General features: G+C 39.9%; 2 protein-coding genes across 3 annotated transcripts; both read right to left on the bottom strand.

The window, feature by feature from the left end:
* Positions 1 to 60,836: 60,836 nt before the first annotated feature.
* Positions 60,837 to 86,739, bottom strand: LOC122725684 (myosin regulatory light chain 12B). Its single transcript, XM_043962902.1, has 4 exons — positions 86,582 to 86,739; positions 77,339 to 77,537; positions 73,366 to 73,527; positions 60,837 to 63,354 (listed from the first exon to the last, which is right to left on the bottom strand). The coding sequence occupies exons 2-4, from the start codon at positions 77,520 to 77,522 to the stop codon at positions 63,182 to 63,184; spliced, it is 519 nt and encodes a 172-aa protein (XP_043818837.1). The 5' UTR covers positions 77,523 to 77,537; positions 86,582 to 86,739; the 3' UTR covers positions 60,837 to 63,181.
* A 9,246-nt stretch (positions 86,740 to 95,985) lies between these two features.
* On the bottom strand, positions 95,986 to 107,722 carry LOC122734336 (myosin regulatory light polypeptide 9). Of its 2 annotated transcripts, none has more exons than XM_043975088.1 (4): positions 107,541 to 107,722; positions 100,206 to 100,404; positions 99,374 to 99,535; positions 95,986 to 98,439 (listed from the first exon to the last, which is right to left on the bottom strand). In XM_043975088.1, exons 2-4 carry the CDS (start codon positions 100,387 to 100,389, stop codon positions 98,267 to 98,269), a joined length of 519 nt encoding a protein of 172 aa, XP_043831023.1. In that variant the 5' UTR covers positions 100,390 to 100,404; positions 107,541 to 107,722; the 3' UTR covers positions 95,986 to 98,266. The 2 variants fall into 2 exon arrangements, with proteins under 2 accessions (XP_043831023.1, XP_043831022.1); XM_043975087.1 differs by lacking the exon at positions 107,541 to 107,722 and adding an exon at positions 102,030 to 102,173.
* Positions 107,723 to 133,821: the final 26,099 nt, after the last annotated feature.

The following is a 133,821-nucleotide window of genomic DNA, read 5'->3' on the forward strand; positions in this document are numbered from 1 at the left end:
GCCCCACTATTCTACAGGTTGTTTCCCAAACTACAATGGGAGGAAAGAGGAGATATTTGGAAATGTGGGCTAAGATTGTTTTTTCTTGCTTTCCTCTTCATATTTTTCTTGAATAAAGGTTTTATTGTTTAGGGAATTGAGAGAAGGAGGGAAAGAAAGGAGACAGAGAGACCGACAGTGAGATTATTAGTAACATTTGAGAGAGCAGTTTCAATAGTAAAGTAGGGTCAGAACTCAGTTTATGCTAAAAATAAAGGGGAGGTAAAGAAGTGTAGGCAGTGCTGATAGGCATATGGCCAGGAAAGGGAGGCACTTTGGAAGATGAGAGTTTAACAAGATCTGTAGTCTCCATAACTGAAGAAGGTGCTGAGGTCAGGAACTCTCAAATTAGGAAATCAGCAGGGCCCTATTCCTTCAGCAAGCTCTTGTGAGGCTAGAGGTCAGCCAGAGTGGTGACAAGGGACGATCACCCCAGTAAGGGGAAGTGGCTAGCCTGGTATTACATCATGAGTCCTGTGACTCAGAACAAGTTTCTCTTCTTTCTAAACCGGAGAATCTAAACTGAGGTAGGGAGCACTTTTCCTTGGCAGAAGGTTTTGGCCTCACCTGTCCAGAAGACAAGCAGGCAGACAAGAGAGCCGCAGCTGGGACCCCTGCTGGGAGGGATACAGAAGGGGCAAAAATAGAGAACGTCTGCTGACCTCCCCTGGGATCAACTTAGAACTGCAAGAGAAGTGGGGATGATAATGAGAATAGCAAATATTTAGATAGAGCTTTAGGGTTTGCTAAGTACCTTACAACTGTTATCTCACTTGATTCTCACAGCAACCCTATGAAGTGGACCCAATTATTGTCACTCCCATTTTACAGATGGGGAAACTGAGGCTAAGTGACTGGCCTAAGATCACATGGCTAGAAAGTGTCCAAACTTTGGTCTTCCTAACTCCCAAGTCCTGCATTCCAACCACTATGCCAAAGCAATGTCCGACGTCACCCATTGAGACCAAGTAGGTTCATATCTCCCCTCAGACATTTACTGGCTGTGAGACTTTAGGCATGTCACTTCTTGTACATGGGCTTCATTGCCCTCCTCTATGAAAATTTAAGGGTTTACCTCTGAGGGCCCTTCCAGCTCTGCATCTATGGATGAATCTAGAAGAGCAGTGTTTGATGTTCCTGTTGGGAGCAGAAGAAAGCCACTTTGGGAAAGTATTGCTCAGTGATGTTTTGTTTTCCTCTTTTTCTTAATCAGACTCTTGTCACATTGTGAACTGGATTCTTGCAAGTAAGAAATCATCCTTAGTATAGTACAGAGATCCCAAACCTTTTTTTTTTTTAAATTATTGTGATACCTCTTGGGAGACTAGCGAAGCCCATTCTTGGAATAATGTTTATAAATGCATAAAATAAAATAATTAGGATTATGAAGGGAAACGATTGCATTGAAATATAGTTACCAAAATATTTTTTAAAGCAAGTTTATGAATCCCAGGTTAAAAACCTGTATAGGTCAGTGGAGAGATGGGATGGCCACTTTTGCCAGGTTTCTTGGGCAAGGGTTCCAAGCCAAGAGAGTTCCAAAATGCCCTACAGTATACCCAGGTAGAGGCAGCTAAATGGCTCACTAGATAGAGTGCTGGGCCTGGAATCAGGAAGATTGGAGTTCAAATCCTGCCTCAGATATTCACTAGCTCTGTGGCCCTGAGCAAGTCACTTAACTTTTTTGCCTTGATCCACTGGAGAAGGAAATGGCAAACTGATCCAGTATTTTTGCCAAGAAAACCCCACAGCCAGTATGATCCACAGTGCCATGAAGAGTTCAATGACTGAATGACTGAACAATAACAACATTTCCAGGGATTCTGTCCTAAGAATATCTGACAAGGGGTTACATACTCAAATAAGCATAATACAAGGTTGGCAGTATATTATAGTATAAAGGGTTAGTAGAATAGACACTCCTACTTCTATTAGCTTAGCTGATCTCTAGATGCCCCCTTTTCTCTAAAGCCTATGATCCCATGAAAAAAGCATTTAGTTTGACTTCCCCAGTTTCACAGATGAGTTCTGAGAACTGGGTTCCAATCCTACCTTTTCTCCTTATTAGCAGCACTGGGTAAATCATGTCACAAGGCTCAAATGAAATTGTCTCCTGTTCATAGATTAAGATCACACTGGATTCCTTGATATTGCAGAGATAACTTCCTTAAATGATCTTCTGTTTATATCAAATGAGGTAGAAAGCAACAAGTGGTGTTGTTCACCCAAGGCATTTGCCCAGATTTGGAGGATGTTCACTGAGTCCCAATGGAAGAGGAATTCCCTGTAGCTGGTTAGTTCCTTCAAATGTCTCTCTTTGTAAATTATATTGAGTTCATGGCCTTAAGCCCCAGAATACTACAGGGCTTCCTCATTGTCAAAAAGGATTAGCCTAACAGTTCATATAGGAAAGATAAAACTGAGAGAGAATTGTCTAAACTGACAATTGTTGGGTGAACAGGCCATTGAGTTAGTCCATGGTATCATAGGCTTTGGATAGATACCACAGATGAACATGGGGCTGGGGCCAGAAGTGGATAGAAGAAAGAAAGTGAGCTGGATTGTGTCTGAGAAATCATACAACATTTACAACTATCCCAAGCACTTCTTTCCCTCTGTGTGTGTGTATGTGTGTCTTTGTCTCTCTTTTTCTTTGTCTCTCTGTCTGCCTTTCACACATGCATGTCATATTTTCAATAACCATCATAATCTCCTAATGATATTACATGGTTTCAAATCATGAGACCGTACAATGTCTGAAGAATCCAAATTCCAGGTGACCCAAAAGGCAATGGAGAGATAAAAACATGATTGGTGGGCAGCTACGTGGCACAGTGGATAAAGCACTGGCCCTGGATTCAAGAGTACTTGAGTTCAGATCCAGCGTCAGACACTTGACACTTACTAGCTGTGTGACCCTGGGCAAGTCACTTAACCCCAATTGCCTTACCAACCCCCCCCCTCCAAAAACCAAAAAACATGGTTGGCATAAGTAAGCTGCTACATATTGCCAATTTGCATCCACGAAAGTGGTGTTTAATTAATTAAAATTTACCAAACATTTAAGTGTCTAGTATGTGCTGTCATGGCTTAGAGATTATAGAGTTGGCAGCAGAGTCAGGAAGACCTGGGTTCAAGGCTGGTTTTATGACTCTGGGCAGGTCTTCCAATTCCTCAGTCCCCCCAGGCAACTAAGATTAGACGTTGCTGACTAGTTGCAAATCTGCATTGATAAAGGGAGTTTCCAAACTAGGAATTTCCTATACTTATGAAATCCTATATCTGGACTGGGGGAAAAAATGTATAAGGTACTTTGCTAGGGGGTACACAAAAAGAGATAATAAAAGAGATGGTTCAGGAAATGTACAATTAGATAAGGAGGCAGGTTGATCATAAAGCAAGAGGGAAGAATAATGGACAGTCTCAGAGCTGCATTAGGACCCACACTGGGCCCCCCCTGTTAAAAGCCCTTGAAGGGAGCTGCCAGTACTTTGGAATGGTACTGTATGGAGGATCTCTGGGAAGAGATGAAAAAGAATCTCCCACAAATCTCTATTCTAATGTGTGGAGACAACCTTGGCTTCTCGAAGAACATGACAAGAGGTAAATAGGAAAGCAGGCTAGATTGTTTTTATACCCTAACCTTCTTCCTAGAGCAAAGTCTCATCTTTTTAATATCAATATTCTTCCAAAGAGTCTGTGTTGCTGTGAATCATGGAATACCACAATGTTTGAGTAATTAAAACTGTGGGTCACCCAAATGGCAATGCAGAGGTGCACGGTGGGCATGCATGAGCCACATTAAGGCATTAGTGCAGAACCATAGAGGCAATATATGATTGGAAAAAAGGTTGACATGTCATCAAGCAAGACCATGGCATAACCATTGAATGGATGCTCCAATTGTGTCCACTTAATGTCAAAAGATCTCAAGGAAGTCCTCCAGAGCATTGAATATATTCCCTATGCAAGATTTATAGGAGGCTGTGCATGAAGATAAAAACAAAACAATCCCTACCCTCAAGGGGTTTACATTCTCTTGGAAAGAAACAACACAAACGTAGTTAAATAATGATAAAATATATACAAAGTAAAATGAAAGTGATTTCTAGGAGTAGGTGAAGGGCCCCCACAACTGGTGGCATCTGGAGAGTTCTTGTGTAGGAAGTAGCATTTGAGCAGTCCTGAAGGATTCCACCAGAAGGAGGGAAGGAGGGAGTGTATTTCAGATATGGGAATCAATGTGTGCAAAGGCCAGAGAGAAGAAATGTCATGTTCTGAAGGGGAATAGCAAGTAAGATAGTTCACCTAGAATGTAGAGAAACAAGCAAGAGTCCTAGAAAGGATTGGACAGGGAGGAAGCAAGATACAGAGAGGCCAATGAGGGGGACTATTGTGGAAGTCTCAGTGAGAGGTAACATGGGTCTAGAACAAGGGCAGTGGCCGGTGTAAGTTGAGAAGAATTGCTAGCATTTACATCGCACTTGAAGGTTTTCAAAACCCTTCACAAATATTTCCTCATTTGATCCTCGAAGCTTCTCTGGGAGGTAGGTGACATTATCATTCCTGTTTTACAGATGGGGAAAATGAGGCAGGTAGAAGTTAAATGACTTGCCCAGGGTTACACAGCTAGTAAATGTCTGAGGCAGGATTTTAACTCAAATCTTCCTTACTCCAGGTCCTTACTCCAGGTCCATCACACCATCCCCTCTACCCCCTACATACCAATGAAGGGGAAAGATGTGAGATAAACGGTTGTAAAATTCACAAGCTTTGACTATTTACTGGATGTGGGGGTGAAGACTCAGAAGGTGTGAATGAGTTGTGATTTTAACACCTTGTAAAGAGCACCTGTACCGATGAGATTGCAGGTTTACTGAAGCATCAAAGTAGGGACAAGAATAGCACAGAACGAGAAGGTGTAGCCCGGCTGTGATTTGCACCACTGGAGGGAGAAAAAAAGACGCATAACATCATAGATCCATTGAAATACTGAAACATTTAAAAATACATATCAAACCAATAGAAAATAGCATTACAAACTTTGCAATTAAAAAAAGAACTTGGGGCAGCTAGGTGGCGCAGTGGATAGAGCACTGGCCCTAGAGTCAGGAGGACCTGAGTTCAAATCCATCCTCAGACACTTGATACTTACTAGCTGTGTGACCCTGGGCAAGTCACTTAACCCCAATTGCCTCACCAAGAAGAAGAACCTGAGCTACCTACCTCATAGTGTTACAAAGTACAAGGAAAGTGCTTTGTAAACTTGCTTTCCTGACTCCAGACTTTCTCTTTTTCTTGTTGTTATGTGGTAATTTCAGTCTTGTCTAACTCTTTGTGACTCCATTTGGGGTTTTCTTGGCAAAGATACTAGAATGCTTTGCCATATCCTTCTCCAGCTCCTTTTACAGATAAGGAAACTGAGGCCAACAGGGTTAAGTGACTTGCTCAGGGCCACACAGCTAGTAAGTATGTGGGGCTGGATTTGAACTCATGAAGGTAAGTCTTCCTCACTCTAAGCCCAGTGCTCTATCCACTATGCTGTTTAGCTCCCCCCAGACTTTCTGTGTTGTGCTATAGAATCTTTTTCCTAGGTTGGAAGTACACTCTCCTCTTGTAGCCTTCCCCTCTGATTGGCTGGTTCCTTCCAGAACCTCCATTTTTAGGAGAACAACGAGGCCAGTCATGTCTTTATTCTTCTCCAGGCTGTACCCCTGACTCCCCAGACCTTCATCTCCACCCCTGTCCCTCTTTTTTCAGTTTCTATTTACATATTGTCTTCCCCATTATAATGCAAATTCCTTGAAGGCAGGGTCTGCCTTCTTTCTATTTGTATTTATATTCCCAGAATTTAATATAGTGCCAGGCATAAGTTGGACATTTAATAAGTGCCTGTTGATTATATAAATTTGAGTTATTAGAACCATAGGATTTAGACCAGCAAAGAACCTTACAAATCACCTATTCCACCCCTCCTCATTTTACGTATGAGGGAACTGAAGCACAGAGAGAGTTGTTATTTGCTTAAATTAACACAGGTAGTAAATATCAGAGGTGAGATTAGTAATCAGGTCTTCTGATTCTAAACTCCAGTGCTCTTTTCTTTATACTACTCTACCTACTCTAGGAATACTTTTTTTGGCTCCCATTTGCATTAGCAGGTTAGGGTACCCAGGCAGCATAGCTGCTACTACTTACTCAGGGTTCTAAGGGTAACTCTGGGGATCCTGAGTTTCTAGTACTATTGTTTATGAGCCTCCATCAGTGTGATTCCTATTGTCAGCCAGCAGCTCAATTGGCATTTAACAAAAATATTTGCTAAGAATGTATAGTATAGGGGGCGGCTAGGTGGCGCAGTGGATAAGGCACCGGCCCTGGATTCAGGAGTTCCTGAGTTCAAATCCAGCCTCAGACACTTGACATTTACTGGCTGTGTGACCCTGGGCAAGTCACTTAACCCCCATTGCCCCTCAAAAAAAAAAAAGAATGTATAGTATAATAACCGATACAAAAATAATCCCCCAAACTGAAGGTGTATTCTCCCCTTGTATAGGGATCCATGAGGAAAATAGATTCAAACAAAGTACAAAGACAGTGAGGCAAATTTGACAAAAGAGTATCTCACAAGTCCTAGCTCTAGGAAGCCCTTTTCTCCTTTTATGGAGTTTCCATGAACTTTGGAGTTGCATCTTTCTACAATCTATAACTGACATTCTCTGTATTATGAGGTAGGTCACACCCTTTCTCCCTCAGGTGTCTTCTTTTCTATTTTTATCTGTGTGTGTTTTCTTTAAGTTGTCTCTGTTCCTGGTTGGCTCAGTTTCTCTAATAACATAGATAGTGGGGAGGGAGGAGGAGAGAAAAGGAGAAACTCTTTTCCTCCCAATATTTATTGCTTTCAGGGAACTTGAGTCAACAGCTCCTGAATCTGAGGTCCATTACCATTCAACTTACTCACTGCTCAAGTCACCTGTTTTTATCTGTAACCAAAGAGGTATGACTTGATCTTCTCAGCAAATATCAAGAAGCTTCCTGGGTTGTGTCATCTTCCTTTCATCCAATGGCCAAAAATTCTATGGTCCTTTCAAACTGATTAAGGGCTTATTCATATATTGTGATGATGTTGTAAGAAAATGCCTTAATACTTGGTTTATTCAGTTGATTGATTGATTAATTGGGGTGGGAGAAAAAGTCCACCCTTATACTTGTATCACTTCTTCTTCTTCTTCTTCTTCTTCTTCTTCTTCTTTTTTTTTTTTGTGGGGCAGTGAGGGTTAAGTGACTTGCCCAGAGTCACACAGCTAGTGTCAAGTATCTGAGGTCAAATTTGAACTCAGGTCCTCCTGAATCCAGGGCCAGTGCTTTATTCATTGCACCACCTACCTGCCCCCTACTTGTATCACTTCTTGACTCACTTCCTTGAGGACAGGGACCATATTTTACTTAAACTTCATACTTCTTCCAGAACTACTCACTAGTACAAGGGCTGTAAGAGAAAAAGTACTTAATTTGGAATAGGAGAATTTGCAATTTAAGTCACTTTGCCAAGTGTATTGTAATGTACAGAGCCCTGGATTTAGGGTTAAAAGACCTGGGTTCAAATCCTAATTCTAAAACTTACTATCTGTGTTACCTCAAACAAATAATTTAACTTTTCTGGGCCTCAGTTTACTCATCTGTAAAATAAGAGGGTCTGTCTACATCATTTTAAGGCCCCTTCCAGAACTAAATCCTATGCTCTCCAGTAGGCATTTAATGAACAAATGAGGCAAAGGCACAGGTGAAATCTAGTCAGTTCTAAGGAAATTTGAGGAGGAAGTGATCACAAATTTTTCCTGCAAGTCACCTTTTTTTTTTAAATTGTGTGACAGATCTTATAGTTAATGACTATGAATCTGAGGAGGCTTTTCATTATTTCTTTTTTCATTGTTTATTTAAGCTTGAACCTTGAGCATTTTCTGAAGCTGGAGGAAAATTTAGTTAATGCAGAAGGCCAAGCACTAGAGTGGAACATGGTCTTTCTTTAAGTCTTAAATTCTATTTATAAACATGTTACCATTGTGTATTTACCTGAGGATCAATGCCCAGCTCCTGAAAATCTTTCATGCAGATCAAGAAAAAGTGTTGGCCATTATAGTAAACAGGCACTAATATGTGTGCATAGCATTTAAGAATATACATGCTGGTCTCATTGTTAGTGTTCAGTCAACACTGAAAAATAAAATACAATAAGGTTGCAGAATATAAGTCCTAGGGGCATTCTCCAAAGAGCAGGATCAGAAATGGGCATTGTTATACCCCAGGCACAGACTTAAGGAATGGTGAAATTGGACCTTTTCCATAGGGGTGTGTCTGGTATGCAATACTAACTGGGGGTGGTGGGGAGAGGAGAGGAGGAAGTTAGTAGTAACTTTTAGAGCAGTCATGCCCAGACTGGTGCCTGTAGCATTCTGTTGCAAAGGGCGTCCACTGACCTCCTGTGACCCTTCCAACCCCCAGAGCAGAAATCTACTCTCTTGGCAGCCGGAGATGATGACTGAGAAAGAGAGACAGCTGAGGAAGTATGACTCTTCCCATTTCATCACAGCTGGAGCACAGACCAAGCAGTAGCTCTGAGTAGGCTTGGCTTGACTCTTGGCAAAGACAACCCTGGCCTCTGGGAACCCCTGAGTGCACACTGGGACAAGACTTGGAAAACAGGGATTAATAGTAACCTGATGCAAACAGTGGTGCAGTATTGAAGTTTCACAATTTCAGGACTGACCTCATATGGAACCAGTAAGACAGCCTTCCAAAAAGTTTCTATAAGATGCCATTGATTTACGCGGACCATTTCATTAAGCTGTACATCCAGGGAATTTTTTTTGAAAGATTTTTTTGAAGGCAAATGTTTATTTAATACTTGAACCTAAAGGAATTTTAATCGATCAAACTAAAGAAATTAAAACTTAATTAAAGGGGCAGCTAGGTGGTACAGTGGATAGAGCACCGGCCCTGGAGTCAGGAGTACCTGAGTTCAAATCCAGCCTCAGACACTTAACACTAGCTGTGTGACCCTGGGCAAGTCACTTAACCCCAATTGCCTCACTAAAAAAAACAAAAACAAAAAACTTAATTAAAGGGGCAGCTAGGTGGTGTAGTGGATAAAGCACCAGCCCTGGATTCAGGAGGACCTCAGTTCAAATTCAGCCTGAGACACTTGACACTTCCTAGCTGTGTGACCCTGGGCAAGTCACTTAACCTTCATTGCCCCACAAAAAACAAAACAAAACAAAAAACTTAATTAAAAAGAAACAACTAAACTTTACTCTAAAAATACAAACTTTAAAAATGAGATACAAAACCCCAATTTCCCCTTCTTCTGTTTTCCTAAAATTGGATTCTTTGCAGGTACCTTTGTGACATTTTTTTACATTCACTGATTCATTTATTCAACAAATGTTGACTAAGCACTTACGTGCAATAGGAAAGGCAGCCTGGCATAGTGAACAGAGAACAGGCACCTTGAGAGTCAGAAAGAACTGGTTCAATTCCCTCCTATCACACACTAGCTGTGTGATCCTGGACCAATCACTGAACTTCTCAGGGTCCCCATCCTTTTTTTTTTGAGTGGGGCAATGAGGGTTAAGTGACTTGCCCAGGGCTAGTGCTTTATCCACTGTGCCACCTAGCTTCCCCTGTCCTTCATTCTAATTTTTTAAAAAAAATTTTCGCAGTGGATAAAGCACCAGCCCTGGATTCAGGAGTTCCTGAGTTCAAATCCAGCCTCAGACACTTGACACTTACTAGCTGTGTGACCTTGGGCAAGTCACTTAACCCCAATTGCCTCACTTTAATTTTTTTTTTTTTTTTTGCGGGGCAGTGGGGGTTAAGTGACTTGCCCAGAGTCACACAGCTAGTAAGTGTCAAGTGTCTGAGGCTGGATTTGAACTCAGGTACTCCTGACTCCAGGGCTGGTGCTTTATCCAATGTGCCACCTAGCTCCCCCTCCCCGCCCCCCCTTCATTCTTGAAGAAGACCATAACATCCGGATGTTGTCAAGACTTGCAGTGAATTGGATTTAAGTGAGGGAGGGCTGTGCAAGGTCACCAACCTCACTCTCTCCTCCAAAGCCATCTAGGTCCAGTGGCAAGCTATATATCAGGATGACTGGAGAAGGTCCCGGATGTTTAAGGCAATTGGGGTTAAGTGACTTGCCCAGGGTCACACAACTAGTAAGTGTGTGAGGTAAGATTTGAACTCAGATCCTGACTCCAGGCCAGTGCTTTGTCCACTGCACCAACTAGCTGCCCCAAGACTATATGTAAGTTGTAGTTTGGAGGCAGATCTTCAGGGGCTCTCTATCTCAATGAAATCGGAGGCATGGTTAAAAAAAAAAGTACAATATACCTAGGTTCCACTCTGTCAGAGAGACACAAACAGAAGATCCCTGCCCTCTGTCCAGGACTACTAATAATAACAATAGCTCACATTTACATAGCACTTGATGGTTTACAAAGTTCTTTTCTCACCAGTTCTGTGAGGCTGGGAGTTCACTAAGCTAGTGAACATCAAAGCCTTGTTTTGAACCCAGGCCTTCCACCTCCAGAACTGGGTCTTTTTTCTACTCTACTACAGTGGAATCTTGGGCATTTCACTTAGCTTGTCCGGACCTCAGTTTTCTTATAAAAGGAAGTCCAACTAGATTATTTTTCATGGGATTATAGGATTTAGAACAAGGAGGGCACTTAGAGATCACGTAAATTAACAAAAGTGATTTCCCAAGGTTTTAGCATCTTTAAGGTTTCTCCCAACTCAAAGTCCAATGATGGCATGAGAGAAAATTTAAATGGTTACAAAGGGTTAAGGTGTAGGGAGGTCACTAATAAAGCTATTTTGCTCAATGATTGCATATCAGACAGGTTGCTGAAGCAATACCTGTTGAATGCTGGCCATTTAGATGGAGAGGTAGATGGAGGGACATGTTGAGAGACAGCAAGGGTAACATGGGCATCTGTGACATGAGTGTAGCCCCTGATTCCAAAGAAATTCTCCCAGCCCTTGTATTTAGCCTTGTCTATTTACCCTATGTTGATGTGTTTGCTGGAGGGTTCACCTCCCTTTGTTTACCTCAGTATAAAACTACAGGGCCCCTAACATCCCTGAGCCAGCTGGTCGTCAAGCTGCCAGATAATAATCTGGCTAGAGCCAACTTTCTGGGAGCAATTACATATATAGCTTCATTTCCTCACTCTAAAAAAAGATTGGGTATCCAGCTGTTCACTGGGCAAAACAGATGCATATACGTCTTCTTATATCCTTTCTATATGAGTGAGTGTGTCCGTGGGGTTTGCTTATTATTCAATAAACTCTGCAGTTAGCATAAGGTAGGTGTGGTAATCTCTCTGTTCCCCTAAACTCAGAACCTGACAAACAGAAGTTCAAGAAAAGAGGAAAGCATCTTAAGGCTAATGCTGATGGGGAGAGGATAATAATTTTGTTGCTGATAGGAATTCAAAATAGAGAAGTAGGACTAAGACGAACAGACTCTTTCAGACTTCTCTACCCAGGATATGTGCTTTGCACGCATCACAACTGATACCATGGGAGTTAAAAAAGAATTGAGAGGCATTTTCTCACTCTAAGTCAAATGAGAGTTTAATTTAACCAGTAGTTCTTAACCTGGGGGATTGATGATGGTAGATGGGGAAAAAAAAAGTCACATCTTTATTTTCACTAACTTTTAGTTTCTTTTCTAATTCTATGAATTTTATTCTTTGCAAATGCATTTTTTACGGGGGCAGCTAGGTGGCGCAGTAGATAGAGCACTGATCTTGGATTCAGGAGGACCTGAGTTCAAATCCAGCCTCAGACACTTGACACTTATTAGCTGTGTGACCCTGGGCAAGTCACTTAACCCTCATTGCCCTGCCAAATCTAAAAAACAAAAAAACAAAAAACAAAAAAAAAACAAGCAAATGCATTTTTAAAAAAGTATTATTCTGAGAAGGGGTCCATAGGCTTTACCAGATTACCCAAGGGCTTCATGGCACAAAAAGCTGTTAAGAACCTGTGGTTTAATCTGAGATCCTAAAGAACAGTAGGAGAAGAGGAATCCAAATGTTAAATGGAAATGTTCTAGGTACCTAGCTAAGAGTGGCTGAATTAGGTCTAGATCTCAGAAAAGCTGAAATCGAGCCCTAAATCTATGATCCAATGAAGCTATGAATTTTTCAGAGCTGAGAACCTTTTAGGAGGCAGCTCCGCAAAGAAGCCATGATCCAGCTGAAGACCAATAGATGGCAGGAGAGAGCATCAGTAGCTCAGGAGAGACACCCAGCAGAGAACAACTCAGTAGATGTCAGAGAGCTACAGGAAGCAGTCTTTGATATCACCAGAGGATATCAAAGGATATGAATTATTGGATGATGTGATGTGCCCTTGCTCTATATGTTCCCTGGCCATGAGTGTTCCCTATACCTATGTCTCTCCATGTGCTTTCCTTGGTCCTATCCCTCCTCTACTAGTGACTGCCCAGAGAATGTGCCCCTATTTATATGAAGGTTCTTTCTTGTCATTTATTTTGCTATATTGTCTGTATAGATGTCTTTTGTTCTGAATTAATTTGTCTTCTCATTGGCCTATAAAATAAAACATATTGGGGGGGGGGCTTTTGAACTACAGTCCTGAGTAGATGTTAACCCATCAAATGCCTTGAATTTGGGAGAGCTTATAGGAGAGTTCATAGAGGTATTTCACTGAACTGCTTTTCCTGATTGATCAGCTAGAAGAGTTCATTCTTTGTGGACCAATAAAGCAGTTTCTTGGCCATGACACAGATGCAGTCAAAGACTCCCCATTCAGGAACTACTTATACACCTGCACAGTTTGACGCTAACCTTGGCAATAAGGCAGTGAAATAAGTGTGTCCATAATTGTAATAGTGGTTCAATTTCTATATACATATCCTTTACATGCATTATCTTAGTTAATCCTTAAAATCTTGTCCTGCAAACTTATTATTCTCATTTTACATTTTGGAAGATGCCTTCTGAAGAACAAAGCAATTTGCTTAAGGTCTTGGCTGTTAATGGTCTGGTTTACTCAGATTTTCCCACTTCCCAATCCCATGTTCTTTCTACTAGACCAGGATTCATAGTACTGACTATTCTAGCCAATACTACAAGGAAGCAAAATCCTTGGATGAAAAATTGCCACTTTGGGCAAGTGTGATTTTTTTTTTTTTTAGTGAGGCAATGGGGGTTAAGTGACTTGCCCAGGGTCACACAGCTAGTAAGTGTTAAGTGTCTGAGGCTGGATTTGAACTCAGGTCCTCCTGAATCCAGGACCAATGCTTTAACCACTGCGCCATCTAGCTGCCCCATGGGCAAGTGTGATTTTTAAATGTATAACCTATATGTTAATTGGATCCTAATTAGACAAGATCCCCATAACCTCTGACAAATGAGGTCAGTTCATTTCCAAGGCACTCTGTCTCTCTCTGTCTCTGCGTGTGTGTGTGTGTGTGTGTCTCTCTCTGTCTTTGTGTGTGTGTCTCTCTCTGTCCCCTTTCTCTCTCTGTTTTTCCTCTATCTCTGTCTCTGTCTCTCTGTCTCCATCTCTCTCTCCCTTTCTCTCTCTCTTTTTTCTCTGCCTTTGTCTCTCATAATAGTCACTATGGTTTATGTTCCAACTTGAAGACAACCCCCACCTTGGGAACATATGCTCTGTGTGTCTCTCTCACATGAACTTCTAGCCCCCACAAGGATTTAAGAATAGTTTGTTTTTTTTTTTTATCAAAAACAGTAAAGGACAGAAAACACTCTTAAACCCATATAGGAGGGAAATAGTCATAGAATTTGGAGCCAGAAGGAACTTGGCGGTCACAGGATTATAGATTTAGAGCTTCAAGATTGAGTAGTCTAACCCTTTCCTTTTTTTGTTTGTTTTTTTTAAGTGAGGCAATTGGGGTTAAGTGACTTGCCCAGGGTCACACAGCTAGTAAGTATTAAGTGTCTGAGGTCGGATTTGAACTCAGGCACTCCTGACTCCAGGGCCGGTGCTCTATCCACTGCGCCACCTAGCTGCCCCACAACCCTTTTGTTTTATAGAGAAGGAAACTGAAGCCCTGAGAAGTTAATTAAATTACCTAAGGTCACCCACCCAGCCAGTGTCTGAGGTAGGATTTGAACCCAAGTTGCCTGATTGTGAACTGGGTTCTTTCCACTGTACTATGGCTCTTATCCTCTTTCAACAAGTTCTGTTTTCCTTTCTTCAGATGAGGGTTCCCTCACAGCACTCACAAAACTCACAGTCCAGGCCCTAAAGGAATCTTTGTAACTTGAGTGGAGTCGAGAGCCTCCATTAAGTCTAAGGTCTGAGTCTTACAGGCTGCTCAACATTCCTTGGGCTCCCTCCCTCTAGTGTTCACACTCTAACTCTCTCTGTCTGCCGGTAGTTGTCTCTCAGCACAGCCCTGAAACTTACTCGGTGCTCCACCTGGAACCATCACTTATTTTGGCTCCCCAAGGAGCTTGACCTTGAAATTTCTCAGCATTTCCCCCACAGTTTGGTCGCAGCTCCCGCTGGCTCTGCTTCTTCCTGACCACACTCCTTTGCTCCTGCGAATGTGGGCTTCCCATCTGAGTCCCTTGTGGAGAGGAGAAAGGAGGGACTGGACCATTTCCTTTTGGTTTCAGTGCCTGTCCAATACAGATCACAAGCATGCAAAGCCAGGGGGTGGAAGAGAGAGAACACAAGTACGTGCTCCGTCATTATCATGAAATTGGCAATAAATCTTTCAGTGAAGTGGAAAAGCTTCCCTGGAAGTCTGTTCTCCAGCATGAGGAAAGGCTTCCATTAAAAAAAAAAAAAAAAACCCAAATATGGGGCAGCTAGGTGGAGCAGTGGATAAAGCACCAGCCTTGGATTCAGGAGTACCTGAGTTCAAATCTAGCCTCAGACACTTGACACTTTCTAGCTGTGTGACCCTGGGCAAGTCACTTAACCCCCATTGCCCCACAAACAAAAAAAACAAATATGGCTTTCAGATCCCTTTTTCCCCTGTTTTCTTTCTTTTTCTTTTTCTTTTTTTTCCAGCAGTGTCAAGGGCTAGAAAGTAATAAAGGCAGCAGGATAGTAGAATGATTGTTCAGAGGCCTTGGTAGCAATCTTAAGCAATTAAATTTTATATGTGGAAAGTTAATTACTTTCTTAAGGAAAAGAATAATTAGATGTCTTCAGTCAGCTAAGATTCATTATGAATAAGCTGCTGCTTCCCGTAGCTTGCCATAGTAGCAGTTATGGCAGCACTAGACTGAACGCATCTATTGGGGATGCTCCCTTAGTCACCGGCGGAGAACTTTTTTAGAAATGATGTCTGTGGTAACACATTTTCTTCCCCAGATCTCTCTCAAATGTGAAATATAATTGAAAACGAAGGTTCTCAGGAATTTGAGAACATCTATTCCCCCACCGAGCTGCAAAGGATAAAAATATTCAGAAACATCAGCTATTTCTGTAGCAGAGAATGTCCCCGATGACAGTCCCTTGCTCCACTTTCTTATTAAAGAGAGTGATGAGATTTATAGACTGGGCCTTCTGAATTTGCATTGAGATGCTCCTTTGTGTCATGATGTTACATCACTCAGTCCCATCACATGTGTGCTGACACGCTGCTGTCGATGTAGCAGTGGCTTAGATTGTCATTCCATCCTTTCCCCCAAATCCTTACAAAAGCCACAAGTAAGAAATATAGTGGGACCAGTAACAAATACCAAGCCAAGGGACATTGAAGGGCTAATTAAGGCACTTAGAAAAGTTTTTAGGCTTTTTGGAAAACAACCATCATGTTTTAGACTCAATAAATATCAGAGAGACAGCTTAGAACAGCAGATAAAGAGTCAGAATGACGAAGACGTGGGTCCAAGTCCCTGATACCCACAGGCCAGGTGACTCTGGGCTAGTCCCTTATTCTCTGGAAGCCTGAGGCAACACTCTAAAACTATAAGGTGGGACGGCTAGGTGGCACAGTGGATAAAGCACTGGCCCTGGATTCAGGAGTACCTGAGTTCAAATATGACCCCAGACACTTGACATTTAACTAGCTGTGTGACCTTGGGCAAGTCACTTAACCCTCATTGCCCTGCAAAAAAAAAAAAAAAGAAAAAAACACTATAAGGTGCAAAATGCTTGCCAATATTTAGTTGACGGGGAGTTTCTTCCTATACAATGACATTACAGGTAAGGGTCACCTTCCATACTTCTTCCTCACAAAGGTTACATAAACTGACATGATAATTCATGGTGTTAAGGGCTAAAATTCTAGCTAAACTGTCTAAAATATCTAATGAGTGGTTGCCAATAAATTATAAGCTTTAGCAAGAATTAGACTTTTAAGTATTTATTAAGGAGAATAAGAATTTGATAAAGAGAAAGGCCTAGATTCCTATCTATTAAAGGGAGAGCACATTTCTAGCTCTGCTCTCCACCAGAGTCCAAAGGAAGGAGCATGAGTCAGAGCACCCAGCTCTTCCTTCTTCCTCCCACTAGCAAACGTCAATTCCTAACGCCAAAGAAAAGACTCCTGGTCTTGCCCTCAAAGACCTTCGCTTCATGGGCAGAACTCTTCTACAGTAAGTCTCCAGCAGGTGGCGTCATTCCAATCATTACAATGGCAATACAATATTGTCCATAAAAGTTTGGTTGACAAAGGTTGCCATAAAGTTAACTCTTCCATTATCCATACTAGCAAAGAGGAGAAATGGGTCAAATAATTATGAATTGTGGTTGAGTTTAAAAAATAAGAACAAACCTCTATATTCTTTTAGAATGCACTAGCATGTATATCTACACATGTGTAGATATACATATGCATGGGGGGGTGTATATACAACATGTGTGTCATCTGTGTATACACACATACATGCACACACATTTTGGCAGGGAAGCAACAAATTCACTGTGCCAAATATCCTACCAGTTGGTCTCCTTGTACCAGGCCTAGAGTCAAGACAACCTGAGTTCAAATATAGGCTTGGATATTCACTATCTTCGTAACCTTAGGCAAGTCACTTAACCTCTGTCTGGCTCAGCTTCCTCAACTATAAAATGGAGATAATAATAGCATCTACCTACCAGGGTTTTTGTGAGGATTAAATAAGATAATATTTGTAAAAAGCTTACTTAGTACAGTGCCTGGCACATAGTAGGCACTTAATAAATGCTTATGTCCTGCCTTCCCTGATCTTCCCCACTCTAGTTCATCCTCCATGCCATTACCAGACTAGTTTTCCAAATGCACATTTTTCATCATAGGCTCAGAGATTTGGAGCTGGGAGCCACTTTAGGCATCATCTCATCCAGTGGGGTCAGACTCAAAAAGGGCCCACTAAACTATACATGAGGGTCCCCACAGGCTGCATATTGAATTTGAAAAACACAAATTAGAATTATCCATGTTCTCTTGTATTTTAGGGGCAGCTAGGTGGTGCATTGATAAGTAGAGTACCAGGCCTGGAGTCAGGAAGACTCCTCTTCATGAGTTCAAATCTGGCTTCAGACACTTACTAGCAGTGTGACCCCAAGCAAGTCATTTAAACATGTTTGCCTCAGTTTCCTCATCTGTAAAATGACCTGGAGAAGGAAATGGCCAAACCACTCCAGAAACTTTGCCAAGAAAACCCCAAATGGGGTCACGAAGAGTCAGACATGACTAAACAACAACAAAATTGTATTTTTATTTCCCAAATACATTTTAATCTGGTTCAGGCAGCATTGGGGAAAGTACTGTGCTTGACCCTTCTGATCCAGTCCAGTCCTTTCATTTGACAAATGAGAAATCTGAGGCCTAGAGTGGCTAAGTGACTTGCCTAAGCCGTGCATGTAGAAAGTGTCAGACCCGAAATTCAGACCCAGATACTTAGACTCCAGATCCAGTACTCTTCCCAATACTCCACTGAAGCCTGTAAACTAGGAATCAAGGTCACCACTTGCGATCAGATTTGAGATTATCTATGAGAGAAAAAGTTGAAATGATCAAGCAAAAGAGCCTAGTAATGACAAGCACTTTAAAATTTCAATTAAGAATTCCTCTTTCCCCCTTATGCCCCCTGCTCTGTTTGGTCAGTTCCATTTTAAGGAAGATGCCCAGGCCATCCATGTCTTCTTTCCTCCCTGGGCTCTACTCCTGTCTCTCCAGAAGTTGGATCAGAAGATCTTTAAGGCCACCTCAAATCTAAGGTTCTGTGAAACCGGTTTCCCAATTTGGGGTCTGTTTATGAAGTCTGTTTCTAGTGTCCCCTTTAAATTTTTTTAAATCATAAAAGAATTTTATTATTTTCTAGTTACATGTAGAGATTGTTTTCAAGATTTGTTTTCCCTTTCCTCTCCAAGACAGCAAGCAATCTGATATAGGTTTTATATATATGTACAGTCACATTAAACATATTTCTGCATTAGTCATGTTGTGAAAGAATAATCAGAACAAAAGGGAAAAACCTCAAAAAACAACAACAACAAAGTAGAAACAGTATGGTTCACCCCCCAAAAAACAAAACAAAACAAAACAAAAAAAAGGGGGCAGCTAGGTGGTACAGTAGATAAAGCACTGGCCCTGGATTCAGGAGGACCTGAGTTCAAATCCGGTCTCAGACACTTGACACTTACTAGCAGTGTGACCCTCGTCAAGTCACTTAATCCTCATTGCCCCACAAAACAAAACAAAAAAAAAAAGAAACAGTGTGGTTCAATCTGCATCCAGATTCCACAGTTCTCTTTTCTGGATGTGGAGAGCATTTTCCATCATGAGTCTTTTGGAATTATCTTGGATCATTGTATTGCTGAGAAGAGTTAAGTCTAGCACAGTTGATCATCACACAAAGTTGCTGTAAGTATGTACAATGTTCTCCTGGTTCTGCTCATCTTACTCAGCATCAGTTCATGTAAGTCTTTCCAGGTTTTTCTGAAATCTGCCTGCTCATCTTTTCTTATAGCACAATAGTATTCCATTACATTCATATAGCACAACTTGTTCAGTCATTCCTCAATTGATGGGCATCCCCTCAATTTCCAATTCTTTGCCACCACAAAAAGAGCAGCTATAAATATTTTTGTATATGTGGGTTCTTTTCCCTTTTTTTTGATCTTTTTGGGATAAAGACCTAATAGGTCCCCTTTAAATTAAAAAAAAAATCCTGGTATTCCTCCCTCCCTTAGTGCTTTTCAAATTATGAATCATATCCATTATATCAAGTCAAGTCTGTCTTTCTGGTCTAGACATGTTCTAGAATGCCAAAAGATGTTTCCCCAAGTATAGACAGACTGAGGGTAACAACCTTCCCACAAATATAGGGGCCAGATGCACCTTGAGAAGTACACAAAAGCTTCTGACAGAGAGCAGAATGGGGTGGGTCATAGTTGCATCAGAGAAATGATATCAGGAGAATGATAAATTTTCTGTATTTGATTTCATCTTTTATAGAGAACCCTGATTTCCTTAGCTTTTATGTTGGATGAGTTCATACAACTCATTAGATTGATGGGATGATGGAATATTTCATTCTGACAGAAAGGAATAAAAATAACTCCACTCTTACTCTATGGTTGAAAACTATTTCTAGGCAAAAAAATGTTGGCAAGGCACCTGGTTTTTGTTTTTTTTTTAACTTAATCTCCACTTTCATGGTCTGGAAATCACTTATATTTCTACCTTTGGTGCCTATGTGTCTTCTCCTAGTCAATCACCCTATGCTGATTTCACTTATGTCCCTAAGAACTTTAGACCCGATGATGATTAGACACTCATTAGCCACCCCCGTAGAGTCCCTATTTCTATTGACCTTCTGATAGCTCCCACTCTGCTAATTCCTCCAGTCTCCTCTCCCCAGCTCCTCCTCCCCCAACTTTCTTCTTCTCTTAAAACCTCTCCTGGGCTGTTGGATCATGCTGGAGAAAAGAATGAAGTCACATTGACTTAATCCATTATAAATTAATGCTCTCTAACCTGAGATTGGGCATTGAGTGCTGCTTGGCAACCCTTTTATTCATTTATTATTGATTCCATATTACATTGCCCATTGTGACTGCTCCAAATTTTTTCTGCTTTTCTCAAGATCACTCCAATTCCCTTCGCTCTCAGGAGAGGAGCTTGTCTCCTTTTTAAATGAGATCAGGTCCAACCGCTGTGAGCTTTCTCAATTCCCCTCCTCCATAGCTCAAAACTTTTCTGTCCTCTCTCACTTCAAAGTCCCATCAATAATTCTTTCTCTCTCATGTAGTTTCAATCTCGCCCACCCACTCCCCACTGGCTCACTTCCTTCTGACCTATAAACAAACATTTATGTTATTCTTTTTTTAAAAAAAAAAAAAGGTCTTTGAATCTTCTGTCCTATTGAGTTTCTGTCCCATTTCTGTCCTTTTTCACTGTCAAATTGGGCTTTCACCTCCACCACTCCACTGAAATTGCTCTCTGAAAAGTCAACATGATGGGACAGCTAGGTGGTGCAGTGGATAGAGTACTGGCCCTGGATTCAGGAAGACCTGAGTTCAAATCCAACCTCAGACACTTAACACTTACTAGCTGTGTGACCCTGGGCAAGTCACTTAACCCCAATTGCCTCACACACACACACACAAAAAAAAGTCAACATGACATCTTATTTGAGATTTCTAATATCTGATATTTCTTCTTTTCAGTCTCCATCCTTTTTTTGACAACTCTTCCATTTGATGCTTCACATGTGTTCTTTGGGGACAAGTTTCATCATTATAATTTTATAGTATTTAGTTTCAAGTGTTTTGTTGCTGTTCTTTCCATTTACATTGTTGTAGTCATTCTCTAGATTGTTTGCTTACATTACTTTGCACATATCTTTCCAGTCTTCTCTGTGTTTGTTATGGTCCTAATTTCTTTTTTTTTTAACATTTTAAAATTTTGGGGGGGCAATGAGGGTTAAGTGACTTGCCCAGGGTCACAGAGCTAGTAAATGTCAAGTATCTGAGGCCAGATTTGAACTCAGGGACTCCTGAATCCAGGGCCAGTGCTTTATCCACTGCACCACCTAGCTGCACCCCCATGGTCCTAATTTCTTACAGTACATGCCTCACCACAATTTGTTTAGGCCTTCCCCAATCAATGACCATTTACCTTTTTACTTTGCCCCAGTTCTTGGCTGTCACAAAAAGCACTGCTGTAACTATTTTGGTGTATATGGGGCCTTTCTTTTTGTCATTGACTTCTTTCAGGTATATGCCTAGTAGTGGGATCTCTGGGACAAACAGCATAGACATTTTTTAGTCTCTTTCTTCATATAAGTCCAAGTTCCTTTTTAGAATGGTTGGACCAATTTGCAATTTCACCACCAATGCATTAAAGTGCCTGTGTCCTTCCATAACCCATTCAATATTGACTATTTGCATTTTTTATCTTTGCCATCTTCCTGATTATGGGATGAAATCTCAAGATTATTTTGATTTGTGTTCTCTTAGTATTAGCAACTTGGAGTATTCTTTCATGTGGTCGTTCATAGTTTGAAATTCTTTTGAGAACTCTTTGTTTATATATTTTGACGGTTTTTCTATTGGGGAATAGCATTAGGTCTTATATGTTTATATTAGTTAGATATCAGACTTTTATAAGAGATATTTGATACAGATTTCTCCCCCCAATCAATTGCTTCTCTTTCTATCCTAGTTGTATTAATTTTTGTTCATGCAAAAGCTTTTAAATTTCATGTACTTGAAATTATCTGTTTTATCTTTTAATCTCCTCTCTCCCTTGTTTGGCTCAGAATTCACTCTCTGCCCAGATGTGAGAAGTATATAATCTGTTTCTCTTTGAAGTTTTTTATGATATTACAAATATTTAAAATTTTTAAAATCTTTTATCTTTAAAATCTTGTAATATCTTAATATCTTTAATATTCAGGTCACATATTTATTTTAAATTTATTCAAATATGTTATAAGGCAGAGGTGTCAAAGACATGGCCCACAACATTCCTGAGTATGGCTCAAAGCAGATTAATATATACTTCTTATGCAATTTTAATGTGTTGATGTATTAATAATTTTTTTAAAAGAATTATATAAATGTGTGGTTTTCTAAGTCAAGATGGGTCTCGCAAGGATCCTTATATGCAGCTTAGTGGTCAATCAGTCAACCAATAAACATCTATTAAGTGCCTACTATGTGCCTGGCATTATGCTAAATGCTGGGGATACAAAAAGAGGCTGAAAACAATCCATGCCCACAGAGAGTTTACAATCTAACAGCACTCAGTTTTATTTGAGTTTGACACCCCTGGTATAAGGTGGATTAAACCTAAGTTTTGCTAAATGGATGCCCTGTTTTTCCAGCAATTATTGTCAATAGAGGTTTTCTTTTTTTGTAGATAAATTATGTTTTGAGGTTTGTCAGACACTGAGTTATTGAGTTCAGTTATTTCTGACTATTCCTTGTCTAGTCTGTTTCATTGGTCTACTTTTCTATTTTATTAGTACCAGATGATTTTGATGACTACTTTTTTGTATAGTTTGAAGCCCCAAAGTCGTATTTCCTCTTCACTTCTACCTTTTGTTTCATTATTCTCCTTGATATTCTATTTTTTCTAACTCTATACAGTTTTCCTTTGGTAGTTTGATTAGTATAGTACACAATTCGTACATGAAATTTGGTGGTATTGGGATTATTATATTGGTTAGACTCAGCTCTGAGCAATGCATATTCCTTCAGTTATTTGAGTTGTTCTTTATTTCTTTAAGGAACATTTTATAATTTATCTCTACAGGTGTTAAGTTACTTTGGTAGAGTGAGTCCCAGATAGTGTAAGCATTTTTTCATGAATTTGAATACAAATTCTCTATTATTGCTGCCTAGATTTTTGTAGCCTACAATTTTACTGAAGCTACTTATTGTCTCAATTGGTTTCTTTGCTAATTGCCTTGGATATTCTAAGCAAACCATCAAGTAAACCATAGCAGTAAATAGGGAGAGTTTTATCTCTTTGTCTTTATGCCTTTAATTTCTTTCTCTTATCTTTGTGGTAGCATTTTAGGACAATATCAAATAACAGAGTGCTTATAAAACTATATGTATTGGGACAACTTCTAGTGTTTTCCCGTTGAATACAATGTTAGCTTTTAGTTTTAGATAGATTTTTTAAATCTTTTTTTTTTCGGGGCAATGGGGGTTAAGTGACTTGCCCAGGGTCACACAGCTAGCAAGTGTCAAGTGTCTGAGGCCAGATTTGAACTCAGGTCCTCCTGAATCCAGGACCAGTGCTTTATCCACTGCGCCACCCAGCTGCCCCCTTATCTTATTTTTTTAAATCCCTCTATATCAATTTTTTTTTAGGGTAAGGTGTGTGTGTGTGTGTGTTTAGCATAAATAAATGTTGTTCTTTGTAAAATGCTTTTTCTGCATCTGTTGATATAACCATGTGGTTTTTGGATGTTTTTTCTTTCTAATATGATTAATTATGTTATTTGTTTCTCCTAAGGTTGAACCATTCTTATATCTAGATATAAAACTGAGCACTCACAAAGGACCTAAGTTTGAATTCCATTTCTGCTACTTACTACCTGTGTGACTCTGGACAAGTCACTTAACCTTTCTAGACCTCAGTTTCCTCATCTGTAAAATCAGAGGGCTGGACTAGATGAACTCTAAGGTACTTTCTAACTCTAATATTATAATGTGACTGATTTTTCCCTTTGCATAGTTTATTTTCTTTTTTTTTATCATAATAGAATTTTATTTTTTCCAGTTACATGTAAAGACAGTTTTCAACATTTTTTTTTTTTGGCGGGGCCATGGGGGTTAAGTGACTTGCCCAGGGTCACACAGCTGGTAAGTGTCAAGTGTCTGAGGCCAGATTTGAACCCAAGTACTCCTGAATCCAGGGCCGGTGCTTTATCCACTGCACCACCTAGCTGCCCCCTCAACATTTGTTTTTATAAGATTATTAGTTCCAAATTTTTCTCCCTCCCCTCTTCCCAAGACAGAAAGCAATCTGATATAAGTTATATATGTACAATCACATTAAACATATTTCTACATTAGTCATGTTGTAAAAGAAGAATCAGAACACAAGGGGAAAAAACCTCAAAAACAAAAAAAGTAGAAATAGTATGGTTCAATCTGCATTCTTATTTATTTCTATTGACAGCTAGGTGGCACAGTAGAAAAAGTACAAGGCCTAAAGTCAGGAATATCTGATTTCAAATCTGCCCTTAGATGCTTACTAGATTTGTGACCTTGGGCAAGTCATTTAACCTCTGTCGGCCTCAGTTTCCTCATTTGTAAAATGGGGGTAATAATAGCAATTACTTCCTATGGGCTGTTATAAGGATCAAATGAGATAATTTTTGTAATACACTTGGTACAGTATCTGGCACATAGTAAACACTAAATAAATGCATGCTTATTAATCGATTTTCTGTTTTAAACTTTTTTAAACTAGTGATATTGTAAATGTTTATTTTTGCTTTGTTATTTTTTAGATTCACCTGATGCATAATAAATTTTGTTCCAACCTCTCATTTTGATTCTCTGTGTTTTTGCTTTTTAGATGTATTTCTTTTTTAAAAATTAATTGATTAATTTATTTTTGACATATTTCTTTTACGAAACAGAATGTGCGATCTTTTCTTCTCCATTCTACCACTCTGTTTCATTTTATTGGATTGTTTAGTCTGTTCACATTTGAAGTTATGAGACTAAGGTTTATGCTTCCTTCCATTTGTATCTCTAGTATTTAAAAATTTTTCCCCTTCTTCCTCTTTTAAGCTAATACTTTGTCTCTACATTTGGTTTAGTTTAAACTTCTTTGATGCAACCCCCGCTCCCCCCTCCCTCCCCCCCCCCCCCGCCCCGCAACCGTGGCCTTCCACTGCACCCCCCTCCACCTTACCTTCACTTTCATTTGTGAATCCCTAATTTTGGTGTTTTACTTAAATTGCTGGGGTTTCAATTCTGGAGCTAGCCCAGTTCCCTTTCTATTCAATTATGGGTCTAGTCCTATTTCTGTCTTATAAGAAAACTGTATTCAATTGTGGAAATTGTGAGAGAACTTTGCTTCATTTTTTGAACCTAGCCCTGCATGGCTGGGAAGCTAGACAAGCTATACTTGTTGCTTAGACTCTTAACTAAATTATACTGACCAGAAACCCAGTCAGATCTGAAGATTAATGCAAAGAGTTTTCTCATAATTTTACTTCTCAAGAAACCCATATGTCTTATCTGAAAACTGGCTCAGTGCTGATCAATCAGTTATTGTTTCCTTATTATTTTGATTGAATTCAAACACTTGAGGGGAGCAGGACATTTCTTTTTCTGATTTCAGGGAATTGCAGCTAATCACTCTGTCCCTCCCAAATTGGAAAGTTCCTAATCTTTCCTCCAATTAGATATCAGATTACCTAATTTTGTATCTTGTTAATTGTTTTCTTTTAAGTAATTGGTCTAATATGATTATTTTTTAATGCACAAAAATGTGTTTCCTTCTGTATTTGGGGTCCAGTGGCAAAGTTGAAGAAGGCAACTGGTCTGGATTTGTTATGCAATTGGCATACATTGTTTAATAAATCAATATGGTTGAAAGCTCAAACCTTTGTTTCCCCAGTCATTTCATCTTTTACCTACCATACTGGTATCAATCCACATAGGAGGATTTGGTGAGTATGCTTCTAAAAATATATGATGTTATATAATGGAGGAGCCTTTTCCATACATCAGAGCATATACAGCTATTATTTGCCTTTCTTGTCACTTTACTTGGTGGTGACAAAAAGTCTTTTAGTTGACTGCTGTGTCAGAATTATATGTACAAAAATCTCTCTCCCTTCCCCACCCCACCTTACTCTCTGGCTCCTTCTTTCTTCTCTCTCTCTCTCTCCACTTCTCTCTCTTCTCTGTCTCCCTCAGTTCCTCCTCTTCTTCTCATTTCTCTCTTTCTCTCACCTTGAAATTATGAACACATTGTGCTGTTATTTTACTCCATGCTGTGTTCCATTCTTTGTTGTTCTCAGGTGAATTAGTATAGAAGAGTTAGTTCTCCTATTTTTTCCTCTCCCCTGTAATTTTTGTTTTCAGAGGGTTTTTTTCCTATACCTTTTCCTAAGAAGAATTTCTTTTCTTGGTGTTAATGTTTATGATCATGTCAACAAGATATGTAATTCTAAGTTGCATCTTGAGGTCCATTGATTTTTTTTTTTGGAGGGGCAATGGGGGTTAAGTGACTTGCCCAAGGTCACAGAGCTAGTAAGTGTCAAGTGTCTGAGGTCAGATTTGAACTCAGGAACTCCTGAATCCAGGGCCGGTGCTTTATCCACTGCGCCACCTAGCCGCCCCCTCCATTGCTTTTTGAAATATATTATCCCATTCCTTCTGACAAAATCTAGTGGTTGTATAAAATTCTTGTGTTATTAAAATTTCTTTTCCTTCATATTTGAAGATCTTTCTCCTAATGATGTGCAGAATTTGTTGGTTGTCATGGGAATTATTAAGTTTAAAGACATATAAATTAATTCGGACACAATTTAATGTGTCTTAGAATTTCAAGTATCAGTCGTTTTTTGGAGGCTATCTGGATTCATTCAATTGGTGCTTGTTTTCTATATGCAGAAGTTCTGGGAAGTTTTCTTGTACTATTTACCACAATAGGGGTTTTTATGAATTTTTTCGGTATGTTCTTCTGGAAGACTTGTGATCTTTAAATTTTTTCTATGCATCCTATCTTCAAGGTTAATGGATTTGGCTTATATATAGACCACATATTCCTTTAATGTTGCTGCCTTTGGCTTCTCTTCTGCCAGATTTTTCTCCACTTCAGTATTTTTGTTTTCCATATCTGTTCATTTCTCTTTTGCTTTTTTGAAGAAATTCTCCACTGAGGATTCAATTTTTCTGATATGTTAATTGAGGGTTTAAAAAATTATTATGCTGAGAGCTATGAACTTTTTTGGGGGGGGGCGGGGCAATGGGAGTTAAGTGACTTGCCCAGGGTCACACAGCTAGTAAGTGTCAAGTGTCTGAGACTGGATTTGAACTCAGGTCCTCCTGAATCCAAGGCCAGTGCTTTATCCACTGCGCCACCTAGCTGCCCTGAGCTATGAACTTCTAACACATTTATTCTTAATTTTCTCTCATAGATTTCATTTCTCTTGAATCATTCTGGAATTTCTTCTTGTTCCATAGGATTTTGTGTTTCATCAGGAATTGATTTACTCTCTTTTCTATTGTAATATTTATTAAGAGAACTTTATAATTTCTTTGAGGGTTTAATACTTATCCTTCTGTTTTTAGGTCCCTCTCTGATGATATCTGCTTGTATTCTGTGGGGTTTTTTTTGTTTTTTGTTTTTTTTAGTGAGGCAATTGGGGTCAAGTGACTTGCCCAGGGTCACACAGCTAGTAAGTGTCAAGTGTCTGAGGCCAGATTTGAACTCAGGTCCTCCTGAATCCAGGGCCGGTGCTCTATCCACTGCGCCACCTAGCTGCCCCGTATTCTGTGTTTTTATTGAATTTTCTTCTTCTCGACATAGTTGCTGTTTGAGCTTTTTTCCTTATATTCTCCCTGTTCCATCACTTATTTTCTGACTCCTCCCATTTTGCTTATAGGTACACCTCTGAGACTAGATTAAAAATCTGCCTTAGTTTCTTCCCATTTGGGGGAATTTAGGATTCACCACTCTGGATCACTACCTAGGTATGTTCTGGGAAAACAAGACTGGCCCCAGCTGACTTTGAATTTCCTTTCCTTTGAGCATAGTAGAGCCACTCATGCTGGACCCTTTTGCAGTCCTCCATTTGCTCTTGTTCTTTCTTTCTTTGACTGGGCAGAATTAGCATATGCTGTCTTTTTGCAGGGTTGGGGGAGGGTTTCCATACAAATTCTCTGAAGACAGAAGTCAACATACTTTGCCTCTTTCTACTTCCTTCCATGGAGGGGAAGAATCAGTGTCTGGAACCAGTGGGTAATAGGTTGGGGAGGAGATGTACCAACAATGTCTTCCATAAGAGGGGATGTCAGAATGAATTCCAAGCACAAGCTTATGAGCCAGTTTGTGTCACTTTGTGCATCTCTGCTGAGATCATGGAAGCTGGTATGGGAGGTGTTCTGACTAAGCACTTTAGTGATCTCTAGGATTAATTTCAAAAAATTTTACCTCATTAGAGCTTTCTCTTTTTATTTGTCTTGTAGATTCTGTTATGATTGCATAATTCCTCTTTTGGGGATTTTTGACATTTAGTGAGAACTGGGGAAAGCGTCTTGTCTTATTTTGTTGGTCTCATGATCAAGAAAGCACTACATCCTTCTTGATACTCTCTCCTTCCTTGACTCCCATGGGTGTGCTCTCTCCTGGTTCTACTTTTTCTATCTTTATAATTCAGTACCTTCACTAACTCCTCATTCTCTTCCCACTCTTTAAATGCGAGTGTCCCTCTGTCTTAGACTAGCTCTTCTCTTAATGCATTCTTCCCATTAAATACTAAATTACTATCAGTGGCTTCATTTCTCTGAATGATTCCCAAGTATAGGTTTTCCAATCCTCAACTTTCTTTGAATTCCAGATCCAAACCTATACCTGGATGTCCTAAGTCCCAGACAATTTTAGCTAATTTTGAGAATTAGAGTTTTAAATAGAAAATAATGCCTAGCTAGTGAGACTAAGATTAACAAATTGTCGTCGTCATCATCATCATCATCATCGTCGTCATCCAAGGGAAGATATATGGCTTAACTTGAGAAATCCAGGAGCAGGAGGAAGGCATGGAAAAGGGGATTCAGGGCAAATATATGACTAGAAAATAGTCACCAGAGAGACAAGGCATATCTGGGTCACCAGACATTGCCAAGCAGCAAGCAGAGGGATATCCAGTGAGATGAGCTTCGGAGCATCGTAGCATGATGAAAAGTGGCAATGATGCTGGGAAGAAATCTGGTACTCTTCACTCCTCCTAGTTTGGTAAAGAAGTAACTGAGTCATGTTCCACCAAAGGGCAAGTCAAAGAGGCAGGTGAGGGCTGAGGTGTTTTGACAGGGAGTGGCAGGGTCTCACAAAGGCAAATCTGATTACTTTGTTGCCTCATGACACAAGCAGGAAGACACCAGAGATAGCACAGCATGGGAATGGAAGTTTCAAGGATGGAAAGGTAAAGAAAAGCGGTTCTAGGCAGGATGAAAGGGTATGTCAAGATCAGAAGCAGCCTGTTGCATACAACCTTCTGGATCTCAAAGAGTGCTACCCCCCACCCACAGAATAGGTTTTTTTCAGTCTACTATATTCTGCTAGCACAACAAACTTAATGCCTAAAATCAAACTTATCTTTTCTCCAAACCCAGTTCCTCTTCCTTGCTTCTCTTTTTCTATTCATGGACCTTCTTCCTCCCACGTCTTAGCTGAATCACTAAGCTGAATCAAGGATGAGCTGAGTCAAGAATGAGCACTGTTGGGGCAGCTAGGTGGCTCAGTGGATAAAGCACTGGCCCTGGATTCAGGAGGACCTGAGTTTAGATCCGGCCTCAGACACTTGACACTTGCTGGCTGTGTGACCCTGGGCAAGTCACTTAACCCCCATTGCCCCACAAAAATAAATAAATAAAGAATGAGCACTGTCATCCTCAACTCCTCCATCTCTTTGACTGCCCACATTTAAACTTGTCAAATCCTGTTGAACCATTTCCAAATATTTTTGTGTGTCTGTTACCTCTTTATCATGGATAATGTTACCACACTTGTCTAGGCTCTCATTACCTCTCATTTGAACTAATACAAATAATTCTAAACCAGTCTCTTTGCCAAAGAATCACAGAATTTCAGGGCTGCAAGAGACCTCAGTGGCTATCTAGCCCAACTCATCTATTCCAACCCCTTCATTTTACAAATAAGGGATGGAAGTCCAAAGAGGTTAAATAACTTTCCTGGGGTTACACAGCTAGTAAATGGCTGAGATGGGATTTGGAGCCAGGACTTGACCCTGTTTGCCTCAGTTTCCTCATTTGTAAAATGAGCTGGAAGAAGAAAAGGCAAAGCACTCTAGTATCTTTGCCAAGAAAACCCCAAATGGGGTCATAAAGATTCTGACACAACTGAAAAATGACTAAACATGTCCTAACTCCATGTCCCCTCCATTTTTGTGCCTTATTTTAAAACTACCTAACATTGCATACAATCCCTTTAGTAACTAAGAGCCAGCATGGCACAGTGAAAGGAACACTGTCTTTAGAGAGTTCTCACTTTTGGACTTACTATTTATATGACCATAAGCAAGTTACTTAACGTCTGTGACCTCTAGTTACCTCAAGATCAATCAACCAATCAATCTATAAGGATTTATTGAGAACTTACTACATGCTACGAAATGTATTAGGCACCGGTTATGGAAAGACAGAAACAAGCTCGCAAGAAGCTTAAATACTCAAAAAGGGGGGATGGGATCTATCTGCCCTCTCCTCCCCACTCTCAATATTGGGCTTTACAGATGCTATAGGTTCAAAACAAAAATGCCTACCTTGATCCCTCTTCAAGGAAGAGGGTAATCCTTAGAGTGTGTACACTTGTCTCTTTGGCCTCTTGCCACCAAATCTGGGTTACAGAAAAACCATCACAAATACCAAACTGCAAGTAAACCCATTTATTCAAGCAAACTATCAAAAAGAAATGGAGAAGTCAAATGGGTTAGAATATACCAGAAAATATACAGAGTGAATGAATTCTTTATTTAGGAGATGAGACTTCATAGGCTTTAATCTCACCCAAGGGGAAATTCCCTACTGTCTCTAGGGAGCTAATCTGCTGCTACATGTGGAGAATCTGGCTTCCTCTACATGTTAGTCACTTCTAATATCTTTTTCTCACTCTCCACATGTCTGGGGTCAGTCTCAAAGTGAGTCTGCAACCACGTGTGTCTCCAGAAGAAGAAAAGGAAGGCTCTTTCTCCTCTCCAAATCTCTAGTCCCAACTCTGCCCCCAGCGAGGCAGGCATACAGCCTTGCATCTGTGTTCTGTCCTCCCATCTAGTCATGCCTAAAGCAGCAGCCCATAAAATGCACTAAGCTTGGAAACTAGCCTTAATGAATAGTGATGATTCCAGGTGCTCTGGCAGGCTGGTCAATGGTAACTGGTAGGGAAGATTTTGAGGGATTATTGTGAAAACACACTTTGCTGGGGTTTGTCTACCTACCGGTAGGGATGGCACTAGTTTTCCTATGGGATTGTAACATCTTTGTTGACTCAAAGGGTTTGTTTTTAGCGTTAGCCTCAATTGAAGTGTGTTTGTTTGGGGGAGGCAGGTGTGATATCCCAAGCTTTGAGGTGGGAAACAAAGGAGCAAAGATATTACTCCTCCTTTTACCCTTCATGGCACCCTGCCAAGGCCCCCTCACCATTAAATTGTCATTCTATGCATATTATAACTAGGAAAAATTTCAGACTTTCTTCTAGTATTTTTATTTGAATTGCAAGCTCTCTGCCAGTCCTCCCATCCTTGGTGTGTCTTTCTATGCTCTTTGTTTTGTTTTGTTTTTGTTTTTGTTTTGCGGGGCAGTGAGGGTTAAGTGACTTGCCCAGGGTCACACGGCTAGTAAGTGTCAAGTGTCTGAGGTCAGATTTGAACTCAGGTCCTCCTGACTCCAGGGCCGGTGCTTTATCCTCTATGCTCTTTATTTCCCTGCCTATACTCCTTTCTCTGCATCCTCTTGTAGTCTGTTAAGGGCTAAAATTCCAGCTAAACTGTCTAAAATATCTAATGAGTGGTCGCCAATAAATTATAAGCTTTAGCAAGAGTTAGACTTTTAAGCATTTATTAAGGAGAATAAGAATTTGGTAAAGAGAGAGAGAAAGGCCTAGATTCCTATCTATTAAAGGGAGAGCACATTTCTAGCTCCGCTCTCCACCAGAGTCCAGAGGAAAAAATTTAAAGGGAAAACACAGCCAGTACGCCAGTACTTGGCAGTTAAAGGGAGAGGGTAGAGAAAATGCCTTACCCAACCAGAAGATCAGAAGACTGAGGTTTAGCTTTCCTCTTCGTGGTCAGCCATCTGTATAATATTGTGGGGAAAAATAAAATAAAATATTAAACCAAGAGAATCCAACCTCAACATTAGTCAAAAGCCGTTCCCTCGGCCATACCTTGACTTCATGCATGTCTCCCCTCATGTGACAGTTCAGTGTCTGCTCTTGCATGTATTTCTCTTGTGATTGGATGGCATCTTGGCCAACTGGCATCTGATAACTCAGAATAAAGGCAATTAATGTCTTAAATGATAAATTCCCATAATCCAAGTCTCATATGGATTTAAAAATTGAGGATAATAAATGATTGCAAAAAATGTGAATACATCTTGACTCAGAACACAATATATAATTATGCAACAATTTCAAATAATACCCCTTTTTTAACTTAGTATACAATTACTTTTTTTGAAAAATCTGAACATATTTAAATACAAGTTAAAGCACAACACAATCTCCAAGAACTTTTACAAATGTTCCCCTCTTTTTTTTTTTCTTTTTGGAATATGCTTATCAAAAATAGTACTTCTAGAATCAATTTACACTTGCCGTGGCAACCAATTTGCCAGGGAAATGCTTTAAAGAGTTTGATCAAATAATCAGTTGAGAAAAACAAATCCCACTAGCCCGCGTCACTTCCTGACTCCTGGTCTTGCCCTCAAAGACCTTCCCTTCATGGGCAGAACTCCTCTACAGTAAGTATCCAGCAGGTGGCGTTATTCCAATCGTTACAAGTCTTAATTCCCTTCTCCCACTCCCAAGTCTGGGCCTTTATCCAGGTACTGTTAGAATGTCCTCCCACTTAACAGCCACCAAAAATAGTTCCTTCCTCTCCTTCCCTCTTCCCTTTCCCCCCACCCAAAAAAGACCCCCAACTATGAGGATTAGGATTCTAGGATTTTAGAGCTAAAAGGGACCTTAGATATAATTCAGTCCAACATTTTAGTCTTTCATTTTACAGACAAGGAGATGGTTGTCCCCATGCTTCATGGTGTGAGTGAAAAAATAAAAAGTTGGATTTTAAGTCAGAGGATTTGAATTCAAATGTTGTTTTTTTTTTTACTGCCCCAGTCACTTCTCTTCAGGCCTTGGCTACATACTCCTTTCTCCAAGGTGCTTTCTGGCTCTAAATCTATAATCCTGGGAAATAACTTCCCATAGTTATTATGCTTGCTAAGTAGAGAGCCAACTAAGTGGAAAAGATTCAGACCCAGATCTTCTAACATCAAATCCAGGGCTCTTTAGTTGTCCTTGGGATAATTTTGTTCTGAACTTTAAATTGATCATCGCCAGAACTGTGAAGATCTGAGGCCGCTGGTTGAAAAGAGAGTGTAAGAGTGTATCTACGGGCATTGAAGAGACTTTGCAGCACAAGGTGCCCCAAGAGACTTAGCAAGCATTTAATGAGCACCTGCATACACAGGATACATGGTGGCCCTTGTTCATTTTTCTGTCTTGAAAGAGGAATTAAAATACTAAAAAAAAAAATACATGAAATAATAACAGTAAAGCCTGTTTTCATATGAAAAGTATAACTTTTTTAAAAAGCTTTTCAGTAAAATGCCACCTCTTTTTATACCATTGTTACTTTTTTTTAAAAAAATAAAAGTATATACCGGGGGCAGCTAGGTGGCACAGTGGATAAAGCACTGGCTCGGGATTCAGGAGGACCTGAGTTCAAATTCGACTTCAGACACTTGACACTAGCTGTGTGACTCTGGGCAAGTCATTTACTCCTCATTACCCCAGAAAAAAAAGAAAAAAGGAGAAAAATGTATACACCAGAAAGGAAAACTTTCCCAAAATCTTGATGCCTGGGGTTGGGGGCCCTGGAGTCTTGTAGTCCACCACCAAGCCTGGCTTCCCAGGAGACTGGCTGCAGAACAGACACCAGCAGCCCTTTGCACACTAACCCTTACTGACTAGAGGAGCTTCAAGCAGAGGCTTAGTCATCCAGTGCCAGGAGAGGCTGGAGAGGGGGCTGATTACAGCACCTCTCATGACAAATTCTTAGACTTAGAGCTGGATGGGACTTCAGAGACCATCCAATCCAACCCCCTTATTTTACAGATGAGGAAACTAAAGTTCAGCAAAGGGAAGCAACTTGTCCAATGTCACTCAGGCAGTAAGCATCAGATATAGGTTTCGAACCCAGAACCCCTAGTCCAAAACCAGTGCTCTTTCCAATATAGGTTCCCCCACCCCACCCCACCCTCTGCCCCATGAGAAGCAATGTGATATAGTGGGAAAAGTAGACTTGGAATCAGAAAGACTTGAATTCAAATCTTGTTGACAATGGTCAAATCATTTCATCTCTCTGGGACTCAGTTTCTACATCTAGAAAATGGGGGTGATAATATCTGTATTATCTCCTTCAGTTGTGAGGATCAAGTGAGATAATGCATATGAAGCTTAAAGTCCTTTATAAATGTCAGCTATTAATACTATTTCTAGGGGGCAGCTAGGTGGCACAGTGGATAAAGCACTGGCCCTGGATTCTAAAAGGACCTGAGTTCAAATCTGACCTCAGACACTTGACATCTAATAGCTGTATGACTCTGGGCAAGTCACTTAACCCTTGTTTCCCTGCAAAACAACAACAACAAACAACATCAACAACAACAAACTATTTCTAGATTGTAAGTTCCACAAGAGTAAAAAAGGTCTCCCAGTGTTTAGTACAGTATTTTACAAGCAGTAAATTTTTCCTAAATTGAATTTATGACAGATGTCACAGTGCCTGCTGCTTAGTCTGTGCAGGATCCCTTATATATTTCGAATATAGGGAATATGTAGGGAACAGATGGGGCAGCTAGGCACTGGAGTGTATAGAGCACTGGGCCTAGAGTCAGGAAGACCTGAGTTCAAATCTCGCCTTAGACACTTACTAGCTGTGTGATCCTTTGTCCGTGGGGTCACAAAGAGTCAGATACTACTGACTGAGTAATTAAGCAACAATAACAGGAACAGATAGAGAGAAAATAGGATAAGAACTTGCTCCTCCAAGGAACAAAAGGTAGTTTTATCCTGGACAGGAGAGTAGATATTTAGAGAACCATGAGCTTTTCCAAGCCATCTCTTCTCTCCCCAAGTCTCCAGTTTTATTCTCTTCCTCTCCTTCAGCAGACAAACTCAACCTACTTTTTACTAGAAGGTCTGAGTTGGTTCAAGATGTACATTTTCTCAACTCCCCTCCTTCACTCCTCTACCTCTTCTCTTTCCCTCCAGGCTGAGGATGAGGTAGGCTTAATCCTTGCCTAGACCAAAGTTTCTTAAACTGTGGGTCTCACCCCCATATGAGGTCAAATAACTGAATATGGCAGTCACAAAAAAGTTGGCAGTAAATGTTTGATTTATATACCTATTTTATATACCCAGGATCACGTAAAAATTTCTCAGGTGAAAAAGAGTAGAGAATGGAAAAAGTTTAAGAAGCCTTTGCCTAGACCAACCATTCCTTTTGTGCCCTTGATCTCTCCTCCTCCCATTTCCTCGGTCGCTTTTCCTCGACCATCTTTTTTTTTTTTTTAGGGCAATGAGGGTTAAGTAACTTGCCCAGGGTCACACAGCTAGAAAGTGTCAAGTGTCTGAGGCTGGTTTTGAACTCAGGTCCTCCTGAATCCAGGGCCAATGCTTTATCCACTGCGCCACCTAGCTGCCCCCTCCAGCTGCCCCCTCCTCATCCATCTTTAATCTCTTCCCCCTGCATGACTCCTTCCTTCTCCCTATAAATATTCTTGTGCTCATATGTTCCTGAAATTTAAAAAGAATACTACTATTTGTTCCTCAAGCAATCCTTCTTTCTCTCTTCCCCTTGACTGCCAAACTTCTAGAAAGAGTTGCCTCTACATTAAACCTCCATTTTCTACCCACCCAATCTAGGAAATCTTGTGAGAAAACTCCTTGCATCAGTCTTCAGATCTGACTGGGTCTCTCTGGTCAGCATAACCTAGGTAGGTCCTTAGTTAAGGTTCTCTAAGCAATGGATAAAGGTGGTCCAGCTTCCCAGTCACACAGGGCTAGATTCAAACAATGCAATAAAGTTTTCTCACAATCCCTACAATTGAATAAAGTTTTCTCACAGGGCAAAAATTGGACTAGACCCATAAATGAATCGAAAGGGAACTGAGCTAGAGCCAGAACTGAGTCACAAGATGGAATCAATGTGATTCACTCAGTTTCCCCAATTCCCTCATAAGTAGTCTAAGGTAAGACAGTTGGGAAACACCAGAGAAAGGATTTGAATTCTGTCTTCTGACTGGAATCAGTACTCTTTTCACTGTACTTCCTTTGCTTCTTTACTGAAACAACTGTCTCAGAGGTCATCTATAACTTCCTTGTCACCAAATCCAATGGCCTTTTCTCATTCCTTGTCCTCTCTGCATCATTGTACATTATTGACCACCTTCTTTTTAATAACTTTCCCTTTCTTGGCTTATCTGTGTCATTGCACGCCATCATTCTCCCACCTCTCCATTCAGGCTCCAGTGTACTCCATCATTCTCCTGGCTCTGCTCACTCCTGGTACTTCTCTTTGACTGGCTCCTCCTCTTCCCCCCACTCTTTAGGGGAGGAAGGCACTCATTGGACATAAGTGAGTTGTCCATTGCCCTTTTCTGCACTCACTCTCTACCTCAGGATTCAATGCACTCCAGTGGCATTAAGCTAAGACCTCCAAGCATCTGACTTACAACTCTGTGTAAACTTACTCTTCCTTGGGCTCGATTCCTCTATTTCCAGATTCCTGCTCTGCCTGGATATCCTTCTGGCAGTTCATACTAAACATGTGCAAAAATAAACTTGATGTGGGATGGAATTAGGGTCAAATTGATCGTGAATCATCCCAAAAGAATTACAAGACTTAATGACTCAGTTTCCCAAGTTTTATTGCAATACTGTGGGTGACCACAAGAAGAGAACCAGAATAGTAGAAAAGTATCTCTCCAACAAGGCAGTTATATTTATAGTATGGATAAATTGACAATCAGTCTCATTATAATAATCTCCACTTTAGGGAGGTACAGGGGAGGGCTTATCCTAATTTGGAGTTCCTGGGGTCCTAAGCCAACCCTGGAGGTGGGTACTTTTTTCTGTGGAGTTGTGTTTTTGGGGTTTACACGTCATAAGGTGAATCTGGGGACAAATTTGGCCTTTTCTACACATGTCTCTGTTTCCCATGGCTTGTTTCAAAATATCTTCATTTTTCTTTTAATTCTAGTCTGAATTTCTATAGCCTGTCAGTGTATCATTGTTATATGACCTGCGCCTTTATGTTCCCATTATATTATTTACTGATTTATGTGGGTAAGAGAACCTAGCATCCTTACTTGTAAGTTATCCATTAACTGGGGTCTGAATCCCTCTTAGAGCTCATATCTGAATTAGAGCTTGGGTCTTAGGTTTTTCTGTTAACTCCTTTTTTGCCTCCTACATCAAACTCTCATCTGCCTTAGAATCTGCCCCTTCCCCTAATATTAGGTACTACAATTCTCACAGTCACTTAGTACTGAACCCCCAAAGCATCTTTGACTCTTCCATTTTCTTTACCACCTACATCCAATCAGTTGCTCCATCCCTATAATATTTCTCAACATATAACATTTTGGCCCTATAATATTTCTCACCCCTATATCACCCTTTCTACTTCCATAGTAAATAGCCTAGCTCAGTCCTTCCTCATCTCTCACTCTTCTGACAACAACCCTGCCTTCCCTTTACCTCTATTCTTCCCCTCTCCAATTCATCCTTACACTGGGAAGTAAACTGCCTAATGTACCACTCAGACCATGTGACCTTTCTTGCCAAAACTTTCGATAGCTCCCCATTGTCCACTGAATAAAGTAGTTTCATAGAAATAAACTCCCCAAGTCCATTATCCTCATTTAAAATTCTTTCATTTTCTTTTTTCCAATTACATGTAGAAACAATTTTAATTTTTAAAAAATTTTGAGTTCCAAATTCTCTCCCTTCCTCCTTGAGGGGGCAGGCAAATTGCTATACATTATATGTGTGCAGTCCTGCAAAACATATTTCCTTATTAGCCAGGTTGCAAAAGAAAACAGATTAAAAAATACCCAAGAAAAATAAAGAAAGTTTCAAAAGTATGCTTTGATCTACATTCAGATTCTGTGAGTTCTTTCTAGGGAGGTGGAAAGCATTTTTCATAGTGAATCCTTTGGAATTGTCTTGGATAAGACTTGAATAAGTCTTATAACTTCTGTGGGTCTCAGTCTCATCTTTAAAATGAGGACACTAAACTTAGTGACTTTATTCCCATTATCTTACTTTATTCAATAGGCAATGGGGAGCTATTGAAAGTTTTTGAGCAAGGAAAGTGATGGGGTCTGAGCAGTTCCTTAGGAAGCTTACTTCCCAATGTAAGGATGAATTGGAGAGGGGGAAGTTGGGGGCAGGGCAGGATTATTGTTGGGAGGCTCTTAGAAGAGCTTCCTTTCTTTCTAGTAGATCAGAACCTTATCTTACCATTGGGCCTCAGCAATTGACCTTTCCAACCTTATCTCTTTGCATATTTTAATAGAAGGGGAGAGGTGAGAAAGGCCTGAACTAGGATGGTTGCAGTGAGAGTAGAAAGGAGGAGATGGGTGTGAGAAATTAAATAGTTTAAAAGACTTTTGGGACCCCCTGTATAACAGTTAGATCTCTGTTAGATTTTATGTTCCATGAAGGCAGGGATTTTGTCCCCTTTTTTCCTTGTTTCTCTAGCACACTACCTTGTCCAAAGTAGGTACTTAGTAAATGTTGAATTTGGGGCAGCTAGGTGGCACAGTGGATAGAGCACCAGCCCTGGATTCAGGAGTACCTGAGTTCAAATCCTGTCTCAGACACTTGACACTTACTAGCTGTGTGACCCTGGGCAAGTCACTTAATCCCCATTGTCTCACACACACACACAAAAAGAAATTTAAAAAAAAAGTAAATGTTGAATTTAATTAAATAATAATCTCCAGGGTTAATAGAGGAACCTATAGGCTAGAGTCCCAAGAGGTAGCAGATATAAAGAATTACTTAATGCTTTAGACCTAAGTCAAGCTGACTAGCTATGCTTGCAAGATATCCCAGGTGGTCATAGTTTATATCCCAAATTCATTCTCTCAAGCTGTTAATAAATTTGGTTGGACTCTAAACAAACCATTTGGGTTAAGAAAAGAGAAAAAAAGACTACCAAGAAGTAACATTTATGTAATAGCATATTATACATATTATCTCTTTTTTTTTCTTTACAACAACGCTGTGAGGTACTCTTATTATCTTTATTTTGCAGATCAGGAAACTGAGGCCAAGAGAGTATAAATGACTTATCCAGGGATGATTAGCATTTGTGTCAAGATTTGAACTCAGGTCCTTCTGAATCCAAATCCAGCACTATTCATTATGCTACCTAGCCGCCTCTGGCAGCAGCCCATTATCAATTAAGCCCAGAACCTGAAACTGTCTTTAATGGGGAAATCAGTAGCAGCAGCACCACTATATTGGCCTTCAGATGGCGGTAGCCAAGATTAAACTCAAAATCATTTAGTGGAGAAGATGGTCTGCTGTGTCCCTTTTCTTCTTCTTCTTCATCATCATCATCATCAACAAATGTTTACTAAACACTTACTATATGCCAAGCTCTGCACTGGGGATACAAAAAGAGACAAAAGACAATCACTGTTCTCAAGGAGCTAATAATCTAATGAGGTAGAAAATAAGCAAAAAATATACATGAACAAGGAACATATAGGACAAATAGGAAGTAATGACAAGAGGGGAGATGCTGGAATTAAGAGGGCTGGGGGGCAGCTAGGTGGTGCAATGGATAGAGCACTGGCCCTGGAGTCAGGAGGACCTGAGTTCAAATCCAGCCTCAGACACTTGACACTTACTAGCTGTGTGACCCTGGGCAAGTCACTTAACCCCAATTGCCTCACAAGAAGAAGAAGAAGAAGAAGAAGAAGAAGAAGAAGAAGAAGAAGAAGAAGAAGAAGAAGAAGAAGAAGAAGAAGAAGAAGAAGAAGAAGAAGAAGAGATATCACAAAAGTGAAATCTACAGGCCTTGGCAACAGATTAGATATGGAGAGTTAGAGATAGTGAGTTTGCAAGTCTGAGGCACTGGGAGGATGGTGATGTCCTCCATAGAAATAGGGAATGTAAGAGGAGGAGAAGGTTTAGGGGAAAAGATGAATTCCATTTTGGAACTCCATGTCTATTGGACGTCTAGTTGCAGATATCTAAAAAGCAGCAGGAGATGCAAAATTGGAGGTCAGCAGAGAGAATGAGGCAGGGGAGGTAGATTTGAGAATGTTCAGCTTTGAGATGGTGATTAAATCCATGGTCGCTGATGAGCTCAGTAAGCAAAGCAGTATAGAGGGGGAAGAGAGCCCTGGAAAGAATTCTGTGGGACACCTAGAGTTTCAGGGCGTAACCTAGAGGAGGACTCTGTAAAGGAGACAGAGAAGGAGCAGTCAGATAGGTGGGAGGAGAACCAAGAGAGAGCAGTGGCCTGAAAACCTAGAGAAAAGAGAGTATCAAAGAGGAGAGAGTGATCCACAGTGTCTAAGGTCACAAAGAGGTCAAGGAGAATGAGGATTGGCAAAGGTGGATTTTGTTACTAAGATATCATCGGTAACTTTGGAGAGAACGCTTTTGGTGGCATAATGAGATTGGAAGCCAGATTGAAAGGGGTTAAGAAAGAAATGAGAAAAGACAAAGTGGAGGTATTTCTATGACCTTTTCAAGGAGTTTAGCTACAAAGGACAGAAGAGATATAGATAGCATTGATGAAAGAATCAAGTGAGAATCTTTTTCAGGATGGTGGAGAGATGGGCATCTTTGTAGGCAGCAGGGAATGATCCAGTGGAAAGGAAGAGATCAAAAATAAGAGAGAGTGGGGATGACAGAGGGGACAATTTGTTGAAGGAGATGGGAAGGAGATAGGATCACAAGCAGAGAGGGGAGTTAACTTTGATAAAGAGTAAGACCACGTGAGACGGGTCAAAGAGGAGATTGTGTCAGAGGGCACACATGTGATATGAGATAAAGAAGAGGGAAGAAGAGGGAGTTTATGGCAAATGCCCTCAGTTTCTTCTGTAAAAAATGAGGCTAGGATCTCAGCTAAGAAGGTGGGAGGAGGGAGTACTATGGAAGGTTTGAGGAGGGATGAAAGAATTTGAAAGAGCCACTTGGACAGTGGAATAGTGAGTTAATAAGGCAGGTATAGAAGTATTGCCTAGCAGCAGTGAGAGCCCAGTTGAGGTTATATAAGATAAAATTTGCAGTGGACCCAGTCAAAATGACTGTGTGATTTCCCCAGTTTTGTTTGGCAGTATGTGTGTAGGAACAAAGGTGGTAGATGGTGGCAGTGAGCCTAGGCTGAGGCTTGGCTGGGCATAATTGGCAATATGATAGAAAGGGCTAGGGATTCAAGAGAAGAAGACAGTATAGAGTTGAACTGGCCCACCAAAGGATCAAGATGGGGAAAAGAGAAGAGATTGGCTAGTGCAAGGGAGATGGCCTAGGAGAGAACTGAGGGGTCAAGAGACTGGACATCAAGGTATGGATAAAGAGTAAGGTTTTGTAAGGGAAGGCAGAGGAAGAGGTGAAAAGGCAATACATTATGGTTGGATAAAGGGATTTCAGAATTCTTGAGTGTGAAGGTGGACATCTGTGGGTGATGGCAAGATCAGGGATAGGATGATCTTTATTTATGTCTGACATGGAGTGGAGGTCATGGGAAATGAGTAGGTGGAGGAACTGAGTGGATAGGTTGTTTGAGGAAGAGTCAATATGTATATTGAAGTCCCCTAGTATAAGAGCAGGAGTTGGGGAAGAGAGAAAAATTATGAATCAAGGAACAAACTCACTGGGGAAGTGGAGTGATCTGAAGGTCTATAGACAACCAATACCAGAATTTTTATTGGGTAGTAGTAAGAATAGCATGAACCTCAAAGAAAGAGGGATTACTGATTGATGGAGATAGGGGGAGAACTTGGAAGTGGCGATAGAGAATAAAGAGTATTCTGACTCTCCTGTCTTGACCAGTGAGTTGAGAGTAATGATTAAAGGTACGGCCAAGTATTACAAAGGGTTGCCGGGGAGGCTATGTCATCAGAGGGGAGCCAGGTTTCAAGGGTGGGAGAGAAAAGATTTGGGATGAAGGGAAGTTTATTGCCTATGGAACAGGCATTCCAGAGAGCACAGTGGAAGGACCCTGTGGTATTTAGTTGAAACTTTGGGGTGGAAGGTCATGGGTGGATGGAAAAAAGTAATAATGTAGTGGGGGTGGGGAATGGGGTTTGGATGATCCCCTTCAGGGGTTTAAAATTACTAGAATGTGAGGCATTTGACCAGGTGTGAGACTGTTTCAGCAGTGTATGGATGGTGCCACTCCACTTCCCAAAGGAGGTCAGAAATACAGCTGGAGGCAAGTGCAATATGAGGTGCATGGTCAGTCAGATGGTCAGATGGGAGTCTCTGGTTCACTCCTCCTCTTCCAGTGAGATATAGGTGCAGCAGATCAAAGGGAAGGTTGCTCTTCTTTACACTGGAGGTTCTCCACATTCCAATTGGGAGATTGGGCAGGCAGTAGGAAGCTGAAATTACCTGCTGCTGGCATAGATGGAAGATCTTGCTTTGGGGCCCCTTGGCATCTTCCCTCAGGAGACATGCTGAGCCCAGCAAGAGAAGGAAAACACAAGACATGGGGTCAGAGGAAGGTTTGACTCCTCTTCACACCAGAGGCTAGAAATCAGGTGATCGCATGAGGTGGTAGACTCCCTGAGCAGGGGAAGTTTGGGGCAGATGGAAGACCCTGGCCTGGCAGGTCCCTTTCTGCCTTCCCTCAGGGGGCATCCTGTGCTCAGCAGGAGATGGAAGGTGCAAAGGTTGGGGGTCAGAAGGTATTTCATCAAGGGTATTTAGAACATTCCTGCAGTTCCTCCATAGCTGTGAGACTGGCTCAGGCCTGGGGCAACTGTGGATCTGAGTCGTTATCTCATGGCTGCTATTTTTTATGGGCATACCCTGTAGGTATGCCTTGGGCAAGGCTGAAAATGGCATAAATCCCATGACCATAGACATTCACCCCATGGTTCCCTTGAATTATATTGTTTAAAAGAAACAAACAATATTGTTAAACCTTCTTGAAGACACAGCATTATGATACCTGTTCTGTTATTCTTCGGCCTTTTCATTGTTGTTGAGTCATTTTAGTCGTGTATGACTTTCTGCAACTCCAGTTGGGGTTTTCTTGGCAAAGATACTGGAGTGGTTTGCCATTTCCTTTTCCAGCTCATTTTACAGATGAGGAAGGGAGCAGCTAGGTGGCACAGTGGATAGAGTGCTGGTTTTAGAGTCAAGAGGACCTAAGTTCAAAACTTATCTCAGATACTTATTAGCTATGTAACCCTGGGCAAGTCACTTAACCCCAATTGCCTTAAACATCCAGGACCATCTCCAGTTGATATAGATATCAGGACAGCTGGAGTTGGGGTATGTGTGTATACACCTACATACACACACATACATATATATGCATGTATTTATTTATTCATTTGTTTGTTTATTTATTTATTCATTCATTCATTTACTTACTTATTCATTCATTCATTTATTCATCTATTTATCTATCCATCTATTTATCTGTCTATTTATTCATTCATCTATCTACCTATCCATCCATCCATCCATCCATCCATCCATCCATCCATTCATTCATTCATCTATTTATTTGTTCATTTACTTGTTCATTCATTCATTTATTCATTTACTCATTCATTCATTTATATATATTTATATATATATATATATATAGTTTATATTGCCACTGGACTGAGATAGCTCTGGAGGAGAGAGTGAGGTTGGTGACCTTGCACAGCCCTCCCTCACTTAAATACAATTCACTGCCAGTCATGACATCACTCTGATGTCATGGTCCTCTTCAAAAACGAAGGACAATTGTCTGTTTTCTTTCACAACCTGACTAATGTGGAAATGTTTTGCATGACTACACATGAATAACTTATATTGAATTGCTTGAGTTCTTAACAGGGGTTAGGGAGGGAAGGAGGAAGAGAATTTGGAACACAAAGCTTTAAAAATTGATGTTAAGGGGTAGCTAGGTGGTGCAGTGGATAGAGCACCGGCCCTGGATTCAGGAGGACCTGAGTTCAAATCCGACCATCTGACATTTGACACTTACTAACTGTGTGACCTTGGGCAAGTCACTTAACCCTCATTGCCCCACCAAAACAAACAAAAAAAATTGATGTTAAAATTTGTTTTTACATATAATTTGAGATAATAAAATTCTAAATAAATAAGAATGAGGGACATACAACAGATGAAGAACTGAGGCAAACAGGATTAAGTGACTTGCCCAGAAGCACAAAGCTAGTAAGCATCTGAAGTTGGATTTAAACTCAGCTCTTCCTGACTGCAAAGCAGGTACTCTATCCACTGTGCCACCTAGCTGCCTGCCTCAGCCTTTGGAATATATCAAATATTCCAAATATTCAGTACCTGTTCATTGATGCTGACACTTCATACACTCTTATCCTTTTTAGAAGTTACATCAGTTTACATACTGGTTATATGAATCCCCCCAAAGTCTCAGCTGGGGGAGGGGGGAGAGGGAATGAGTAATTCCCATATGGTGAAGGGAAATTGCCTGATAAAGCAGAATTGGGGCCAGAGCCCAGTTTTCTAGAATAAATTTCAAAATGCTTTTATTTAGCAGTTCTATACACATTTCAGTCAATTTTTAAAGGCAAGGAGGATGCCAATTTGCCATCATCACCAATCTCTATAGTACAATGAAATAGTACAAAGACTATTGAGACACAGCTAATACTTTCCAGTCCTATGCCTCTATACCTGTATTTATCAACATCACTTCCAATTTATCTGGTGAAAGCCCTGTGTTGATGCCCTATCCCTACCCTCCCCACCTACTCCCCACACCCCATTTAGGCCAGGCACTATAGAAAGTTTGACACCTTTGTTGTTTTTAATACTGCTCTTTTTAAAGTAGAAGGGGGAGAAAGACAAATAGAGAAAGAGAGAGAGGAGAGAGAGAGAGAGAGAGAGAGAGAGAGAGAGAGAGAGAAAGGAGAAAGAAAACAAGAAAAAAGAAAATGGGGAAAAGGGGAGGCAAGGAAGAGGAGGGAAGGAAAGAGAAGGAAAAAAACAGACAGAAAGAGGAGTAGGTATATACACCCTGTGGATGTGTTTCAAAAGTGGTCTTGAAAAAATGATCCCAGCAGTGTGGCAATATGGTGAGGTTGACAAACATCTGGATCACAGGTGGTTTAAAGAAAAATCCAAACATGCTGAAATGAATGCATTCAGAAAGAGAAAGCTAAGCAAGAGCACTAAACAGCATTTCTAATCCCCAAGAACTACTTCAAGGATTTTTGTTGTTTGAAATGCCTTTTTTCCATCATTTTTAAATGAAGTGGTCCATTTCCTCTGTAATATTTTGATTGCTTCCATTCATCCCTAGTTCATTCTATTAGTATCTAATTCCAAGAGCACAGATATGTGTGTATGTGTGTATACCAAAGAAAAAAATAATTACCTGGAAGTCCAACTTTCATTTGCTTGTCTGTTTATTTTTTGGGGGAGCAATAAGAGTTAAGTGACTTGCCCAGGGTCACACAGTTAAGTGTCAAGTGTTTGAGGTTGGATTTGAACTCAGGTCCTCCTGAATCCAGAGCTAGTACTTTATTCACTGTGCTACCTAGCTTCCCCCAACCCAACTTTCATTTGCAAACTTTTACCAATTTATAGATTTTTAATACTGGTGGTCATGTTTTCCCTCCTTTCCTAGAATCTCTGTGTTTGGGCCAAACTTTCTGTCAAGAGGTTAACTTTATAGGTCCTCTTTGTTTTCCTAAAGAGGAGGAGGTGGGTAGTGTGGGGTAAGCCTCCCTAAGCTAACAACAGATTCAAGTTGGGGAGGAAGTATAGGGATTGACTCCATTTTAAAGCCAAGCAGGACTTTGCAAACTATGAAAAGGTATATTAGGGAAAGAAACAATGGTTCTCCCCTTGTGCAGAAGTGAACCTGAAATGGGGTCAGGAAGAAAGTGAGTCATGGAAGGATCGTCCTGCACAGTTGCAGAAAAGTTGAACCAGGGCAGCTGCAATTTATTTCTGGATAATAGCCCAGTCAGTGCAGGGTGTGAACTGAACAGGAATGGAGGGTTTGTTAGCCTTGAAAACTAATCTTTTCATAGGTCTTTGTCTCGTACCATTTATATCCAAAATTTGGGCTGTGAAAAGCTTGAAAATCAAGAAATTTGAATTGATTTCCTCCAGGCAGGTGAAGTAGCAAGGAACCTTGAGGGAGAAACAAGAGACAGTATGTGCCAAGGAAGTCAAAACACCAACATCACCTCTATCACCATTTCCCCTCAAACCCTAATGGAGACAGCCCAGGACCTTGAACTCAAAGATCTCTGGAACAACAATGCATCCAGCCCAAAGTCTGTAGCCATCATCCTTGGAAGCAACCTTTGTGGAGATACAGCTTGGCAACTGCTTCCAAAGATACAATAGCCAACGCTCCTGACAACTCAGAAAAGAAAGTTCTTGCCACCAAAGTCCTTGGCACCATCAAGTGGCTCAATGTCAGAAAGTGATATGATTTTATCAGTGAAAATAATGTTTTTTAAAAAGGCACTACCATCTGTTTTGCTGCTCTATTCTGAAGACCATGGGGACCTTTTGGTCTGACTTGCAGCTGGAACCTTTCATAGGTGTCACCTCCCTCTTGAGAATATGAGCTATTGGAGGCAGAGACTGTCTTACTTTCCTATTTGTATCCCCAGTGATTGGTACAGTCCTTTGCACCATAGTAACTAGTGTTTAATAAATGTTTCATTCATTCATTCATTCATAAGTCTAACCATCTTGGGAGAAGACGGGTTGGAATGGCTAAAAAAAAAAAGCAAAAACAAAACTTTGCATTTTGGGTAGAAAAAAATTACAAAGCTAATTTGGATACTGCTTTTGGATGGGCAGAGGACCAGTCACCCATAGATATTTATTGACAGTGACAATAAATGCCTCGGCAAACTTAGAAAATCATACGTGGAACTTACAGTCTTGTTTATCATATCAACTCACTTGAATACAAGAAATATCTATTAAGGACTTATTATTAATAAAACCCTGCTGTGTTAGGCATGGGGATGGGAGGAGACCTATTGACACAGGGAACTCCCAATGACAGGTAATTTTCTACTAAATCAGACTGAAGCTTGAAGTCTTAGAGAGTAGCCTGAGGAGGCAGCTAGGTGGCACAGTGGATAGAGCACCTGCCCTGGAGTCAGGAGTACCTGAGTTCAAATCCAGCCTCAGACACTTAACACTTACTAGCTGTGTGACCCTGGGCAAGTCACTTAGCCCCAATTGCCTCACTAAAAAAAAAAAAAAGAGAGAGAGAGAGTAGCCTGAGCACTAAGGAGTTAAGTGACTTACCAAGTCTCAAGTAGCTTTTTTGTGCCAGAGATGGGATTTGAACTCAGGTATTTACGACCCTAAGACTGGGTGTTCTGTTTCCATTATGCATTGGAAACAAACAAACAAAAAATACAAAAACAAAACAGTCCCTGCCTTTGGAGGACTTACAATCTATTGTGCAGTCAAAATATACTGTGGAATAAGATATCAAGCTTGAAGAACTTAACCTTTCCAAGCTCCACACTCCCTCCCTGGGGCCCACTGTGCTGGTGGGTGGTTGCTTCAGTTACCTAAATCTTGGGCTAGGCTCCCAGGAGGCTTCACTTCATTCTCTCATCTTCTCACCAGCTGCCATGCAGCCTGGTGTACTCCTCAAACCCTTTCTCCCCCTTTCTGTTTCTCCACTAACCATCCCTTTAACTTTTCAAAATAACCTAATCCTGGCCATCATCTTCTATGTATGTCATCTCTTCTTATTAGATCATAAACTCCTTGAGGGCAGGAAATAACTTCAGGGTTTTTTTTGTTTGTTTTTAGTGAGGCAGTTTGGGGTTAAATGACCTGCCCAGGGTCACACAGCTAGTGTTAAGTGTCTGAGGCCGGATTTGAACTCAGGTACTCTTGACTCCAGGGCCAGTGCTCTATCCACTGCGCCACCTAGCTGCGCTTCAGTTTTATTTTTGATTCTCTAACCTCAGTACAATGCTAAGCATGTAATAAATGCTATTTTCATTCATTCGTTCACTCTGCATTCATTCAAGTTAGCTTGGTTATGGCACCAATCCCCGGATTTCCACAGGTTCTTTCTTGATGGGTTGGAGCTAATTTTTTTTTTAATTGAAGGTGGTGATACAGGGTTTAAGGTTTAGGGTTTAAGGGTGTGAATTCTTTTTTCTTTTCTTTTTGGTAGGGCACTGAGGGTTAAGTAACTTGCCCAAGGTCACACAGCTAGTAAGTGTCAAGTATCTGAGGCCAGATTTGAACTCAGGTCCACCTGAATCCAAGGCTGCTGCTTTATCCACTGTGCCACCTAGCTGCTCCTGAATTGGAGCTAATTTGGTCATTTCATTTGCATCTACTTTGGCAGGGTGATTCCCCAGCAAGGAGCCACATGGCTGCTACATAGAGAACTCTGTCAATGTCCTGGGGCGTGGGGGGTTGGAGGGAGGGGTGTAAGCCTTGTCTATGAATACAGCATTTCCATGAGCACTATAACTCAGGAGCACCTATCAGTATATTTTTTCCATTAATAATTCAGACTCAATTAGCTTTAATACTCAATTAATTTTAACCAAAGCATTTACTAAAAATGGAAAGCAAACAATATAATATTTAATAACATCTTGTCCATAAATCTGTTACACTGCCCTGCCAATGCACAGTGTCCACAGGAAGGGTAGGTGAGCACCTAAAACCCCAGGATGGTAAAACACACATGGAGGGAAAGCAAGTGTTCAGAGCAACTCACAATTCTGGAACTGTAGACTCCTGGGTCCTTTTTCTATCTCAGGAACTGTCCATAAAAGGTCTTTGATGAATATAGCTTCTTTGGGGAACAGATGCTTCCACTGCTAGGCTGAGCTGACCTACCTTGTTCTTGACTTAACATCTCACTGGGTACCACATCTCAGTTGAACTGCTCAATCTGCAGGATAGCTTCTCTGATTCACTTCGTCTTCCAAGCTGCTCCTCTGCTCAGATGGATTTACTCTTCAATATCAACCCTAGCATAACATCGCCTCCAGCTTCAGACTCAGCGGATGCCTTCAGCTAGACCAGTGGTATTTTTCTTTTAGGAAAAGGCCTTTATCCTAAAGTTGGCAAAAAGTCTCTCTAACTCTGCTCATACACAGGACTGTCTTTTTTACTTCTCAGGTGGAGATGCTAAAAAAAGTATCCTGTCTTTTATTCCTAGCTGCAAATCATATTAGGGATTAGAGAAAGAGAGAGAGAGAGAGAGAGAGAGATGGATAGATAGATGATAGAAAGATATAGATAAACACACACATATATATACAAATAATCTCTTTCCCTTTATATTTTTTATGAGGATTAGTGTTAGAAAGCACCTTGAATTAGCCAAATTGTCCAACAAAATGGAAAATTCAGAAGGAAAAATACTTTTGATTTCTTTCTAATATTGATTTAAATTTTGTTCTTTCACCTCTCTCCTGTTCTTTCTTCTAACTTCTTGGATGAGCATCTGGATCCTTTCTATAAATGACCCCGCCTTAACTTCTGGTTAGTAATCAAATTCTCATTTTCTGTTTACAAGGCAAATTACATTTGTCCTTTAATTATACAATTCTGGCATCCATATTTCCCCATTTGTTAACCTAAAAGTTTTCTGATTCTTCATCTACAGTTCACTCATGTAGATTGGGTTCTCCATTTGCTGCAATATTCTGTTGTTGTCGTTGTTGTTTAGTCATTCAATCGTGTCCAACTCTTTTTAACCTGGTAGACCATAACACAGCAATACTGTCCATGGGGTTTTCTGGGCAAAAACATTGGAGTAGTTTGTCATTTCCTTCTCCAGTGGATTAAAGCTAACAGAGGTTAAGTAACTTGCCCAGTGTCACATGGCTGATGAGTGTCTGAGGTCAGATTTGAACTCAGGTTTTCCTGACTCCAGGCCCAGAGCTCTATCCACTGAGCCACCTAGCTGCCTTCTTATTCTATCACCCACCATATGCAAATAAGCAACTGCTATTTCAGAATTGAGTCAGACACTTCAACTTGCTTCTTTTAGAACTCGACAGCAGATCTATGTCCCATACAAGTGAACTGTCAAGGCAGAACTAACTCAAACTCATAAACTCTCTCTCAGAACCTGAAACAGGTTTATGCTAGATGAGTAAACTATTATGGGTGGTTACTTACACAAGTACACAAATTAGTATGCAAGGATAATTGAAGCTGCTGAGAGTGACTATAACTGAGGGAGGGGGTAATCAGGGAAAGGTATTCAGAGAAGGTAAAGCTTGAATTGGACCTTGAAGGAAGATAAGAATTCTTAGAATCAGGGATGAGGAGGAATTGCATATGGGATGGTTTGTACCAATGCCCAGAGGCTGGAAATTGAATGTTTAGTTTGAGAAACAACTAGCAGTCAAGTTTGGATGGATACAGATTATTCAAAAAGGGAATAGCATGAAAGAAAGCTGTAAAAGCAGATTGGATGCTAGGTTGTAGATGTCCTTAAATGCTAGGCTAAGAAGTTTGTAATATATCCTTATAGGTATTACCTATGGAAAATTTTTGAGCAAGAGAGCAAAGTGGTCAGACCCATACCTTAGGAAGATATCACAGTATTTAGAGTTGGATGGGACCTTTGCAATCATCACCACCCCTTTGAATATATGAAACAACTAAGGTTCAGAGAGGAGTCTCAAGGTCCCAATTCAATCTATAAACAAGCATTAAGCATTTGTGGTGTGACATCATCAAGAAATTGTATTAAAGTAAGAGAAGATGGGCTAGGCACATGGGAAGAATAAGAGAAAACACTGGAGATAGCCAGAGCCATCCACTGATATCTTCAGAATGTTATTAGAATGTCAGGAAGGGGACCAAAAAGTTAGGTGGCCCCTATGTGGTAAACTTTTTGAAAGATACAGACAAGTCAAAGAGAATGGGTAGTTGTGGCTGAGCTGTGTGTGATCTGCCATCTCCTGAAGTGAGATTACAATTCCATTTTGAGTATGCTGTGTACCACACATCTCTCTAAGTACTAAATATATGAAGACGAAAGCCAGGAAATCCTTAGCCTCAAGGAGTTTACATTCTCATGGAGAAAAACAACATGTATATAAGTACACAGAAGATTCAGAGTCACCTTAGAGGAGACAGCAAGGTAGCTGTTGGTACCAGGCAAGATCTGCAGAAGGTGGCACTTGAGCTGAGTCTTAGTAACCGAGTTAGAATTTGAACTCAGGTCTACTGACCTGAAATCTACTCTTCTTCCAGGTACATTCCCTTTCCCACCTAGAACTTTAGGTGTAGAGATACTCAGGGGGCGTAGATACTCCACTGATCATAGCAACACTACTAGCCAGCCTGAACCCCTCCTTCCCATGCAGGTCTGAGTTCAGGGATGCAGGACTATAGTTCTAATGAGGCCTATGGTCAGCACTAGCTTAGGTTTAGGGGCAGGTAAGTCAGCAGGTCCCAGGAGACCTAGTTTATATTACCTGTGAACAGACTAATATATGAATGCTACAGGGGAAACTGGAGAAATAGTTACACTAAGGAGATAAACAATATTAATGTCTACCTATATATGTTGTGCCTTGCAAATTGCATATGTTCATAGATGCACACAGTAATTATTGCACACGCATACCATTGATACATTTGCCTTCTGGCTGTGAATAATTTTTTGTTTGTCTATTTGCAAACATGTTTATGCTGTTATTATGTAGACTTACTGATCTTATTATTGCATTGCTTTTAATGCATATTTGCACATATGAACATGCACATAATATGTTCTGTGTGTAATTTAGACCTGTAGTCACTAGAGAGCTATTTGTATTTGGAACTATGGACCAATGCCCAAATACACCCCAGTTGGTTTTCTGGGGAAAGCAAATGTTTAACCAGCTTGGGGGAAGGGAGGAGAAAGTAAGGGACTAGTACTTGAAATACAGGACCTAATTACAAAGAAGGGGCTAGCAATAAGGTGTTCAACCAACTGTAAAAGAACTGGCATCTCTTTATTAGGTTCAAATGAATCGAAAAGAAGCAGTAGATAGGATGAAGTGATAGGTTATGAAACAAGAGACTATTCAAAGGTCATCCTAAAAATCAGTTCATTGAGTCCAGGGGATAGATTCAAAGAGGAGCTGGACTTCGAACAGAACAGACAGAAGAAGCCTGGATTGGAAAAGGGAAGCTGTAAGAAGCTATGTGGAGCTGAAAAGAAAAAAAAAAAAGTAGCACAGGCAGAGACAAACCAAAAAAGGGACCAGGACAGTATGGACAAAGGTGTTTGGGATGACCTTACAACCCTCTCCCTGCCCTCCAACAGACTCCCAAATGGTAATCCTACCTCTCCTTTCATCCCCGGAGATTCTTCAAGGGAGCTTGAAACCTTTTCCTATGGACATGGGTGGGTGAGGGGAAGCTGGGAGCTTGTTTTGTTTTGTTTCTTTGTTTTAAATGTTTATTTTGTCTTTATAAATAGTGTTAACTATTAGCAATTGTTAGTCGGGGTATAGGCAATTGCTAATCAGGTTGTAGGCAAATGCTAGTCAGGGTATATTTACTGGGAATAAAGCTGGGAGGAAGCAACTGAAAGGAATTCATCCCGAGAAGAGAGAGATAGACAGAGATGTTTTTCCTGAAGTACTATCTTTGGCTGGGGGCTCAGAACTAATAAAAAGATAAAGAGAATTACAGTTCCTTTGATACAACTTTCCAAGGTGGAAAAGGAATTTACCAGGAATATACCAGGAAACTCAACTGGGCAACAAGTCTGTAGTAGGGTGAAGGACAAATAGGAGTGGTAAAATATTTTTGATCACCACACTATCCCTCTTAACTGTGCTAAGTATGAAAATACAGGATTTCATCTGTGTGGGAAATCCTTCCTTCAGTGCAGACTATGATCCCTACATCATTTAGTAGAAGGTCAGCATGAGTTGCTGAGACCAAAAAAAAATTTAAAAGTCATTATCTAGTGGAGATGAGCTTTTCCAAGCTTAGCTAAATAGGTCCTCTAACCATAGATTTGTTAAATATATTTTGTATTTACTTATCTGTGTACTTGTCCTTGTAACCTCTCTGTCCATTGAGAGGAATGTCTGCTCCCTGGGTTCAGGGACTGTTTTCATTTTTGCCTTTGTATAACTAGTGCATTAAAAAAAATCCTGCATTTGTGATTTCAACCATCTGTGGCATTTTCTCCATCAATGCAGCTTGGTACCTGCTGTGCAATGTAAGCTAACAGAGCTGCCTGTGGCACCAAGAGAACTTGCCCAGAGCATACAGCCAATATGTATGTCATAGGGGAGGCTCAAGCTGAGGTCTTTTGGACTGAGCAGCTAAATTTCAAACCATTATGCCTCACTGGCCCACTCCTGTGAAGCTGACACATAGTAGGAGCTTAATAAATGCTTGTTGCATTTCGCTCAATGAAATTATTTTACATTTTTCAGTATATTAGACACTGCCAGAGTTTGTGTTCTATCATCATAGCTTTGTAGGATATTTCTTCTCTCCTCCTTTTCCATCCCTAACACACTCTGTCTTCACAACAGGAGATAGGGGGCTGGAGAGACCTCCATTGAGTGGAGGTCTTCTGACTTGCTGGAGGGTGTCGCAGGCACCAGTCTCCTGAGCAGGCCCTGGACACTTCTTGATTGCAGGGCACCCTTCCTGCCTATAAAGGACTCTGAGGATTAGTTTATTGCCAGGTTCTAGTTGACAGAAATAACTCCATAGCCGATCACTGATTGACCCACCTCCGTACCTTGAAGTTGCTCTGTACACAGTACTGGTTTAGTCAGCTTCTTTTAGGCAAGAAATACAAGGTTTTCCTGATCATAGTCATTTTAGGAAACTTTAACGGTCCAGGTATACAATGTTAACAAACTTTCAAAATCCCAGTGCTCTTGTGATTGATAAGGGGGGCTGGGGAATGTCACAGTTCAGCCTACCTGCTAATGGACATTCCCTAAGGTCTCTGATCCACTCGGTCCCTGTGAATCTGACCAGAATCAACAATCAGATGTAACAGCAAAAAGCTATGGGCTCTCACCCATGCCTCACATACATACTTATCTATGGGGCTAAAGGGATAGAGAGCCACACACTTTCATGTCTGTAAGTAATGCCTGGTTTCTGATATTTTGAGCACTCATGTTCTTTTTCACTACCTCACCCACAATCTCCTCACAGTATTCTTTCAGAGATGCCATTGTTTCCTGCATCTTCCACTTATCTCCTGGCATGGCCTGGCCTGCCTGTAGGGATAGGAGACAAATGCTATTCCATCAGCTCATCTTCCATTAGTACCATTGCCTGAGCTTCCTGAGAGGATAACACCCTGAGGCTGATTCCCTTTTGTTATTGTTGTTGTTGTTGTTGGATTGAGTCTGACTCTTCATGACCCCATTTGGGATTTTCTTAACAAAGATACTGAAGTGTTTTGCCATTTCCTTCTCTGGCTCATTGTACAGATGAGGAAACTGAGTCACACAGCTCTGCATTGGAGGCTGAATTTGAATTCAGGTCTTCCTGACTCCAGGCCCATATACTGCTTTATCAATTGTGCCACCTAATCCTCTTGTATTAAATGATAAACAAACTCCTAATTCCTTCAACACACCTCCCTCCAATGTTATACTCTATAGCTACCTTATTCATTGCCCTTTGCTCTCTTCAATACATGCTCAGCAATGTGATAAACTTTCTTTCATCTTAAATCTTTTCCTTTCCTCTACTGCCTACAAACAATATGTATGCATACCTCATCCTCAAAAATCCATCATTTGATCCAATCCATCCCAAGCTTTCATCCTTTTGTGGCTAAATAAGAAGGCCACCTGCAACAGGTGCCTTCACTAATTGTCCTCTCACTTTTTAAACTCTCTTCAGTATGGCTTCTAATTTTATTAATCAACTGAAATTGCTGTCTCCCAAAGACCTGAGTTCAAATCTCAGCCTCTGCTGTGTGACTCTGGACAAGTCATCTAGTCTTTCTATGCTTCAGTTTTCTTGTCTATAAAATGATCGTGATAATAGTACCTACCTTCTAGGGTGGTTATAAGGATAAAATGAGATATTTTTAGAGTGCTTTGCAAACCTTAGAGTGCTATATAAATTCCAGCTATTATTATTAGATACCATAGCTATGTCATTAAAAACAGCCATCTATAGGGGACAGCTAGGTGGTGCAGTGGATAAAGCGCTGGCCCTGGATTCAGGAGGACCTGAGTTCAAATGTGACCTCAGACATTTGACACTAGCTATGTGACCCTGGGCAAGTCACTTAACCCTCATTGTCCTGGAAAAAAAAATAGCCATGTATCCTCTTGCCTTGGATCCTAAAAGACTAGAACAGACTAGTAAAAGCTTAGAAAGCTTTTTCATATTATCTTTGTGCTATAATATTTATTAAATTTATAGGAAAAGAAGGAGACAACATGCAGAGAACTATGTACAAACAAGCCATATTCAGGAAAAATAAGAAATAATCAACAGAGGGAAAGCGCTAGAATTAAGAGGTTGGGAAAGGCTTCCTATAGAAGAGATTACACTGGGACTTGAAGGAAATCAGGGAAAGCAGAAAGCAGAAATGAGGAAGAAGAGCTTTCCAGGACAGTCAACTGCCCTCAGTCAGGAGATGGAGTGTCTTGTCTGAGGAGCAGAAAGAAGACCAATAAGGGGCAGCTAGGTGGTGCAGTGGATAGAGCACTGGCCCTGGATTCAGGAGGACCTGAGTTCAAATATGACCTCAGACCCTTGACACATACTAGCTGTGTGACCCTGGGCAAGTCACTTAACCCCAATTGCCTCACAAAAAGAAGAAGAAGAAGAAGATCAATGTCACTGGATCTCATAGTGTAAAGGAGGTAGGCATGGAGGGGTATATAGTATAAGAAAATTGGAAAGGTGTGTGTATGGCAGGGGGGCAGATTGTAATGGTCTTTGAGTGCCAAACAGAGGATTTTATATTTGACCCTAGAAGTAATAGGGAACGACTGGGGTTTACTAAGTGGGGAGAGAGGGGGGCGGGGAGAAGATGACATGGTCAGACCTGCAATTTACAAAGATCTTTTTGCCAGTGGGGAGGAAGATGTACTGGAATGGGGAGAGACTTGTGGCAGGCAGACCAAGTAGTAACAGGGATGAATTGATCAAGTGAGGGTTAGATGAAGAAGACCATGGGCATTTTTGTAGGTAGTAGGGAAACAGACAGATAGAAGATAAGTGAATGGAATAGATTGGGATCACTTGTGCATGTTTGTCTGGGCAGTGAGAAAGGCTGCCTCATTATGTGAGACAGGAGTGAAGCTTGAAGATATTGACAGAAGACAGCTGGGTTGATGTGTGTTGAGCTCTCTGGAAATGCCCTCTGTTTCTTCAGGTTAACATAAGGCAAAGTTCTCAGCCAAGAGAATAGTGGTAGAAGTTTGAGAAGGGGTGAAAAGTTTTGGAAGTGCAGCTGAGAGTGGGAAAGTGAGTCAATTAGAGAGATGTAAAAGGATCACCTTGCTGCAATGAGGACCCAGTTGGAGTTATGTAGCATCATGCTCATTCTCACTAAGTGTGTATCTAGGTGGCACAGTGCACAAAGTTTATAAATTGATATGGGTTACTGAAATTAGGGGCTGACAGATCTTTGGCAATACATCCAAAGCCTGCATTAGCCTGAGTGTATTTGGTAAGTGCACTCACCTGGGAATCAAAAGAACTGGAGATTAGTCCTGGCTTGGTGTAAAATAAGGCACTTCATTTTCCTGATATGTAAAATGTCAGTGTTGAAATAGAGGAGCTCTAAATTCCCCATCAGCTTTAATAGTGGAATAGAATTTTATTTTCCAAAATATATGTAAAAAAAAAAAACAAAAAAAAATTTTTGACATCAATTTTTTTTAATTTTGTGTTCCAACTTCTCTTCCTCCTTCCCTTCCCACCCCACCACCCACAAGAACTCAAGCAATTCAAAATAAGTTATACCTGAGTAGTCATGGAAAACATTCCCACATTCCCATCAGCTTTAAAATTGATTGCTGTTAGAAAACTGTGGCTAGCCAAGCACCTCTAGACCGAGGTCATAGACTGATGACCTCCAATCCCTTCCCGAGGGCTCTGACCTCCCCCTATTTGCCTTAGCTTCATTCTTTTCAGGTTACCCGTCTCCTCAGTTCCACTCTCGCTTCAGATTCCTGAGGAAAAGCTCCATTTTGGGTTTGGTTCTAAGGAATTCCCTCCTGCCAGAAAGGAGGAAGTAAAAAAGGATCCCGGGGTACAAACATGAGTCAGGTATGAAGCAGGCAGTTTTATTCACACACACAGAAAAGGGAAGGCTAAGTGATAAAGAAATCAGAATGATTACAAGCCATTGGGAGGCTAATAGTCAAGGCCAGTTTGGATGTTTGCAAGCAACTTCTCTGACAGAGCTGCTTCTTAGTTATTTTATATTTCTTCTCCACAGGGTCCTGCCAATCAATACCAAGTGGGCTCTTTGTTCAGGGGTTTCTCCCTCTCTCTCTCTGTGGGTAATCCTTTCCTCTCTCTTGGCTAGTTTGCTTCTGTCACTGTTTCCAATGCAACTGCTCCAGCAGCTGAGTTTCCCAGGAAAGGGAAAATGCCAGCTGTCTTTTGAGATTTCACAAAGCTCTTTACCAAAGGAAAGAGGACACGATGAGGAAACCACCCTATCCCATCCCTTGTCTAGGAAGCCAGGAGCTTACAGTCGGTGTGGGGGGAAAGTGCATGGTTCCAGGAGCCATCCAGAGGTCAAAACCATCCTTATATCTCAAGGAAGGCAGGAGGAAGAGACCTGAGAGGTGGCGATTGCTCCTTTAGTATATACTGGAAGTTTTTGCTTTCAATGCAATCCAATAAACATTACGCACCTACTATGTGCCAAGCACTGTGCAAAGTACTGGGGAGAAAATTAATAAAGACAGTTCATACCTGCAAATGTAATATAGAAAGATAATCTAAAGGGGGAGACAACACATAAAGGGAAGAAGGGAAAGGAAGAGGAACCAGGGGTACCAAGTGTGGGGACATTTTGTTCAATGGAGTTAAAATTAGGTTGAGCAGCAGATGCAAAGTGGAGTGAGCTGAGAGGGGTCAGTTTCTGTCCTCTATAAAGGAAGGAGCTGGGAGGAGTTTGGTACTCTGCCCTCCAGTCCTCCAATTGGAGAGGAGAGGAGGCTGAGGGAAGGGGTGTCAATCAAGGCTTGAGTTAGCAGCATCATGGAGTGAGATTAGAAGTAATGAGTTTATCCTGGGAGGAACATCTTGTTCAGTGGAATTGAAACCAGGCTGAGCAGATGCAAAGTGGAGTTTGGTTTAGTAGCTAATTAAAAGCTTTGCAAAGTGCTTTACAAAATACATTTTATCCTCACAATAACCCTAGGGAGGAGAGGAGTTATTATTATCCTCATTTTACAGATGAGGAGACTGAGGTTAAGTGACTTGTCCAAGGTCATACAGCTAGATTTGAACACAGGGTTTCCTGACTCCAAGTGTGCTTTTCATTGCACCACCAACAGGAAGCAAAGGATACCTGCACTTTCTCTAGAGGTGGACCTCCAAAAAGAATCCCCTAGAGAGGGTTACACTATTTTAAAAAACAAGCCCCCAAGCTCTTGAACTTTTCAATGCACTTTCTGCCAAAGGACTTTAAATACTCAGTTGACAGATATTTTATTTCTCGATAAGATATGACATTTCCTAGGGTCAGAGATCTAGAACCGAAAAGGATCTCAAGGGTCTGCTACTTCAACTCCTTCATTTCACAGAAATTGCACAGCTCCGAGAACAGAAGTCATATTTGAACCCAGGGTCTATGACTCTAGGGATTCACGCCCTACTGTAACATGATACCTCCGTTGACAGGGGCAGCTAGGTGGCACAGTGGATAGAGTGCCAGGCCTGGAGTGAGGAAGTCTCATCTTCCTGAATTCAACTAGCTTTGTGTGACCTTCAGCAAATCACTTAATCCTGTTTGCCTCAGTTTCCTCAAGTGAAAAATAAGCTGGAGATGTTAAACCACTCCAGCATCTTTGCCAAGAAAACTCCAAATAGGGTCAAGGAAGAGTCAGACATGACTGAATGTTATTAACAATCAGGTGACAATATTCAGTCAGTTTCTGCCATTGATAATTTTTCTTAGAGTTCCATATTGTGAAAATCACTGAGGCTGCTTGTGCCACCCTGTACTGTATCTAAGGAACAAATTAAACATTTTGAGGACATAATACTGTCTAGAAGCCATATGAGACCCTTCTGCAAAGGAATGGACACTAAATAAAGGGATATGACTGTGACTGTACTAGGAATAATACTGCCACCCAGTGGCCATTTTCTAGGCTTTGTAAAATTACCCAGTTTTATAGGTAACACCCTAGGAATTGAGGTATAGAGGATAAGGAAGGTATACAGGACATGGCAACAGGAACATGGGGTTTACACCATTTATTGCTATTGAGGTTCAGACTAAATGCTTGCATCTGACTAAATACCAGATTCTCTCCCAAGTTATTTCCAAGGTTGGTGGTGATAGTGTAGTGGAAATAGCTAACCACTGCACCTAGGTTCAATACTCCCTGTACCAACTGGCTCCAACTCTTATTAGGGGTATAAATTAACCCTGAGCAAGACATTTAACCTCTAAAGACGTGAGTTTGTTTGTTTTTAAGTGGAGATACCCGAACCTCTCAACGGGGTTTTGTGAGAATCAAAACATAATAGCTGATATTCATTTAACAACTTAAAGTTTAAATTTGGCAAGGGGGGGAGGGGGGGGAATGAGGGTTAAGTGACTTGCCCAGGGTCACACAGCTAGCAAGTGTCAAGAGTCTGAGGCCAGACACTCCTGAATCTAGGGCCACTGCTTTATCCACTGCACCACGCAGCTACCCCCATAACTCCTTAAAGTTTACAAAATTCTTTACATCTACATTTTCATTTGAACCTCGAAACAGTCTAGTGCTAAAAGAGGGATTATCACCCTGCTTTTACAGATGAGGAAACTGAGGCAGAGAGATATCTAGTTACACAGCCATTGTCAAAGGATTTGTACCAGGGACGGTTTTATTCCAAGTCCAGTACTCTATGCAATGCACTAACCTGCTTCCAAAGACCTGTGAAGCTTTGTTAACTATAGCTACACATATATCAGACATTAGAATAAATGCCCTCAGGAAGGTGATCAATGGAAAAAAGGGGTGATTGCTCTGGGGATTTATTTTTTTTAGTGAGACAATTGGGGTTAAGTGACTTGCCCAAGGTCACACAGCTAGTAAGTGTTAAGTGTCTGAGGCCGGATTTGAACTCAGGTACTCCTGACTCCAGGGCTGGTGCTCTATCCACTGCACCACCTAGCTGCCCCTCTGGGGATTTAACAACGCAGAGGCCCATGTGGTTGTTGCAAATGGGCCAGGGATGGATTAAAATGAGGGAGAAGCCTTGTACTAAAGCACCACTCCTACTCTCGGGCCAATAACATTTATTACACACCTAAAACACAAGATTCTGTGGCAGGTAATGAATGTCCAGTATTTGATTTTAATCAACTTCCCCTTCTTCACACCTCCCCCCACACTACTTACAAGGGAGATGAAGCAAACACAGTAACAAAGCAGTACAAAGTAGATTGCTGTGGTTTTTTTTTAATTTTTAAATAACTATAAAATTTCATGTTAACAGATTTTGCTGAGTTTTTACATTTTGATTTATTTTCTATTTGACTCCAAGTTGTGGAGAGCGCAAGAGTGAAGTTACAACTGTGGGAGGAAGGTGATGGGGCAAACTGTTAACAGGAAGGCAAGGTGTTTCCCTTTTAAGTCAAGGGTAGTTTGAGGGGTTTTTTTTCCTTCTTAAACATTAATAGAATTAGAATGTTACAGCATATGAGACCTAAGGAATCATCTAGTCAACCCCCTTGACAGATGAAGAAACAGAGGTCCAGAGATATGGAAATGACTCACTCACATTACACAGCTAGTAAAGTCACAGTCTGGATTCTAAGCATTTGAAGGAATGAAATAGATTATGCATCAAACTAAAAGTGGTTTGCCATTTAATCATGATAACTGTAAAAAAAAAATTAACCTACTCAGTAATACTTGTCTATTCTAGCCTCAGTTATGAGGATGAAGTAGTACATACAAAAGTGATTTGTAAACAGTGATACAATCTGTAAGGTGATGTTAACAAAACAAAATTACGTCTTTAATTTTTAAAAAAAGGTAGCAACATTCTTAGGAAGAAGTAAAGATTGTAAAACACGAAGAAGGTATGGTACCTATCAAAAGTCCCCACTATCAAACTCTCACATGCCCTGGGGATAGCTCTCTCTCACTTTATCAATGCTTTCATTGGTGAAGATTGCCCTGTGACTTGAGAGGTATTTGATATGTGCTCTTGGTTGGTTTGCGCCACAGACATTGTGTATATATTTCTCTAAAAATTAACCCATTGGAACTGACAACTATACTATTGTCTGGAATCCCTTGCCTCTTCTGCTGGCTGAATCAAAGTATCTTCCTAAGTGTCATATGAATTGCCAAGGATGCTCAGGCATAAAATCAGAATAGGTAATACAATATTATTGCCTAAGGCAATGGAAACGTGTGGTGCCCCTTCTCTTAAATAAGTGCAATTACTTTAACATATAATTTATCAGTTGCAGTTGTATATAACCATAATTAATATAAACAATCCCTTTGAGAAAGCTGGGCAATACTGATTGCACATTCATAAGGAAATGCTAATAAAATTTAAATCATTAAATCACAAGGGTTATTTGATGTAAAAAATGTTAGTAATCCAGTTCTTTGGTCTTGATTTTCCAGTTTCCCCCTTAAATAACATAATTTCAACCTACACTTTTAGCATCTTAGAGGTCACCTAAAAAGCAACATTCTTTTCTTGCCATAAGCTAGACAGCATCATTCTCTTTTCTTTCTTTTTTTTTTTAAAGTGACTTGGGGTTAAGTGACTTGCCCAGGGTCACACAGCTTGTAAGTGTAAAGTGTCTGAGGCTGGATTTGAACTCAGGTCCTCCTGATTCCAGGGCTGGTGCTCTATCCACTGTGCCACCTAGCTGCCTCGACAGTATCATTTCTAATCGAACATGGGATAATCAGGGCGGGGACATCTAGAAATAAAACAGTGGTGTCATAAATAATGACCTATACATTCTTCACTTAAATTAGGATTAGCCAGATAGGCCTTGAAAGAACTTTCATTTCACTGGATATGAATTTTCATGATCTAGGGCCTGTGGGTAAATGGAGTGAGCTCCAGATATTTTTCTCATGTTCTGGGATTAAACTTAAATGGCAAAATGTTATGGTAAAAAACAACTTCTGAAGAATTTAACTAACTATGTAATAATCTAAAATACTGAACTTACTAAAAGCATGACAAAAGTCCAAGTAGGCATAACAGTTTTTACTTCACATTAATGTTAAATATTTAAAAGTCCAGATATACACTGTTCAACACTCACACTGGCAAACCAGCTTGACCACATGATTTGAACCATGTAAAGTTGAAAATCTCCCCAAAATAATTCCAAAAAACCCCACACATCTGTTTAACTTGCCATGATATTTTACTTTGAGTTGACATAATCTTTATTTCAAAATAGCATTTATATTATAAAAATGTAAAAATCCAGCAAAACCAGAAATATTGAGATTCTTTTTTTCTGGGCTTTCACATTCATTGATTATTTTTTAAAAAATTCTCAAACTCTTTTCAAAACAATTTACAACACCATCCCCACTTCCAGTCTGATTATACAAACACATTATGGTAGGAGGGCCTAGAATAAATACATAAAGAAAAGCCAAGGCTGTGAAAAGCTAGTGTAAAGTGTATGCAGCAGGTTCTATCAGAGAAAAAAAAAAGGAGGGGGGGGGGCCAGAAGGGGGAGGTCTTAGGAATGAAACATAAGTGAAACTGGAATAATTGACAGATATGAGATTCCTTTCAGTCATCTTTGTCTTTTGCTCCATGTTTAAGAATGCGTGTGAACTCAATATAATTGAAATTTCCCTTTTTGTCAATCGGCGCTTCCCTATACAGCTCATCTACTTCTTCATCTGTAAATCGGTCCCCCATTGTCGTCAGTAGCTCTCTCAGGTAATCTTCCTGAATGGTGCCTACAAAAAAGGAAAGATAATGAGTTAAAGGGAGGAAGTATTTTCCTGACTCTTCCTACAACTGTCAATTTCTTAAACTAGAACACACACCACAAAATATTTCCAAATGCCCACAGGATCACTAAAATGAATCTGGAAGGGAATTTCACAGATTATCTAGTTCAAGCCCTTCATTTACAGATAAGGAAATTGCAAGAGGAAACTGCAGATATAGCCACAAATAAGGCCGTCGTCTACAAATGTAAAATGGAGAACTGAAGGCAGGAATTACCTCATTTCTCCACTTTATTTTGAGCCTCTGAAGTTAATATCTATCTATAGAAATAATTCTTTCAATGTCTTCTTTTTTTTCCCACTGTTTATCTATCATTATCTGAAAATTTATCATTTGAGTGATGGTTAAATGAAATTATGATAAAATTATTTTAGTGTAATGGATTATAGTAAGATTAAAATATCAATACTGAACTATAAGGAAATGATATGAAAATCGAGGGGGAAAAAACAACCACCAATGGATTGAATGTTGGTCAAAGGACATGAACAAAGCATTTTTAAGAGGACACACTTGGTGACAGATAACATGTCTCTCATGCAAAGACTAGCCTTAACTAAGTCCACTGAGGCACATCACTATAAAGTTGTGGCCATTCACTTGTGTTCCTTCCACTCTTCATGACCCCATCTGGGGTTTTCCTGGCAAAGATACTGGAGTGGTTTACCATTTCCTTCTCTAGCTCATTTTACAGATGAGGAAACTGAGGCAAACATCTGAAAAATCCCTTGTCTCTTCAGCTGGATGAATCAAAGTATCTTTCTAAGTCTTCTATGAATTGCCAAGGACACTCGAGTATAAAAGCAGAACAAGTGAAAAATCTTCAACCACCTTACTAATATAATCAGAGAAAGGTGAATGGAAACAACTGAGATCCTGCTTTACTCCCGCTAAATCTACAAAAAAAAAATTGTGGCAAAACTCAGAGCGGGTAGCGTTGTGAAGAAACAAGTATACAGAATTCAAAAGTGGTACAAAATTTTTCGGGGGGTTGGGGGGGTTAAGTGACTGCCCAGGGTCACACAGCTAGTGCCAAGTATCTGATGTAAATTTGAACACAGGTCTTCCTGACTCCAGGTATTCTATCCACTGTGCCACCTAGCTGCCCCTAAAATGGAACCAAAATTTTAGAGAACAATCTGACAACATTCAGCAAGAGTCATAAAAATAATTATAGGTTTTACCATGATAATTCCACCACCAGAATTATCCCTTAGTAGAGTTATTGTAAAGGGGGGAATATCAGCATTGTTTGTGATTACAAAGAACTGAAAATCAAAATATACAATGGTTGGGGAACAACAGCATAAAGCTCTGGTATTTAGAGACACTAAAATGTCATCTAAAATTATAAATATGCAGAATATAAAGAAACTTGTAAAGGTCTACTGAAGGAATGAGAAGAGAAGAAAATAGAACCCACCAAACACTAACTATAAAAAGACAAGTGTATAGAGAGACAAATTGGCTTAGTGCATCGGGCATCCGACTTGATAGTCAAGAAGACTAGGGCTCAAAACCCCACCTCAATCACTGGCTTTGTGACTCTGAGCCAACACTACCTCAGTATCTCAATTTCTTCATCTGCAAAATAAAGAGTGGGCAGGGTGGGGTTTGAACTCTTCTAAGGTACCTTTTAACCCTAAATCTAGGATTTTGATATAAATACTGACATGAATAAAACACAGAAAGGGAGACACAAAAAATAAACTTTTGCAGATAAACATGGAGAAATTAATTTTTCTATATAGTGCCTGACACATAGTAGGCACTTAAATGTGTGCTGAATTGTATTTATTTGCTTTTGCTATTATGTAAAGCTTAGTGCATCTTCCCCGACTGCTGCAGAGGTGGAGGACTATGGGTATGGAACACTGTATATGTGTCGGTTTTAAAGAAATGTATTTTTTCTTTTTAAATCACTGTTACAAAGGAAGGTTCACTAGGCAGGGGAGAAAGGGAGGGATATATTTGAAACTGAATGTAATATAGCAGCAATAAAAACACAAAATAAAATATGGCAATAACTAACCCAAGTGACATACAATCTTCAAATATGAAAAATTACCTATCAGTGAAAGAGAAAAGTATGTGCCATGTAGATACACAGCAAAAAAATTGCAGGTAAGTTGCTTAGGTAAGGAATATAGGCAACCGTAGTTATAACAATCACAGAAAGTCCAAGAGGAAAAGAAAACAACTGTTCAATTTAATAGTTCAACATTTTCCCCTTCCATGAGAGATGAACTGTTAACAATCTCTGTTAAAGCAAAAACGTAAAACATTCAAAGAAACAGGAAACTGAAAAATCAATCATCTGAGTGAGGAAGAGGGCTGCTCAGGAAGTTAGGGGAAGAACTAAATAATACCCTAAGTCTCAAGAGAAGGGGAGAGGGGGGAAAAAAAAGGATATCTGCTTCTGGAAGTACAGTTTCCTAATGGAAAGAGCCAAAAGAATTAAGCTCAATGACACAAATCCTAGGGATTTGTTTGGCATTATAAAAGGAGTTGTTGGATTAGGAGAAAAAACCATAAATGGAATATTAATATGTTCAAGAGAATAAGAATTGTCTCAACAAACTGTATTCAACAAAATCTCTACTCTCAAAACACCTACCTACTCAAGGGACCCATCTATCTCATTTAGCAATAGTTGTATTTCTCTCCTCCCCTTAACTTTGCCAAGAAGTTTAACAATTTAATAATGATCTATACCCAATGTTTTCACTTCCTCGCATACTTACACCTCTACTTACTTGCTTTCTCAACTCTTTGCAATTTGGCTTTCAGTATTGTTTGGGGCAAACTGCCTCAGTTTACCCAAATAACTCGAGGAGACCACCAAGTCAAGCAGAGACAGATTTATTACATTCCCATGGGAACGGGCAAACTCAATAACTGAGTCGCAATAGCTAATACATGCCTTGACCTTTTATAGGGGAAGTCACCATGCACACTAGGGCGAGCTCACAATCTAACATCCAATCCTGTCTCACCCAGGGTGCGTGTTTAACTCATGATCAATGTATGGAGACATGCATACGTGTTCCAGGAACAAGAGGGAAAAGGGGACGGGGAACAAGGTCAAACCAAAGGAAGAGGGAATGGGGGAGTGACAGTCAGATGTTTCAGATCTCACAGTTCCCACTGACTCCCCTCCCCCGGCCCCTATCTCTAAAGATATTCAACTTGAATAACAGGAAGAGTCAGTCAGGTGTTTCAGCATTGTTTTGTAGTCGTGTTAATTTTAGAAGGATGACAGGGTTAAAATTTATCTTCGGCTATGTTGGGAAATCAAAGAAATAGAATAAAGAATAAAAGAATAATCCATTGTTGGGACCCTAGGGTCAAGGGGATTCTGCTCTGAGAAAAAGAGACATGTCACTTAACATCTGGTCTCAACTTAATTGCCGCATCCTGTGCTGAGCCCTGTCCTTTCTTCATGAGTCCCGAGTATTGAATTGGTGGGCAAACTCCCCGACCCACTCAACAGGGACTGGGGTTCTGACACATGATGGATTCCAGATAAAACTAAGATGTAGCTGACAAGTGAGGAGACTGAGCAGAAGCAAAAATACTGTTAATCGGCAATAAAATAAAGGAGACGGTGAGAATTTGACAAGCAATAAACTTTTAAACTATACTGGGGCAGGGCTGGGTATCTTCCAGACCCATCCTCAGAGTTTAATCATCTCATACAGTATCACCACTCTAATGAAACTATTTTCTCAGAAGTCACCAGTGACTTCCTAACTGGCAAACCATAAGCCTTTTTTCCAGTGCTAACACTTCTTTACCTCTCAGCAGCCTGTGACACTGTGAGTGCTGCCATCTTTTTTATTTTCTGCTGCATCTTCTCCTTTACCTTCAAAGATATCACATTCTTCTGGAGCTTTCCTAACCATTCTTCCTATATCTTCTGATGATACTTCTTATTCTCTTCTAAACTTCTTATCCAAGTATTCTCCAGGAATGGTCCTTGACCCTACGTGCTATCTCCCTAGCTAATTCCAGCCACCTTTTAAGCAGACAACTTCCAAGCTTTTAATTTCGAAGTTCTGACCACTTCTCTAAGGTCTAGATATCCATCTCCAGCTACCTACAGGCCATTCCTATATGGCTATTCTACCTGTTGTTGTTGAGTCATTTTTCTGTCATGTCCAACTCTCTGTGACCCCATTTGGGGGTGGAGTGGTATGCCATTTCTTTTTCCAGCCTCATTTTACAGATAAGGAACTGGAACAAACAGGGTTAAGTGACTTGCCCAGGGTCACACAGCTAGTAAGTGTCTGAGGCTGGATTTGAACTCACAAAGAGGAGTCTTCCTGATTCCAGGCCCAACACTCTATCCATTGCCCCACCTAGCTGTTCCACTAGCCTCTCCAATTCAACATGTCCAAAATAAAGCTCATTTTTCCAGGTTTTCTCAAAATCTGTTCTTTGATAATGTCTTAGTTATTTTTATTTACTGCCCCATTAATCTTGTTTTCTATGTTCATAACACTGAAGTTACCTCTGACTTCTCTTCCTCACCTCTTATAATCGATCAGTTACTCTATCAATCAACAAGCATTTCTTAAATGTTTACCATGTGTCAGGCCCTGGGATACAAAGATAAAGAATGAAAAGTACTCTCAAGGAACATACATTTTATTGGGATAGACAATATGCACACGTATAACTATATGCAGATAAATAAGTTAGTTAGAAAGAGCAGTAAGAGTTGAGGAATCAACAAAGTCAACTATCTATTGAAAGTGGTGCTTGAGCTGTATCCTGAAAAAAGTTCTGAAAGTCAGAGATAAGGAGAGTGAATTTTAACCACGAGGGACAGCCAGGGCAAAGGCAGAGATAGTGTCAGTGGTGCTGGACCAGAGCAAGGGAAAAGTACTTATGTATAATGAACCTGAAAGATAGGTTGTGGGCAAGTTGTGAAAGGTCTTTAAAGCCAAACATACAAGATTTTATTTTAACCTAAAGACAATAGGGAACCCCAGGAGTATGTTAGTGGGAGACTCCTAAGGAAAAATCACTTTGGTAGCTCTTCAGAGTGGAGACCTCTCCTAACATCTCACAATATTGTTCTTTCACCTTTCACTGCTACCACACCCCTGTAAAATGCTATTACCAGCAGCCCAACAGATGTTTCCCCTTCTTTTGATAGGTCAAAGGGTTGTGGAGTTTAGTGACTTTGGGGGCATAGTTCCAAACTGCTTTCCAGAATGTCTTTGCTCAAAAGCCTTCTGTGGCTCCCCAATAGTTACCAATTAAAAGTCAAACTCCTTTGCCCTTCACAATTTGGCAGCAAGCTACTTTTCTCCTAAAAGAGAATATAAGCTGCTTGAAGGCAAGACATGTTCATTTTCATCTTTGTATCCCCAGCACAAAGCATACATAGTGCACAGAATGGACAATAAGTGTTTCTTAACTGATTCCTAGCCTAACTTCGTGAACTTGAAATTCCATCTTAATAGGCTCCACCCCCAAAATATACCTGTCTCTTTTTCACATTGCTCAAAATGCCTGAAATGTCTATCTTTATCAAGTAAATTACTACCTGTACTTTAAAGCCTATCTCAAATTCCATTAACTCCAGGAAATACCAGGCCTCACACAGCACTTTGATCAGCAATTCTTTAATGCACTTATGGTTAATACTGTATATTATACTATGTTTGTGTTCTATTCCTTTACTAGACTATAATTTCTTATTTAAGTTTAGTGCTCTGCACACAGTATGCCTAATAGGCATCAGGTAAGTTAAGGCCAGTGAAGAAGAGCAGTCTACATAACTCTAAAACAAATATCCAGGCAAAGATGGGGGGGAAAGAGCATGGAATTACAATACACAGATGAACTGGGCCAGCCTTTTTAGAACCCAATTTGGAACTATGCCTAAAAATTTGCTAAACTGTGTATATATGTCCTTTGACACAACAATGCCACTGCTAGGCCTACACACCAAAGAGATCAAAAGAGAAAGCACCCATATATACAAAAATATTTATAGCAGCTCTTTTGGCAGTAGGGAAGAACTGTAAACCATGAGACTGCCATTCAAATGCAGAATGGTCAAACCATAGTATATGAATAGTGGAATATTACTGGGCATGTGAAGAAAGCATGTGAAGGATGAGACAGTTTCAGTTTCATCCTTGGGAATTACAGTACCCAAGTGAGCAAGAACAATTTATATAACAACAGCACTGTAAAAATCAAACAACTCTGAAAGCCTTAGAATTCTGATCAACACAAAGACTAACTATGATTCCAGAGGACTGATTCGGCATGTTACACATCTCTCCTGATAAAAGGATGCAACAGAAGCTATTCCAAACCTCTTCTTCTCTTCTCAAAGTCTCCCACATCTCCCCATCCTCTCAACATTTTCAGCAGACAAACTTGTTTTTAACTTAACAAAGAAAACTGGCATTCAACTTGAGCACCTTCTCTCTTTTTCACTCCCAAGTCTCTGATAATGATGTGGTCCTTCTTTTTGTCAAAGTCAACTGTCTGCACGGGCCTTTGATCCCATATCCTTTCATTTTTTCTAGAAGAATGACAATCACATCCCCTCTTCCCCCTTTCTTGAAACTTCAATTTCACCCTATATACTGGTTTTTTCTCTACTGCCTTTAAACATGCCTAAGTCTTTCCCATCCTTTAAAAAAAACTTCCACTAGACCCTATGAGCCTATATGTCCTCCCCTTCTCTGCCAGACTCCTAGAAAAACTTATTTACACTTGCTAACTCATTCTACCACCTCTTCTTTCCCTCTCTTCTAAACTCTCTGCAATCTGGCCACTGGTAATACCTTCTGAGACTGCCTTCCATTTATTTTATACTTACTTACCTTGTATGTACCTAATTATGTTGTTTCCCAAATTAGAATGCAAGCACAAGAGCAGGTACTGTTTTAACTTTCATTTTATCCCTAGCACTTAACACAGTGCCCGGCTCACATTAAGTATGCTTAAGAACTGCTTGATTACTGCTGACTGGTTCCCAACACACTGTCCTAGAGCCTCCTCTCTTCAATCTATACTGTCATTCTTGGTGATCTCATTAGTTACTGTGGGTTTAATTATCATTTCTATGCAAATGAGTCACAGAACACACTCTCTCTGTGTTTCTCCTCCTCCCTCCATCCCTCAACTCCAGTCCTTCATCAACAACCGCCTATTGGACATTTCAAACTAGATGCTTCATAGGCCTCAAACTAAAGATATTAAAAAAATAACTTTTATCTTTCCCTTAAATTTGATTCTGAACTTTCCTATTTCTGCCAAGGAAACTACCATCCTTCCAGTCACCTAGATCATAATCTTTGTGCCAACCTCAACTCCTTAATCTCAGTCACTTCATTTATCCAGTCAGTTGCCAAATTGTGCCAATTTTATTTTCACATCTGTCTAATTCATCTCCCTTTTGCCATTCACAAGACTATACAGGCTTTGGGACAGGCCTTATTCATCTGGCACCTGGATCCTGTAATGCCCTTGTACTGTAATGTTAAGTGTCCCTGCTTCAAGTCTCTCCCTTCTCCAATCTTCCACAGAGCTCTCAATGTGATACTCCTAAAACAGTTGTTACATCATTTCTCTGCTTACTAAACTCCAGTTTTCCCCTATTATCTTTAGGATCAAGTACAAACTCCTCTGTTTACCACTCATAGTCCTTCCCAGCTGCCTCCAACACTGCCTTCCAGTGTTATTATTATTATAAGACTCCTCTTCACATACTCTATGGTCCAACCAAACAAGCTTTTGCATAGCATTCACTCCCCACCTCTTTGATTCTGCACTAGTTGTCCCCTATGCCTGGATGACATACCCTTCCCCATGTCTCCTTTTGGGGATCCCTTGCTTCCTTTCAAAGTCAGTTCAAATGCTACCTTCTGTGGGAGGCTTTTCATTATTCCTTTCAGCTGCTAGTGGTTTCCCTTGTAAAATTACCTCCTATTTATTTTTTGCATATGTTCCTTAATATTATGTAAGCTCTCTGAGAGCAGGGGCTGTTTGACTTTTATTTTTGTATCCCCAGAATTTAGCAAAATGCACAGAACAGTCAGGCTTATTAAAGGACCTGCCTAAACTCACATAACAGATCTTAGCCCAGAGAAGATGGAAAAGAATCAAAGGCAGACTGGGGAAATAAGAAGTTACATTTAGCCAAGAGGGGACTACAACTAAAAATCTGGGCAGGCAGGATCAGACTTGTGAAGTTTACTCAACTCAACAATTCTCTGTTTTATGCTAAATAGGATCTTACATTACTTTTTTTTTGGGGGGGGGGAGGGCGGGGCAATGAGGATTAAGTGACTTGCCCAGGGTCACACAGCTAGTAAGTGTCCAAGTGTTTGACACCGGATTTGAACTCAGGTCCTCCTGAATCCAGGGTCGGTACTTTAACCACTTCGCCATCTAACTGCCCCCTTACATTACTTTTAATAAGGAATTCATTAAGGCTTCTTCTGATCCCTCTTTGTGGCATCAGTGAACCTGGGTTCTCAGAGGCTATACCAGAAAAACAATAACCTCTAGCTATTCCTTCTAAGCTTGAAAGGCTTCCAGTATGGGCCAAATGACTATCTGTCAAACAACAATCAACAAGCATTGATTAAGCACCTACTATGTTCTAGGCACTGTGATAGGTAGCTAGGCATACAAAGACAAAAATGAAATGATCCTAAACCGCAAGGAATTTATGTTCTATAGGGGAAGGCAAAATGTACAAATGAGGAGATAGAAACCATGGGGGTTGGCCAATCGAAGGCAAGAAAGTGTAATGTTGCGTGTAAGGAACATCAAAAAAGCCAGTTTGGCTGGATCACAGAATGCCTGAAGGGAAAGAAAATATGTTAAGGCTAGAAAGGTAATCTGGAGTCATGGTTGTAAAGGTTTTTAATAAAAGAGTTTTTATTTGATCCTAGAAATAACAGAGAGCCACTGGACTTTACTGAGTAGCGGAGTGACATAGTGAGACCTGTGCTTCAGCAGCAATGTAGATGACGGAGTGGGAAAAACCAACAGAGAGATCTATTAGGAAGCTACTGCAATAGTCCAGGTGTGAGGTGAGGAGGGTCTGTACTAGGGTGGTGGCAGTGTGAGGAGAAGCTAAATACAAAAAAAGTCACAAAAACAAATGACAAGACTTGGTAAGCGACTAGATACACGCAATAAGGAAGACTGGAGTTAGAATGGCTCTAGGGTTATAAACTTAAATGATTAAAAAGATGCTGGTATTCTCTACTGAAATAAGGAACTTCAGAAAAGGGGATGTATTTGAGGGGAAAGATAAAAAGTTCTTTTTTGGATACATCTGAGATAGCTACAGGACATCTAATTTGAAGTATACACTAGGCAGCTGGTGATGAGGGACTGGAATTCAGGGGAGAGGCTACGATTGGATATATAGAGTGTTCCAAAAGTCTTAGCACAATTTTAATGCTTGTAACATCCTGTATAGTTCTATGAGTCATTTGCACAGAGAAAACAATGACACCTATGGGAACTAAACAGGTCAACAAGAGGTAGAATTAGATAAAGCAGCAGGAGAAACCAATGTCATCAATCAGAGGCTCTTCACTACACTAGCTTCAGAATGGTGATTATTTTGGGGGGGGGTGTACCATTAATTCTCAAAGCTTATCAACTAAATTATAAAAGGGTATGTTATACTCTGTGTTGGTAGAAGTTGTACCTATATTAATAAAATAACAGATGTGGATGTGAACATACAGTTAAAAATATCCTTTCTGACAAGTTTTACAAAGTCAAATTAAGATTTTAATTCCTGCTGTCAAATATCTGAGAAAGCTAGTTCTGCAACCAGAATCTTCACTGTGGTGGAAGGTCTAGGTAAACTTCACATTAACATAATTAGTTAGACACACCTTAATTTTGCAGCCAATTCGAAAATAACTATGTAATACTATTGCATAATTAGCACCCACCTGTTGCTTCTTCATCAAAGCAAGCAAAAGCATTTCGAATCACATCTTCTGGATCTGTTCCATTTAATTTCTCACCAAACATAGTAAGAAACATGGTGAAGTTTATTGGACCTGGAGCCTCATTCATCATAGCATCTAGGTATGCATCAGTTGGATTCTTCCCTAAAAAGAATTCAAATGAAAAAAAATTTAAGGTTGGTAGCTGTGATGCAGTTATTTCTGGTAGAATAATAATCACTTACCTTACTATATACTAAATTATTATTCAATATTCAATATTGTAATATTAAAGCTTAGAATGTAGATTAAACCAAACGTTACTCTGAGTAAAAAACAACAGGAACCACCAACACGAGGGCATGTTTAACTCTAAAGTTGCTGTATACCCATTTGCACATGGGAGATGAAGTAGTAGGAAAAAGAATTGGTTTGAGAATCAATTGGTTTGTGTTTCAGTCTCAGCCCTGGGTCCTGCTATTCCCAGGTCTCTTGTGCCCATCACTAGTGGCAACTGGCCAACAGATGCCACTGGACCCTCAATGATGGTTTGGGGGCTAGCTAGAAGCAGGTCTGGTGGGGGAGGTAGGGAAGAGAAAACAATGTAGTAATGGTGGTTTCACTTGCCTGGCACATAATGCCTCCTGTCTCTCCTCTGCATGCCAACATACCTACCCTGTGAGTGGCAGGTAGTTGGCACATGGTGGGGATGGCTGGCCATGGGCATTATTTAGATCAGTGATTTCCAGACTTCTTTGATTGCACATCTCTATTGGGAAAAAAGTTTTGAGCAAATATCCCTAATTGTAAATATATATTACTATGAAACTTACTCCTTCCAGTCTAAATCAATGATTTATATGAATGGCCAAAGTGCCCAGACAAGGCAGGGCAGTAAATGAAATCAGAAAATTATTTAAAAGGTTCACAACGTGCCACAACTGTATGATATAAATTGGGGACATCTGAAAAATTTCCAGAGTCTGCCCTAGTTTTATCATTTTTAAGAAATAAAACGGGCATTCTTCTTTTTTTTGGAAGTCCGTCTTGGAAATGCAGGCTTACACCTTTATTCTTTATTCTCCTCAGCACCTCTTTTCTGAAGTGAAATCATCTAAAATACTACAACTTTCCATCCATTTAGAATGCAAAAAATTATTACATTGAACTAGGCTTACCATATGAACATTAGCCATTATGTTTGTTTAAAAAACAAAAAACCGGGGCAGCTAGGTGGCGCAGTGGATAGAGCACTGGCCCTGGAGTCAGGAGTACCGGAGTTCAAATCCAGCCTCGGACACTTAACACTTATTAGCTGTGTGACCCTGGGCAAGTCACTTAACCCCAATTGCCCTACCAAAAAACAAAAAACAAACAAAAAAACAAAACAAAAAAAACCCTGAATGTACAAACATAAGGCTCTTAAGAGATGAGTGGTGTTATTTGCATGATTCCCTTAATGTTTAGTCTGTATGTTTATTTTCTATCATAAAATTCATTAGACATACAGAATACAGGTTTAGCTACAGAATAATATACCCTGGTTTCTCCTTTTAGTGCTCCACCACAGTTCTAGCTTCAAGCTATAGATGTATTCTCTTTGCCTTTTTGTCCTTCAAAAAATTAGATCCTCACTGCCTTTGTTCTCCTGGCACAACCCCAGGGTTCTGACCTAAATTGCTCTCCAGGCAGGCTGAAATTCCTAGCTAATTGTTATCTTTTCCTTTAAAATCTGCCTTGCTCACACAAACTGCAGCCTGCCTCCCACCCTGGTCAGATCTGCCAGTGTGATTGGGCTTAAACCTGCCCGTATGAAAAAACCAGTTTTGACTCTGGGCAGGAGAGGAGTCCCTATATAACGCTGAATCATCTAGCCCTAGGACTAGTATCAAGCTCCAAGTCTTGCTGACAGTTCCCTTGACTTAAGTGCCTTGTATAAATCTTGCCCCTTTGTATGCCCAGTCTCTGTCTCTGGCTAAGTACTAGATCCTGCTCTTTCCTTTCCTGATCTCGATTTTCTTAAACTAGGGTACCAACCTATTTTACTTTGTCTTAATTTAGTCCCTTCTATCTCATTCAAGGGCTCCTAACCTGAGGTGAACATGTTTTAAATTAAGTATTGTGATAACTGTATCTTAATATATTGTTTCCTTTGTAATCCTACATATTTTATTTTATATATAAAAACATTATTCTAGGGGGCGGCTAGGTGACGCAGTGGATAAAGCACCAGCCCTGGATTCAGGAGGACCTGAGTTCAAATCCGGCCTCAGACACTTGCCACTTACCAGCTGTGTGACCCTGGGCAAGTCACTTAACCCCATTGCCCCACAAAAAAAACAAAAACAAAACATTATTCTGAGGAGGTATTCAGAGACTTTACCAGACTGCAAAAGAGGTCTGTGACATATAAAAAGCTTAAGAACCTCTTATCTAGGTAAACTCCTGTTCTTGGCCTTTTCACATTTGTCCTGCCCTTTTACCACTTAAGTCCAGGTATGAAATCATTCTTATTTTCTCACCTAGAAATCTCTTTGCATTAGTTTTTTTTTTATCCTAAAAGTATTTTATTGTTTTCCAGTTCTACGTAGACAGTTTAACATTTGTTTTTGTAAGATTTTGAGTTCCAAATTTTTTCCCCTCAAGACAAAAAATAGGTCACATATGTATTACATTAAACATATTTCTGCATTAGTCATGTTGTAAAAGAAGAATCAGAACAAAAGGGAAAAACCTCTAAGGAAAAAAAAAAGTAGAAATGGTATGGTTCAATCTGCATTCAGAATCCACAGTTCTTTTTTCTAAACGTGGAGAACATTTTCCATCATGAGTCCTTTGGAATTGTCTTAGATCATTGTACTGCAGAGAAGAACTAAGTCTATCATAGTTGATTAATGTTGCTGTTATTGTGTACAATGTTCTCCTGGTTCTGCTCACTTCACTCAGCATCGTCTTTCCAGGTTTTTCTGAAATCTGCCTGCTCATTATTTCTTATAGCACAATAGTATTCCATTATATTCATATACTACAACTTGTTCAGCCGTCTACCAGTTGATAGGCATCCCCTCAATTTCCAATTCTTTGCCACCACAAAGAGAGCTGATATAAATATTTTTATACATGTGGGTCCTTTTCCCTTTTTTATGATCTCTTTGGGATACAGACCTAGTAGTGGTATTACTGGGTCAAAGGGTATTCTTTGCATTATTCTTAAGCCAGGTTTAACTTCTCAAATATATGTTGGCGCTTAATCAATTAATTTATCTTTTCCCTTAAGAACTTAGGGTGACTGGCATAGTAGAAAGCACTCTGAATTCTACTCCTAGCTGTGATATTACCTATGTGATCTTAGACAAGTCATTTAGATTTTTTTTTTTTTCTGGATTCCATTTCATCATCTTTAAAATGAGGAGGCTGGATTTAATGACTTCTGAGGTCCATTCCAACGCAAAGATTCTATATTTCTCTGTTCCCTAGCCCCTCTCATTGTTCTCTTCTCAGTCAGGCTATCATAAATTAGCAATTGCAAGCACCTACATTTAATCTGAATGGGGAGGAGGCTACTTTTTCTTGTGATCCCTCTGATTCACAAAATAATTTTTTTCCAGGAAAAAAAAATGGGACCTTAAAAAACTTACCTAAGAAAGTTTTGTTATTAACTGATGATTATAAAACTGAAAAGCTAAATTTATTGTACTTGAATGAATGTACTTAGTCTGGTCTTAGTTACTTTGATTTAAATGTCTAAATTATGTCTCCTTAAAAATGTTTTTGACTGTAATTCATGCTGTTGGGATTTGGGGGCCATTATTGGACTGCAGGGGTTGCTGATATGTAACTTGTGTTCATTATTTTATAGAATCATCTATATCAATTTTTACATTTAAGTGACATAGGTAACCCAAATAACTGTATATTTGGCAAACTTAAAACTTTCAGGGATATTTCCCCCCTTGAAAACAAAAACAAAACTTACCTAAGGAAGCAAGCATATCATGCAAATCTTCTTTGTCGATGAAACCATCTCTATTCTGATCAATCATGTTAAAAGCCTCCTTGAATTCTTGAATTTGTGACTGGTCAAACATAGCAAATACATTGGAAGTTGCTCGTTGAGGACGCTTCTTTGTAGTCTTCGTCTTTGCCTTTTTGCTTGACATGTTGGCTAATGAATTCTAGAAAAGAGAAATTAACTAAAGTAAAATTTATAGCATTTAAAATTAGTGAGCAGAAAAACCTCAATGAGGAGTTGCTATTTACATTGGGTAAAGGTAATTGCAAAACAAAAAATTCAGTAAAATCCCATTATGACACTGTATAAATTTGATAATATCACAGTTCATACCCTAGAAGCAGCATGTTGTAAAAGAAAGTCTGTGCATCTAACAAGATCTGACCTTCTGAATTTCCCTATTACTAACAAGGGCACTAACAACCTCCCAATTACCTATGCTAACAACCTCAGTGTCCTGCTCAACTCCTTAACTCTCACTCACCCCATATAAACAATCTCTTGGGGGGCAGCTAGGTGGCACAGTGGATAAAGCACCAGCCCTGGATTCAGGAGCATCTGAGTTCAAATCCAGCCTCAGACACTTGACACTTACTAGCTGTGTGACTCTGGGCAAGTCACTTAACCCTCATTGCCTCGCAAAAAACCAAAAAACCAAAAACAAAAGAAACAATCTGTTGTCAAATCTTTTTGTTTCTATCTTCACATGTCTCAAAAAACGGCCCCTTCTTTCCCCTCATACAGACACGACCTTAGTTCATGCCCTCATGACCACTCATTTAGATTACTGCCAATGCTTTTTAATTGGTCTTCTTGTCTCAACCTTCTCCAATCCAGTCCATGCTCCAAACATCTGCCAAGGTGACTTTTCTTAAGTGTTGGTCTGATTATGACATCCCTCTAGTGAGCTCCAGTAGACCCTTTCTTTCTATCCCTAGCACTTAGTACATTACAGGATGAGCACACAGTAAAGGCTTAATAAATGCTTGTAGCTGTCTGCTGGGCAAACCACTTACTTTGGGCCTGACTCCTCATCTGTGAAACAGAGGCTTTATTATATATCAAGGACAGCAAGGACCCTGCACAAATGCCTAGCATTCACAGCAGCAATATTCCCAAACCCCCATCCAGTTCCAAAAACACAATTCCTATGAAAATTTGATATATTGTAACAATTTTTAAAAAACTTGTAAACAAAGGTTTTCTATTCTTTTCAATCAACTGATCTAAAAACCACAAACTATAAATAACTTCTTTTTTTTTTTTTTTTTGGTGAGGCAACTAGGGTTAAGTGACTTGTCCAGGGTCACACAGCTGGTAAGTGTCAAGTGTCTGGGCTGGATTTGAACTCAGGCCCTCCTGAATCCAGGGCTGGTGCTCTATCCACTGTGTCACCTAGCTGCTCCTACAAATAATTTCTTAATGATAATGTGGAATAATGTCACATCAGGTTTTTTTTTATCATACGTAATTATTACAGCTGAGGTGGGATGAGAGTTACTTATTTTAACTTATGGTATAATAGGGCTAAGAGGCAGTCTGGCACTATGGATAGAGAACCTGCCTCAGACAGAGAAAGACCAGGGTTCAAGTCCTGCCTCTGACACAAACTGGCTGTGTAAGCCCCAGTCAACTCACAGGCAGGCAGGTGACTCAGTGGATAGAGTGGTGGGCCTGGAGTCAGGAAGATTCATCTTCATGAGTTCAAATCTGGCCTCAGACACTTACTAGCTATGGGACCTTGGACAGGTTACTTCATCCTGTTTGCCTTAGTTTCCTCATCTGTAAAATAAGCTGGAAAAGGAAATAGCAACCCACTCTAGTATCTTTTCTGAGAAAATCCCAAATGGGATTATGAAGAACTGAACAACTCTGGTAAGTCTTTAAGACAATATAAAAGCAGGGCAGCTAGGTGGCGCAGTGGATAAAGCACCAGCCCTGGATTCAGGAAGACCTGAGTTCAAATCCGGCTCAGACACTTGACACTTAGAAGCTGTGTGACCCTGGGCAAGTAACTTAACCCTCACTGTTCCAAGAAAGAAGGAAGGAAGGAAGGAAGGAAGAAAGAAAAGACAAGACTATATAAAAGTAGCAGAGAAGGTACTGACTTGCCTTGCTAGAGGGGTTTCCTCACCTAGGAGTTTCTCTACAACAATGAAATAATGACAGGTCCAGTTCTCATCCCCATAAGAGAGCTTCACTATCTCCCCAAATCTGAGATGATTAAATGGAGAAAAAAATGGCTAGTTTTCTTTTAATGAGGGCATAAACCCCACAAATTATACCCTTGTAAATTTTAGAAATACAATCAAATCATTTACATTGAATGTTATTAAATTAGAACATATTATTAAGGAAGTGGTCTAGTCATGTAAGCAAGAAGAATAACAGATGGATAGCCCAAAAGTTGGACTGGTCAAGAGATCTTTAAGGAGGCATCTAAGGGGGCAGCTAGGTGGTACAGTGGACAAAGCACCAGTCCTGGATTCAGGAGGACCTGAGTTCAAATCTGGCCTTAGACACTTGACACTAGCTGTGTGACCCTGGGCAAGTCACTTAACCCTCATTGCCCCTCCCCCCTCCCAAAGGCATCTAAGTATATTGGGTAGAACAGAGTCCTGCTCCTGGCTCTGCTCCTGGCTCTGCCCCTGTCCACATGACCTTGAGCAAAAGTCATTTAATATTTTTTTTTCTGGATTCCATTTCATCATCTTTAAAATTAGGAATTTGGACTTAATGACTTCTGAAGTCCATTCCAACTCACAGGTTCTATTTCTATGTTCCCTAGCACCCCTCCTCACTATTCTTTCTGTTCTCAGTCTGGCTGTCACAAACTAGCAATTGCAAGTATTTACATTTAACATGAATCCAGGGATATTCTTATGATTCCCCCAGATTCACACGGTGGGTAGATACCCTATAATTACAGGAGGATATGACCAAGAGCTACATAGGATCAGAAGGTATAGACAGTTTTCTATCTGTCACTGGTATTAAAAGCGCTGATGAGATCAAAGAGCCAAAGAAATAAGAAAGAAGTAAAGTACATATATAGGAGAACCAAGGAAAGTTCATTAGTAAGTCTTTAGACAATGTCTTGTTTTCAAAGGCAGGAATTCATAAATGTGGTTAATGTACTTATTTCCTTTGGGGGAAAAAAAAGGAAAAATAAAAACTAAAATGAAGTTCTATCTTTTTCAGTTTTGTTCTACATAAAGAGCTGTCCCACTCCATCTAACTTACTAAATGTTTTAAAATGTCAGGTTAGATAACATTTGATATGTTTTACTATAAAATTGTGAGGGATATTTATGTTATTTGCTCAAAAGTGGGAAAGCATTTTGCCAAAGACCAGGAAGTTTGAGGTGAAGTATTTTCCAATTAGATATATTAAAGAGAATAAGAAAAACCAGGTTGAACACCATTTTAATTAGTCCTAAAAATCCTTTAATTCAGGGATTTTAACTGGAGCCATGACAGACTTATAAGAAACAAATCCAACAGCCTCTTAACTTCTTTTATTCTATACCTGCTTTGTCACCAGTTCTATGCCATTGTAAAGATGCTCCTCCCAGATCCTTTGAATTTTTAAGAAAAAAAAAATGCTACCAATAAAATGGTATGCTGACATTGGCGTAACTGAAAACTACTTAATTCAGGGTGAAGGTAACCAAAGAGATTTCAAATAATGTACAAAGGCCAGGTGCAGAAGAGGAATCATATGATATGTTCTCCTGGTAATACTATTTAATCAGGTTGCCACATTTTTTGCTAGTCTTAACCATGAATTCTAGACCTAGTCTAATATTCTCAAAAAAGTATGGCAGTTTAGCATACATTTTAAATCCAGTGGAATATAAAACTGCATAATTAAATGTTAAAGATTGTGAGCTGAATTTGGCTTGTGTGACTGTATGGTCTCTGGGAAAGGTAAACTATGCCAATGATTCTTTATCCCAACCTCTTGTTGGGGGAGGGTTCTTAAGTCATTAAGGCCCTTTAATCATCTGGCAAGCAATTCCGGCGCTTCCATACAAAGCAGTCACTTAGTTAAGACAGTCAGCTAGTTAAACCTTCAGTCCACCTGCATTTTTGTTTGTTTGTTTTTGATGGGCAACGAAGGTTAAGTGACTTGCCCAGGGTCACACAGCTTGTAATTGTCAAGTGTCTGAGGCCACATTTGAACTCAGGTCCTCCTGAATCCAGGGCCAGTGCTTTATCCACTGCGACACCTAGCTGCCCCCTACTTGCATTTTTAAGTCAGTGGAATTACAGGGTGGCTCACTGGCCCAGTGGTTAGAGCTCTGGGCTTGGAGTCAGGAAGACTTCTCTTTTTGAGTTCAAATTTATAAGATACTTACTAGCTGTGTGACCCTGGACAAGTCACTTAACCCTGTTTGCCTCAGTTTCCTATAAAATAAGCTGGAAAAGGATATGTATCTGCTCCAGTATCTTTGCCAAGGAAACCCTAAATGGGGTCACAAAGAGTCAGACAACTGAACAATAAAGGAATTACCTGTACTTCGTTAACACTAACGGGTAAAACTAGACAAAGGACATGTCGTTTCCTTGCCAAGTAACAACTGACAATGCAGAAAACAATTTCCCCATTGTAACCTAGAAATCTTGTTTTATTATTATTCCTCCCCTCCTTATCACTTTCTACAATTTTTCAACCTGTCCTATAGCTTACTATTTCACAAAGTCTTACATTTATAAGGCCTTTTCCTTCCTTCTACCTGATTTGTTGGCTCTCTCCACCTCAAATAAATGGGCTTCCAAGGAAGATTCTTTCCTTTCTGGGTTTTTCTGATACTGCTCTATCTTGGTGTTGCTCCTGATCATTCCTTCTTAAATCTCCTCTGCTGACTCACCATCTAAGTCTTGCCACCTATAATAAGTAGGTGTCTCCCTACTATGTCCAAAAAGCCCTTTCTCTTTCTAAATTTCCCCCTTGGTGATCTCATCGATTCCACAGCCAGCCCTCATTTCTCTCCAGAAGTCCAGTCCCATGCCCTAGAGGCAGCTCAACTAACATGATCAAAACTAATTTCCCCCAATCCAATCCTCCTCCTCCTAATTCCATTTCTGTCCAGTCACTCATTGTTGAAACCTCAGATTTATCCTCAATCCCTTACTCTTCCATAACCTATATATCCAATCAGCTGTGAGGTGTGGTCAATTCAACTTCTTTAACATTTCTCCCACCTACTCACTTTCCCTGTCCCTGTTTAAATACTTACCATATCTCACCTATACAGCAATAGCCTCCTAATTGGTCTAACTACTTCTGATCTTTCCCCTTTGCAATCCATCCTAAAGATAGCCGTCAAATTGATATTACTAAAGTATACATCTGTCTCTATCACTGACTCCCCATTGCCCAAAGGATCAAATACAAACTCTTTTGCCGAGTATTTAAAAATCCTTCATAATACGACTCCAGTGTAGCTTTCCAAATTGAGTTCATATTATTCCCCCTTTTTTACAACTTGCTGTAGCCCATACATGATACTCCATCTCTAACCTCCATATTTTTACACAGGTTGTCTTTCCTTTATGGAATACTCTTCTTCCTCACCTCCACCTTTGTAATACTTGGCCCCTCTCAAGGCTCAGCTAGATATTACTACAGGAAGCCTGATCCCCCAATTTACCACTCAGGTATTTACTTTGTATACATTTTTATTTGCGAATGGTATACATTTGTATTCCTCTAGGGCAATGTAAGCTCCTTGAAGAAAAGAAATGTTCACTTTATGTCTGAATTCCAAGCACCTACATAGCACATTATAGTTCACCTCCTCTTCTCTTCCACCTCCAAAAAACAAAAACAAAACTCAGCTTCTCTTTGCAACTATTTAATTACCATTAGGGTAGTGCAATTCTTTTGGCACCCAGCAGTGCCTCTTACAGAGGGTAGATGTTTAATAAATCCTTGTTTAATTAAACTGAAGACTCTTTTCTTGGTCTTTTGTTCTTGAATGGTCAATTCAAACATTTATTTGCCATGTTTTATGTGTTTTGTGCTTTGCACATGTTAACATCTAGGATGGAAATAAACCCCAATGTGCCAGGTGTTAGTTGCTGAAAGAATAGTGATGTCCTGAAGAAATGAGATAGTTGTAAAAGATGGTTTTCTTTTCTTTTTCTTTTTGGTGGAGGAGAGTTGGAAGTGAGGTTGTGGAAAAGAGACTTGAGAAAACCAAATTATTTTAAACATGATAAATCTGAGGTAACATTCCCACATAGCATCATAGGATTAAAATATGAAAAAGGCCTTTGGGAATATCCATATCAATTTCTCTATTCTGTATAGAATACAAATGAAAGCAAAAAAATGAAATGCCTGTTCCAAAGGCACACAAAGGCACACAGCATGTGGAACAGAGAAAGAATTTAAAACCAGGCCCTCTAACTCCAAAATCTAGTGCTCTCTCCATGACCTCACAATGTCATTTAAGTGCAGGTGGCTTGCAAACATGGAATGTGAGTTCAGAGAAGCATAGAAATGACAGCTGACTCCATTTAAGAGAATGAGGTTTCCTAGACAGCAACATAAAATAAAGAGAGCCAATATGAATGATGACCTCAGCTAAAACTTTGGAATGTGGGAGAAATTGAGGAAAAGAATGTCAATTTCCCCATCAATTCTTTGAAATGTTTCCCACATATCCCCCATTTCTCTTCATTTCCACTCCTTACTACAGTAGCCAAGACCAATTTTCTCTACATTTTAAAAGTTACCAGAAGATGATCACATTAAGTGTGCGATAAACTATGAATACTGCACACAGAATTTAATGTCATAATCAAATAAAACTTACAACAAAGTGAATCTAGTACATTTAATGATATCCATAATTGTTCTTGGATCTCACAATAATTAGCCATTTATGATATGCAGTTATCCTAAATGACTAGTCTTGACCACGGAACTCCCCTACTCAAACTCCAGTGGTTCCCTATTGCCTAAAGGATCAAATACAAACTCCTCTGGCTTTTAAAGTTCTTTTTAACATCATAAATAGAAGGTAGTTAAAGAGGAAGGGCATCTGTAGTTGAAGAAATCAGGAAAGACTTTCCCAGAAGTGATGTTTAAATTGCATCTTGAAGGAAATCAGGGATTATAAGAGACAGAAATGAGGAATGAATACATTCCAATCATGGAGAACAGCCACTGCAAAGGCACAGAAATGAGAGTTTTGTGTCTCAGTAACAGCAGTTTATTCTTAGGCAAAAACTGTGTAGAGATGGATGGACCCAAGGGACAAAAGCATGCTCCTTACATTGCAAAGAGCAATAGCTAAAGGAGAGACTCCAATTAATGACAGTGGCAAACCTTCAAGTGCTATAAAAGATCTGGCAGCTATTATTTTAATTTATACTGGATCCTAGCCTCTAGGAATTGGGGGAGGGGTGGGGGATGAAGAGAGGAAGATTAAAACAGATTTTGTGGTTCATTAGGCAAGAGAAATGGAGGGCAAAGGGAGAAAGCTGGTCCCACATGAAATTGTAACTCAGAGGCATTATAACTCCTACCCTACCTTGGAAAGGTATTTACACTACAGTTTAAACTACTGGGAAAGGGTATAGAAAAGAGGCTGGGGGGGGCAGCTAGGTGGCGCAGTGGATAAAGCACCGGCTCTGGATTCAGGAGGACCTGAGTTCAAATTTGACCTCAGACACTTGACACTTACTAGCTGTGTGACCCTGGGCAAGTCACTTAACCCCAGTAGCCTCACCCCCCCCCCCAAAAAAGAGGCTGAGATCACTAAAATTTTGTTTACTTCACAATTTTGCCTAGAACTAGAAAATTGCCCACCTACTCTTCCTAGGCAATCAAAAGCCATTCCATTTGCTGAAATATTAAGTCCCTAAAATTCCTTACACGACTACAAGCAAGTTACTTAAGTGTCAGATGCCTCACCTGTAAAACAAGAAGACTGCACTAAACAAACTAAGGCAAACTAGAATACAGCAGTGGAACCTAGAGACAGGGCACCTTGCTTTTCTTACTACCAGGTAGCTGGGTCGTGTTGCAAAAGTCATTTCACTCAACACCCCAGTTTTCTCATCTGTAAAATGGGGGTGGGGTGGACTAGGTCTTTGTGGCTCTTAAATTCTACAATTATAACAGACTGATCTTTATCTCTCCCCTCTCTCCAATACACCCTAAATAAATACTGCAAAACTAACCATCTTAAAACGGCCCTTCCTCAAGGTTCTCCTCTGTTCGAGAATTTACAATGTCCCCCGATACATTCTTTATCAAATTTAAACTCCTGTAACCCAGATTTTAAAAAAAACACTTCCACAATCACTCTACCCAACCTTATTTACTCCTTTATTTCCAAATCCACTTCTTCACCACTTTTTTTTACTAGTCTTATATTTTACATCTACTATTTTAATATATAAAAATGTAAATAATTTATATTTATTTTCCCTGCTCATCCCGCTCCTGCCCAGGCATTGTTTCCTTGGGACTCCTATCCCTACACATACTTCTTTCATGCTTCCAAACCTTGGGGTACACAGCGATGTTCAACGAATTACTTCCATTTACCCAACTTACTTACACCTGAGGCAGCTCTCAGCTCTGGACCCTGCCCTTACAAGCCGGGTTGCCTGGTTCAGAGGCAGGCGTCTCAGGGGGGCAAAGCGGCCCGTGGGCACCCTGGGCATCTTCTCGGGGCTCAGAGGTGGGGTATCCCAGTCTCTCTACTTTCTCTTTCTCCCATCCCATCCCCCGCCCCGCCCCACCCCACCCCACCCAAGGTTTCCAGGGTGGGTCCGAGAACATGGGCCCGAATTGCCACTCGGACCTCTTTCCATCCCGGCCAGGGCTCAGCTCCTCATCCCATCCTATCTCATCCCCCACCCAATCCCGAGACTGAGACGGAGCCCCCAGGGAAGCTCTTTAGGGGCAGAAGAATCACAAGACAACAGACCCCACTCCTCGCCTCCGTTTCTCCAGGGACTCCGCCCCCCCTAAAAACAAAACAAAACAAAACAAAAACCTCACTTGGGAAAAAGCCTCCCAAGCCCGTCCCGTCCCCCGCGCCCCGCGCCCCCCGCCAGTGCCGGTTTCCCTCCCCCACAACGGCTGCCGGCTGGGGCGGAGTCCGCCCGGAAGCTGTGCCCCGGAGCTCGGGTACCGAGAAGCGGAAGGTGTCACGCTCTAATGAAGCGGGCACCACTCACCCGCCGCCACAAAGAACCAAGAGAAATTCAGGGCTTTCCCCTCCTGCGCGAAACCAGAGGCGAGCAGCTCCGAGGTGACAGCGCCAGGACACTCTCCGGGAAAAGCCGCTGGTCGTCTCGACTCCGCCACTTCCGGAAATGACAGCGTCCAACTCGTAGTGAATGGGGGAGTTGAAAAAAGTTGTCTCTCCCCTCCGAACAAATGGATAAAATTAGGGAACGCTTCTACCCCGAAGGCAGGAGAAGACTTTCTTCCGTGCTTTTTGGCCATTCCTTCGTGTCATTTCCTCACTTTAGATTTGGCAGGTGTCATTCTTACTCTCAGAACAACCACCCCCTCAGTTCTGTAAGGTGGTAGATTCCAGTGGCTGTTCCGCATTCCAAGCTACAAGGTCTTGGCCCAGGCACAGATCTGGAAAGAGCGAAAGGGGAGGGTAGAGGCAGGGCCGGGCTGGGCCGAGCGCGGAATTTGGACCCGAGCAGGGTGGGGCCCGAGCGTGCTGGAATTCTGTTAACTGGATCGAGTGGGAATGGAGGGAAAAAACGTAGGCCCGCCCTGGTATTAGGCGCTGGTGATGGCGCTTTCATTCACCTGATCCGGCTTTGGGAGCCGGTTGGCTGCTATTGCCACAGGGAAGGTAAGAGTCTCGCTGTTAACCGGGACAGCTGCTGGTGGGACACTTGCTGTGACTGGACGCCTTCATCCACTGGCCCCCCCTGCCCTCCTCTGATTAACTTTAGTTTTCTTACCTTCGTCCACTAGGTAGCCTTACAGAGAAAGTTATGTATTGGCCTCTCGGCCTCCTGCTTTTGATTTAAAAAAAGAACGAAAATCAAACTTTCCATTTCTCCTTGAGACCAAAGGATTTTATATATAATGTCACAGACATCGATTTCAGGCATTGATGAAAGAGGAACTCCCAAAGAAAACGTGGCCGCTTAATTTTATTTTTAATTTTAAAATTTCAGTTAAAAAACTAAAAATTTTCTGTTTATATATTGCGATGGCAATTGTAACCATAATAACAGGACGACTGTCCCTCAAGATAATTTAGGATGCTTAGGTACAGAAGAGAGAGAATATGGGTTAGAACATAGGGGAAAGAGACCATATTGTAAAGGAGTCAGAAGACCTGGATTCTTGATTAGGTTCTGCTACTTACTGTATGACTTTCGAAAAATTATTTCCCCTTCCAGGGCCTCAGTTTCCTCATATTTGAAAAAATATGAGCAAGTTGGCTTAGATGATCTCTAAGGTTGCTTCTAGCAGTGAATCCTATAAAACCAATGTATAATTTCCTTGTGATATGGGTCTAGGCTAAATCAGATTTTCTTCTGGAGTAGCTAAATCGAAGGACAGACACACCTAAGAAGTAGGGGGAGATAAGCTGCGTCTGGGACAAAGATAGCTCCAGAAGTCAGGACGACCACACACCTCATTCAAATTTTTCCCACCCTACCCTCAAAGGGAACTTTCCATTGTCAGGTGGTCATCCCATCTATCCTCTATAACAGCTTTGGCCTCCCTCCCATTTGGGAAGGAGTTTGTTTCTAAGCCATCTCCTTCCCTTGAGGTGAAGTCTTCAACTTCTCTCTAGGTCACTTTCTCTAGCTCCCCAATAAAAGACCATTTTATTCTAATTGGATTGTGTGCAAGAGTTGTAATGCTTTACTGAGGAATACCTAAGGACCCCCACCACCTATTCCCCCCCCCCCAGATACTTGCATAATAAATTCCTTAAGATGGTGTTGGTTTCCCACACTTTTTTTTTTAAAGCGTTTTAGATGCTTTATTTAAAAATCATCACTTTTACTGCCATAGACCTCTCCCAACCTCCTACAAATAAATATAATAAAGCAAAACATATCAACACATTGGTCATTTCTGAAAATGTAAACCTCATTCCAGACCTGTGGTCTCCCATCTGTTAGGAGACAGGCTTTACCATTAGTCTTTTTTTTTATTATTTTAATTTTTTGTTACATTTTTAATTTTAATTTTTTGTTACATTTTAAGTTCCAAACTGTCTCCTTGCTTCCTTCCCTCCCTCCCCCCTTCCCTCCCTCTCACCCCACACTAGAGAAGGCCACCATTTGACACAGATATATAAATATATGTAAAACCATACAATGTATATTTCTGTTTATCAGGGGTTTTTTTCCCTCTGGAGGTGGATAGCATCTTCTTTCATAGGTCCTTTGTAGTTGATTTGAGTACTTATGATTCTCAGAATAGCTTATTTTTCCAACAATATTGCTGTTAAAGGGTTCTGTTCATTGTACTTTATTATTTCATGGAAGTCTTTCCATGTTTATCCAAAATCCCCCAGCTCATAATTTCTTACAGCACAATAGTATTCCGTCAGAAATCATGTACCATAATTTGTTTAGCCAGAAGTCCTTAAACAACAACAAAAAATTTCTCTTTCCCCATGCTATTACCCTTCCCCACTTGAAAACCCCTTATCTTCTCTCAAGGTCCTTGCCAGGTGCCATCTCCTTCAGGAAGCCCTTGAACCTCCTCAGTTCATTTGTGCTCTCTCTCCCTCCTCCAATTACTTTGTATTTATTAGTCAGTTTATGTGTTTTAGTTCTCCAATAGAAAGTAAACTCCTTTGAGGCAAAGATTTTTAAAAATTTGTCTGGATATTCCTTGCACAGAGGAGCAATAAAGAGTAGTGGGTAGGGGCAGCTAGATGGCGCACCAGATAGAGCACTGACCCTGGATTCAGGAGGACCTGAGTTCAAATCCGGCCTCAGACACTTGACATTTACTAGCTGTGTGACCCTGGGCAAGTCACTTAACCCTCATTGCTCTGGGGGGAAAAAAGAGTAGTGGGTAGAGAACTGGTTTTGAAGTCAGGAAGATCTGAATTTGAGTGCTGCCTCTTACACATGCCAAATGTGTGATTCAGGGCAAGTCCCTAAGACTCAGTTTCCAAGTAGATGGCAGTGTGCATTAATAGAGAAGTTTCCTCACTGGGAGTTTTCTGCAGCAATGAAATGATGGTTCTGGTCCCCAAACATCTCTAGCACAATGCCTTGCATATAATAGGGACTTCATGATTATTTGTTTAATTGAATATTCTCTAATTGATATAGTGGTGATCAATTTCAACACAATATATGAAACTGGCACAATAATTCATTCCCTTATTTGTGATGCTGACCATCTCTCTCATCCTGGCTGTGACCCAGAAAGAAAATTGGACAAGCAAGAAAAACTCCCACAGAGGCTGCTTTAATGAATCAATAGCCCTGCCAGCAACTTTTGTTCAGTCTAGAAGATTATACACTGAGCACATGGAGTGAGAGTGCCTTGTGGCATCAAAGTTACTACGGGAGGGTCTGTGAGGAAACAGATCCAGGGAACTTAAGCTTGGAAGCAATTCTTGAGCATCTCACAGAGTGGGCCCAAGTCCAAACACTGCACACTTACCTCTCCATGGCTGAATTTTGTGAATATTTAGAGTAGTCATCTTTATTAGCAAATATAATTTGGTTCAATTCGGCAAGCATTTGTTAAGTATCAGCTTGTGGCCAGGTGCTATGCTAGGTCATTAGCTATATAAAGACAAAGAAAAATAGCTCCTGTCATCAGTCAGCTGGCAAGGTAAGATCATAGATCGAGCTTGAAGGAACCTTAGAAATTATCTAATCCAAGCTCCTCAACTTTACAGCTAGGAAGCTAAAGTCTAGAGAGGCTGTGACTTGTCCAGTGTCATAACACCATTCCTCCTGACACTGTCTCCCATCTCTGCACCCACCATGCCTGGAATGCACTACCTCCTTTTCCTTCCCTCTTTATTAGGGAATCAGAGTCCTTCTCCTTTAAGATGTACTTCAGGCACCATGTTCTGCCCAAAACCTTTCCTGATATACACCTTCCCTCCTCCCAACTGCTAGTGCCCTCCCTTCCAAACTACCTTGTATTCAACCACTCTGTGCAATATCTTTATTATCTTTGTATTGTGCTGAAATCTTTTTATATGTACTTGTCTTCTCCATTAGGATATGTTTGGCTCAATGGATAGAGTGCCAGCTCTGGAGTCAGGAAAACTCTTTTTCTTGAGTTCAAATCTGGCCTCAGACACTTACTAGCTGTGGCACTCTGGGCAAATCACTTAACCCTGTTTGCCTCAGTTTCCTCATCTGTAAGATGAGCTGGAAAAGGAATTGGAAAGCTACTCCAGTGTCCTTGTCAAGAAAATCCCAAATGGGGCAGCTAGGTGGCACAGTGGATAAAGCACAGGCCCTGGATTCAGGAGGACCAGAGTTCAAATCCAGCCTCAGACACTTGGCACTTACTAGCTGTGTGACCATGGGCAAGTCACTTAACCCTCATTGCCCTGCCAAAAAACAAAACCAAAAACCACAAATGGGGTCAGGAATAGTTGGACACAACTGAAAATTGAACTCAACAACAAATTTTTAGTTGGGATTGTTTCATTCTTTGTACTTGTATCCCTAGTGCCTAGCATAGTGCCTGCCAATATAGTAGGCCCTTAATAAATACGTGTTGAGTATAATTGGTAGAGCAGGAATTTCGAAGTGGCTTGAAGTACTCCAAGTTTAGCTGTCTTTCCACTGTACCACATATATACAGAGAGAAGTAAACATCATTTCTGGGATGCTGACAACCAGGACTTGAATAGGAGGTGACCCATCAGCTAGACTGTGAATGGAAATAGGAATTCCAAGAAGCAGAGGCAAGGGGGAGCATTCCAGTCTAGGCAAGCGACCCAGTATATGTATGCCTTCAGTCAACGAACATTTATTAAGCCCTTACTGTGTGCCAGGCACTTAGCTGAGAGCCAAGGACACAGAATCATTGACCGAAACAATCCCTCCTGGAAATGAGCTTAGATTCTTTGTTTTTTTGGTTTTTTTGTGGGGCAATGGGGGTTAAGTGACTTGCCCAGGGTCACACAGCTAGCAAGTGTCAAGTGTCTGAGGCTAGATTTGAACTCAGGTCCTCCTGAATCCAGGGCCTGTGCTTTAACCACTGCGCCACCTAGCTGCCCCTGAGCTTAGATTCTAATGGGGTCATGGAAAGGATCAGCCTATGTAAGGGCATGGAAGCTGGAATGGCTGCTAGTTTGCTTGGAGTGGAGCATGCAAGAGGGAGTAATAGGAAATCAGCCTGGAAAGGTAAGTTGGAGTCAGGTTATGAAGGACTTTAAATGCCAGACAACAAAGTTGGTGTTTTACCCTAGAGATTATTGGAAGCCATTATAGATCCTTAAACAGAGTAGTCTAGGCAAAGAGTTGATGAGGGCCTGACCTAGGGTGATGGTGGAAAAGGGATGAATGGGAGAGAGGGTGTGGAGGCAGAGTTGGCCAATGATTTGATAGAGTTGAGAGAGAATAGAGTTGAGGAGTTTGCAAACGTGTTTGATGAGGAGGCTACTGGTGCCTTAAACGTAAAGAAGTTTGGGAAAGGGGTGAGTTTAGGATGACAAATAATGAGAACTGTTTTGGATATGAATTGGAGATGCCTATGGGACATCTGGGTAGAGACATCCAGCAAGTGGTGATTATGACTGGGGATGGAAGCTCAGGATCTGGACATAAAATTTTGAGTCATTTGTATGGAGATGATAGCTGAACACATAGGAGTTGATCAAATCACTGGAAGAGAATGTAGAAAGAGAAAAGGACAAAGAGTTGGAACACACCCACACAGAGGGTTGGGAAACAAACAGCTCATAGTCCAGTAAAGGGAGACTAAGAAGCAATCAAATGAGTAGGAGAAACAGGATATAGCAGTCATGAAAATCCAGGGAGAGTGTCCAGGAGGAGGGAATGGTCAACTGCGTCAGATACTGTGGGGAAGGCAAGAAGAATGACTAAAGGTATTGGATTTAGTCATTAAGAAGCAAAAAGAACAGCTTTAGTCAAATAGTAGGAACCCAAACAATCTGCCTTCTTAATTTGACCCTGACTGGCCCCTTGAAATGATTCATATTATTCCAAGACTGATGTGTGTCTCTCACCTTGATTTTAGGTAGTATGAACTCAAGAACTGCCACAATTTGTGAATTTGAGCTGTCACAGTTTGTGTTCCCAGGATCAGTACTCACACTCATTTGTGGCTCCTACTCTGGAACTGTCACTGAGCCATTTTCCAAACTGCTTCCAGCAGAAATCTGAACAGAATCCATAGAACCTGACATGCAACAATAACTGGAATACTTAATTCTCAGGCTCCCTCCTGGGGAGAAATCTTCTCTTAGCATCACCAGGGCCCTGTCTTAAGGGGGTGGCTTGATATTTACTCTAATTGCCTCTAGGTGTTACTAGTAGTAGTCATGAACATTAAGTGGCTTGGTACAGCACCACTTGTTTCAGGGACAGAATCAGTTGGAGAACTGGGTTAACTTGTTTCTCCCCAGACTGGGCTTCAGTGAGGCTGAGTGATGTGGAAAATTAAACATAGAAGGGAGCCTTTGACCTTGTCTGTAGCAGAAAGGCTCTGGCCTTGCCGTGTTCCAGCTAGTCCTGTTTCTCCTTTGTCCTTTGTAAGGTAATCTCTGCCCTCATCCTCGTTTGATAAACTTGTATGTATCTTGCTTTCCTGTAATGATTATACCACTATACCACAACCACTCTTTTTGTATATAACCAAGTGGGCCCATTGTTGGAGGTCTGACCCCTGTGGGCCCTCATGCCTAATAAAACTCTCTCCACCTCAAGTACCTGGCTGAGTATTTTCTGTGTCAATTGTGCAGTAACAAGAAGACATGATTCCTTGTGAGGCAATGCAGAAAGCTGGGTTCTTTCATACTTACAGTATCCCAGGTAAGAAAATCCATAGCTCTTTTGGATTTGGAAATGGCAAAATTAGAAAACAGAAAGCCAAAAATCTTTCTTGTCAGAAGAGAAAACCTACAGGTAATGGGGAGGTAAGGTTGGTTGTTTGGAGGGAACACAGAATCCTGGTTATTTTTTTTTTTTTGAAGAAAACATTAACTCAAAGCACATGAGGCTTATGAGTAAACTTCATTGAGTCTTAGAAAAAGCCCTCAGTGGTTGAGCTTGTATGTGTAGGGGGACAGGCTGCTACTTTCTTGTATCTGTGCAGATGTCCATCTCTGCTATGTTAACACCTGGAATGTAGCGGAAATGGGTTAGGAAGAAATGCCTGGGACTATATTAGTCAGGAGTCCAAAGCACCTGAAGACCAGAGGAGATTTAGGTTGGAAGCTGAGGCAGTTAAAGAGGAACTGTTAGTCAGGAGAGAAGAGCATTCCTTTCATTATCACTATTTACAGTAAATGTTATTTTTTTTTTAATTCATTTTAGGGGCAGCTAGGTGGTGCAGTGGATAGAGCACCAGCCCTGGATTCAGAAGGACCTGAGTTCAAATCCAGCCTCAGACACTTGACACTTACTATGTTATGTGACCCTGGACAAGTCACTTAGCCCTCATTGCCCCACAAAAAAAATTCCATTTTAATTTTAAATAATTTAAAAATAAATATTTGTTCTGTGAACATGAGCTTTTCCCCCATGTACAAATAAAACGAAGGGGATTACATATTAAACTGAATCTCTACCAAAACAGCTGGCCTCTTCTTTTAAAAAGCATATAATGGATTTAACACGTTTCAAAACTGCCCTGTTTGTCCGTCTCCTTATGAACTTCCTTTTGTTCTGTTTAAAAATGTTTCATCATCATCATTTGCTCCTCTACCTCCAGATCCCTCCTACAACTAAAAAAACAAAAAGCAACAAAAACAAATCTCATGAAGCAGAACAATTCCAGCCACATCCAGAAGTGTTTCTCCCTCATTGTTCCTCTGGAGTTAAAATTGGCCACTAAGTTCTTTAATCTTGCAAAGTTGTTTTTCTTTACAGTCATGGAATATAGGTTGTGCTCATTTCACTCTGCATCAATTAATGCCTGTGTTTCTTGAAATCTATCCCTTTCATTGTTTCTTACAATAGTCCACTAACATTAATCTATGCAAGTTTATTTGGCCACTCTGATTTTGCATTCTCTTATTTTTAGTAAGGAGGTAAATAGGTTGTTCAGTGGATTGAGTACTGAGCCTGGAGTCAAGAAGACCTTAGTTCAAATCCAGTCTCACACACCAGCTGTGTGACTCTGGGCAAGTCACTTAACCCTTTACCTATTTGCCTTAATCCTTTGGAGAAGGAAATGGCAAATCACTTTACCAAGAAAAAACCACGGACAGTATGGTCCACAAGGTCACAACATCTGACATGACTGAACAACTGTTTTTAGTGATTTGGAACACTTTTAATATGGTTATTGAGAGCTTGGGTTTCTATCCCAGAGAGAACTGCCTGTTCATATCTATTGACCATTTAGGGAGGTAAGTGAACTAGGATGAATTCATGAGTCCATAAATGAGTGTGAGGATTAATTAAGATATGTGAGGAATACATGTCAAGAATGAGTCTTATGATTTGTCTTAAAGCTTCTCCCCTTCTCGTCTTGCATAGCATATTTAACATCATTGCTCATTTGACACTCTTCCCAGATTTCTTTCCAAGATGCCAAAGCCCTACCACAGCTGACCCCATTTCTCATTTTATCTTCCTTTTTGCCTCTTCCCACTCACATCTTTCTCATTTTGTCTTCTTTCCAAATTTGTCAGATTCCATGGCTTTTTCCTTTTCTATGTAGAGAACTCAATGGATCTTACTTCCTTCCCCCCTCCCCAAACCTTAATTTTACCTCCTTTGTGGTTGTTGTAAAATGAACTGTAGAAGAAAATGGCTAACCACTTAGAGTAGGACATGACCAAAACAACTTCCTGACTCCAGACCCAGTGCTGTATCCACTGAGCCACCTTGCTGCCTTTCATCTCTTTAATCCCACTCAATTTCTAGTGTTGAGGACTCATCAGGCAAAAGTTGATGCCTAAACAGAATCTAAGCTATTATATTTGAACCCAGGCAATGAAGCTAATATCCCAAAGCTTCATTATGCTGGGTGTTAGACTAAGAAAGCTTGTCTGTTCCAATGGAATTTTTTAAAGCTGATACTGATTTTCCGTTGGACATCATTACTAAAGAGGGCTTGGAATTTACCATGGAAGCTGTTGGTTGTCAGTCAAATTTGATTTCTCTGTGATGATTGTAGTTGCTAAATTTGGAGCTGTTGTTTCATCAGTGATCACTGTTGCTAAACCAAAGGTTTAGTTCTTTAATGGGAGAATGCTTTCTGAAATGGAGACCCCTGATGGAAGTAAAGGAGTTTTTGCTGTAGACAGTTGTACAAAAAGCTGGTATACACCTCAACCTCCATGCCCCTTCTTATAGAGACTAATATTGCTATTGGTCTTTTAGATTTACCAAAGCAGGTGCCACTGGTTTTGTAAGGGAGGACCTCTATTTTTGAGACCACTGGAGTCCATTCTTAACATCCTCCATTTAAACACTTTATTGGCTCTGGATTTTATGAGCAGAGAATTCAAGCAATGTAAATCGAGCATTGAATTTCTACAAAGCAGAACACTGAATATATAGACACTGACAGCAGAATCTTGCAAGTTAGTCCCTCTTGCCAGTCTGTTGCAAAACCCTGAGTGATCACCAAGGGATGATATTACTCAAAAGCATCCATCTGTAACATAAAGGAATTATGAGCTTGTCCAAATGCGATTAATCTTACTAGAATTGCCATGGTTTTCATCCAACTTCTGCTTGATATAACTTGGTTATAAAAAAGGACTCCAGTTATACACAATTCAAATTAAGTGCAAAACAGAAGGATGGATACTGAGGCAAATAAAGGATGATACTTCCATCAAAGACTAAGAATGGAGATAGAAAAAAATACCCAGTTCACACATCATCTTTGCTACCTGAGGTTGGAATGGTATGGTGTTTTGTTTTGGGGGGAGAGAAGACTAGGACTCACTGTTTTGATTTTCTTGAGCTAGAAGTGTTGCAGCCACTCATGGGCATTGATGATTGACAGGGAAGTGTTAAACCAGGCTTTTATTTAAAAAGCAAGCTGGTCTGCTCCCAGAGGGCTCACCACATTGGCAAGAATACAGCAAGACTGCCTGATAAGCTTCAGCCCTACTGTAGCTCAGAACTTCCACCTGCCTCAGCTTCCTTCAGGAGAAGGGATTACAGGCGTGCACCACAACACCCAGGCCCATTTCTTCTAATAGATAAATTTATTTCATGATTTCAAAAGTTTAAAGCAAAACTTATGAGCAGACACAGACTTATTTGCTTCAAACTCATTGGCTTTAAAGAATCCTCATTTTTATCAAAATACAAATATTTGTGCTTAAATAGAACACACCTGTGGTATATATAACACACCAAATTCAATTATGTAGCAATACCCCTAAAAACAAACTATGGTTTATTTTAAGCTAACACTAATGTAGGCCTATGCTATACCTTGCAAGAGCTAAAAAAACTTTTACTTGACTTCTTCCTAAGGGATATATATTTTGCTCAGTGCAGTAGAGATGAAGAAGGGCCTGTGTAAGGGCCTAGGATTCATTACATAATTAGTGCAATGTTTTGTGTAGTATTAGATAAAACGTAATATACCTTTTAAAGGCCTTCCACTCAAAAGGCATAGACACTTCAATAAAGATACATACGGAAATTCCTCTTAAGAAATCTAAGAGCCATAAACAATAAAAGAAAATTCCAATTTTAAGGCACTTAGAATCACCTCTCTATTGAAATAATTTTATAAACAGGCAACTATCCTAACAAAAATTCTTATAAATTTGGAATTAAACTCGAAATAATCTAGTCTTATGAACTTAAGCAGTGCTCAAAAGTTCAAAGTAGATAATGGAAAACATAGTGTGGTTAGGATTAAAGTTACCCAAATACTACAAATGAACAATGCAAATGTAAAATCATCATTAGAAGACAGCAAAGAAAACCTACTCATACAAATGAGGTTATGGCACTAGTTTAACTTTTGGTTTGACACAGTTATTCAGCATCCAGGATGCTAAGAGGCACTGGGAATACAAAGATGGTAGAGGTAGATAGAAAGCTGGAGATAGTGGGAAAACAAGTAGATAACTCGAATTTTTTCCTATAGTTTACTTCACCTGTTTCTCTGGAAACAATGAATAATAGTAAATAAATGTCCAAGCTGCCGTCAATTGATTAGTTCTTGGTGAGCCAAAGGTTTTGAACAAGTACTTCATCTCAGAAGTGTTTTTAATCTGGCACAAGAATGTATAATAGAGGAGTTAACACCTCTTCCTGAGGAAAAAATTGCTAATTCATATATAAGCTGTAACTTAGTGTTTGGCCATTGAGGTTTTAAAAAACTAGATTTTTTTATTTTCAGAAGTTATTTAAATACACCTAATACCTGCATTTAGGGAAATACTTTGTTCACAACCTTTATTTTAAAAGTATTTATTACAAAAAGTGTAAAAAATCCAGCTAAACCAGAAATTGAGATTTTTTCCCCCCTTAGGCTTTCACAAGTCAATGATCATTTCTCCAATTCTACTTTACTTCAGCTTTAAAAAGTGATAACCCCCCTTTTTTTCCAGTCTGATTACAGAGGTGCAAGTGTGCCCCAAATGGCTTGGAATAAATACAGTGAGAAGCAAAAGCTGTAAAGCTGAGTGCATGCTAACAGTTTCTATCAGAAAGTCTCAGAAATAAACAGAATGAAAATAAGAACTGTTGGCATGAATACGACATTTCCTTTTAGTCATCTTTGTCTTTTGCTCCATGTTTAAGAATGCGTGTGAACTCAATATAATTGAAATTTCCCTTTTTGTCAATAGGTGCTTCTCTATACAGCTCATCTACTTCTTCATCTGTGAACCTGTCTCCCATTGTTGTCAGCAATTCCCTCAAGTAATCTTCCTGAATGGTGCCTATGAAATATAAAACAAAAAGTTAGAAAAAAAAAAGACTCTTTTAACAAGCAATTTCTATGGTGGATTAAGTAAGCATAGATCATTAAACACAAAAAGATATATACTTCTAAAATTCTATTTCTAGAAATTTAAGACACCATCATACATCAAAAATGGTCAAATGTGTGAGGTTTGTGATGCTTGGAAGACTTAGAGCTGCATGACACCATTTGGTTCTAATGCTCTTTGTCTTCTGAATAATCTATATTTACTAACCTATTTCTGTAGGATGCTCTAAATTTCTCATTCTTTGACATGTGGCTACTAAATTGGGGGAGATGAAAATTAACCCTAAGTCAATGAATAGTGAGGATAATCCAAAAGAATTTTCCAAAATGGCCTGCGGAGATAAAATTTGGGGACAGATTATTTTAAACCACTTGGGCTGAGTGTGGGTAAGTAGGCCAAGAAATGTTATGAAGTAAAAGAAAACTAGCTACAGGTAAAAAAAAAAATCCACTGAAAATCAACTTGCCTATAATTATAAAGAATTCAAAGAGTAAAAATTGAAGGGTTTTCATAACAAAATAGAAATGATAGATCATATATGATACATTTTTGTTACTACTAATAAATGCCAACAGTTTAAATTACTCTCCTAAAGCACTCATTCGTCTATTGGCCAATAGTCAACAAGCCACTAGCCATATAATGTGGTGTGTTCCTCTTCTGTTGCTTCTTATATACATGGGGATACCAACTGCTTTATAATTTAAAAAATAAGTAAGCTAGATTTACAGTGGAGGATATTAGTGTCAGAACTTAAGAGCGCTTTATATTGTCTTGCCATTATTATTGGGGGAAATAGTCATTCAAGAAATATCCACTGAAAAGGTATTAAAAGGATTACCATTTAGACTTCTGTACAGCTGTCTTAAAACGCATCTCTTACCTGTAGCTTCTTCATCAAAGCAAGCAAAAGCATTTCTGATGACATCTTCTGGATCTGTTCCATTTAACTTCTCCCCAAACATTGTAAGGAACATAGTAAAATTTATAGGACCCGGAGCTTCATTCATCATGGCATCTAGGTACTCATCAGTTGGATTCTTTCCTATAAGGATGTTCATATTTAAAAAAGAATTAATATATAAGTCCTACTTTATAAAAGTACAATACCAGTAATTTCACCAGATCTTTGGCTTAAAATACCAAAAAAAATTGAGTAAGATGGTATTCTGTGTACTGAACATTTGATTTTAAGTTTAGACATGGGCTGAATTTCAGCTCTTTATATCTCAATTCTTTCACCTAGGATTTAGTCAGTCTTCCTATCCTAGCAAGCTGCCTCACCTACCATCCTTCAAGTTTATGTATGTGTCTTACCTTCTCACTAGTATGTAAATTCCTTGACAGTAAGACTTTGCCATCTTTTTTCTATGCACGCCTAGTGTCTAGTATGTAGCATTCATCAAACACTTTAAGTAGGTGCTCAATAGTTTTTAAAAAGTCAACAAATGCAATTCTATATATAAAATGTACATCTCAAATAAGGTAATAAGCCAGTGGTGGCTAGGTCCATCCTAAAATTTTGCTAAATAATCTTGCCTCTCTTTCATAAGGTTCTAGAGAACAGTTTCAAAAACTGCTTTAAGTTGTTCCAAGTTTCCAAGCCCTGGTTTGATCCTCAATGGTGATCATACTGAACTTTTTTATTATCTTAAAACATAAATATGAAAATGTTCTTAGATAATGTACGTAAAATGGTACAAATCTATGCTTACCTAAGGAAGCAAGCATATCATGTAAATCTTCCTTGTCAATAAAACCATCTCTGTTCTGATCAATCATATTGAAGGCCTCTTTGAATTCCTGAATCTGTGATTGATCAAACATAGCAAATACATTTGAAGTTGCGCGCTGAGGGCGCTTCTTGGTGGTCTTTGTCTTTGCCCTTTTGCTCGACATGTTGACTGTTAAATCCTAGTGAAGAAAGAAATTTTAAAAAATTTAAAAATAGAACTCAAGTTAATTTAAAAGTTGAGATTTACTTTACTGGTAAACAGTTCATCAAAACTCGGATGGATCTGGGATCTCATTCATTTGGATATTTTCTCTAGTGATGCAGATTGCAACCATCCATACTTTACTTTCTGTGTTACTCTTGTCCACATTCTCCCCATAAATTGGGGGTGAGGAAAGGGAGGCCTTCCTGACACCAAAGGAGTAAGTGAATAGTCCACCTGTAATCCCTCACCACATAAACTGTCCCTCTTTTAAAAATTACATATATTGTCATATTCTCTTACACAAATTAACAAGTACACTGTTGGCTGACAAACTAAACAGGAGGGTTAGCAGGCTGGATTACCTTCAGGTTATTGCAAAGCCCTTTTAAAGACACCAAACCTCTCCCAGAAAGGGGGAGAGGGGAAAGAAGGAGTTGGACTAGATAGCCCCTCATCCTTTCCAGTTCTAAATTTGTTCCTATGACCTTTTTTAACACCACTATTCTACCAATCATGGAAAGGCAATGAAGAAGCACCTGTTGGTGGGTGTGAGCAGGTTGCAATACATTGCAAATGAGGAACTTCAAAAAAAAAAAAGTAAAGGATATGAAGACAATACCATTATATCCATGCCTTGATTAGCAAGATATCTTTACTTGAAGTCATTGTCACTGAGGCTCTTTTCTTCCACAACCTATATATTATTAGTTAAGCATGTTTGAGACTAGTCACCCCTTTATATTAAGTTGATTGGGGGGGGGGGTTGGGGGTGACTGGGCCTCTAGGTAGCTTCTAAAAGGCCAGCTCTCTATAATTCAATCACCAAACTGACAAATTCCAAGCGAACATGAAACTAATGGGACATACATGACATGTACAGCACTACTGTGGACCTTTAACAGCAACTGCCATCCCAATTTCCCAAATTAAAAAACCAAAAATGCCTAACCAAACATTTAACAAGCCACCCGAGTGACAAATTCCACAAATGAACTGCATATAATGGATGAAGAAATCTGTTACTTAACTACCAGGGAATCAGCGCCAGTCTTACACTTTGAAAGTTAAGTTTTCCTAGGACACAAAGTAGTAGTAACTATGTTAATTATAAGGTATATTATTCACATTTCTTCAAAGGTGAGACTTCTCATCTTGTTTAGTTGCTTGCTTTATAAGGCTGGCAGAAAAGTAAGTATTAAAGTAATAGTGCAAATAGAACTATGGGAATTGGGTTTTCACCTAGTACTTCCTACTGCTAAATACCCTTGAGCCTGAATTGCCAATGGATTTCCACTTCTGGCACAGAAAATTACTTATAATATGTTAAATAGCTGAATAAAACAAAGTGCACACATGGTAAAAGAAATTTTATGCAAATTGTCAGTAAAGATAGATATGAAAATAATTGCCATTCTTAAGTGAAATACATTGTGAAATATTGGAACTAAAATTTGAATCCGGGAAAAATACAAATGTCTGTCCTTTAGCAACAAAAGCAGTAATTCCTTTAAAAATTTCTGCCTCTCAAAGACCCCAAATTGGCTTACATAGTTATTACATGCCCCATAATCATTTCACAATAAAATTATTTTACTATACCATGGCTGAGCTGAGATCCGGCTAGTAATCTGCAAAAGCTCCAGCTAAAAAGAATGGGACTCTGTAACGAGTTATATTCTTCTAGCTAGATCTACAAATAGCCACTACTGATTTCATCCACTGACCAGTATAACAATTTTAAAACTTACGTTCCATATACAACATTCATCTATGACACTGAAAAACACTATCCTCTGTACTAAAAATAAATCCCTGGACTCCAAAGAATGAACTATCACCTAGATCTCTGCCATAAATTTCCTTCTATAAATGAAGCGTTTAGCATAGCAGTAAAAAATTTTTATTTATTATATTAGCTTTGAACAGATGGCTCCCATGACTGACTCACATCAATTATTCCTCTTTTTTATTACTTAAATTCACTATTACAGCTTGATCACTTCATTCATAAAAATATGCCCCTCACTGTTTTCTTAGATTCTCATTTCAGAGTCTTAACACAAAAATGCCATAAAACAAAACACCATACATACCATGGGTCAATGTTGTGGGAAAGTATGCTATTTCCTATGACAGGCTCAAAAGCTAAGTGCTAAATTTATCCATTACTCATCCCCTGACCTCTCATCGTCCCTAATCTGTTCAAAGAATGTATCTATAATTGAAGCTGTATTTTCAGCAAGTACTTGTTCTAACTCTTCTTACACCCCTCTGTAATTTTTCTTATTTGAAGCTTCAAGAAGTGCTTCCAATTTAAAATATTACAAGATTTAGTTGTCTGTTTATTTAATCCATAACCAGCATGCCTCTTAGAGCATGCATAGCATTCTTTCTATACCAAAAAGTGTTGTGTTGCTGTTCTTAAGTTTCCGAATTTAGTTATGCTGCTGCTCTAACAAGATATATACCACCTAATACCAGCCCATGAGGGCCAGCAACACATTTCACATTAGGGTATGCACCCAATGGATTTTATTTATATTTTCTAAGAGAAGCATTTATGAAATATTCAATCACAAAGAACACTAGTTTTATTCATCAAACAAAACCCTAAAACAACTAAGTTTAATTTAAAAAAACCTTTAAATTAAAAATAAAAAACCCACAACAGAATATCAGGTTTTTGGAAGACATTAATTAGGGTGTTTCTACACATACATACCTGCTCTTCTGGCGTAAGGGCTACCTCCATATAATGCTGAGACATTGGAGTGGGGCTTAAAAGTAAGGGAGTGTACTGCATGTAATGTCAGACTTTTCCTATATTTGGTTAGTTTTCCTGAACTGTTAAATTTCTCCCCTTTTGCTTCCTTGTTATAATCGCTGTCTGGGAAACATAGGTGTTTAGGTGTTATAAAAATACAAAGTATCAATATAATAACTAACATTCATATACCACTTACTATGTTACCAGACACTGTGATGAACAACAAGTTTATAATTATCTCATTTGGTACTCACAACAATCCAGGGAGATAGATGCTATTAACCATTTTACATATGAGGAAAACAGGTTCAATGACTTGCCTGGGTACTCTATCCACTGTGCCACCTAGCTGCCTGTCTTAAAGCTAAAAATTTTAATACTGAAAATTATGTAAACCAAAGGGCTTTTCAGAATTCAGTGATCAAGTGTGTGAGTGTGTGTGTGTAAAGTCTAGATATGGACAAATCCAGTGGAATACAACTTGCTTAAATGGTTTGAAAATCATCAAAGCTGAAGTTTTACATGAAAAGGCTTTTTTGACCTCCCACTGAATCTTCATCACACAGATTTTATATATATAGTTAATTAACAAATGTTAGACATGGCCTTAGAATTAATACATTTACAGCTAATGAAACAAAGGTTTAAGTTTGGATGTAATTAAAGAAGAATGCTATAGTTGCATTACTTTATAAGCATGCCAATCATGTGGAAAATGCAAAGATGACAAAAATGTAAGAGATTTCACAGGGGAGTATATGCTTTATTGTCAACTGAATGGTACTTAGTTTAGAGGAAAAAGAAGTCATCTTGAATCAGGAAAGCTTTATAGTAGAGTGGCTTGAAAAAACTGAGCCATAATATTTTGGCTGGAAGAAACAGTACTTTATATCTAGTGTGGTATAGTGAAAAGTTCTTGGTTGTAGTTTTAGCTCTACCACAAACTAGCTATTTAGGCTTTCATTAAGACACTTAACCTCTTCAAATACCATCTCTTCTATAAAGAGGGTAGATTGCTAAAGTCTCTTTCTTGCTTTAAAATCCTTTTAGCAAATCCAATAACTAATAATTTCACAAAGCAGAATTCTACTATATCATAAAAATAGTTAGAAACTTCTATCTTGTGTAGACCTGAAAGGTTTGCTAGGATTTCTACTGATATAGTAAAGGAGAATTCTCCCCTTATATTAGGGCAGAATTATATGGCTAAGCCAAAAATTTAAAAATTTAGAAAGGCTATTGGTATATGAATTGGAATGTATTTTTTTATGCCCACATCCAAAAAGTACACTTGATATTGAAATTTGAAACACTTCAGTTTTTGGAGCTCCAAGCAAACATTTCAGAAAAAAAAATTGCTGTATTCACACACATGTGTGTACATGTATAGTGTACATATATATGTAAACATTTTTCTCCAAAGGGACTTGAGTGGTGTTTACGTATAAAGGGAAAAAAGGAGACAGCTGACAAATACTGTTTTCCTTCTCTGCCTCTAATTTGTCCCTTGCTATGTCTAGTCTCCTCATGCCAATTAGAGACCCAGATTTACCTCTCACAAAGTAGATGGCTCCCAAACGTCTCTTGTATCAAGCCTCTCCCCATCCCTATGAATTTCATTTTAAAACCCAGTGTATATTCTCTGGGATCTTCCAGCCAATCTTTCATACACATAACTCTGTGCAAATTAAGCTAAATAAACTTTTCAGCGAGTATAAGCTAGCACCTCACTAGAGTTAATAACATTTATATAGCACTATGTGCCAGACAATGTGCTAAGCACCTTGCAAATATTTAATCTGATCCTAATATCACCCCCATTTTACAAATGAAGAACCTGAGACAGAGATGAAGTGACTTGCCCAGGGTCACATATCCAGTGTCTGAGAATGGGTTGAATTCAAGTCTTCCTGACTCCTGGCACAGAGCTCTATCCACTGTTCCATATAGTTGCCCCATTATTTGTAAACATAGTTTTAAAGGCCTAATATAATATAATCTGCAAGCATTCCTTTCTCGATGGGACAGGATAAGGGAAGTTCAAATAAGCCACAGCTATCAAAGAATTGCTTTGGTATCAGCCATACCTTGGCTTTAAAAAAAGTTATGAATAATGAAAGGCATTAATTAAAAATAACCAGAAAGTTGAATAACAAGAACTAACATTTAAATAGTGCTTACTGCACGCCAGGCATTGCTAAGCGATTGACAATTACCATCTGATTCTTGTAACAACCCTGGGTGGTAGGTGCTATTATGCCCATTTTACAGAAGAGGCAAGTGAGGTTGCCTACAGAGGTTAAGTGATTTGCCTAGGGTCAAGTATCAAACTAGGATTTGAACTCAGGTAGGTGGTTTTTTTCCCTGAGGCAGTGAGGGTTAAATGACTCGCCCAGGGTCACACAGCTAATAAGTGTCAAGTGTCTGAGGCAGAATTTGAACTCAGGTCCTCCTGAATCCAGGACCGGTACTTTATCCATCATCTGAGCCATATTTTGAATATGGTGCTCCCCTAGTCTAAGCTGAAGTTTAGAATCTTTTTGTACAATTCATACAGGTTAATTTTGAACAATTTAATTTTTTTTTTGGATGGAGACATTAGGTGTAGTAAGAACACCACTGCCTTTGAAGGAGGACTTGCCTCTGAATCAAAGTTCTTACTCCTTTGTACCCATGTGAAACTCCTGGCAAGTCAATAAACTTCTCTGATCCTTCATTTATAAAATGAGGGATCTGATTCAATGGTCTCTAATCTCTAAATCCTAAAGGTTTCGTGACACTAAATAGTTTGCTAGAGGACCCGGAGTCTAACAAGCTACAGGGCTCATCTCTTCCTGAACAGCTCAGATAATCACAGGCGATTTCATCCCATAACGTGATATTAAGACACCTTCTTCATCAGTTTGCACAAAGAACTATGACGTGATTACAAATGGCAATGTATAAAAGGAAAATGGCCTACATAAAATTGTATTTTCTACACGAAGCATTATTTTGCCAGGGTACAAAATGCATTTTCCTAAAGCCAAAGTTGTAGCTTAACACTCCCCCCCACCATGTTTCCTTTTGCTACACCACGACAAGCATTATGAGCGTACATAAATCTAGAGGCCTTTTAGTTGGATAACTTTATGCTTTATTTTTAGGCCATTTCTAAAGTTTCAAACTAGTCTACGTATGTTCTTACTTTATTGCTCACTAGTTTTCCAACGTCGCTGTGCTAGTATTTTTTAAGTCCCATTTTCTAAGTTAAAAACCTGCTTGGTTTCCAACTATGCTACTCAACTTCCTGTTTGGAAATCAGGAGTAGCTGCCACACCCCACCCGTGGTTAAGTTTATCTAGAGTAGTTTGGTTGCAGTTTGCAAGACTGGGACTGTTCCTTAAAAGCAAAAGGCATTACTTGAACACCACTTTTAAAAAGTGAGTTTGCTAATAAACGTGCCCATGTCCAAGATTTTTTAAAAACAAATTTCAGAGACTAGTAACTTTTAAGAAGAAAAATCTCCGTTCTCTTGCAGTTTTACCCTGTTCCTTAGGCATTTAAAAGATGAGAAAAGGAAACCAAGTCGTTCCTGCATTAATTTACCCATCTAGATTGCTACAAATTAACTTTTTAAAAAATTATTTTTAGCCTATAACAAACGTTTGTTGGATACTGACTGTTAGAAATCCTAGACCCAACCATAATATTTTAAAATTGCTCTTTACGAGCTCACTAAGTCGTACTGAGAGTCACAATCTACAGAACGCCCTCAATTTCGCTAAAAACAAACAAAAAACCACGCCAACTATAGAATGAACGTGGAAGAGATAGTTCAGGGGTTTTAACCTCCCTCTCACCCATGGCCGCTTTGACCACGGACCCACCTCAGAAAATTGGTAAATGCACGATACAGTACACAAAACTCCAAGTGAAAAAAGACAATTATCAAGAGTGTGTATGAAGTTCCCAGACTGGTTCAAAACCCCGAATTCATGCACAGCTTTGCAGCCGAGAAGGGAGCCCGGGCAGGACGTTGCAAAGCGTCCCACAGGGTCAGCCCCGAAGGAAGAGGCTCGGGTTTTTCGGGACCCCCTCGTACCACCCACTCCCTTAGGGCTGCAGCAAGGCAGCCAAGCCCCCTCAGACCAAGTCTGGAATGGGCGAGCCAGATCTAGCTTCCAGCCTCAATCTTCCCGCTTCCCACGCCCCTCGTCTTCCTAGGGGAAGGTGCCGGGCGGGGCTCTAGGTGGACCCCCCTCCCCAGACCCCTCGGCGTCAGAGATGGGACTGGGTGGGAAGGATAGCCCAGCCGACCCTCCAGGAGTCGTCCCTCTATCGGGGCCGCAAGCACCACTCACCCGCGGCGGCCGAGAATCCAAGAACAACGGAGGCGACAAACAACGACACGTCCCCGAACCCGGCTGGAGATGAAGGAGTAGGCGGCAGCTACTCTACGGTACGCTACAACCTACTCACGACGGCCCAGGAAGCAGCCGCCAACCCCGGCACTTCCGGCCCCGACTCACAAACCGGAAGGAACTTCGGGCTGGGCTCCATTTTCTGCCCAATAGTGGCGCCTTTCTAATGGAAAAAGGGAGGGGATCGATAGACAGCATCAAGCTAATAAAGAGAGCCAGTGGACTGAGGAAAAGTAATAAATGTAGCACATCATTCAGGACAATGGATGACGGTGCTTGGTGACTTTACTTTTAAGTGAAATTCTTTGATTCCTCGGGCTAGCTGTCATAATTTAGCTCTTGCTCTCCCCTCGTCGCTTGGAAAGATGGTCGAGTCTAGCCCCAAGCATTGACCTTACCTCACATACCAAAGCTCAATAAGGGGCAGGGCCTCGCAGTCTATGTCCTTGTAGGGAAATAGAAGAGAATGTTTGCATAGAGACACACGTGATCCTCTTCTAAGTCTCGGCCTATTACCTCATAGGTAGTCTTGCGCAGGCGCAGACCTGCCTTTCTTCCTCTTACCCCTTACCCCTCTCTCTACCCTCTTTAATCTTCCTCGTACCGAGCTGCTTGGGGCAGGAAAAGCGTTTGGACCTCTGGAATGTGTGTCAAAACTTGTTCACTCCTTATCTCCAATGAGATCATCTATGTGAAGCCTTTGCCAACCTTAAAACACTTGTGCATCTCAAATACGAGTAGTACTTCTTTAACAATTAATTAATCACCGTAGTTTACTTCTCTCCCGAGCAAAGGAAGAGCTATCCGGAAAGGGAAGTTTTCACGGAAAGTTTAATTTCCCTTTAGTTTTTGGGTTTCAGTACGTTTAGAAAGCTGGAAGTCTTGCCTCTGAATCAAAGCTTACAAGAAGGAAATGCTGTCCACTGGGTGGGCAAGTGGAGTCCGTTTCCTTTACCAACCCACCCCCCCGCCCGCCACGCTTCCCACCAAAAACTAAACGTCCCGCCTACATCCTCACGAATCAGCTTAGACCTCCCATACTAAAGGGAGGTCAGGGTTGCTTCCAGGAAACAGGATCCCCCTTCAATTAGTCGGTTGGCTACTAAGTCTAAGATTTGTTTCATCTCCGATGAGTCGTGACTTACCTAAGGGTCACACAGTGAGCGCGGAAGTTTGGATTTGAACATAGTTCTTAACGCTGTGCTTTTTCCTCCACAAACCAAGCTCTCTTTCTGTCAAGAACAACATTAAACGGTTTGAGCCAGATTTTTATCTTTGTGCATCTATCAGTTTATCCAAAGACCAGGGAATATAGACCAGGCTGAGTAAGGGCTGAAGCATAACTGAGAATTCTGTCTTGTTTTTTTTCTAGAGGATTGGGCCTATCTTTGCAAGATTTCAATGTATAATTGGGTTTTTCCCATCCTCATGAGGATGTAATAAATCTGTCTCTGCTTGACTTGGTGGTCTCCTCGAGTTATTTGGGTAAACTGAGGCAGTTTGTCTCAAACAGGGTCAAGTGACTTGCCCGGGATCTCACAGCTACTAAGTGTCTGAGGTGAGCTTTGAACTCAGATTCTCCCAACTTCAGGGCCAGTGTTCTACCCATTGGGCCACCTAGCTGCCCCTTCTTGAGAAATGACTGATAAGCCAAAGAAAAACCGAACACTAAGCAGCATCTTCTAGGAATTTAATTTGGTGTAATGGACAAGCAGTGTTTGAACAATGCAAAGCACATGTGGCTCCACTGAGTGGCGACATACTACAGAGTACTCTAATAGTGAACTTGATATAGGGACTGGACCAGTGGTAAGACACATTTTAAAAAAGGAAGAGTGCAATTTCCTCACAATGTCCAAGGTGGCAGCAAAAGAGGAATCTTATTCAACCCTAACTCCCTTGTTGGCTCAAAGCTAAGGTAAAAGGCTAACAGAATGCCTTGGTTGCTGTGAATTACTATAAGAATGTGCCAGGAGAAGCAATTGCTGGTAATCTGACCCTTACATTCAGGTCATTTTTCAGGCTGGTTTCACAAGTTGCAACATCCACTACCCTGTCCCAGCCCTAGCCCTCATTTCTCTACTTTGCTTTTCTTGAGATCTTTTAATTTTACTTTGCTATCCTGAAAGATCTCTTCCCTGAGCTGACTTTTTTTCCCCTAGTGTTGGCCTCTCCTCTATCTTAAGTGGACAAGTAATAGGAATCAAGATATACTTTAACTCCAATTAAATCAAAACCAAATCCTTAAAAATGTTTAATAAATGCATATTATATATAGTATTTACACACATATATATGTAGATTCAAATATAGTAATAGCAGTACAGGGTGTCCCAAAAAGTCTTAGTGCCACTTTAAGTTATTAAAGCATAAAGGTTATTTCTCTTCCTAAGGGTCATTTCTTTGAAATATGTGAGAGGGAAGGAGAGGACAACTTTCCCTTGTATATTGATCATTTAGAAACATTTCATATAAATATATTAAAATTAATAAGTAAAGTACTCTTTCTGAATGATAATAGTGTTAATATCCTGTTGCAATAATTAACTTGTTTTAAGCCAAGACAATGTAATAGCTCTACTAAGGTCCAGTGGTTCTCTCTTCTTTGGCTTTAAGGAGTCTATCAATCGCAATTTCTCCAAACCTGGAATTAGGAAGTTAGGATTAGAAGTTTCTAACATTTAGGATGAGGTTGGGCTCTCTTAATGTACATTTATATGAAATCTCTAGTTAACCCCTCACCTCCTTTTGATTGAGGAACCACTGAGGTTACTAGAAACGTTTGTGTAATGAAATAACAGATTATGTTATAGTAGTTTTTGTTAGGTATGGAAGAGGAAGTGGGGGAAGAATATGCCTTTTCTTGAGACATGCCTTAGATCTTGAGTAAGTAGATACACTGGTGCTGCAAAGGAGGAGACAAGAAAAGGCTTCTTGCAGAAGGTGGGATTTGGGCTGAGTCTTGAAGGAAGGCAAAAAAAAAAAAAGAAAAAGAGAATGTAAGTAAGAAGCTTAAGGATATCTCTGAAGCAAGAAGTTTTTCAAAGAAACACTGCTCAAGTCAAGGAAAGGAAGAAACTAGGGGAATTGAATAACTATAGGCAGAGGGTTTTTTTTTAGACAATGAGCTTTCTGATTAAGCCCAATTTTGGACATGATGAGGACCTACATTTCCCGCCTTTACTCCTTTTACCCCAACACCACTGGTTAGAGATTTTTGAAGTCTCAGAATTCTTCTTGAAAATAGTGTAAGGATTAAAAAGTAGGCTGTCAGGGGCAGCTAGGTGGCGCAGTGGATAGAGCACTGGCCCTGGAGTCAGGAGGACCTGAATTCAAATCTGCCCTCAGACACTTGACACTTACTAGCTGTGTGACCTTGGGCAAGTCACTTAACCCCAATTGCCTCACCAAAAAAAAAAAAAAGTAGGCTGTCCTTGTGTGGCTAGAAGAGAGGGAGAATAGATATCTCTAGCCTCTTTTCTCCCTACCCTTTTCTGAGGGAGATGTTTATTCCTGCCAGGAGAGGAAGCAGATGGCTGGGACCTAGGGCCACGTCCTCAGAGGGAGATGAGGTACCTGACTTAGACGTATGTTTATCTACTCCCTTAAATATTATTAGTCCAGGAGATATGATTGGGTTCCATCTAATGTCTGATCTCTTTGTCCTTTTGGAGTAGAGGGGGACCTTAAGCTCTATATCCAAGGTTTACCCCAATACCAGTTTCATGAGTATGCATAGAGAATAGCAAAGAAACCCATTTATCCAAATTGTAGCAAAACATAAATCAGAGAAGATATAAATAGAAGAATATATACCAGATGATGCAGAATGAAGGACCTCTCCCATTGGAAGTGAGGTAGCTTACTTGAAGAGAGGGAACCCTGGATCTCACCCAAGAGGAAAGTCCTAAGTCTCTAGAGTAGCAAGCTGAGAGTATGGACAAGATGGAAACTGCCTGCTCCTTTCATATGTTCTTGGAGTCTTTTCTTTCAATAACTAGAACTGGGATTGGCTGCTTCTATGTTCTCTTTTGAAGCTAGAAGCCAACTCAATGAGGTAATCAATTCTGCTTAGCACTCAGAGTGAATATTACAATGAGAGGTGGACCTATTCTAATGAGGGGCTGGGGGGGGGGGGATGATCTGATTACTCAGTCTTGGACAAAGAGACATCCCCACCCAGACCACCTCTACTTAGGGCAAACTAGATGAGGGGGTTTCACCTCCACTCAGACCTGTCTGACTAGAACACAATGGGCCAGAATTCAACTAGACTAGAATCTCTTTACCTTTTGAACAGATCTTAGCTTTCCCAAGATTTCGTCTCATCATCAGCCCTGCCCTTCAGAGAACTAAGCTTTGCCCTAATCTCCCAATGAGGAAATAGGAAGGAGAAAAAATTCTGTATCTCCCCATTATTAACAATTGGTTATTTAATAATTATTTCTCTCAGTCTTCAACTACACCAATAAGGAGAGAGTTTCATACCAATGGGCTTTGGGGCAGGGGTTACAGTAGCAATGGTTAATCATAGGGACATATTACTAACCTATTATGTCTTCATTTCCTAGAATGGGCACTGGGCAGATAGTAGAGTAAGGCCAGGGGACAAACCTAGACTTAATACCTTCTTTCCCACAAGAATAGTGAGAATGTTTGCCATTAATGCATATTCCTGATCTTATCCAGCAAATGTAAATTCTGGAAAACTTTTCTCCCTTTCTATGTTCCTTTCCTTCCCCAGGCCCAAGAAACCATTCCAGACTGGGGGGAAGCTTAAAGACTTGCTACCACTGGGGGCTTCATTCCCTTTGTTTTCCCACTTGCCTGAGCTGAAAAGTAAACCCATACCCAAACCCACTTCTTACTGAGTTTGGATGAGACGGGAATGAATAACTATATTTCTTTTTTTTTTTTTTTGTGAGGCAATTGGGGTTAAGTGACTTGCCCAGAGTCACACAGCTAGTAAGTGTTAAGTGTCTGAGGCCGGATTTGAATTTATTGATATAACAGAAGAAAGGAAACAAGCCTTTATTAAAGTCCTAATATGTGCTAGGCTCTATGCTAAATGCTTTACAAATGTTATTTCATTTAATCTTTATAACAATTCTGGGAAGAAGATGCTATTATGATCTTCATTTTACAGTTGAGAAAACTGAAGCAGACAGAAGTGAAGTTTGCCCAGCAGTCACACAGCTGATAAGTGCCTAAAGGCAGGATTTTACTTCAAGTCTTCCTGACTCCAGGCCTAGCTTCCTCAGGTACTAGTTGCTTATAGGGAAGAAACTCAGAAGAAATAAGAGCTCAGATCATTAATTTGATTAGATATGAACCCAAGACCAGCTTCTGTGGATCTGCATGTGTTAAGGACTGTTAAGGGGTCCCATGAAATTTTCTTTTTGAGTTTGTCTAGAAATCCTAGACCCAGGACATACAGGAGGCCCTGAATATGTCATGGATGAAGATTCAGTCCAATGATTCTTGAATTATCTCTCCTTGACCTATTTTCCTGGTCAGTTGTTTTTTTTATATCAAACAGCCTATATTTTCCTCTATTTTTTCAGTTTTTTATTTTATTCTAGTATTTCTAGCTGTGTCATAGAACCACTGATTTCTGTTTGGTCTATTCTGATTTTCAGAGTTTGTTACCACTTTCTCTTCTAAATTATTTATTCTCCTTCTAGTTCTTTCCTCCAGAGCTTTTATTTCATTTTGAATCTCTTACTTATTTTTTCCTATGTATGTAGTCCTTGGAAAGTCCATTAAAAAAAGTTCTGCTTTCAGTTTATGAAAGTTATTTGCTCCTATTCTTTGGAGATATCTAGGTGTATAATAATTTGTGATGCTGGTTGGCATTGTCCTGAATTAAATCTTTATTCCTTTGAACCTAGGACCAGGATTTTCCTCCAATACAATTTTGGGTGGGACAATTCATCCTGCTTGGTCTTACCTAGGGTGCCCTGAGTTCTTGCACTGACCCCTCTTCCTACCTTTAGGATCCCCCTCTATCTTTGAGGTTTGGAATACTAGATCTACATGGCCCTTTCTCCTGTCGTAGGGCAAAGTGTTAGGGACTGGGGGCAGCTAGATGGCGCAGTGGATAGAGCGCCGGCCCTGGATTCAGGAGTACCTGAGTTCAAATCTGGCCTCAGACACTTAACACTTACTAGCTATGTGACACTGGGCAAGTCACTTAACCCCAATTGCCTCACTAAAAAAAAAAAAAAAAGTGTTAGGGACTTCAGAGCCCCAGGCTCTGAAGATCTATTTTGGTTACTGTCTTCTGCCACTCTCAAACATTCTAAAGTCCCAACCTTGAGGCCTTCTGACCCCCATGGAAATTTCTTGAGGGGCCCTCCACTACTCCTGCCTTCAAACACAGAGCTCTGCAAGTTACATGTGTCTTCCTTGTCTCTCTGTTCATGTTGGAAGGCTGCCTTGATCTGGTATCGGTTTTGCTGGTGACTCCCTTTCCTATTGCTGTCTAGCTTCTGCTTGATTTTTTATTCAATTCTGTAAATAACTTACTTTAGTTTGTTTGGGGATTTTAAAAAAGCATTATTTGGTATGGTGGAAATTTCAGGTTTTTTGTGTTTTCTGTTTTTGTTTTTGCCTTTTTTTTTTTTTTTTTTTCAGAAGGAGCTGGGCAGTCTGTCCTTTATTCAGAGAACCATCATGGCTAGGAATCCTGTCTTTCCTTTGGAAGAGTCATAATCTGCATCAATGAAAGGAGTGCCTACATGGAGGCAATCATAGGTCATTCTAATTGTTAAGTTTGGATAAACAAGTAGAGTTTCACTCTATTATATATGAAATATGATATAACTAACATCAAGAGGATAGCAGGAGAGACTCCTTACTTTCTTTTAATCAGATAGGAGAAATTCTCATCAAATAGGTAAGAGTTCCAACATGGTGAAATTAGTTTTGTTAAATAACTTACAAAACATATAATTTTAAAAACTATTTTTAGTACATACTAAATACCTGTGAAAATTAACTTTGGTTAGGCTCCCTGCCTTCAGACTCTTCCCCACTCTAATCCAGATTAGTTTTCCTGAAGGCATCACTTTCTTTTTTTTTTTTTTTTTTTTTTGAGATATTTTATTTTTTCCGTTACATGTAAAGATAGTTCTCAACTTTTGTTTATACATGCTTTACACTTTCAGATTTTTCTCCCTCCCTCCCTCCCCTCCCTCCCCCCTCCCCTAGACAGCAGGTAATCTGATATAGGTTATATCTATATATATCTATACATATACATATAGATATATATATACACACACATATATATATACGCATAATAACATTAATCCTATTTCTGCATTAATCCTGTTACAAGAGAAAGAATCAGAGCAGTGATGCAAAACCTCAAAATAGAAAAAAAAAACAACAGCACCCAAAACAAAAGAAATAATATGGTTCAATCAGCATCTATACTCCACAGTTCTTTCTTTCTTTTTTTTTCTTGGATTTGGAGATCCTCTTCTATCATGAGTTCCCTGGAACTCTTCTGTACCATTGCATTGGTGAGAAGAATATAGTCCATCACAGTAGGTCAACACTCAATGTTGATGATACTGTGTACAATGTTCTTCTGGTTCTGCTCATCTCACTCATCATCAGCTCACGTAAGACCCTCCAGGTTTCTCTGAACTCTTCCTGCTCATCATTTCTTACAGCACAATAGTATTCCATTGTATTCATATACCACAACTTGTCCAGCCATTCCCCAATTGATGGGCACCCCCTCAACTTCCAATTCCTTGCTACCACGTAAAGAGCAGCTATAAATATTTTTGTACATGTGGGTCCCTTTCCCCCTTCCATGATTTCTTTGGGCAAAAGACCTAAAAGTGGGATTGCTGGGTCAAAGGGTATGCACAGCTTTATCGCCCTTTGGGCATAATTCCAAATTGCTCTCCAGAATGGCTGGATCAGCTCACAGCTCCACCAACAATGCATTAGTGTTCCAATTTTCCCACAGAAGGCATCACTTTCACAAGGCATCACGTGAACAAGACACTTTCCTACTCAAAAGCTTTCAAAGTCTCCCTCATCACCTATGGGATATATAACCTGAGCCAGTCTGGGCATGCATGCCCAGAAAAACTAATGGAGGTAGGTGCCCCGGAGGGGCCTTTGGAGTTTGTCCAGATTGCCTAAAATGGAGGTTTCTTCATCTCCTGCCTTGTGGGTGGGGTTACTCTTCCTTGAATAGCTGCCTTCATCTTTGAAACTTGTGAGTTTGAGCCATTCAATATCTTTTCATCTGGGCTCTTTTCCTTCACCCTCTTTTTGTGGTACTTTTCAGAAACTTTTATCTGCTGTGTCCAGCCTGAATGCCATGAACTGAACTAGAAAGAGAAGGAGTCTCCTTCCCCTGAGACCAGGCACTGAGAAATAGGCCTGGGGGTGTTTGTTTCTGTTTTGTGTTGTCAGTTTTATGTGCTAGAGGGCATCTCATTGAACTAGGAGTTTGAACCATGATGACCTTGGAGCCAGGATTGTAGCAGGGTAGTCCACCAAGTCCAGCCTGACAACAAAGCACTGAGAAACCAGGATGCCCAAGAGGAGTTTTGGACTTGGAACTGGGACTGTACAATATGGGAAGTGAGCTAAACTATCAACCTAATCCATTTCCCCTCAGCAGAAACTAAAGTAATGTGGAGGCAGAGGAGGATTTTGCCTCCCCCATTTTGGGGGGAAGTTTGTATCTTTGTAATTATATCTTCTAAAGTAAATATTTCTGTGTAAAAGCTAATCTGGGGGCAGCTAGATGGCACAGTGGATAAAGCACTGGCCTTGGATTCAGGAGGACCTGAGTTCAAATCCTGCCTCAGACACGTGACACTTAACTAGCTGTGTGACCCCCCCCAAAAAAAAAGCTAATCTGATTGTTAGTGGCTAAATGGAAATGGAGTGTGGGGGACTCACCCCATAGATTGGGTATAGCCCCTTAAGGGGTATGTGACACCTTTTGGTGTCATGCCTTTTTTGATCCTTTTAGTAAAAGTTTCTGGTGTAGAAGGCATTGACTCTCTGTCACTTTCCTTGATACCACACGACCTTGGTCTCTTGCTTGAAACTTTAGTTTCACTGGCTAATGTCTTCTTTTCAGTAACAGACTGACTTGGAGTATGTCTTGAATCAACTGAGTTTAGCAAAGGAGAAGTCTGAGAGGTAAGTTTTCCTTGAAGAGAATTCAGGAAAGTAACCTGTGCTTCTAACATATCTTTATCTTTTTCCAGCTTTTCATAACTAACAAGAAGGTTGCAATACTTATCCAAGTATTCATCTGTCTATTTTTTTCTTCAAGAGTTTCTTTCAGTTCTTTCATCTCGGCCATCAGTTCTTCTACATTAACACCCAGGGCATTATTTTGTTTCTGATTCTCCTGTAACGCTTCAAGGACGGTTATTTCTTTCTGTAACACTTCTTTTTCATTCTCCAGCTGTTTACAGGTTTTGATCAACAACTGTATTTTTCCTCTAGCATTTTCATTCTCCTTCTTCAACTGAGTTACATATTTCATATTATCAGCCTTGGTTTTCTTCAATTCTTCTAATATCTTACTAGTACATTTCAGAGAATTAGCTAATTCTTCTTTATTGGACTTTAAAATCTCCATCTCTGACTTGTGCGAGCTGAGATCCTGTTCTTTACAAATTAGTTTCTCTTGATATGCTTTAATTTCCATTTCATGCTTTTTGTTTGCTTCCTTGAGTAAAGTTTCATATTGCTTATTGGCATCCTGAAGCCTACACTGATAATCTGATATTTCATCTCTTGCTTTTCCTTCTCTTTCCTTCAGCTCTTCTTGTACACAATCCAAACTCTTCTTCAGTTCACACTTTTCCAGGAGTAGCTCATCCAGTTGTATTTTACTCTTCTCTGCTTCTGCTTCTCTAATTTTTATGTAATCAGTAAACCTGTTCTTCTCTCCAGCATATTCTTCTTGCAACGTGGTCATCTTTTGCATCATGTCATTCATTTCCTTCTTTAGCAGAACTTCATTTTCTGTCCCTTTATTTATCTTTTCAAGAAGAGATGAGTTTTCCTTCTTTGTCAACTCAAGTTCATTCTCCAGATTCGCATAAGAACTTTGCAGAGCTTCTAAACTGTCATACAAAGTTTCATTCTTGGATAGTTCTTGGATCTTCTGTTGTAATTCCACTGTAAGATTTTCCAGCTGCAATTTTTCTTTCTCCCAGAGCTGCTGCTTTGCCTCCATCTGGGTCAGCATAGAGGAGAGCTTTCTGAGGTCTTCAACTTGTTTTTGCAGCATTCTGTTTTCTTCCATCACTTTCTCTAACTTTTGTTTGTTGCTTCCCATTTCTTGAATAAGGTCATTCATAGAAGATTTCAGCACAGCATTATCAGTTTTGTTCTCTTCAAGCTGCTGCATCAAATGAACTTTCTCATTCTTTAGACAATCCACTTGATAATTTAGATCCTGTTCATTGACCTTACATATACTGTGTTCTTCATGTAAGGATTCTATTTTCTTACTTAGATCATTCAACTGTTTTTGAAGCAACTCTATTGTATGGTTGGATTCTTCTTTAAGTTTTCTCTTTTCCTCTTCTTTTTCTTCTAATAGGCTTTCACATGAAGCATTTAACATTTCTAGTTCTTTCATTTGACCCTGTTTTTCTTCCAGCTCCTTTGACATGTTTTCTTTTTCTGACCTTAAAGAAGCAATTTCAGCTTCCAAACATTTGAGATTTATGGTCATCTCTTCTAATTCACAAATGTGAACTTGTTTTTCTTGCAGCTCCTTCAATATATTTTCTTTTTCTGTCCTTAAAGAAGCAACTTCAGGTTCCAAAGACTTTAGATTTTTGGTCAACTCTTCTAAGTCAGACACTTGACCTTGCTTTTCTTGTAGTTCTTTCAAAATGTTTTCTTTGTCTGATGATAAGAAATCAATTTCATTTTCCAGACATTTTAGGTTTTTAGTCAACTCTTCTAATTCACACAGCTGATTCAACAGATTTTCTTTTTCTGATGTCAGAGAAGCAACTTCAGATTCCAAGCACTTTAGACTTTTGGTCAGCTCTTCATCAGTGGAGGCTGGAGTCATTTGCTGAGAGCCTAGAAATGCCCCAATCCCCTTAAGCACACTGAAAAACCCTGGGGGAGGAGAGAAATCTAATGTACCTGGTCTTCAGACAGAGGGCATCAGGGTAGTTTATGTTACAAATAAATAATAATAGTAATAATAGAGATACTATTTACACAGCACCTTAGGTTTATAAAGCCTTATATTATCTCATTTGATGCTACAATTCTAAAAGACAGCTAGGACAAGAATTGTTTTCTTCACTTTGGGGATGAGGAAATGGAAGCATAAAGAAAAATTATACTCTGAGTATAAGTATTGGAGGTAAGATTTGAATCTGTTTCTCCTGACTCAGGGTCTAGCATGTATTCCACTCTATCACATTGCCTCTAAAGTAGACACTGCTTAATCTATCATTAAAGGACCTCCCCAATCTGGTCCATACTTACTTTTTTAGTTTCATATAAGTGCCCACATGCGTGTTCTAAATACACCAATGCAACTTATAGGTATAATGTATAGATATGATCTGAGGTCTGGCTCACCTCTAAGGATAAAAAGAGAGTCAAGGACAGTGCTAGCTGCTGGAGATGGGCATTGGGAGGGGCAGGCACACTCCAGAAGTAAGGATGACACTAGATAGTCTTTCCTCTAGTCTGAGGTGGTTATTGAGTTAAAATTATATTTCTCTCCCACCCACCCCAAATAGTGGTAATCTAGGAGATAATAAATTTGGGGGGGCAGTTGATTCCCTGATTACCCTTTTTTAAAAAAATAAACATTTTTATTTAAAGTTTTGAGCTCCAAATTCTCTCTCTCCTTTCCTTCCCCCTCCCTGAGGAGGTAAGCAATCAGATATAGGTTATAAATGTGCAATTATGTAAAACATTACCATATTAAGTAATTTTGTATAAGAAGATTCAAATAAAAGAACAAAATGAAAGTGAAAAATAGCATGCTTCAGTCTGTGTTCAGTCAATATCAGTTCTTTCTTTGGAGGCTGATAGTATGCTTCATCATTAGTCCTTTGGGATTGTCTTAGATCATTGTATTGCTGAGAATAGTTGTCATTCACAGTTCTTTATCAAACAATATTGCTGTTACTGTGCACATTCTCCTGGTTCTGCTCACTTCACTATACATCAGTTCAAATAGGTCTTTTCAAGCCTTTCTGAAATCAACTTGCTTGTCATTTCTTATAGCACAAGAATATTACATAACAATCATATACCACAGCTTGTTTAGCCATTCCCCAATAGATGGGTGTTGCTTTGATTTCTAATTCTTAGCTACCACAAAAAGAGCTGCTGTAAATATTTTTGTACAAGTACATCTTTTTCTATTTTTTGGTATGTCTTTGGGTTACAAACCTAGCAATGGTATTTCTGGATCAAAGGGTATGCACAGTTTTACAGTTCTTTGGGCATAGTTCCAAATTGCTCTCTGGAATGGGTGGATCAGTTTACAACTCCAGCAAAAGTGGATTAATATGGGGCAGCTAGGTGGCACAGTGGATAGAGCACCAGCCCTGGATTCAGGAGGACCTGAGTTCAAATCTGGCCTCAGACACTTGACACTTACTAGCTGTGTGACCCGGGGCAAGTCACTTAACCCCAATTGCCTCACCCAAAACAAAACAAAACAACAACAACAAAAAAGTGGATTAATGTCCGAGTTTTCCCACATCCCTTCCAACATCCAACATTTTCCTTTTTTGTTATATTTACCATTCTTATAGGTGTGAGGTGATACCTCAAAGTTATTTTAATTTGCATTTCTCTGATTAATACTGATTTAGAGACTTTTTTCATATGACTATAGGTAGCTTTGATTTCTTTGTCTGGAAACTACCTGTTCATATACTTTGACCATTTAGCAATTGGAGGACTTATAAATTTGACTCACTTTTCTGTATATTTGGGAAATGAGGCCTTTCAGAGATACTTGTTGCAGAAAGTCTTCTCCGTTTTCTACTCTCTTTTTCTTTTTAATTTTGGTTGCATTGGTTTTGTTTGTGCAAAAGCTTTTTAATTTTATGTAATCAAAATTATCTGTTTTACATTTTGTAACGCTCTCTATATAATCATTCTATACATACTTCTATTTATCAGCTCTTTCTCTGGATGTAGATAACATCTTCCTTCATAAGTCTGTTGTAATGAATTTGGATATTTATAATAGGAAAAATGATTTCATCACTCAGAGTTGTTCTTTCTTTCTTTTCTTTATTTTTAGTGGGGCAATGAGGGTTAAGTGACTTGCCCAGGGTCACACAGCTAGTAAGTGTCAAGTGTCTGAGGCCGGATTTGAACTCAGGTAGGTACTCCTGAATCCAGGGCCAGTGCTTTATCCACTGCACCACCTAGCTGCCTCCTCAAAGTTGTTCTTAAAACAATATTGCTGTTACTGTATACAATGTTCCTTTGTTCTGCTTATTTCACTCTTCATTATTTCATGTAAGTCTATCCATGTTTTTCTAAAATCATCAAGCTCATCTATAGCCTACTAGTATTCCATCACAATCAGATACCTCAACTTGTTTAACCATTCCCCAATTTATGGGCATCCCTGCAATTTCTAGTTCTTTGCTACCACAAAGAGAGCTGCTGTAAACATTTTAGAACATATAGGTTCTTTTCCTTTTTCCCTAATCATCTCTGGAAACAGACCTAGTAGGTGTATTTATGGGTCAAAGGGAATAGGTAGTTTAATAACTCTTTGGGTATAATTCCAGATTGCTCTCCAAAAGTTCCACCAACAGTAAGTGTCCCAATTTTTCCACATCCTCTCTAACATTTATCACTTTTCCCTTCAATCCTTTTAGCCAATCTAATAGGTATAAAATGATATCTCAAGGTTATTTTTGTTTGCATTTCTCTAATAAATAATAATTTAGAGCATTTTTATATGACTATAAATATTTTGATTTCTTCATTGGAAAACTGCCTATTTATATCCTTTGACCATTTATCAATTTTGTAATGACATATTCTTATAGGTTTGAAAAAGGTCTTTATATATTTGAGATATGAGACCTTTATCTGAGAAACTGTCTTTACCCTTGTCAAACACAAGGTTAGTATAGTCATTTGCTGCTGTAAATTGTATGTCTACTCTGTTCCATTGATCTACTTTTCTATTTCTTAACAAGTACCAGATAATTTTGATAATTATAGCCTTCTAATATAGCTTAAAATCTGTTAATGCTAAATCTCCTTCCTTTACATTCTTTCATTATGTCCTTTGATATTCTTGGCCTTTTGTTCTTCCAAATGAATTTTATTGTTTTTTTCTAATTCAGTAAAATAATTTTTGGTCATTTAATTGGGATGGCATTGAATATATAAATTAGTTTAAGTAAAATTGTCATTTTTATTATTTTGGCTCTGCCTACCCATGAACAACTAGTATTTCTCCAATTATTTAAGCACGACTTTATTTGTATAAAAAGGTTTTTTTAAATAATTTTGTTCATATAGTTCTTTGGCATTTTTTGGGCAGGTGTACTCCCAGGTATTTTATACTGTCTAGAATTGTTTTAAATGGGATATCATGCACTATCTCTTCTTGCAGGGTTTTGTTTGTGATATATAGGAATTCTGATGATTTATGTGAATTTACTCCTGCTACTTTGCTAAAATTATTGTCTAACTTACTTTTTAGTTGAGTCTTTGATTTTCCAAGTATATCATAATATTATCTACAAATGAAGCAGTTTTATTACCTCATTTCCTACTCTGATTCCTTCTATATCTTTTTCTTCCCTTATTGCTATTGCTAGGATTTCCAATACGATATGGAATAATATCACTGACAGTGGGCATTCTTGTTTCACACCTGATCTTACTGAGAAGGCTTCCAGCTTATACCCTTTACAAATAATGCTTGCTGATGGTTTTAGGTAAATGCTTTTAAAAATCAATTTAAGGGGCAGCTAGGTGGCACAGTGGATAGAGCACTGGCCCTGGAGTCTAGGAGGACCTGAGTTCAAATCCGGCCTCAGACACTTAACACTTACTAGCTGTGTGACCCTGAGCAAGTCACTTAACCCCAATTGCCTCACTAAAAAATAAAATAAAAATAAAATCAATTTAAGGAAAAATCTACTTATACCTATATTTTCAAGTGTTTTTAACAGAAATAAGCGGGGCAGCTAGGTGGTGCAGTGGATAGGGCACCAGCCCTGGATTCAGGAGGACCTGAGTTCAAATCTGGCCTCAGACACTTAATACTTACTAGCTGTGTGACCCTGGGCAAATCACTTAACCCCAATTGCCTCACCAAAAAAACCCCAAAAGAACACAGAAATAAGTGTTATACTTTATTAAAAGCTTTTTCTGCATTTTTGATATATTATTTTTGTTACTTTTATTATTAATATAATCAATTATGTTAATTCCCCTATGTTAAACCATTTTTATATTCCTGGTATAAATACTGCTTGGTTATAATGTATAATCTTTATAATATATTATTGCAATCTCTTATATAGTATTTTATTTAGGATTTTTGCATCCATGTACATTAATGAAATTGGTCTATAATTTTGTTTTTACTCACACTGTTTTAGATAAAAGTATCATATTTGTTTCATAAAAGGCATTTGTTAGGATCCCTTCTTTGCCTATTATTTCAAATAATTTATTTAATATTGGAATTAGTTGGTTCTTAAATGTTTGACAGAATTTACCTCTAAATCTGTCTATTCCTGGTGCTTTTTTCTTAGGAAGTTCATTTATGGCCTGTTTAACTTCTTTTTCTAAAAAAAGTCTATTTAGACATTGTGTTTCCTCTTCTGCTAATCTAGGTGGTTTATTTTTTGTAAATATTCTTCCATTTCACTTAAGCTGTTAAATTTATTGGCACGTAATTGGGCAAATTATGATTATTTTTATTTCATAGAATATGAGGAACCAACTCAGTAAGTCCCTAACATAGATACACATTATCATACTCAACATTCTCTCTACCAATCAGGAGTCATATCTCCCTCCACATATGCAACAATACACAAAACTATTCCAGGCTTGGGTGGAAGCCAGGTTATATTAGCTTTACTACTCATTACTTCTATACATAAACTTTATAAACAAAACAATTTAACCCATTTGCTATTCATGTTCTCATCTGTGACATTTAAAATTTAATGTGTGGTTGCCTTATTTCTGTCTCAAGTTTGGAGAAAATTAGCTGGGATTTCTAATATATTTGCTACTTATAAATTAGAAGCTTTAGCACCAGTTTGGGGGCATTAAGCATTTATTAAAGCATACCAAGTATTAGTAAAAAGAGAACACCTGGGTCAGAAAGTTAAGAAAAGGCCTACCTAGCCTAGAGCTGCAGCCTGGCCTGCTTCTTCCTCCAAGTCCTCCACCAAGAGCCTGTTGGAGAACCAAACTAAGAGTAACTGAGTGTGGAAGCTTTTTATGGGTCCAGAGGAGAGGTGGTCTTTACACACTGCTTAAAGCTATTTGTCTAGCATCAACCAAATCCATTGTTTCACTGGACTTGAGGGTGGTCCCATGTTGTGAGGTAGGAGTTCACACCCTCTGAGAACACACCCTCTTGAGGGCCAGGCAGGTGTGATTCCAATCAAGTTAACTCCAAGTGAGTCAGTCAGTAAAGTCAATCCTCCAATCAATCTTAATATAATCAACCCCCTGGTGGGGGGGGGCCCTTTGGGCCTTTCTAAAACCCTATTATTTTCTCACACATCCTTAGAACATCATAAGTTCTCTCCTTTTATTTCCTTGGCTTTCCTCTCATCTCAGTCTTGAAATCACATGAATATTTCAAGATTCCAAATCAAATTCACCTTATTCTTTCAATGTTCAGCACCTAACAAATATTTATTATGTGCCTATTATGTTCTGGCTCTGGGAGAAATATGATGTTGAGATAAGACACAATCTCTACTTTCTTGTCTCTAGTTTATCAGACAAATAAGATGCCAACATAGATGGCTATAATTAGCAACATAACATGATAAGTGTATTGGATAATAAGAAAAAAAGCTACTAAAGTCAGAGGGGATTCTACTGAGGGGACCAGGAAAAGCTTCAAGGAGAAGTTGGCATTCAAATTAGGTTTTAAAGAATACCTAGAAATTCAAAAAGGAAACAAGGAAAGGGAGGTTATTCCAGGTACAAGGAAGATACAGGAAAACATGGGGCATATTTGTTTTGTTTTTGTTTGTTCGTTTTTGCCAAGGCAATGAGGGTTAAGTGACTTGCCGAGGGTCATACAGCTAGTAAGTGCCAAGTGTCTGAGGCTGGATTTGAACTCAGATCCTCTTGAATCCAGGGCTGGTGCTTTATCCACTGTGCCACCTACCTACCCCTAAACATGGGGCATATCTGAAAAGTGATTAGTTCAGTTTGATTGGAGTATAAAATGCATAGAATAATATGTGATTAGACTGGAAAGGTAGGGTCATCCCAGATTGTGTAAGGTCTTAAATGTCAGGCAAAGGAGTTTAGACTTTAATCGGGATGAAATAGGTAGCTCTCAAAGGTTTTTGGGTTCAGGAGTGACATGACTAGATCAATTATTCTGGCTTCGGTATGCAAGAGAGTTTGGAAAGAGGAGAGGGTGATGGCAGGAAGCAGACTCATTTTTTATTTTAATAAATAGTCCAGATGGCTGATAATTAAAGCTATATCATGGCAGTATTAGTGGGAATAAAGTGGAGGGGATAAATGTGAGCAGTGTTGTGCAGCTAGAATTGATGGTATTTGATAAATGATCAACTATTATAGGGGAGAGAGTGAGAAAAGTCAACTTCAAAGTTATGAACGTGGGTAATAGCAAGTATTGGTGCCATAAGAAGAAGTAGTGAAGTGAGAGGTTATGGGAGAAAGATCGTTTCCCTTTGGGACATGTTGAATATGAGGTGCCGTCAGACATCCAGCTGAAGGTGTCTTGTAGGCAGCTGGAGATAGAAAGCTGGAATTCAGAGATGATATCTGATCTGGAGATAAAGATTTGGGAGTTATGCACATGGAGGTGAAGATCAAAGCCATGACAATGAATGAGATTGGCACGAGGAGTATAAAAGAAAAAGGCCAAAGACAAATCCTTAAGGAAAATCCACATTTCAGGTATAAAAAAAGGGGGTCATTAGAGAGATAGGAAGAAAACAACGAGAGTCACATCTTCGAAGCCAAAGAAAGGAAGAGTATATAACAGTATGGAGTGGTCAACAGTGTCAAAATCTACAGAGAGGTCAAGGAGCATTAGAAGTGAAGATACACAACTGGATTTGATGATTAGACTTTGGTGAGTTTCCATAAAGCTATTTAGTAAGTTGATAAGAAACAGAAGTCAGACTGCAAGGAATTTATAAGAGTGATCTATGAGGAAGTGGGGGGGCTTGATAGCAGACAACTTTTCAAGAGGTTTAACAGTGAAGGGGAGGAAAGCAGCTAAATGGGCTAGAAGATCCAGGGAAAGGCCTTTTTAGGATTGAGGAGAAGAATTTATATGAAGATGGAAAGGAGCCAGTAGGTAAAAAGAAATTAATTATATATGCAAGAAGTAATTGCAGTTATAGGAGGAAAGGGGATGAAGGACATGAATAGAAGGATTAGCCTTAGTGAGTAGTTGGGATAATTGATCATATGAGCAGATGGGAGGGAAAAATAGATGATGCTGCTGAAAATTTTTGAGGAATGGGAGAGATGAGTTTGGAGAGCTCATGACATATGGTTTCTCTGTCTTAATGAAGTAGAAAAGTAAGTCATCTGCTGTGTGTGGCAGAAGGAAGCAGAGTTGGCATCAAGAGGAGGGAGAGCAGGTTAGGAACAGTTGCTGTGGGTAATGAGACAGGGAGTTTAATTAGAGTAGAAAGTTAGTAGATCAACAGAAAGGGCTCCGCTGAGGTTAGGAAGCATAAAGTTGTAGTTGGTGAGATGAATTTGATTTCACAATATTCTCCTGAAAGACGCCAGTTTTTCAAGGACCACCCTTTTGGGGAGGAGATGAACAGTCCGCCTGCTGCGCATGTCAGACTGCCTGCCGGGTACAGTCCGCCTGCTGCGCATGTCAGACTGCCTGCCAGGTACAGTGCGCCTGCTGCGCATGTCAGACTGCCTGCCGGGTTTTTTTTTTTGACTTCCGGGGTGGAGAAAAGGAGAGAGGCCTTTTTGCCTGCTTGGCGGGACTCCTGACGGCGCGGCACGGACTCTCTCTCCAAAGGTGGCCTTGTCGGTTGGTGGCCTTGTCGGTTGGTGGCCTTGTCGGTTTGGTGAGTTGTTATAAGGAATATAGACTAAGCTTAGACTTAAGACGATTTGTATTGTGTTTCTACTTTCCTATCCTTCTAACCAACATCACCTTGTGACTATCATAACTATAAATAAAAAGGTCTATCTAGAAAACCAAAACCTGCTTCCATTTACTAGTTTGGGAGATAAATTAAGGGAAAGGTTAAGTAGGGGAGATTTATGATCTAATATCCAATTTTAAATCTCACAGTTTTGGCGACCCCGAAGGGACCTTAAGGACCCTCCCACCCTCCCTAGTTTGGCCATAAGCCGGCCAATTCGGTGGATTTTCCAAATTACCCCCCCCCCCCACGGACTTTCCCTTTGTCTAATCTCCCTTAAAGACTTTAAGCCTCTAAGAGTCTTGCTTTAAACAGAAAAGCCAGCCCAGTTTAAAGGGCAAGATGCTCGAATATTCTACTATCCCTTTGATTTTTCTCATCGGAATGTATTGGGACAGCATAACATCCCGACTTAGAGGAATAGTTTACTCAATGGTCCTTCATAACATTATTGGTTTTTTCCTCATTCAGGCAGCAAAAAGTTTTTTGTATAATAGTATACGTGAGAATCTTTGGGAAAATACGTTTAATATAAGTAGAAATTTTATGCCTGCAATTGAAATACCTTTTAATACCACATCCATAGTTCATACGACTAAGGATTTTATTTTTTTTTGGTTTTTTTTTGTTTTTGTTATTATCATTGTTTTTGTTATTATCATTGTTATGATATGGGGGAAATTCTCACATATGGAGAGAGACCTCGAAATGAAATTCTCACATATGGAGAGAGACCTCAAAATGGCTGTTTCTACTAGAGATGATCCAAGTTCAGAATCAGATCAGCAGAAACTACTCCCTCTGCAGGAAGCTATAGAACATAGTAAGAAGGGAGTGCCAATTCAAGTCAGAAAATATAGCCCCTTTAGACCAAGTGACTTGAGCGCATGGAAATCAATCATCCCTAGTTTTGAGAAAAATCCTAACACTGTAATTTCACAGTTAAGGACTATATTTAATGCATATCAACCCAGTTGGGCTGATGTTACTTGCCTTTTGGAAACTTTACTGTCCCCAACTGAGATTACAGATGTTATCTCAGCAGGAAATGCCCTTGTTGCGAAAGGTAAGGCCGATGTGGAATGGCCTCTAAAGGATCCAGAGTGGAATTATAATGATGATAGGGATTTCCAAAGATTAAAAGATGCTAGAGAAACACTTCTGAAGGGAATGGAATCTTGCTCTAGAAAACCAGAAAACTGGCAGAAATTTTTAAGCCTACCTCAGGAGGCTAATGAAAGACCAAACAGATTTTATGATAGACTTTGTGAGGCCGCTAGACAGTACACCAGATTGGATCCAGTAGATTTAAGAGATTCCTGTATCATTCTCAACACATTTGTTTATAATTCACTGCCAGAAATACGCAGATACTTTCTGAAACAATGTCCAGACTGGAGAAATCTCTCAGTAGATAGAATTAAGGAACTTGCAAATTATGTCTTTGACTCACGTGAGGAAGATCCAGATCACCCTAAACAGAGCATTCTGGCACCAGCGATTACTAGTCAGCCATGTGGATACCGGAGCAAGGACACTAAGGTGTGTTGTTACTGTCGTAAGGAGGGGCATGAATTGAGAGAATGTAGGACTTGGAGAAGAAATTCTAATTCTAATTACAGGCGAAATCAAAATAGAAATAGATCTTTTTGGAGGAATACAGAAAGGCAGTACCAGAATAATGGTAACCAAGACCCCCCTCAGAAGAGGACACAGGAATGATGGTGTCTTGGGGAGGAATGGAACATAGATAATGAAAGCCATATATTCCCAGATCCGGATTTTTTGAATGCACTTGTGCCAGTCCATTCACCTCCCCAGAGTAATGAACCACATGTCACCTTAAAAGTGGGGGAGACTTATTATGATTGTCTGCTAGACACAGGAGCCTCTAAATCAGTATTAGTAAGCAAACCAGATGCTGGGTGTAGACCTGTAGGATATTTGAATGTAGTGGGAGTCTCAGGAAAGAGCCAGAGAGTGGCAAAATTGAATCCTCGCATGGTATCTATGGGGCCCTTAACAGTAGAACATTCATTTTTACTCATGCCTGATGCCCCTGTAAATTTATTAGGTCGTGATCTCCTTTGCAAGCTTAGAGCAACCATATCTTGTGCTCCAGATGGGGCTGTCTCCTTACAATTGCCAGAGGATACTGTTCATTTATTACCAATTTTACTTACAGAAGCTCAAGGAACAGCAGGGGAGGTATCCAAAATCCCCTCTGACATTCCTGAGTCTTTATGGGCCTCATCCCCTAATGAGGTGGGGCTCCTTAAGTCTGCCATGCCTGTTACCTTTAAAGTTAAGGGGGGACCACCCCCCTCCATTCCACAGTATCCATTGTCTAGGGAAGCAATAGAAGGGATCACCCCTATAATTGAGGCTTTGAAAAGCCAGGGTATTATTATTCCATGTCATCACTCTCCATGCAATACTCCCATTTTGCCAGTTAAAAAACCCAAGCCTGGGCCAGATGGTAAACCTGTTTATCGCTTTGTGCAAGATCTTAGAGCGATTAATAATTATGTTATTCCTAGACATTCTATAGTCGCAAATCCGGCTATGATAATTTCCTCAATTCCCTATGAATCTACATGTTTCACAGTGGTAGACCTTTGCTCTGCCTTTTTCTCCATACCAGTACATGAGGACTTCCAATATTTATTTGCTTTTACCTGGAAAAATAGACAGTGGACCTGGACTAGACTCCCACAGGGATTTGTAGACAGTCCTACATTATTTTCCCAAATTTTACAGCAGGATCTGGCCTCTATTACCTTTAAAAGCTCCACACTAGTACAATATGTAGATGACTTACTTTTGGCCTCTCCTAATGCTGAAATTTGTCAGGAAGATAGCCGTCACTTACTGCTGGAGCTGCACAAGAGAGGACACAAGGTTTCTAAGACAAAGGTACAATGGTGTTTGCCCCAGGTAGAATATTTAGGATTTATTTTGGCTGCTGGAACTCGCTCTGTCTCTTCTAAGCGAGTCCAGGCCATTCAACAACTCTCTGCCCCCACTACTAAGAGGCAGTTGAGAGCCATTCTGGGAGCAGCTGGGTACTGTAGACAATGGATACCCTCTTTTGGTGAAATTACTAAACCCCTCATAGCTCTTACAAAAAGTTCTGTTCCAGACATTTTACAGTTGGATCCCCAGCATCTCTCAGCCATAAAAGAATTAAAACGGGCCTTGTTATCAGCACCTGCCCTAGGACTGCCAGATTATAGTAAGCCTTTCACTCTCTTTGTGCATGAACAAAGGGGGGTGGCTTCTGGAGTCCTGACTCAGTCACTGGGGCCTAACCAGCGTCCTATAGCCTACTATTCAATTCAGCTGGACCCTGTAGCGGCTGGAGTGCCACCTTGCCTTAGAGCAGTGGCGGCCACAGCGCTTTTGGTAGAAAAAGCCTCTGATTTGGTCCTAGGTAACCCTCTAACTGTGCAATGCCCTCACGAAGTGGAGGCTCTCTTACTACGTCACAGGACACAAGCCTTTTCAGATCAAAGGCTGGCTAAGTATGAAATAACCCTGTTAGGTAATGAGAATATCACTTTAAAACGCTGCACAGTTCTTAATCCAGCAACACTACTCCCTAATTTACCATTCTCGGGGGAACCGTTGCATGACTGTGCTTCTTTAGTTGATATGGCTGAAAAACCCCGTGATGATCTTTTTGATACACCTTTAGAAAATCCTGATCTTGTCCTCTATACAGATGGTTCCTCATTTATGAGAGAGGGAACCCGTTTTACTGGAGCTGCTGTAGTTTCTGATTATGACACCCTCTGGGCAGCTTCTCTGCCTTCCCATTTTAGTGCACAGGCTGCTGAACTTGTGGCTCTTACACAGGCCTGTAATATAGCTAAAGATAAGAGTGCCACCATTTTTACTGACTCGAAATATGGCTTTGGCATATGCCACTTTATTGGTATGATTTGGCGTCAACGAGGCTTTCTAACATCCTCGGGCAAGGCTATTGCCAATGGGGACCTTATCAAGGACCTCTTAGATGCCCTAAAACTGCCTTCTTCCCTAGCCGTTGTACATTGCCCTGCCCACACAGGGAATAGTGACCCTGTTTCAAAGGGAAATGCACGAGCCGATTCTGCAGCCAAGCTTGCTGCATTAGAAGCTCCTGAACATGTATTTAACCTTTCACCTTCTGAGGATATTCCTTCCAACCTAACCTATGACGATTCTGAAGTAGAAAAGTGGAAAAAGAAATTTAAGGCGAAACAGATCAATGGCATCTGGGTGTCTCCGGAAGGTAAGCCATTTCTTCCCCGGAAATTCTACCACCAGGTATGCCTCTCTGTTCACAGAAAAGGCCATTTTGGTACACAAGGCATTGTAGACTCTATTAAGAGAACCTGGATAGCACCAGGTGTGACTAATACAGCATCTCGAATCTGCTCGGGCTGCTCCACATGTCAGTCTTATAATCAGTATGCTTTTAAGGCCAAAGCTTATGGAGGGCGTCCTCTAGCATATACACCTTTTGAGCACTTACAAATTGATTATATTACTATGCCAAAAGCAGGACATTATAAATTTTGCCTTGTTATAGTTGATCAGCTCACTCGGTGGGTGGAGGCCTTTCCCAGCCCCCGAGCCACAGCTGCCTTTGTTGCCAAAATTCTTCTTAAAGAGATAGTACCTCGTTTTGGCCCACCAGCCCGCATCGATTCTGACAAAGGCACACATTTCACTGATTCGATTTTATCCCAAATCTACTCTTTCTTGGGAGTGACTCCAAAATTCCACACGCCCTACCATCCACAAAGTTCAGGCCAAGTCGAACGTATGAATAAAGAGCTTAAGAGTATGATTGGCAAATTATGTACTGAAACCCATTTGAAATGGCCTGATGTTCTACCATTGGCATTATTCTATCTACGAAGTAGACCAAGAGGAGAACTTCATATATCTCCTTATGAAATGCTTTTTGGTCACCCTCCTATCCAAGCTAAAACTTTTTCCCCAGTTTATACATCACTGGTGGGAGGTGATACTTCTGTTGCTTCCTATATACAGGAATTACAGACCAGGCTACGTGAACTCCATGAGGCAGGAGCTGTGGTCCAGGCAGGACCATTAGACTTTTCATTGCATAACTTCAACCCAGGAGATAAAATATATGTAAAGAATTTTCAGAGAACCAGTGGAACTCAACCTGCCTGGGAAGGACCTTTTCAGGTATTATTGACAACTCCTACCGCCATTAAAATTGGTGAAAAAGACTCATGGATTCATTGCTCTCATATAAAGCCTGCACCATTCATAGGTGAAGAGATTTCAGATAGACCTGAGGTAGACGCTAAAGAGGTAAAAACCCTAACGATAGCAACTGTTAAAGAGCAAAGAAAGTTCAGAGGAAACAGGAAGTTCCCATTTAAGAATCCCACTGATCAGTTAAATGCTTTGGGACTCAGTCTTCGTAAAGTATCAGGAGACGGAAATTGCCTTTTTAGGGCTTTAGCAGACCAGCTAGAAGGTCACTGTAGAAATCATCTCAGACACAGACAAGAAGCTGCTTCTTATATGATTAACCATAGACAAGAGTTTGAGTCTTTTATAGTAAATGACTCCCCTTTTGAAGAATATGTTGATGAATTAAAGAAATTTGGAAAGTGGGGAGGAAATGATACAATTGTAGCATTTGCTAAGCAGCATCAGCTGAATGTTGTGGTTCATCAATTAAATCAGCCTTTATTGAAAATCAGTGGCACAGACAAAACTGATGCTACAGAACTCCACATTTTCTACCATAAAGAACATTATGACAGCATTAGAAAGATCAATGACAATTCAGAAACCCCTGCCATTTTGGCATGCAGAGAATTGGGGAACCAGTTAAAACAATGTGGCATACCCCAAACTCTAGCAGCTTAAATACCTTATAATTTAACAAGCATTTCCTTCTACAGGCAAAAGCACTGAAGTACATGGCCTAGTTTTCTGGCCTACCTCAACTATTTTTTTTTTATTAATTTTTGGGTTTTTTTGTTTTTGTTTTGACTTTTGAAAGGCACTGAAAAGACCTGGAATTGACTGCACCTTTAAGTTCTTTAAGAGCACAAAAGGGTGCTTAGCGAATCTTTTGCTTTTTATTTTTTATTTTTGGTTTTGCTTTGGTTTTTTTTTTACTTTTGTTTCTTTTGCTTTTCTTTAAAACTAAATTTTGTAAACTAAGTGATTATTCAAAGACATTTTAAGTATATGCTGTGGGTGAGGCTATCGGGCCTCAGAAGCTACCAGAATTCTTCTTTTTTTTTATTTACTCTTTCTTTTTGAGAGAACCATGAGTTCTAATGAGTTTTGTTTTATTTATTTATTTTTCTCCTTTCTCTTGTATGTTGTTCTGTTTAACTAAAAAGTACCAGAAATTGCTTGATACCTCACTGAAAACATTGAATATTGAATCTTGCTAATTGAAGTCTTATTTCTTTTTGATGAATTAATCACCACTTTAAGTATCTGCTACTGTTATACCAGAGAATTCATGTATAAGATGATGTGGTCTACTTGCTAAAAGAAGATTATGTAATAATGTCTAAAAGAAGATTATGTAACAATGTCTAATATAATCAGCTATTTACATTCGTTTATTATTTATATGTCATTATACTCTGGGTATGGTTTGGAATTATTGTATATATCACTAATATATTCTCAGTTATGCAGCATAGCACACATTTTTACCATCATATTGTCTTTGGTGAAATTAATGAGATTTCAGAAATATGGAAACTTATCATTTCAGAGACTAACTTGCTGTGAACTCTGACGCAGGCCCTGGAGAGAATATATGTGCAACAAAA

This window comes from Dromiciops gliroides, chromosome 1 (assembly GCF_019393635.1).
Source record: "Dromiciops gliroides isolate mDroGli1 chromosome 1, mDroGli1.pri, whole genome shotgun sequence".
In the NCBI taxonomy this organism is placed as follows: domain Eukaryota; kingdom Metazoa; phylum Chordata; class Mammalia; order Microbiotheria; family Microbiotheriidae; genus Dromiciops; species Dromiciops gliroides.

What these genes read in the sequence shown, in the direction of transcription:
- LOC122725684 (XM_043962902.1), bottom strand. Translation starts at nt 77,522, where the DNA reads ATGTCAAGCAAAAAGGCAAAGACGAAGACTACAAAGAAGCGTCCTCAA. An exon ending in TGATATGCTTGCTTCCTTAG is followed by an intron (nt 73,528 to 77,338) that starts GTAAGTTTTGTT and finishes AATTCTTTTTAG; the next exon opens with GGAAGAATCCAACTGATGCA. An exon ending in CTTTGATGAAGAAGCAACAG is followed by an intron (nt 63,355 to 73,365) that starts GTGGGTGCTAAT and finishes CCTTTTTTGTAG; the next exon opens with GCACCATTCAGGAAGATTAC.
- LOC122734336 (XM_043975087.1), bottom strand. An exon ending in TGATATGCTTGCTTCCTTAG is followed by an intron (nt 99,536 to 100,205) that starts GTAAGCATAGAT and finishes ACATCCTTATAG; the next exon opens with GAAAGAATCCAACTGATGAG. An exon ending in CTTTGATGAAGAAGCTACAG is followed by an intron (nt 98,440 to 99,373) that starts GTAAGAGATGCG and finishes TATATTTCATAG; the next exon opens with GCACCATTCAGGAAGATTAC.